This window comes from Grampus griseus, assembly GCF_964374135.1.
Source record: "Grampus griseus genome assembly, contig: HAP1_SCAFFOLD_208, whole genome shotgun sequence".
Classification (NCBI taxonomy): Eukaryota; Metazoa; Chordata; class Mammalia; order Artiodactyla; family Delphinidae; genus Grampus; species Grampus griseus.
In genome coordinates this window covers 301109-445287 of record NW_028133244.1, presented here as the reverse complement: position 1 = coordinate 445287, position 144179 = coordinate 301109, and the positions used below count along the sequence as shown (strand labels likewise).

The 144179-nt window shown below is 39.1% G+C and overlaps 1 long non-coding RNA gene and 1 pseudogene across 2 annotated transcripts; one reads left to right on the top strand and one right to left on the bottom strand.

Annotated features, from left to right (window-relative positions):
* Nucleotides 1-52772: 52772 nt before the first annotated feature.
* On the top strand, nucleotides 52773-81162 carry LOC309817786. Its single transcript, XR_014296252.1, has 4 exons — nucleotides 52773-52895; nucleotides 54456-54537; nucleotides 56498-56588; nucleotides 81051-81162. It is a non-coding gene; the product is annotated as an uncharacterized lncRNA (long non-coding RNA).
* A 14495-nt stretch (nucleotides 81163-95657) lies between these two features.
* Nucleotides 95658-125520, bottom strand: LOC309817785 (centrosomal protein of 78 kDa-like; annotated as a pseudogene). The gene is made up of 14 exons: nucleotides 125404-125520; nucleotides 125101-125360; nucleotides 121577-121749; nucleotides 121414-121485; nucleotides 120262-120365; nucleotides 118044-118218; nucleotides 111786-111921; nucleotides 110552-110597; nucleotides 108996-109126; nucleotides 99527-99604; nucleotides 98139-98297; nucleotides 97144-97315; nucleotides 96773-96821; nucleotides 95658-96218 (listed from the first exon to the last, which is right to left on the bottom strand). The product of its transcript is annotated as a centrosomal protein of 78 kDa-like (transcript).
* Between the last annotated feature and the right edge of the window lie 18659 nt (nucleotides 125521-144179).

Sequence of the window (144179 nt, the reverse complement as noted above, 5' to 3'; positions counted from 1 at the left end):
TCAGGTTTATGGCTGGTATAGATTTAGGGCTTTATAGTTGTTGAGATTATCTGGTCTGGGAAACTTGCATTGTATCTGTTTTTGTAATATAATTTTCTTCCCATTGTGTAACATAGGAAGACTTCAGGTACTCAATCTAAACGTTTTGTATTTGGGCTGAGCTGACATTCTGTTTTAGAAATACCACTTTAATATTTAGGTGTTATATAGTTATGAGCACTGTTTACTATTGTCTGCTCTCATTTGCCAGGTTCTAAGTTCTACCAGTTGTTACATATTTAGAAAATCACAAGATAAAAATACTAATTTTGATGCAAAATTTTGGCCAAGTGTAGACAACAGTATCCATTTGATATGACTTAAAAATCTTCTGCTTTTACTTTTATTTTCTTTTGCCTTTATTTTGACTGTGTAAATATTTCCAAAATTTTGATATTTTTACAAAGAAAAAATACATGTATAGTTCCATCCATTTTGTAAGTAGACTTTTAATTTTGTGTTTATTTCCAAGACTTCTTCTCTGAACACCACCATTTTGTCATTGAACTGTCCAAACTATGTGAATTAAAAAATTTTTTGATTATATATTTATTAGTAAACTTTATTTTTTAGAACAGTTTTAGATTTACAGAAAAATTGTGAAGCTGGTACAGAAAGTTCCCAAATAGTTCATATTCAGTAGCCTCTATCAAAGCATCGTACATTAATATGGTACACTTGTCACAATTAATGAACCCAAATTGTTAATTATTAAATAATTATTAACAAGTTCCAAACTTTATTCAGATTTGCTTAATTTTTACTTAATGCCTTTTCTCTCTTCCAGGAACTCACTGAGGATACCACATTACATTTAGTTGTAATGTCACCTTAGGCTCCTCTTAGCTGTGACAGATTATCATACTTTTATTGACTTTTGATGACCTTGAAAGTTTATTTTTTAATTTTTAAAAATTTTAGTGAAGTGTAGCTGATTTACAATGTCATGTTAGTTTCAGGTATACAGAACAGTGATTCAGTTTATATATATATACATAAACTGAAGTTTATATATATATAGATTTCAGATTCTTTGGCCATATAGGTTATTACAAAATATTGAGTATAGTTCCCTGTGCTATACACTAGGTCTTTGTTGGTTATCTATTTTATATATAAAATATATAACTATGTATATGTTAATCCCAACCTCCTAATTTATTCCTCTTCCTCACCTTTCCCCTTTGGTAACCATAAATTTGTTTTCTATGTCTATGGGTCTATTTCTCGTTTGTAATTAAGCTCAATTGTATCTTTGTTTTTCAGATTCCACATATAAGCAATATCATATGATAACTGTCTTTCTCTGTCTGGCTTACTTCACTAAGTATGATGATATTTAATCCATCCATGTTGCTGCAAATGGTGTTATTTCATTCTTTTTATGGCTAATATTCCATTGTATATATACCATATCTTCTTTATCCATTCATCTGTCAGTGGACATTAGATTACTCCCATGTCTTGATTACTGTAAACAGTTCTACAATGAACATCGGGGTGCTTGTTTCTTTTTGAATTATAGTTTTCTCTTGATATATGCCCAGGAGTGGGATTGCAGGCTCATATGGTAACTCTATTTTTAGTTTTTTAAGAAACTCCATACTCTTCTCCATAGTGGCTGTACCAATTTACATTCCAAACAAGAGTGTAGAATGGTTCCTTTTTCTCCATACCCTCTCCAGCATTTATTGTTTGTAGAATTTTTGATGATGGCCATCGTGACTGGTGTGACGTGATACCTCATTGTAGTTTTGATTTGCATTTCTCTGATAATTAGCAATGTTGAACATTTTTTCATGCACTTTTTGGCCATCTGTGTCTTCCTTGGAGAAATTTTTATTTAGGTCTTCTGCCCATTTTTTGATTGTTTTTTTTTTTTCTTTTTTGATATTGAGCTATGTGAGCTGTTTGTGTATTTTGGAGACCTTGACAGATTTGAAAACTGTTCAGGTATTTTGTAGAATGTTCTTAAATTGAGAGTTGACTGATGTTTTCTCATTAGACTGGAGTTTGGGATTTTGGGGAAGGAAAACTATAGAAGTAAAGTGACACTTTCATGTCATATCAAGGGTACATATTATGAACATGACTTAGCACTGTTGATGTTGACCTTGACCACCTGGCTGAGGTAGTGTTTATCCAGTTTTTCCACTATAAAGTTTTTACTACGGAAAAACTTTTATTTTAACTGCCTCCTTTCCTTGCTTATCTGTAAACTGCCACTCCAATTACATTCTTACTTTTCAAAAATAACACATATAAAACATGGAGAATACAAATGTATCAAGAAAACTGAAATTACTAAAAACCTCCCCACAAACAACACATCAAAATATTCTCAATTTTTTTTGAACATAAACAGCTAAGATTAAGTTATCAGTTTTCTAGGGTGATTACTGTCATAATAGTAGTCATGGGAAATTTCCCATATCTAAAGGAATGTTTTTGGTTTAAAAATAATTAATCCATGTTGTGAAATCTAAGAAATTTGCTCCAAATGGAAAAAAAAAGCTCATCTTTTTGCCCCCTTCAACACATCTGCATTTTAGCAATAGTAATAGCTACCATGAATTTCAATGAATCTTACATACCAGGTATCATGTTAAGTACAATGCACATACTATCTTCTATAATACTCAGAGCCATCCTTTAATTATTTCTCTCATTTCACAAAGGAAACACTAAGTCCAACTTATCTACTTTTTCTCTTGCTGCCTGAGCTTTCAGTGTCATATCCAATAAAACATGATCAAATTCAATGTCATGAAATTTTGCCATGTTTTCTTCTAAGAGTTTGATAGTTTTAGCTTTTACATTTAGGTCTTTGATCCATTTTCAGTTAACTTTTATATATGTTAACAGCATAACTTCCTTTCTTAATGCATGTAGATCATCTGCTTCTCCCAAAACCACTTGTTGAAAAGATGTTTCTTTCCCCATTGAATAGTCTTGGCATCCTTGTCAAAAACCAGTTGACTACTTGAGGTCCCTTTAAATTCCATGTTAACATTAGGATGGGTTTTTCTATTTCTGAAAAAAAAAAAAATTGTGATTTTAATCGGTATTGCATTGAATCTGTAGTTTACTCTGGGTAGTGTTGACATTTTAACAATATTGAATATCCCAATCAATGAATATGGGACATCTCGCCATTTATTTGTGTCTTTTTAAAATTTGTTTCTTTAATTTCAGTGTAAATATTTTTTCTACTTGGTTAAGTTTATTCCTAAGTATTTTATTCTTTTTGACGCTATTGTAAATTGAATGGTTTTCTTAATTTCCTTTTTGATTGTTCATCGTTAGCATACAGAAATGCAACTAATTTTCATTGCTGATTTTGTATCCTATAACTTTGCTGAGTTCATTTATTAGTTCCATTTTTTCTCTTTTTCAGGTTGTAATTGTTTTGGTTTTCTACATATAATGTCATGTCATCTGTGAACAGAGATAAGATTAATTTTTCCTTTCTGATTTGCAACGTTTAACTTTCTTTTTCTTGTCTAACTGCCCAGGTTGACTTCCAGGACTATGTTGAATATAAGTGTTGAAAAAGAACATTCTTGCTTTGTTCTTGATATTAAGAGAAACAGTTTTCAATCTTTTATCATTGAGTATGAAGTTAACTATGAGTTTTTCATATACGGCCTTTATTATGTTGAGGTGATTTCCTTCTATTCCTAATTTTTAGAGTGTTTTTATCATGAAATGTGTTAAATTTTGTCAAATGCTATTTCTTAATCCATTGAGATGATCATGTGTTTTGTTCTGGTTTGGTTTGGTTTTTTCTGCTAATGTGATGTATCAATATTACATTGATTGATTTTCATATGCTGAACCACCCTTGCATTCCAGGAATAAATCCCACTTGGTCATGGTGTAAGTAAACAGAATGTTTATGGGGAAATTTAACAAATATTTTTAAATTATAAAAATTTTCAAATATTTACAAAAGAAGAAAGGTCAATAAATCTTATGAATTCATCATCTAGCTTAAAAAAATGTTTTAAATCTATCCCCTAACATTTGTTATTTAAACCAAACAACTTTAAAGTTAATATGAATCTCAAAAATAGTAATAAAAATATTTCTTACATAAACACAATCACATTAGCACTTGTTACAAATTTAATTATTTATTAATGTTATGTAATAATATTCAATTCATAATCAATTTCCTTTACCTTCTAAAAAATGTATTTTCACAGTTTTTGATCACATCAGAATTTTAAAAAATCACGCAAAATCCTCCATTTTAATTTTTTGTTTTTCAATTCTATTAAAATTTTAAAGAAATGTAGGCAATTATTCTATAGTACACTCCAAATTTTGGATTTTATTGATTGCTTCCTTATGAGGTAGCTTAACTTTTTCCCTGTTCTCCATATTTTCTCAATATTTTGGTTAGATATAAAGGTTTGAATATATTAAACTTCAAAAATTTTGTCAAGAATACTGTGTAGGGCTTCCCTGGTGGCACAGTGGTTGAGAATCTGCCTGCCAACACACGGGGCACAGGTTCGAGCCCTCGTCTGGGAAGATCCCACATGCTGCGGAGCAACTAGGCCCATGAGCCACAACTACTGAGCCTGTGCGTCTGGAGCCTGTGCTCCACAACAAGAGAGACCACGATAGTGAGAGGTGCCCACACCGCGATGAAGAGTGGCCCCTGCTTGCCACAACTGGAGAAAGCCCTCGCACAGAAACGAAGACTCAACACAGCCAAAAATAAATAAATAAATAAATAAGTATTAAAAAAAAAAAAAAGAATACCGTGTAGATAATTTTGGGTGATTCAATTGCATAACATGGAGAAGCATAGTATGTTTGTTTGTCTCAGGACTAGTGATTCTAATCAGGAATAAGTCTAGATTAGTTAAGGCCTGAAGCTTTTACAATTTGAAGTCTCTTCTTTAACAAAAAGGCTACAGAATTACAAAAAAAGTGACAAATATAAATGTTTAGTTAGAATAGTAAAGAAATTACAGACACAAAAATTAAAATTCATAAAACCTAACTAATTTCTTCAAACATCATACACTGTTCTGGCCCCTCCCAGAGCTTGGAAGTGACATATGCAAATAAGGGAACCTGAAGCTGAAGCTTAATTACCTTCATGGTAACCTGCTTCTGATACTAAGATTGATTACTGCATTCCAGTCATGACATAACTCCTTCTTTATAATTCTTCCCGTTAACATTCCACCTTAGTACAATGGTAACAGCCATCATGACTGTTGCCTAAATCCATTATTTCAATATAGATTGCAAAAAGTTATTTAAATTTGATCATTTCTTCTCCATTTTTGAGACAGAATGCATTTTTAAGAACAGTGACCCTCAGAGCTATTTGACTATCTAAAATACAGTTCCTACCATAAAGATCGTAAAATGTGTATTTCCTTACCATTATCTTTTTTGAGAGTAATGAGTTGATGTTTAAGCAAACTCTAATGATTTTATCATTTTGGTATGTTACTTTTTTCTTCTTTTTATCACTATCTCTATGAACTCATTTTCTACATTTAGAGTTTTAATCAACTGTGAGGTCATTAAAAAATTTTTTTTAACTATCTTATCATTGGCTTAAAGATTCTATTCAAGCTGACTGACTCTTGGGTCCTCTTGACATGACCCCATTAGTTTCGAGTAGCCAATTTTTCTGGTGTTTTAATATGTGTTAGATTCACCTTATACATTTCCTGCCTCAAACACAGAACAAGTCATTTCCCCCAAGCAAATCCCAGGCCCCCTTAATTGGGTACATTATACTACAGACAACAATCTTGTCATTGGGTATTATATCACTGTAAAAAGTGGCATCTCCTGCTTCTTTACAAAAATTACATTTCAAATTATATCACACCAGACCAAGTAAAATGATTGCCTGCAGTCTACTCTGATATAATTGTATTAGTAAATATAATTTGGATGTATTTTTCTTTTGACTCTCAGAAAACTTGCATTTCTAACCAGATACCCAACTCACTATTTTTATTTTTAAGAGCCAAGGATTACTACATTGGTTTAAAAACTAGTACATCTTCTATAATAGGGTTACAAACAGAAAAATACCTTCTGAGTTTACTAAATATAGACAAATCATATGTGGTGATATATACAAATTATGTGTGTCTAATATTTTATACATAATTTACTTATGGCTGAATAAATAGATATTATGGCTTAGCTGCAAGTTACAGTTTTCTTATTTCTAATGACAAGTCCTATAACAAGAGAAAGTCAAGGATATTTCTGTACATAAAACGTGTAGCATTTTTCCAAAACTCTTCCCCTCTGTTGAATTAAGTAAAAATTGCAGTTTTACTTAATTCAACAGATCCTTGACTAACTGGCCGTCAGTTCCACTGTGAATGTGACATTCAATAAGCTACAATTATAAATCCTTAAGAGTCTTCTTATTATTGAAAGGAAGGTGAACACAAAAAAAATAACATTATATTTTTACATTTAACCAAGATTATTGGTTCTTTGCAGCAAGGTTTTCAGACAATAAAAACAACTGATGTCATTTATCTCCAAATATCTTTTACAGAGCAGGGGAACTAATGTTCTTTTGTTCTGCTGGCCAATTTCCTTGCTGTTGTGTAAACATTAGTTTACTTTTAAATAAAAAAGATTTATAAAAAGAAAGAAGGAAACAATTCATATTGACTATATGTTCCTTTCCAGGTAGACTGTATTTTCTTCTACTCCACAGCCAAACTTATTGAAGGAACTATCTGCATATAATTTTTTTTTCAAAGGATCACCTAAACACTACTCAACTAATCAACTACAGTTTGGCATTGCTCCTCTTGCTCTATTAAAAGTGGTCTTTGGAGGACCCCACCAAACCCCATGTTGCCAAATCTAAGGATAACTTCACCATCAATGTCTTACCAGAAATGTCAGTACTTGATTTTTCTCAAACTCCACTCTGATTTCCAGTTCAACACAAGCCCTGGGCTGCCTTCTTCTTCCAATCCTTCACGATTGTGGTAATAAATACTTTTACGTCCTAATATTGGTAATCACGATCACCGTCTCTCCCTTTTCTTAAATAGTCATGTTAGGAGTCTATCAATTTTATTAACTTTTTTCAGGAAAAACAACTTTTGTCTCTATTAATTGTATTTATGTTGAGTAGTTTCTTTTTATTTCACTGATTTCTTTTCTCACTCTTTATTTATTTTGTATTGCCTGGGACAGTTATACCATATACTGTAATTATTTTGGCTTAATACAGATAGTTGTTCTTCAACTAAATTAAGAGCAGGAAAAATGCTGGGTTTTTTTTAATAACAACAATTTCTGTTTTCATTTCGTCTATACATGAGTTCCAATGGGCGGTGTTTCCCTTCAGCCTGAAAAACATCATTTAGTATTTCCTTTAATACCATTCTACTGGCCAGAAATTCTCTCAGCTTTGGTTTTCCTGATTTTGTCTTTCTTTATCCTCATTATGATTGGATATTTTCTCTGTAGATTCTGAGTTTGGTTTGTTAGTTGTTTTAAGCTATATTACACATTAAAATCTAGAGGATTCTCACATAACCATTCTCTGAATAATTTTGGTGGCTAGTTAAGGTGCTCTGACCCACCGCCAACATCCCGGACTCAAAGACTGGAGGCCCCTTGTAATAAAATTACAGAGGGATCTATGATTGAAAGTAGATCTCGGAGGGGGTTATGTCCTTACCACAGTGGATCAGACTCCACTGAAGGGACTCCACTGCAGTTAAACTTCTTGGCTTCTAGAACCAACTTTGTCTGTCCCCTTCCACGTGGACTGTGTCCTGAAGCCTAGTTCCCATGAAGCATGTTTAGGAGTTGAGCTAGTTTTCAGAAAACTTCTCTTGATTCTTGGTGTATTGTCAGGCCCACTCTCCAGCCCCCACTACCTTTGCCAGCACTGGACAGTTTCCCCCTTCTCCTCATGCCTTGTTTGTACATAAGTTTCTCCTCACAATCAATAAATAGTTCCAAGTTTGTAAACAAACAAACAAGGAAATACTTTCACATTGGCATAAAGGTCACAGCATAACTCTAAACATTGATTTCAAATTGGAATCACATTGAATTTTAATATAATTTTGGAAAAATAGACGATTTCATAGACATGTTATGTTCCCATCAAACAATATGGTACATTCCTTCCCTTTGTTATGGTCTTGTTTTATGTCCTTCAATAAAACTATTACTTTCTTCATAAAAGTTGGGTACTTTCCCCTTAAGTTTATTCCAAAGTATCATAGCTTTTCTACTGTGTTGAATGGATTATTAAAAAATCCTATTACTACTTCTAATAGGAAAGACCTAGTTATAAATTGCATTTTACATCCCTTCAATTTTCTTAGATCCCTTAATAGATTTTTAAGAATTGACTTGTCTCTTAGTTTTGGTAGGTACAAAAATACATCATCAAAAAGATATATTTTATCTCTTCATTTTTAAAATTTATAAAGATTATTTCATGTTATCTTATTGGTTGTAACTGAAAATTTATAATAATATTGCACAATAATGTGGATGCTATCCCCCTCTGTCTTAATCCTGGTTCCTCTCTGTCTTAATCCTTAATCTCTCTGTCTTAATCCTGGTTTCTCCATGCTGAAGATTTAGAGACCTGTTATCTAAAGTGTTATCTAAAGTTATCTAAAGTGTTGCTTGCTATTAAAATTGGATAAAATTGGATAAAATTGGATAAAAACAAATTTCAAATGGTACCAAGAAATTTGCCTGGATATTAGAGAAAATATTAATGTTTTATTTTATGAGATGTATTGATAGTATTACTGTCACTGAGCTAAATTTTCAGTCTTGCAATATATTCCAGTTTATCATATTATGCTTTCAGTACACTGTTTATTATATTATTTATATTGTATATATAAACATATCAATTACATTTGATATAGAAATGGGCTTTAACATTAATCTTTTTATGTTGCTATATTTTTATTTTACAAAATGAATAAAAAGTTTTACATTTTATTTCATGACTGAAATGGGTTCAATATCATTAAAGTTACTTACCATTTAAAGTTTGTAGACAGGGCTTCCCTGGTGGGGCAGTGGTTGAGAGTCTGCCTGACGATACAGGGGACACGGGTTCGTGCCCTGGTCCGGGAAGATCCCACATGCCGCGGAGCGGCTGGGCCCATGAGCCGTGGCCGCTGAGCCTGTGCGTCCGGAGCCTGTGCTCCGCAAAGGGAGAGACCACAACAGTGAGAGGCCCACGTACAGCAAATAAAAAAAATAAATAAAGTTTGTAGACAAATTAACTGTCCAAATATCTTTACCTCATTTCCTTTTTCTGTTATTTTTTCCAGCTTTATTAAGGCATAATTGACAAATAAAAATTATTTATATTTAAAGTGTACAGCTTTGTTTTGATATATGTAAACATTGTGAAATAATCACTACACTTAAGCTAATTAACATATCTATCACCTTGCATAGTTATCATTTGCTTTTGTGTGTGTGCGTCTGGTATGAACCCTTAAGATTTACCCTCTCAGAAACTTTCAAGTATACAATACAATATTGTTAACTATAGTCACACTGCTGTTCATTAGAAATTATTCATCTTACATGACTAAAACTATGTACCCCTTGACCAACATCTCCCCCTTTCCTCCTCCCACCCTGCCTCCTGGAACTCACCATTATACTCTCTGTTTCCATGAGTTCCATGACTATTTTAGATTCCACATATTAAGTGAGATCACACAGTACTCGTCTTTCTGAATCTGGATTATTTTATTTAGCATAATGTCCTCCAGGTTCCTCAATGTTGTCACAAGTGTCAGGATTTCATTCTCTTTTTAAGGCTGAATAATCTATTATATATCTACATTTTCTTTACCCATTCATCCATTGATGAGCATTTAGGTTGTTTCCTTATTTGGCTGTTGTGAATAACACTGCAACGAACATAGGTGTGCAGATCTTCTTGAGATACTGATTTCATTTCTTTTGGATATGCTGTGTTTGTAGAAGTGGGATTGCTAGATCATAAAGTACTTCCATTTTTAGTCTTTTGAGGAAACTCCTTATTGTTTTCCATAATTGCTATATGAATTTAAATTCCTACATACAGTGGACAAATGTTCTTTTTCTCCATATCCTTCCAATACGTGTTATTCTTTGTCTTTTTTGATGACAGTCATTCTAACAGGTATGAGGTAATAACTCAATGAGGTTTAAGTTTGAATTTCCTTAATTAGTGACATTGAGCAGCACTTAATGTAACTTTTGGCCATTCTGATGTCTTCTTTTGACAAAGTTCTATTCAGGCCCTTGGTCCATTTTCTAAATTGGTCTGTGTTTTTGCTATTGATTTGTATGTGTTCCTTACCTATTTTGGATATTAGCTCCTTATCACATATAAGATTTGCAATATTTTCTCCCATTCTTAGGTTGCCAGTTCATTCTGGTGATTCTTTTGCTGTGCCAAAGCTTTTTAGTTTGATGTAGTCCTGTTTGTCTATTTTGCTTTAGTTGCCTGTGCTTTTGGTGTCATATCCCAAAACTCATTGCCAAGACCCATTTCAGTAAGCTTTTTCCTTATGTTTTATTATTGTAATTTTATAGATTCAAGTTTACATTTAATACTTTAATCTATTTTGAGTTGATTTTTGTATGTGGTATAAGTGTCCAATTTCATTCTCCAGCATGTTAATATTCAGTTTTATTAGCATTACTTATTAAAGAAAACTATCATTTCCTCATTGTGGGTTCTTGGCAGCTTTGTTGAAGATCAGTTGTCCTTAGAAACCTGGATTTATTTCTGGCCTCTCTACTCTGTTCCTTTGTTCTACATGTCTGTTTTTATGCTAGTCCCATACTGTTTTTATTACTGTAGCTTTGTAATGTATTTTGAAATCAGGAAGTGTGATTCTTCCAGCTTTACACTTCTTGCTCAAGACTGCTTTGGCTATTTGGGGTTTTTTGTAGTTCCATTTGAATTTTGGTATTGTTTTTTATATTTCTACAAAGAGCATCATTGGGATTTTGATAGGGATTGCATTGAATCTGTAGATCTCTGTACATTTCAACAGTATTAATTCTTCCAATCTACAAACACTGGATATCTTTCCATTTGACTGTGTCTCACCTCTTTGGTTAAGTTTATCCTCAAGTATTTTATCCTTTTGGTTGTTACTGTGAATGGGAAATTTTTCTTAATTTTCTGTTTGAACAGTTTATTGTTTATGTGTAGAAATATGACTGATTTTTTTTCAGTTATGACAGACATATAACACTATATTAGTTTCAGGTGTACAATGTAATAATTCAATATTTGTATATATTGCAGAAAGCTCATCACCATACAAAGTTAAAAAAATTATTTTCTTGTGATTAGAACTTTTAAGATCTACTCTCTTAGTAACTTTTAAATATACAATACAGTATTATTGACAATGGAAAATGTGACTGATTTCTGTATAGTGATTTTGTACCCTGCAATTTACTGAATTTGTTTATTATACTAACAGATTTTTTTATTGAATCCTTAGATTTTTCTACAGATATGACTGTATTATCTGAAAACAGAGTTTATTTTTTCTTTCTTATTTGGATGATTTTTATTCCTTTTTCTGATCTACTTTCTCTGGCTAGAAATTCCAGTACTATGTTAAATAGAATTGGCAAGGGTGGGCATCCTTGCCATGTGCTGGATCTTAGAATAAAAGCTTTCCATTTTCCACCATTAATTATTATATTAGCTGTGGGCTTCTCATATACATTTATTGTGTTGAGGTAAGTTCCTTCTACACTTTGTTGACAGGTTTTATTATGAATGAATGTTGAAAAAAGATGCAAAATCTTTTTCTGCATCTCTTTTCTAAGGTGATTGATCTATTCAAGTGTCCTAGTTAATTTAAAATCAAGATTGGTATTTTACACATAAATTATTATTATGTTTTCAAATTTATTGAAATATAGTTCCAGATAACACTTCGTAGTTAAATTTCAATCCATCTGTGGAGTTTTGTCTCATTCTTTTACCTATAGACTATGCCTACTTCAATTCTACAATGGTAGATTTCTAGAGTTGAGATAGAAACCATATGGCTTCAAAACCTAAAATATTTATTTTCTGGCCCTTTATGAAAAATGTTTGCTGAGCTATTATAAAGAAATACATAGAAAATCTAATCATTATTACTTTCTTGTATTTTAGTTTCTTCACTTGGAATTTTCCAGTAGACCATAACTGTATCAACACACAAGTCTCTTCTGTTTTTCTCTATATGAAATATTATACCACATTTCATTTTCTTTCTTCAGAATCAAATGCTTAATTTCTTTGTTACAACCATTCCTCTGCTTTTCCTATCCAGTTATACACATCAGAAACCTGGGCTCCTTTTGGGTACATTCTCCTCCTACACACTGCAGCCAATCTATTATTTATAAATTTCTTAGACAAATAATGTTGAGTTACACTATGTCTTGGTAACTAAGAATAATACTGTGTAAAATTCTAATTCCCTACACCAAATATTTTTAAGTATGTAAAACAGTTATTATATTAAGCAATCTGTAATTGGTACACCAGTATATTCCTCACATAATCTGAGATTTGCATATTCTAGTTCCTTCCAATTCTTCACCTTTATCTTGTGTACTTTCTTGCCTCTTCAAGCACAGTATATTTCTTCAAGCTTCTCTAGTGCAGAAAGCTCTTTCAGACACTTAGACATCATTGAAAAATGTTTCTTCTCCCTGAAAAGCCCACTCTCCTCAACAACGCACTCAAACTTCAGTAAAAACATTAGTCCCTCTCAAAGGGTTTTTTTTGTTAATTTTTATTTCATTTTATTTTATGTTTTTTACACTTTTATTGGAGTATAATTGCTTTACAATGTTGTGTTAGTTTCTGCTGTATAACAAAGTGAATCAGCTATATGTATACATATATCCCCATATCCCCTCCCTCTTGCACCTCCCTCCCAAACTCCCTATCCCAGCCCTCTAGGTGGTTACAAAGCACCGAGCTGATCTCCCTGTGCTATGCAGCTGCTTCCCACTAGCTATCTATTTTACATTTGGTAGTGTATATATGTCAAGGCCACACTTTCACTTAATCCCAGCTTAACGTCCCCCCACCATGTCCTCAAGTCCATTCTCTATGTCTGCATCTTTATTCCTGTCCTGATCCTAGGTTCATCAGAGCCATTTTTTTTTTCTGATTCCATATATATGTGTTAGCATATGGTACTTGTTTTTCTATTTCTGACTTACTTCACTCTGTATGACACACTCTAGTTGATCCATCTCACTACAAATAACTCAATTTCATTTCTTTTTATGGCTGAGTAATATTCCATTATATATACGTGCCACATCTTCTTTATCCATTCATCTGTCGATGGACATTTAGGTTGCTGCCATGTCCTGGCTATTGTAAATGGTGCTGCAATGAACACTGTGGTACATCTCTTTTTCTAAATTATGGGTTTTCAGGGTATATGCCTAGTAGTGGGATTGCTGGGTCATATGATAGTTTCATTTTTAGTTTTTTAAAGAACCTCCATACTGTTCTCCATAGTGGCTGTATCAGTTTACATTCCCACCAACAGTGCAAAAGGGTTCCCTTTTCTCTACAGCTTCTCTAGGATTTGTTTGTAGATTTTTTGCTGATGGCCATCGTGACGAGTGTGAGGTGATATCTCATTGTGGTTTTGATTTACATTTCTCTGATGAGTAGTGATGTTGAGCATCCTTTCATGTGTTTGTTGGCAATCTGTATATCTTCTTTGGAGAAATGTCTATTTAGGTCTTCTACCCATTTTTGGATTGGGTTGTTTATTTTTCTGACATAGAGCTGCATGGGCTGATTGTACATTTTGGAGATTAATCCTTTGTCGGTTGCTTCATTTGCAAATATTTTCTCCCATTCTGAGCATTGTCTTTCCATCTTGTTTATGGTATCCTTTGCTGTGCCAAAGCTCTTAAGTTTCATTTGGGTCCCATTTGTTTTTATTGCTATTTCTCTAGGAGGTGGGTCCAAAAGGATGTTGCTGTGATTTATGTCATAGTGTTCTGCCTATGCTTTCCTCTAAGAGTTTTATAGTGTCTGGAATTACATTTAGGTATTTAATCCATTTTGAGTTTATTTTTGTGTATGGTGTTAAGACGTGTTCTAATTTCATTCTTTTACATGTAGCTGTCCAGTTTTCCCAGCACCACTTATTGAAAAGGCTGTCTTTTCTCCATTGTCTATTCTTGCCTCCTTTATCAAAAATAAGGTGACCATATGTGAATGGGTTTATCTCTGGGCTTTCTATCCTGTTCCATTGATCTATATTTCTGTTTTTGTTCCAGTATCATAATGTCTTGATTACTGTAGCTTTGTAGTATAGTCTGAAGTCAGGGAGCCTGATTCCTCCAGCTCTGTTTTTCTTTCTCAAGATTGCTTTGGCTATTCAGGGTTTTTGTGTTTCCATATAAATTGTAAAATTTTTGTTTCTACTTCTGTAAAAAATGCCATTGGTAGTTTCATAGGGATTGCATTGAATCTGTAGATTATTTTGGGTAGTATAGTCATTTTCACAATGTTTCTTCTTCCAATCCAAGAACACGGTATATCTCTCCATGTGTTTGTATCATCTTTAATTTCTTTCATTAGTGTCTTACAGTTTTCTGCAAACAGGTCTTTTGTCTCCTTAGGTAGGCTTATTCCTAGGTATTTTATTCTTTTTGTTGCAATGGTAAATGGGGGTGTTTCCTTAATTTCTCTTTCAGATTTTTCATCATTAGTGTATAGGAATGCAAGAGATTTCTTTGCATTAATTTTGTATCTGCTACTTTACCAAATTTATTGATTAGCTCTAGTAGTTTTCTGGTAGCATCTTTAAGGTTCTCTATGTATACTATCATGTCATCTGCAAACAGTGACAGCTTTACTTCTTCTTTTCCAATTTGGATTCCTTTTATTTCTTTTTCTTTTCTGATGGCTGTGGCTAAAACTTCCAAAACTGTGTTGAATAACAGTGGTGAGAGTGGGCAACCTTGTCTTGTTCCTGATCTTAGAGGAAATGGTTTGTTTTTCACCGTTGAGGGTGATGTTGGCTGTGGGTTTGTCATATACGGTCTTTATTATGTTGAGGTAGGTTTCCTCTATGGCCACTGTCTGGAAAGTTTTTATCATAAATGGGTGTTGAATTTTGTCAAAAGCTTTTTCTGCATCTATTGAGATTATCATGTGGCTTTTATGCTTCAATTTGTTAATATGATGCATCACATTGAGTGATTTGCATATATTGAAGAATCCTTGCATTCCTGGGATAAACCCCATTTGATCATGCTGCATGACCCTTTTAATGTGCTGTTGGGTTCTGTTTGCTAGAAGTTTGTTGAGTATTTTTGCATCTATGTTCATCAGTGATATTGGCATGTAGTTTTGTTTTTTTGTGACATCTTTTCTCGTTTTGGTAGCAGGCTGATGGTGGCCTCGTAGAACGAGTTTGGGAGTGTTCCTCCCTCTGCTATATTTTGGAAACGTTTGAGAGGGATATGTGTTAGCTCTTCTCTAAATGTTTGATAGAATTCACCTGTGAAGCCATCTGGTCCTGGGCTTTTGTTTGTTGGAGGATTTTAAATCACAGTTTCAATTTCAGAGCTTGTGATTCATCTGTTTATATTTTCTATATCTTCCTGGTTCAGTCTTGGAAGGTTGTACTTTTCTAAGAATTTTGTCCATTTCTTCCAGGTTGTCCATTTTATTGGCATAGAGTTGCTTGTAGTAGTCTCTCATGATCCTTTGTGTTTCTGCAGTGTCAGTTGTTATTTTTCCTTTTTCCTTTCTAATTCTTAGATTTGAGTCTTCTCCCTTTTTTTCCTAATGAGTCTGGCTAATAATTTATCAATTTTGTTTATCTTCTCAAAGAACCATCTTCTAGTTTTATTGATCTTTGCTATTGTTTCCTTCATTTCTTTTTCATTTCTTTCTTATCTGATCTTTATGATTTATTTCCTTCTGCTATTTTGGGTGTTGTTTTTTTTTCCCTCTTTCTCTAATTGCTTTAGGTGTAAGATTAGGTTGTTTGGATTTTTCTTGTTTCTTAAGGTATGATTGTATTGTTATAAACTTCCCTCTTAGAATTGACTTTGTTGCATCCCATAGGTTTTTGGTCATCATGTTTTCATTGTCATTTGTCTCTAGGTATTCTTTTATTTCCTCTTTGATTTCTTCAGTGATTTCTTGGTTATTTAGTAGCATATAGTTTAGCTTCCATGCATTTGTATTTTTACAAATTTTTTTTCCTGTAATTGATATCTAGTCTCATAATGTTGTGAAAAGGAAAGATACTTGATACAATTTCAATTTTCTTAAATTTACCAAGGCTTGATTTGTGACCCAAGATATGATCTATCCTGGAGAATATTCCATGTGCACTTCAGAGGAAAGTGTATTCTTTTGTTTTTGGTTGGAATGTCTTATAAATATCAATTAAGTGTGTCTGGTCTAATTTGTTATTTAAAGCTTGTGTTTCCTTATTTATTTTCATTTTGGATGATCTGTCCATTGGTGAAAGTGGGGTGTTAAAGTCCCCTACTATTCCTGTGTTACTGTTGATTTCCCATTTTATGGCTGTTAACATTTGCCTTATGTATTGAGGTGCTCCTATTTTGGGTGCATAAATATTTACAGTTGTTATATCATCTTCTTGGATTGATCCCTTGATAGTCTTTATTTTAAAGTCTATTTTATCTGATTTGAGAATTGCTACTCCAGCTTTTTTTTTGATTTGTTTGCATGGTGTATCTTTTTCCATCCTCTCACTTTCAGTCTGTATGTGTCCCTAGGTCTGAAGTGGGTCTCTTATAGACAGCACATATATTGGTCTTGTTTTTGTATCCATTCAGACAGTCTGTGTCTTTTGGTTGGAGCATTTAATCCATTTACATTTAAGGTAATTATTGATATGTATGTTCCTATTACCATTTTCTTAATTGTTTTGGATTTGTTATTGTAGGTCTTTTCTTTTTCCTGTGTTTCCTGCCTAGAGAAGTTCCTTTAGCATTTGTTGTAAAGCTGGTTTGGTAATGCTGAATTTTCTTAACTTTTGCTTGTCTGTAAATCTTTTAATTTCTCTGTTGAATCTGAATGAGATCCTTGCTGGGTAGAGGAATCTTGATTGTAGGTTTTTCCCTTTCAGCACTTTAAATATGTCTGTCACTCCCTTCTGCCTCGCAGTGTTTCTGCTGGAAGATCAGCTGTTAACCTTATGGACATTCCCTTGTATGTCATTTCTTGCTTTTCCCTTGCTGATTTTTATATTTTTTCTTTGTATTTAATTTTTGATAGTTTGATTAATATGTGTCTTGACATGTTTCTCCTTGAATTTATCCTGTATGGGACTCTTTGTGCTTCCTGGACTTGATTATTTCCTTTCACATGTCAGGGAAGTTTCCAACTGTAATCTCGTCATATATTTTCTCAGACGCTTTCTTTTTCTCTCCTTCTTCTGGGACCACTGTAATTTGAATGTTGGTGTGTTTAATGTTGTCCCAGAGGTCTCTGAGACTGTCCTCAATTCTTTTCATTCTTTTCTCTTTATTCTGCTCTGTGGCAGTTATTTTCATCATTCTATGTTCCAGGTCACTTATCCATTCTTCTGCCTCAGTTATTCTGCTATTGATTCCTTGTAGAGAATTTTAAATTTCATTTCTTTTGTTGTTCATCATCATTTGTTTGCTCTTTAGTTCTTCTAGGTCCTTGTTAAATGTTTCTTGTATTTTCTCCATTCTATTTCAGAGATTTTGGATCTTTACTATCATTACTCTGAATACTTTTTTAGGTAGACTGCCTATTTCCCTTTCATTTGTTTGGTCTGGTGGGGTTTTACCTTGCTCCTTTATCTGCTACATATTTCTCTGTCTTCTCGTTTTGTTTCAGTTACTCTGTTTGGGATCTCCTTTGCACAGGCTGCAGGTTCATCATTCCTGCTATTTTTGTGTTTATCTCCAGTGGTTGAGTGTGGTTCAGTGGCTGTGTAGGCTTCCTGTTGGAGGGGACTGGAGCCTGTGTTCTGGTGGAAGGGGCTGGATCTTGTCCTTCTGGTGGGCAGGGTTCCATCTGGTGGTGTGTTTTGTGGTGTCAGTGAACTTAGTATGACTTTAGGCAGCCTCTCTGTTAATGAGTGGGGTTGTGTTCCTGTCTTGCTAGTTGTTTGGCATGGGGCATACAGCACTGGAGCTTGCTGGCTATTGGGTGGAGTTAGGTCTTAGTGTTGAGATGGAGATCTCTGGGAGAGCTCTTGCCAATTAATACTACATGGGGCTGGGAGGTCTCTAGTTGTCCAATGTCCTGGACTCAGCTGTCCCTCCTCAGAAGCCCAGGCACAACACCTGGCTGTATCACCAAGACCCTGCCATCCACATGCCTTGAAAGAAAAGGAAGAAAAAAAACAGATAGAACCCCAAAACAAATGGTCAAAGCAAAACTAAACAGATAAAATCAAACAAAGAAACATAGACACACACATTCATTAAAAGAAAAGACAAACAAGCAAACAAAAAAACCCCCAAAATAACAGAAAAATGAACAGACAGAACCCTAGGTTAAATGGTAAAAGTAAACCTAGACAGACAAAATCACACAAAGAAACATACACACACACACACACACACACACACACTCGTTAAAAGAAAAAAAAGGAAGAGAGCAACCAAACTCATAAACAAATCCACCAATGATAACAAGCACTAAAAATTAAACTAAGTTAAGCATAAAACCAAAAACAAATCAGATTCAGAAAGCAAACCCCAAATCTACAGTTGCTCCCAAAGTCCACCACCTCAATTTTGGGAACATTCATTGTCTATTCAGGTATTCCACAGATGCAGGGTTTACCAGGTCGACTGCAGGGATTTAATCCACTGCTCCTGAGGATGCACGGAGAAATTTCCCTTTCTAACCTCTGCTCGCACAGCTCCTGGGGTTCATCTTTGGTTTTGACCCTGCCTCTGTGTGTAGGCCACCCTCAGGTATCTGTTCCCCGCCCAGACAGGAAAGGATTAAAGCAGCGGCTTATTAGGGCTCTCTTGATCACTCAGGTCGGAGAGGAGGAAAGGTATGATAGTCATAATTGGAATGCGGGGTGAGCCTGCAGGGGGAGAAGCTGGCGTGACATTGCAATAGCCTGAGGCGTGCCTTGTGTTCTCCTGGAGAAGTTGTCCCTGGATCATGGGACACTGGCAGTGGCAGGCTACACAGGCTCCTGGGGGAGTGTGGTAGTGTCCTGTGCTTGCACACAGGATTTTTGGTGGCAGTGGCGACAGCATTAGTGGTCCGTGCCTGACTCTGGGGTTGCACACAGGATTTTTGGTGGCAGTAGTGGCAGCATTAGTGGTCCATGCCTGACTCTGGGGTCTGAGATGATAGCTGCAGCTCATGCCCATCTCTGGAGCTTGCTTAGGTTGTGCTCTGCTGTCTGTGGGCACACAGAGCAGGAAGCGCCTCTCCTCGCGCATCCCGAAACAATGGTTTCTGGCCTATTAGGCAGGTCCAGACATTTTCCTGGACTCCCTCCCGGCTAGCTGTGGTGCACTAACCCCTTCACACTGTCTTCACTCCGTCAACCCCAGTCCTCTCCCTGGGATCTGACCCCCGATCCTCAGCTCCCAGTCCCCAGTCCCCTGGCGGGTGAGCAAAGCGTCTCAGGCTGGTGAGTGCTGGTCAGCACCGAGCCTCTTTGCAGGAATCTCTCTGCGTTGCCCTCTGCACCCATTGCTGCACTCTCCTCCGTGGCTCTGAAACTTCCCACACACAAACCCCGCCCCCGTCTCTGCCAGTGAAGTGGCTTCCTAGTGTGTGGAAACTTTTCCTCCTTCACAGCTCCCTCCCAGAGGTGCAGGTTCCATTGCTATTCTTTTGTCTCTGGTTTTTCTTTCTTCTTTGCCCTCTCCAGGTACATGAGGATTTTCTTGCCTTTTGGGAAGTCTGAGGTCTTCTGCCAGCATTCAGTAGGTGTTCTGTAGGAGTTGTTCCACATGTGGAAGTACTTTTGATGTATTTGTAGGGAGGAAGGTGATCTCCACGTGTTACTCCTCTGCAATCTTGAAGGTCTCTCTCAGATTTTTTCTTAATGGAAAACACGTTTGTTCTTTCACTCTTAGTCTCATAAAATACTATATGTTTTCTGGATAGTATTCATCACAGAAAAATATGTTATTGTGAGATTTTATTTCGCATCTCTCTCCTCAGTACTTTGTAAGCTCCATGATAAGAAGATTCAAATTTACTAATGAATACCTAGTACTAAATTTGAAATACATAAGCATCTTGCTAAGATAGGAATTCAAAAATAATTCTATTGAATAATACTGATTTTGTATAAAAATATTTATAGAGGCATTAATTACAAAAGCAAAGGACAATAAAAAATGTAAGTATAAAAACTGGGGAAAGATGGAGTAAATTAAAGTTTATACCTAGGATTGAATTCCAGTCATTCATTACACATAGTGTTTGAGAGAAATATTTAACAGCATTAGTATTCTCAAGCATGAGAAAACATTATACTGTTTTGATTATCATTCTCCTCTGGGCACAGAACCCTCCCTATTGACAAAACTAAAATGAAATAGAATATTCTTATCATGAGCTGTCCAGACACTGAAATAAATACCCAGTGTAATTTTTTGCTCTTCAAGGAAACCTGAAGTCACATGGCTCAGTACCTGAATAGTCCAGAAATGGAGTACAGACATATATAGACCATCCAGTTTTACAGGGGGTTATCATAAAAGAGGACAGAATGGAGTAAAAAGCACTTAGTTTTCTGTAAAACTAGGCCACAGAGATGCTTGATGTATGGAATTACTGTGGATACCCCTGGAAAACTGTCCTATATAGAATCTCTTCACAAGCACCCTCTAGGTTTTCCAGAGGGAATAGATGGGGAATATGATTATATTATTTAGAATGCTTTTGGATTAATTAATAGGAATTCTATATAAACTTGCTAAAACAATGAGATCATCTATTGTCTCATAAAACTGGAAGTTGGAGCAGATTTCTAAGCTCACTGAATACATGACTTAATGAGGTCATCAGAGTGATTGGTTTTATCTGCCTTTTATCTCTTTTGTCCTCAGATTAGCTTTATGCTAAGACTGGTTGCCCTCAGGGTTACAAGGTGACTGCCAGTAGCAATCAGTTTTAGAGGCTTATTCCTGTTCTTAGATTCTTGACTGAAGAGCAAAGAACTTTCCCAGAAGCCCTTAGCTGACTTCCCAATTCTTTTAATTCTCAGTAAATTCCATGTCTATTTTCCAACCAATCACTGATAGATGTAAAGATAAATATTGTGATTGGTTTAGACTAAACAGTGCCCACTCAGTCTCTACTAAGTTATATAAAGCTTCATAGAATGAAATGGATATTTGGGGAAAATGAATTCAGTTTCTAGTAGGGAAATGAAGGGGGAATATGGAATATAAATGGATAAGCAACAATTAAAATCCAATATTACAAGCTCTTTGGCTATCCAAGAACTTATTCCACATACATATTTTCATTCCACACATTCTACAATACATTTAAAAAAAATTCGTGCCCACTTGAAATATGTCTTAAGTCCTTCCCAAAGGGAGAAAATCCAAAGTCAATTACTGCATTTATTCTGAAGTACAAGATCTCTGGGTAGTATTCAGTCCTCTGACATGGCTCCCAATGGTCCAGTGATAAGGTGATTTATCTTCCTTAACTGTACACAAAGTGGTAAAAAGCATGATAATTACAATAAAGAACTCCCTTTTGTAAAGGTGGACAATGGGAAAATATGCAGTTGTCTATAATATACTTTACATGTTGGACAGGGATACAAAAACTTCCTGTTCTGTCAGTGAAGTGATTTTCATAGCTTGTGAATCAGAGAGCTTTTATTCTCCTCTCTCAGAGTATAGCCATGTCTGTTGTCTCTGTGACCTTAGAGTGGACAGTGTAAAATTTCTTTTCTGGGTCTGCACGACTTTAGCAACGTACTTTCTGTAGGTGAAAATTCTTGGGACTAGTGTTTACTTTAGAAGGTTTAGCAATCATATACTCTAACCAGGCTTGGCGTCACTTTGGTATACATTTCTTTTAAAACTAGGTATACAGTCTACTTGTTTTCAATTAACTGCATGAATACTAATACACAATCAGCAATTATTTAGGCCTATGAATCTGGAAGTTTCTGGTTTATGATAACAAGCTCTGTGCTCTGTCTGTGCCATGAGACCTTAATGTAACACTTTCCTTTCCTCTTGGTCTCAGTTACCAGGTGATTTAACCAACTGCCTCTGGCACGAATATCGCTGCTTTAGACAGCTGTATCTTCACAATTATCAGACTGTGCCCTTCATCAGTCACACAATGCTTTACAGGAGGTGCTTGGAAGAGGTTTGGGGGGGACGAGTGTTTTGTTCTAATCTTATTTTCTCTCAAATTCCCAAACATTTAGAGTATCGTTCTTACAAGCCTTAGCTTTTCTAAATTATCCAGGCCCCTGATTACTAAACTTCCAAATGTTTTGATTATAATCCATAAGTGAAGATGACCTCTCTTAGCAGAGACATATTTTTCTCGCTCAGATTTCCTATGAGTCACTTGCAGACAAAAGTTTTCTCATATTTAAGGTGTTATGTAATGCCAAAGAAAAGATTCAACCTAGTTCAATCTCATAAATATTTCCTACTAGGATTCAGGATGACTCAGCCATCATCAAAAGTTGATACATCTCAATATACGATAGGCAATAGTTAAACAGAACTTTTCTGTAGAATAACTAGTATTTTCAGATTCCTGTGACAGAAAAATATTATCCTTATTGCCTTGTATCAATTTTACTCAATTCCATATTTTAGAATGTTATTTTCAGATTTCCATTTCTAACACAAATATTTTATTCATTTAGGATGCTGACTCAAGGAACTCTGATTCAAACAGCTTAAATATGATTGCTATGATTAGGCTGATACAGAAGAAGTCTAGGAGAAAGACAATCTTCAGAATTTATCAATTTAGGAGCTCATTAGTATTATAAAGGCTCAAGTTTTACTATCTCTCAGCTCTCCTGGCCACAGTATTGATGCCACCCTAAAATTGGTTCTGTACATACTTGTAGAATTACTGCCAAGAATGATCATGGTTACCTGCATTTTCCTTCACATCAGTGATAGAAGAAGAAATGTTTCTGGAAATCATTGCTAATTACAGAGAAATGATTTTTCCAAAAGCAAATTTCTTTATGATTCTCTGTGATCTGAATTTCACTACATTTCTATTCCTGAAAAAAACAAAGATCACTGACAAGTAGAATGACAGCTTAACCAGAATGTTTGAATGACATGTTATTGGTTTCCAATGTGTCATCCACAGCCTATGGATATCCAAGCTGCCTGTGGGAAGGTTGATATCTAATCAAAATCAGAGTTGTATGTAAAAGGAAGCAATGCTATGGCTTAAGCAAACAACCGTATCTACTGTAAGGACACTAGGAAATTACTGGATTTCTTGATAAAAAAATGTATTAAGGCTTAGGACATGAAGATTGATAGAACTGATGGAAATATAAGAGCAGTACTACCCCATAGGTAAGTACAGTAATCATAGGGACTCCATATATAGTTTTTCATGATTACAAGACATTCGGGAAATTCAACTAACTTTAGATGTATTTTCTTTGGAGAACTATGTTGTATTTCTTCCTACACTGTTTTACTATATTATTAACAGATATTGTTCCCAAGAACACACATTAATAGCTCTACTACATACAAATCTCATATTCTTAGAGTCTGTTTCCAAGGGAATTCTATCTGCTACAGAATCAGATTGGGCCAATTAGATATTATCGAATTATCCAATACATGGTGTTTCTAATAGGATGAGTTTCTGATGATGAATAAACTCCTGGTCTTCCTTATGCCTGTCTGTACATGGTGGATTTTACCAAGGTGCTAAAAAGAAAAAAAAAATGATATTAAGAATATAAACATACATTTTACAAAATATATAAATAAGTGTATTAGAGTAGGTCTTAAAAAGAATACCAGTCCACAGTATTACTAGAGAGAGGATAAAATAACATAAAAGTTAATAAATTGCTGAGATTGTAAGATGATAAGGCAGGCAATTAAGTTCTCCCACCAAAGAAATAAAACACAAAATAATAAAAATAACAAAAGATGGCTTGTAATCAGAGAAGTGATTTTAGTCAAAGAAATCTGAGACTGTCTTAGAGGCAAATTCAATGTCAGTTTAGGAAAAACTGACTAAATCATGGACTTTTGCTAAGTTGGGGATGAATCTTACACCTGTATATTAAGTGCAGAGTCTCACTGGGGGCTAAAACAGGAGGGTACAAAAATGTGCCTATCACTAATGGAAGGCTGTAAGAAATCATATTTTTATGCTGTGGCTGGGGGTTAATAATAATATGCCCTGCATGTTTGCAATTACAGATCTCACTTGGGTCTGAAGTTCAAATTAGAAGTAGATCTCTTATCATAAAAATCATATATTGATGAATTGAAGCTAAGCTCAAGATAGTTTCCCAGGTTAATAGTGTTCCTTGGAACCCAGAAGAAGCACATTTAAACCTATTTTAGAGGAAATTATTCTCTACTTAAGCCCTCAGACTTTCAACAAACTAAATTGAAAAAAAAATGACCTCAATATCAAATATGAACTATAGATGAAATGAAGTCAAACATAAATAAAAGTCAGCTAAAAAAAAGAACTGATATACATACCATGTCTTTCAATAAATCCAGTGATTTTTGAAAATTCAGTTCTAAATGTAAAGAAATTATATAAAATATTTTATAAAATAAAGACAAAATCAAGAAAAAGTCTATATCTATTTGCAAAATATCCAATGAAGTTCTTAAGAAAGAAAATGTTAAAATTAAAATCACAATAAATACATTAAACGTAAGATTTAATTTAGCTAAATAGACAATTATTATTATTTATTTATGACATACCCAATTTAACAGGACATAGAAAGTCTGAAGTATAAGTGACAGAAAGAATCTAAGGGGAGAATACTGATCAAAAAGAAATGGATTTAGTTATAATAATATCAGAAAAAGAAGTCAAAAATACTATCAGGGATTAAAAGATATTTACTATGATAAAATGTATGAATCATTAAGAAGACCTAGTAACTCCAGCTTCTCAAGCTTCTATAAATATAGCAACTCAGTCTTCACCAGGGAAAATTGAAAATCCACAAACTGGGAAATGTTCTCACACTTCTTTCACTTAATGCTATGTCAAAAAATATTTATAGATATAGATAGGTAGATGACAGATAGATGAATGAATGGATGTGTGTGTGTGTGTGTGTGTGTGTGTGCACGTGCACATGCATATGTGTATCTTATAAGAGTCTTGAATCAGCAACTGAATTATTGAATCTGACACTGACCTGGAGTAACATTCAGACACTTCAAAAACATCTAGATAAGTGGTCTGAGGTATCAATAACATCTATTAAACATAAGTGATACCCTCTCAAGTTGTTAGCATGAGAGATATGGAGGTCAGGTGATAAACTGAGTTCTGACCCAAGCCCAACTCACAGTGTGCTCACTGGTTCATAATGAAATTTGTGGATATTTATCCCGTTCCTGATATATAAGTGGGGAAAACACAGTTAGTGATAGAACATCCCTTGTCTTGCTTTTCAAATTTGTGTAGGAAAGCCAAACGAAACTAAACTGAACTTGTCTCCCATTCCAACAAGCTTGAAATCAACAGCAATACTGCATTTCTGGAATTATTGAAGAGATGTGTATTACTGTCAAAGATACGAAAAATGTAGTAGTTGTGATTCCTGGATATCCCCATTTAATTTTCTTACATGGCTTTAGCACAACAGTGATGGATCATGGCTCATATACATGGACTCCTGTATATTTAACAGGTGGTAGCCTGATTTTGAATTGAAACTGCTATGTCTACATGTGATACCCTGACTAGAAAAGCTTATCATAGACATTATCATTGGAGATTTAGGTGTGCATCTATTGGTTTGGAAAACAATAAATATGTAAATTTTCAATCTCCATTAAGTGTGTGTGTGTCTATGTGTGTGTGTTTATATGGTAAGGACCAAGAACGATAGTTCCACCTTCATGGTTTTATATAAGTATTACGTCAACTCTCTTGCTTTCTATATAATACTGTATATAGGGCATTTATGATCTCAATAATCCATAGAAGATACCAGTAATTTGCTATATTGATTACATCAGAGTGCTCATTTAACCCCTTTGGGTCCCCACGGGAGTGGAGGAAGACTGGACAGAGAGGGAGAAGGGGCCATTGAAGGTACAGTATTTACTATGGGATTTAACTCCTCAAAGGCCTCCCAGTAGCTTCAGATCTTCTCAAGAATCCTTCATGTCCTGCTGGTTTGCAGCGAGTGGCTCACAGCTTCAAGGCCTCCTCTGCCAGATGGAGAAGTATTTCAAACATCCTGCCTCTATTTTGTACTGTAGCGATGCAGACAGCAAACCTGACCCCGTTTTCATGTTCTAAAGAGAAATTCTAAGTACCTGAAAGACTGAGGAACATGGTGGCTTTTATTTAAGATGTGGAGATAGAGAGCACATACCTGGACTTGGACCTGCAGCAGCACCAAATTGCACCAAGAGTTCCCTTTATTTTCTCTCGCTTCTCTGTTTCTCCTTTTCTCTCTGCTGGATTAGCCACGGGGACTCCAAGTTCTTCATTGTGTGGTCCTGGTACCAAGATTCTCCTGGGAATTATAAAGCTATTCACCTTCTACATCGAGCACTTCTTATTTTTTCCCCAGCAACATAAGTCATCCTTAAGAGGGGTCAGGGTGCTAGCTCTTAAATATATTTGTCATCCCTTTGTACATTAAATTCTCTTTCTTGGAGACTGCTCCTGACATGGTGTTCACCGTGCTCCCAGCTGGCCTCCTGAAGTTCTGCCCTGCCTTCCCCACCAGGTACAGTTCAGGAGCTGCCTACCTCAGGGTGATAGGTTCTCTTCTAGTTGCTTTATTCCTTTCCGTTTTACATTTAGAGAGTATAATTGGAATACATAAACTTCTCTGTGACCAGAGCTTTATTTGCAACCCACAGGTTTTGTTATGGCATATTTTCATTATCATTCAATTAATAAAATTCTAATTCCCATTGCGACTTTATCTTTGACCTACATAATGATCAGAAGTATGTTTTTAATATCCAACTATTTGGTAAAATATTGGTTGTATAGTTTTAAATTTCTTGCTTATTCGGAGTCTTGTTTTATAACCAGAATGTAGTCAATTTTATAAATGTGCCATGCGCACCTAAAAATTTCTGCGTAATATATATATTCCATCATTGTTGGTTCAGTGTTTTATGTAAATTTAGGCCAAAGTTTTTAATGATGGTATTCAGATCTCCTATAATCTGCTGATTTGTTGCTGTGGTTCTATGTTACTGATCTAGGTAATTCAGATTTTTCTATTTCTACTTAGATTTTTGGAATTTCCCTTCATATATTGCATTGAAGTTTAGATTTATAATATATTCCTTGTAAAGCAACAGTGGGTTTTATTATCCTGCCTTAACGCCAGTGATACTTTTTGCTTTCAAATCTATGTTAACGTTAAAAAATCTTCTTCAATTTTGCTTACTGTTGTTATGACATAATTTTTGAATCCTTTCATTTTCAATCTGACTCTTGTCTCTTGTAGGTGGCATAGAATTAGGTTTTTTGTTTGTTTCAATAATCCTTGTCCTTTAATTTGAGTATTTACAGTTAATGTATTTTCTTATAGACCGTTTACTCCTTGTTTACTATTTGTCCCACCTTGTTATGTTCCTTTTGCTCTTCTTTCTTCCTTTGAGATTTCTTCAAATTCCATTTTCCCTTGTATTAGCTTGTTATTTTTGCAAGTAGCAGTTACACATGTACCATGACTTATTAGCTCTTTTACTGCTTCTCAAGCAATGCTGAGATCTTAAATTTCTTTTACTACTTTTTCCTCTTCCATTTGTTTTAATGCATTCTAATTTTTCATATATTTTATTATTACTCTTTTGTGCGGTTAGATTTTATTTAGGTTTATCCACTTATTTATCCTTTCTGTTATACATAATTCTTTATAAAGTCCTTATTTTCATCTGTGATAATCTTCCTTCTGCCTGCAGGTCTCCCTTTATAATTTAATTCAGTCAGTTCTGATGAGAAAATATTTTCTAAATTTTGTTTGTCTGCAAATTTCTTTATTTCATCTTTCCTTCCAAACAACATTTTCTCTGCCTCTAGAATTCCCAATGGGAAGTTCTTTTCTTTAGCACTTAAAAATGTTATTCCATTATTTTCTAGTATCCATTCAGTTTCACTGAGAAGTAAGCTGTAATCTTAATCCTATTGTTCCTTTGAAAGTAATCTCTCTCTTTTTCGTCTGGCTGCTTCTAAGATGTCATGTTTTTCTTTGCCATTCATGAATTGTACTGTGGTGATCTTAGGTGTGGTTTTCTTTGTATTTGTTCTTGTTGCGTTTTTTTAGTGCTTATTGAATTTATGGCTCCATATATTCTTTTTAGTTTTAGAGAACTCTCAGCTGTTAACATTTCTGAAATATTGTTTTCACCCCAATCTCGGTCTCCTTTTTTCTTTGGACTCCAGTTTACACATATGATAAAAATGTTTACTGTGGCCCATATGTCTCAAATGCACTTTTGTGTCCTTTTTATTCTTTTCGTTTCCCGTGCTTTAGTCTTAATATTGTTACTACTCTATCTTCCAGTTCACTTACCTCTCTTTACCTGTGTCCAATCCACTACCGATTTAAATTTCGTATAATTTTTAATTCTATCAGTTCAACTTCAATCAGTTTATAGTTTCTAGTTGTCAAGTTAAATTCTTCACCTTGTCATCTATTTTCTTGAACTTGATAATATTTACCAAAATATGTATGAAATTTAATGTTTAGGTCATCTATGATTCTGATTCTGTTTTGTTTTTTATTCTAATTCTCCTTTTCTTGGTAGTCTTGGTTGTTCGTCAGTGAATACCAGATTTGGGATATGACAAGTTGTAGAGAATCTGAATGACATTACAGTTGCCCTTTGAACAACCTGGGTTTGAACTGCACAGATCCACTTATACATGGATTTTTTTTTTCGATAAGTAATACAGTACTACATGATCTGTGGATGGTTGAATCCTCAGATTCAGAACCACAGATGAGAAGGGCCGACCATAAAGTTATATGTGGATTTTTGACTGCACAGGGAGTCAGCGTCTCTAACCCCTACATTGTTCCAGGGTCAACTGTATTTTCTTGAGGAGAGAATTTCCTATTCTTAGGTAGAGAGCAGAGGGGAAGATCACCTCAGTCACTGGACCAACTGCATACTCACTTTCCTAATTTTTAAGATGGACACATGAAAAAAAGTTCCACCTGTATATGCCAAGCTTTTGGTAAGGATCATATGAAGTAATATGTGAGTGTCCTCTAAAAATTATAGGACTTTAAAACATTACTTTGTAAATCTATCTTACTTTTTTTAATATGAAACCTTTTAGGAATACCACAGTATGGTTGAAACATATTGGAGTTTAGGTTCTGAAATTTAGGATTCACATTTTATTGGACTTACCATGAGCCTTTCTTATAATTGATGCCAATAATGAAATAAATAAGGGAAACTACTGTAATCATGCAAAGTAATTTTAAGTTGTTATTAGAAACAAAATTATTGTGTTATTCTATGTCAGAAATGCTGATTATAATATAAGCAATTAAACAGTGTTGTATTAATAGAGGATAATTGTATTCAGTAAATAGAACCCTTCTCATATTAAAAGGTAGAGTATGATTGTTTTGGGGGGCATTGAACCGTGAGAATTTCCATCAAATTTATTTTAAATGGAGCAAAAACTTGCCTGAAAAAGTCCTTATATATGAGTGCATAAAAATAATATAGTTTCAATTTCAAAACACAATTTTTTTTAATTTGGGTTATTTTATTTCTAAGAAACCCTTATTCAAGTTTCAGTCACTATATTTCTACATAAAAATCACAAGTGACATGTGTTGCTTCTGCCTAGATAATTTAACAGAGGGAGTGCCTTTAACTCTCTCTCTCTCTCTCTCTGCTCCCCCACCCCCTGCATCTGCCAGCTGGATGTCATTTCCTAAAAAACAAAAAAAATCAGCAGCTGTATGTTGAGGATGATCCGGTATCTACCATCCCCACTGACTTGCTTTGGACTCTTATGTGACCCAGGAGTAAATCTATTTTGGGGTTAAGCCACTGAGAGGTGGGGGTGACTTATTAAAGCTATTGGTATACCCTAATTCTTAAACACCTTATCTTCATTTAATCAACAAATATTTACTGAGCATCCACTAGGTGACAGGCACCCAGGGGAAAGGAGAGGACAAAACAGACAAGATTCTGCATTTACAGGGCATAGCTTGTGTGGAAGATACAAACATATATTTATGTAATCAAAATAATTTTAGATTATGACTCAACCCATGAAATAAGTAAACCAGGTTATAGAGTAGCTTGGTATCCTTTGCCTGAGCAAATGCATTGTTTAGCTACAAGGGGACTTTGAACATAGCATATAAGTGATAGGTCTAGTAAAATAAGTATTTATTGAATTGAAATTATTTAATCTCTTCTGGATGAGCCACCATTCCATTTGTAGCAAATCACAGCTGTCAGACGTTTTCTATCCTTCTCTTTTCACCCTGTATCTCCATTCTAGAAGTGATCAGTGAGCATCTTTCTGAAGTCTTGCAGAGATGTAGAACGGAGCAGCAGGTGAAATATTAATTTCAGGATATGGGATATGGGAACTGGCTAGAAAAATATCAAAGATTGGTCATTTTTTCCCATACTTCCCTAGTTCCACAAATATACCTGTTTACTGCCCCAGAGCTTAGCTAAAAGGGAGAAAAGGAAAGCAGGAATATATACTTTAATTTTGTAGTTACAGACAGAGGAAAACTAAACATGGCTCTAATTGTGATGTGGGAAAATTTGCCTTTTTTTTTAACCACAAATTTTTTGTTTATTTTTATTTATTTATCTTTTTACCACTTACACCCTGTTGTTTTGTGGACTTTCATATGAAATGTTTGAGACAAAAAATATTTTAATTGGAGATAGGAATAATTTTGTTTCCCTCGTTCTGGATGGATAGTGACATAAAAAGTTATCTTGTATTTGGACAATTACTTTTATAAAGCCAGTGACTCTTATCATATGACTGGCATTTAGGTAGAGATTTCATTTTACGTGCTCTCTTGTGGAAAGAAGAAACACATTATTGCACTGCAGGTTAGAGTTGGTGCTTCTTCATTTAGAAAGCTATTTTACTAGATTCTCCTTTGGACTAGTTAGCTGAGAACCAAGTCTTTGGCTTTGCTGACAGCAAATAATAGACTTTACAAGGATTGTTTTTAAATCATTTTTTATCTGACAGAAGTGTCATGTTAACATTGTCAACTGAAAAAAATGTGCAGCCTAAAAGTTGAGAATTATGTTTTATTTGGTGGACAAAATTGAGGACTTCAGCTGGGAACACAGCATCTCAGATAGCTCTGAGAGACCGCTCAGAAGAGGTAAGGGAGAAGCCAGGATATACAGGACTTTGCAACAAAGACCAGGCAGTTTGAATGTGAAAAGATTACTGTTAATTAAAGAAAACCAGGTATCTCAAGTTAAGGAATTTAGTGCTTTTCTGTGTATGGGAACATGCAAACGTCAGGGCTCATTGAGATTATTCCTTTGATATGCATCTCAGCTATCTGGGGCCAGTCCTGTGCTTTCTCATCCTGAGTGTCCTCAGGATGCACCTTCAGGGGGTGGCTGTAGCAGTTGACTGGTAGATGGCAGGCATCCTGTTTCTATCCCGAGTTCCCTCAGGGCTCACCCTCAGGCTGCTGTAATGTAATGGCTTGAGGTTGCAACATCCTTTGTTTACTGATATGGAAGGCAACATTTTTTTTTCATTGATAACATTAAGTTCAAAAAGTTGTTTTTGTTTAAATCAGTTTATATCCTTATAGTATTGAGATGAATATCACAGTCCCCCAAATAAAGGATATCAACTCTCTTGGCAAATGTATTCTGTTTTTCTGGTAGTATATGGTTATTTATTCATGAATATTTGATAGTTTAAATATATTTTGAATGCTCATTAAATATTCATATATTATGCATTCATTGTGTGATAAATTTAATACATGTTAAAATGAATACAACTTTCAATTGAAATAAACTACCTGCAGGTCTCATCCAGAATGTTTGGTTTTATAGATTGCCCATGTAAGAGGAAAAATCTGAGTGCTTGTGGATTCGTGAATGTCATAAATTTCACCGGGAAGAACTGTTCAAGTGCTTCTGCCTGTGGAGTTAATGGCTGGCCTACTCCTCAGCTCCTGCAGTGCCAACCCCTATAGCCCCGAGCCTACTGTGTTCACAGAGTGGGTCTTTACTGAATGTGTAAGTAGACCCTGAGCACTCGCTGTGGGCAGCCTTGTGATACAAAACCTCTTTCTCAGATTCAACAAAAGATGCTGCTGTGTGGAAAGGTGTTAAGAGGTAGGGGAACATGAAGTGTGATAGTATAGTAAAGTTCATTGAATGGTGGTCATGGGGATTTTCTTATTTTATTATTTGCCTATTCTTGTATAGTAACAGAACTCCTTATTTTCTTTTGGGAACCACTCTTCCATCTCTCAATCAGGTGGTTTCTGCATGCTTGACACCCACAGTCCCCACCCCCCATGGCTCACAGGTGGTCATGTGACTCAGACCTGGCCAATCAGAGTACCACACACTGTCCATAGTGCTTAATCCTCGGTGTTTAATACATGCAAAACCATTGAAAACCTAGAGAATTCGTTTTAATTTTTATTTCTTCTGGAATTATTAGGAAATATGTTGAATCTTTTTGCTGCAATCACTAGCTGTAAGAATCACTTGAATCTAAGAGTCATTGGGGAACACCTTTATTACCACAAGGATTTCGAGTATCTGAAAGGGTGAAGATAACAAAGAGGAAAATGGATTTAAGAAAGACAGAGATGGAGTTGTGTGACATAGTTGGAATCCATAGATTCAGAGTGCCTGACATTTCTCCTGTTCTCTATTATTTCCATTTAGTGTGTGAGCTCCTTTGAGTTTTCAGCATTACCTGCAACTGAAAGCCTCACTCATACAAGAATGTTTTGTTGCCTCATCTTGAAACAGGATTGGAAGTGGAGCAGTGTTTTCTGTTCAGTTTTAGATGAGTTTTTTTTTCACTATTTTTTTACTATTTCAAAGTAGTTTCAAATTTACAAAATTTGCAATAATAAAAATAGTGTGAAGAAAAACCATTGTTTACACAGACTACCCAGCTTTACCTGTCTTAACACTCTAGCCAATTTGCTTTGCCATCTATTCTTTATCTCCCTCTCTCTCTCCTCCTGTTTTTCTCCATCTTTCTCTCTCTAACATATATATTATAACATGTTATAACATATATATGTCTTTGTGTATATATATATATATATACACACATATATATGACATACACACACCACATACATACACACATATATGTATATATGTGTAGCTATATAAACACACAGAGTATATATGTAAGTAATTATATATATACATATATACATATGCACATATTTTGAGCTATTTTAGGGTAAGTTACACATGTATAATAGTTTGACCCTTTATCCCTAAATATGTCAGTGTGTGTTTCCTAAGAATAGGGTTATCCTCTTACATTTTCACATCATAGTACAGTTATCAACTTTATAAATTTACATGAATATAATCCTTTAATCTACAGTGCATCTTTCAATTTTGTCAGTTTCTTAATAATGTCTTTATAGAATAACCCCGACCAACTCCTCCAGGAGACAGTCAACTGGGTCTGTGACGAAGCTCCAGTTAAAACTCTAGAAACCAAAGCTTAGGTGAGCTTTCCTGAATGCAAATTCTTCATGTCTATTAGCACACGTCATTGATGAGAGGAATTAACACTGTCCATGACTTCACCAGGAAAGGACAGCTGGATGATCCATGTTTGGAGACCTTCTAAAGTCTACCAATTGCATATTTTCCTTTGTCTGATTTTAATTGGTATTCTTTCATTGTAATAGGCTATAGCCATGAGTATAATAGCTTTCAGTGATATTTGTTAGTTTTTCTAGAAAATTATCGAACTTGCGGGTGGTCTTGGGGATCTCTGAACTTGTAATTTGTGTCAAAAGTGAGGGTGATTAGGGAAATGCCCAGACTCTTTAGATGGTGTCAGAAGAAAGGGTGGTATTGTGGACAGTTCTCTAGCATCACAGTATTACATTGACCTGCCCCCGCCCCCTGCCCCAGCTATCAGAAGTGCCCTGTGGTACCTCAGACACCTGGAAAAGGTCACCAAACTTCAGTTTGCTTACACTGAAATTGCCTTTACTGGGTGGGTTCTGTAATTTAATCTCAAACAAAAGATTGCTCTCAAAACACAAGCCTATTTCTCTTGTTCTGAGGGTATTTTAATTGTTGTCTCCAAAAGATGTGAGGACATGTACCATATGACCTGCTCTACTAGATAGCCTAATGACAGTTTTGGGAGAAAGCTTTCTGGGTGCAGCTCTTATTACCTCATTGCTGACTTTATGAGTTAGTGGGAGGTAAGGAAGAGCAATTGGATAGGATAAGACATGCTGGGTTTAAACCAATTTCTACCCCCCAAAACACCTTTGGAGACTTTTCATACTATAATATAGCACGTGCTTGAGAAATAGTTAATATTTTTCCATAGTGAATCTTGCTAGTGAGGGAGGGAAATACTACTAAAAGAAATAGCAGTCTAAAAATTGATTCAAACAAATGTGCCGTTAGAAGCATGCAGTTAAAGTAGTGAGTAAAGATGTGATGCTTTATTTCTTACAATTCTTTCTATGAACATCCATACTTTAGGACCATAAAAAGGATCAATGGATGTTCTTTCTTTTTTATTAAATTTGTAAGTCATTGGAAAATATACAAGTCCACACTTCTTTGCTCATATCCCGTTCATCTGTGAGAGAGGGTGAAAATAATGGCTCAAAATGTTTCCCATCTTTGTCAGAGTCATATATCCTATTGATTGCTTGTTCCTAACAAATGGTGATGAGCCATAAACTCTAAAGCCCTCCATGCCCCATCTCCTTAACATTCTCCTCATAACAACCAGAATCAGGTCCATTCTATCTGCTTTTGTGATTTTAATCATTAGTTTGTAACTTTAATACCATCCATTTTGCTATCAACATGGTAGGTAAGGGTTTTTTTGGATGAAGAAAAATGAAACTTTTGCATTTTAAAATTGCATTTAATAATTTAGAACCACCATGGGTTTCTGTTCTTAGAAACTACAACCAGATCTCATATCGGCAGATTTGATTATTGAAAGCACAGAGTAAAAGTTGCATTATAATGTATAAAAATGTTGATGAAGAGCAATGGAGTGCTGTGTGGTACAGCTTTGATTTACAGATCAACTAGGGTGGCCAGTTATTGATCATTACCTGTGAATTATTGATACCCTGAGATCAGTGAAATGGTTTCTTTTCAGCTTGTCTCAGTTTACACTTCCTTCAAAGAATGCAGGTTTTGTTTGTAGGACTGTCTTTGTTTGACTTCCCTGAAACCTAATGGTTCACAGTACTTGTTAGAAGAGGATTCTATTTCATCTTGATATTTTAGGTAAATAAAAGTGTCTCCTTGGAAGGGAAGTCTTTCCGTTCAGTGTAGTAGTATTACCCCTTTGTATCAGATTCTTGTAGGGTCCTGGTTCTTTTAATATGAATTTGCCTTAATCATGTAACTACCTTTCCCACTTTTCTTGACCAAGTGACATTAGAGGTATTCTTTTCTTTTCTTCCTTCCTTCCTTCCTCCCTCCCTCCCTCCCTCCTTTCTTTCTTTTACTTTCTTTCTTTCTTTCTTTCTTTCTTTCTTTCTTTCTTTCTTTCTTTCTTTCTTTCTTTCTTTCTTTTTCTTTCTTTCTTTCTTTCTTTCTTTCTTTCTTTCTTTCTTTCTTTCTTTCTTTCTTTCTTTCTTTTCTTTCTTTCTTTCTTTCTCTTTCTTCCTCCCTCCCTTCCTTCCTCCTTCCCTCCCTCCCTTCCTCCCACCCTTCCTTCCTTTTCCTGTCTTTCTGTCTTTCTTTCTATCTTCTTTCTAATGTGAAAAAGTTGTCAAGTGACAATTAAAACCATCATTATTTCACCCCAAATCAGAACCTTGAAACCGCTTTTGAGTATACACTCCCCTTTACTCTTCTTGTGCAATTAGTTATCAAGCTATATTGATAGTTTTCCTTGATATCTCATCAGTCTTTTCCCCCTTATTCTAATTGTTGCTACCATAATTAAGCACTTGCAATAATCAGCTATTTTCACTATCTGGAGTCCTGGCTCTCTATAATACATGATGTTCTCCACTTATAAATTTCAAACGTTCAGCCCCTGAAGTTGAATGTAAAATACTACAATCAGATTTTGATCTGATTTTTAGAGGAAATCTATGATTAGAAAAAAGTTAAAGATTCCTTCTGTAAATCATCTTCTGGCACATTGCTTTAAATTTTTAACATTATTCTATACAAGTCTGTATGGATGTTCAGAGTGGACAGCTCATCTGTGCAATAGGATGTTTTATTCTAGATCAAAGAACAATTACCACTCTTAGTATGTGAGATATTTTAATGGTTATATTTAAACAGTTTCTTTTCTTTAAAGTTTTTGTTGTCTATTCAAAATCATCAGTGAACTCAAATGCCAATCAACAGGGGCTTGGTTGAATCAATAATGCTGTATCTGCAAAGTAGAATACTATGTAACTATTAAAAGAGATAAATCTACCTGGCTTAACATAGAAAAATCCCCAAGATGGATTGTCAAAGAAGAAAGCAAGCTATGAGGGATTTTAGAGTAGATACACAATTTAGTTGAGAAAATAAGTATGTGTTTACATATGTACATCTGTATGTGCAGACAAAGTTTGGAAGGCTATACCTTATTTTATTAAAACAGCTACCTCTTAGAAATAAATGTAAATAGATTTTTAAAAATTTATACATTTAATTACTGATTGCAATTTTCATTAGGAGCTTGTATCACTTTTATATGCAAAGTTGAAAGAAAAAAATGACATATACCATGAGCGTTTGTAACTATATAAGCAAGTCTAAAGTTAATATTCAAAGCGCCTCATAATTTAGCCTCTGCTGATATTTCCACCATTACTGTTCACTTTGTTAGGATCAGTTACAGTTTGCTTCTGGTTTACTAACTCTGTTTTGGCCAAAGCGATCTCCCTTTTCCCAAATATGCCTCATGTGAATGCATAGTAATGTCTCTGAACACCTCCATTCACAGGGATGAATCCTGGCCTCCTTTACATGTTAGCATGTGTTCTTGCATCATGTTTTCACATACCTAACACTCCTGCCTACCGATACCAAGAGCAGAATTGTCTGAATGACAGGGATTGTGTACCACTGCCATTGTTTTCTCCAGATCCCTGCGCAACCTATAATTTACATAATTTATTTAGATTGCCCCATATTTTCTTTTTTTTCACATGTTTATTGGAGTATAAATGCTTTACAATGTTGTGTTAGTTTCTGCTGTACAACAAAGTGAATCAGCTATATGTATACATATATCCCCATATCCCCTCCCTCTTGAGCCTCCCTCCCACCCTCCCTATCCCACCCCTCTAGGTCGTCACAAAGCACCAAGCTGACCTCCTTGTGCTATGCAGCAGCTTCCTACTAGCCATCCATTTTACGTTTGGTAGTGTATATATGTCAGTGCTACTCTTTCACTTCATCCCAGCATCGCCTGCCCCCTCCCCTGTGCCCTCAAATCCGTTTTCTATGTCTACATCTTTATTCCTGCCCTGCCACTAGGTTCATCAGTATGGCTTTTTAAAATTCCATATATATGTATTAGCATACGGTATTTGTTTTTCTCTTTCTGACTTGCTTCACTCTGCATGATGGATTCTAGGTCCATCCACCTCACTACAAATAACTCAATTTCGTTCCTTTTTATGGTGGAGTAATATGCCATGTATATATATATGCGCCACATCTTCTTTATCCATTCATCTGTTGATGGACACTTAGGCTGCTTCCATATCCTCACTATTGTAAATAGAGTTGCAATGAACATTTTGGTACATGACTCTTTTTGAATTATGGTTTTCTCAGGGTATATACCCAGTAGTGGGATTGCTGGGTCATATGGTAGTTCTATTTTTAGGTTTTTAAGGAACCTCCATACTGTTCTTTGTAGTGGCTGTATCAATTTACATTCCCACCAACAGTACAAGAGGATTCCCTTTTCTGCACACCCTCTCCAGCATTTATTGTTTGTAGATTTTTTGATGATGGCCATTCTGACCAGTGTGCTGTGATACCTCCTTGTGGTTTTGATTTGCATTTCTCTAATGATTAGTGATGTTGAGCATCCTTTCATGTGTTTGTTGGCAATCTGTATATCTTCTTTGGAGAAATGTCTATTTAGGTCTTCTGCCTATTTTTGGATTGGGTTGCTTGTTTTTTTGATATTGAGCTGCTTGAGTTGTTTGTATGTTTTGGAGATTAATCCTTTGTCAGTTGCTTCATTTGCAAATATTTTCTCCCATTCTGAGGGTTGTCTTTTCGTCTTGTTTATGTTTTCCTTTGCTGTGCAAAAGCTTTGAAGTTTCATTAGGTCCCATTGGTTTATTTTTGTTTTTATTTCCATTTCTCTAGGAGGTGGGTCAAAAGGGATCTTGCTGTGATTTATGTCATAGAGTGTTCTGCCTATGTTTTCCTCTAAGAGTTTGATGGTGTCTGGCCTTACATTTAGGTCTTTAATCCATTTTGAGTTTATTTTTGTATATGGTTTTAGGGAGTGTTCTAATTTCATTCATTTACATGTAGGTTGTTTATTTGAGATGTTTCTTCTTTCTTAAGGTAGGATTGTATTGATAGAAACTTCCCTCTTAGAACTGATTTTGCTGCATCCCATAGGTTTTTGTGTCATCATGTTTTCATTGTCATTTGTTTCTAGGTATTTTTTAATTTCCTCTTTGATTTCTTCAGTGATATCTTGGTTATTTAGTAGTGTACTGTTTAGCGTCCATGTGTCTGTATTTTTTGCACATTTTTTCCTGCAATTGATATTTAGTCTCATAGCGTTGTGGTTGGAAAAGATACTTGATACAATTTGAATGTTCTTAAATTTACCAAGGCTCGATTTGTGACCCAAGATGTGATCTATCCTGGAGAATGTTCCATGAGCACTTGAGAAGAATGTTTATTCTCTTGTTTTTGAATGGAATGTCCTATAAATATCAATTAAGTCCATCTTGTTTAATGTATCATTTAAAGCTTGTGTTTCTGTATTTATTTTCATTTTGGATGATCTGTCCATTGGTGAAAGTGGAGTGTTAAAGTCCCCTACTATGATTGTGTTACTGTCGATTTCCCCTTTTATGGCTGTTAGTATTTGCTTTATGTATTGAGGTGCTCCTTTGTTGGGTGCATAAATATTTACAATTGTTATATATTTTACTTGGGTTGATCCCTTGATTATTATGTAGTGTCCTTCTTTGTCTCTTGTCTTTGTTTTAAAGTCTCTTTTGTCTGATATGAGAATTGCTACTCCAGCTTTCTTTTGATTTCCATTTGCATGGAATATCTTTTTCCATTCCCTCGCTTTCAGTCTGTATGTGTCCCTAGGTCTGAAGTGGGTCTCTTGTAGACAGCATAAATATGGGTCTTGTTTTTGTATTCATTCAGCCAGTCTGTGTCTTTTGGTTGGAGCATTTAATCCATTTACCTTTATGGTAATTATTGATATGTGTGTTCCTATTCCCATTTTCTTAATTGTTTTGGGTTTATTATTGTAGGTCTTTTCCTTCTCTTGTGTTTCCTGCCTAGAGAAGTTCCTTTAACATTTGTTGTAAAGCTGGTTTGGTGGTGCTAAATTCTCTTAGCTTTTGCTTGTCTGTAAAGGTTTTAATTTCTCTGTTAAATCTGAATGAGATCCTTGCTGGGCAGAGTAATCTTGGTTGTAGGTTTTTCTCCTTCATCACTTTAAATATGTCCTGCCACTCCCTTCTGGCTTACAGAGTTTCTTCTGAAAGATCATCTGTTAATCTTATGGGGATTCCCTTCTGTGTTATTTGTTGTTTTTCCCTTGCAGCTTTTAATATTTTTTCCTTGTATTTAATTTTTGATAGTTTGATTAATATGTGTCTTGGCATGTTTCTCCTTGGATTTATCCTGTAAGGGGCTTTCTGTGCTTCCTGGACTTGATTAACTATTTCCTTTCCCATATTAGGGAAGTTTTCAACTATAATATCTTCAAATATTTTCTCTGTCCCTTTCTTTTTCTCTTCTTCTTCTGGGACTGCTATAATTCGAATGTTGGTGTTTTCATGTTGACCCAGAGGTCTCTGAGACTGTGCTCAGTTCTTTTCATTCGTTTTTTCTTTATTTTTCTCTCCAGTAGTTATTTCCACCATTTTATCTTCCAGGTCAATTATCTGTTCTTCTTCCTCAGTTATTCTGCTACTGATTCCTTCTAGAGTATTTTATTTTCATTTACTGTGTTGTTCATCATTGTTTGTTTGCTCTTTAGTTCTTCTAGGTCCTTGTTAAATGTTTCTTGTATTTTCTCCATTCTATTTCCAAGATTTTGGCTCATCTTTACTATCATTACTCTGAATTCTTTTTCAGGTAGACTGCCTGTTTCCTCTTCATTTGTTAGGTCTGGTGGGTTTTTACCTTGCTGCATCATCTGCTGTGTTTTTACCTTGCTCCATCATCTGCATGATACTATGTATAGTATCATGTCATCAGCAAACAGTGACAGTTTTACTTTCTTTCCAACTTGTATTACTTTTATTTCTTTCTCTTCTCTGATTGCTGTGCCTAGGACTTCCAATACTATGTTGAATAACAGTGGCAAGAGAGGACATCCTTGTCTTGTTCCTGATCTTAGAGGAAATGCTTTCAGTTTTTCACCACTGAGAAAGATGTTTGCTGTGGGTTTGTCATATATGGCTTTTGTTATGTTGAGGTAGGTTCCTTCTATGCTCACTTTCTGGAGAGCTTTTATCATGAATAGGTGTTGAATTTTGTCAGAAGATTTTTCTGCATCTTTTGAGATGATCATATAGTTTTTATTCTTTAATTTGTTGATATGGTGTATCATATTGATTCTTTTGCATATATTGAAGAATCCTTGCATCCCTGGGATAAGTCCCACTTGATCATGGTGTATGATCCTTTTAATGTGTTTTTGGATTCTGTTTGCTAGTATTTTGTTGAGGATTTTTGCATCTATTTTCATTGGTCATATTGATCTATAATTTTCTTTTTTGTGTGATATCTTTATCTGGTTTTGGTATCAGGGTAATGCTGGCCTTGTGGCATGAGTTTGGTATTATTCCTCCATCCACAATTTTTTGGAAGAGTTTTAAAGGATAGGTTTTAACTCTTCTCTAAATGTTTGTTAGAATTTGCCTGTGAAGGCATCTGGTCCTGGACTTTTGTTTGTTGGAAGGTTTTTAATTATAGTTTCAATTTCATTACCTATGATTGGTCTGTTTATATTTTCTAATTTTTCCTGGTTCAATCTTGGAAGGTTGTAATTTTTCAAGAATTTGTCCATTTCTTCCAGGTTGTCCATTTTATAGGCATATAGTTGCTTGTAGTAGTCTCTTTTGATCTTTTGTATTTCTGCGGTGTCGGTTGTTATCTCTCCTTTTTCATTTCTAGTTTTATTGATTTGAGTCCTCTCCCTTTTTTTCTTGATGAGTCTGGCTAAAGTATTATCAATTTTTTTTATCTCCTCAAAGAACCAACTTTTAATTTTATTGATCTTTGCTATTGTTTTTGTCATTTGTATTTCATTTATCTCTGCTCTCATCTTTATGATTTCTTTCCTTCTACTAACTTTGGGTTTTCTTTGTTCTTCTTTTTCTAATTGCTTTAGGTTTAAGGTTAGATTGTTTATTTGAGATTTTTCTTGTTTCTTGAGGTGAGCTTGAATTGCTATGAATATCCCTCTTAGAGCTGCTTTTTCTGTCCTATAGGTGTTGGACCATCGTGTTTTCATTGTCATTTGTTTTAAGGTATTTTTTAAAATTGCTCTTTGTTTTCTTTAGTGATCTGTTGGTTATTTAGCAGTGCACTGTTTAGCTTCCATATATTTGTGTTTTTTACTGTTGTTTTTTTTTCCTGTAATTGATTTCTAATCTCATAGCGTTGTGATTGGAAAATATGCTTGATGTGATTTCAGTTTTCCTGAATTTTCCAAGACTTGACTTGTGACCCGAGGTGTGATCTATTCTGGAGAACAGTCCATGTGCAATCAAGAAGAATATTCTTCTACTTTCGGGTGGAATGTTCTAAAAATATCAGTTAAGTCTCTCTGGTCTATTGTGTTATTTAAAAGCTTGTGTTTCCTTATTTATTTTCTGTCTGTATGATCTGTCTGTTTGTGTAAATGGGGTGTTAAAGTCCCCCACTATTATTGTGTTACTGTATTTTCCCTGTTTTTTGGCTGTCAGCATTTGCCTTATGTATTGAGGTGCTCCTATGTTGGGTACATAAGTATTTATAATTGTTATGTTTTCTTCTTGGATTGATCCCGTCATCATTATATAGTGCCCTTCCTTATGTCTTGTAACAGTCTTTATTTCAAAGTCTATTTTTTCTAATATGAGTATTGCTATTCCATCTTTCTTGTGATTTTCATTTGCATGGAATATCCTTTTCCATCCCCTCACTTTCAGTCTGTATGTGTCCCTACGTCCAATATGGGTTTCTTGTAGACAGCATATATAAGGATCTTGTTTTTGTATCCATTCAGCCAGTGTGTGTCTTTTGTTTGTGGCATTTAATCCATTTACATTCAAGGTGGTTATTGATATGTATGTTACTATTACGATTTTCTTAATTAATTTGGGTTTGTTTTTGTGGGTGTTTTTCTTCTCTTGTGTCTCCCACTTAGAGAAGTTCCTTCAGCATTTGTTATAAAGCTGGTTTGCTGGTGCTGAATTCTTGTAGCTTTTGCTTGTCTGTAAAGATTTTGATTTCTTCAGGCTTCCCTGGTGGCACAGCGGTTGAGAGTCCGCCTGCCGATGCAGGGGACACGGGTTCGTGCCCCGGTCCGGGAAGATGCCACATGCCGCAGAGCGTCTGGGCCTGTGAGCCATGGCTGCTGAGCCTGCGCATCCGGAGTCTGTGCTCCATGTCGGGAGAGGCCACAACAGTGAGAGGCCTGCGTACCGCCAAAAAAAAAAAAAAGCTATGAAAACAAAACCTATGGATGGAGACCTACATGAAAGATGGAAGAGTATAATAATGGTCAGAGTACATTATTCTGGCAGAAGCAACAGCCCTTAAGGAGGACAACTTTATAAATTACAAATTGGATTTAAATAGACAGGGAATTGAAAGTGGAGACATTATATTCTGCAGAAGATGATGGACAGGGGAGAACAAAGAAAATAAAACTGAGATTGTTAACAAAATACAATGCTAAGCATATAAGTTAGGACTGAGTCCTTAACTTTCATTTTTATTAATGACTGGGTGGGTATACATTACTGACTACACAGAACCAAGCCTGGGAACACATTTTATATTTATGATCTTTGTGCCTAAAACTAGATTCTCCTGCAATTTAATATGACACTAGGACAATGACTGGCCAAGTTTTAGATTAATCACTCTTACACAAAGATTTTTCATTCATATAATCTCAAACAAATACTGCGTCATCAATTAAGTTCCAGATCCTATGCACTCTGGCTGAAGATATAAATATCTTGCAAGCCCAGCGTCACTTTCCTCTTTCTCTGGTAACAAATCACACTTTCTATTATGACAATGGCCCCAGTTATCGGCCCAGGAATAAACACTTGACTCAGGAAGAGCCAATTAAAGCCCTCCTTTAGAGTTGATCAAGAGCTTTAAGGTTAGAGTATTTCAATCTTATGAAATTTTTGTAAAACAAAATTATTTCAAAATCTACTAATTATTCTTTAAGTTCTAGAAATTGCATTCTGTGACTAAGAGGACAATTTATTTGCTGTCGTTTCTGCTCTGCCCACTTTATGTTTCTGTCATTGTGAGATAAAGGCAGTGAGGAATGGCAAACCAATTCTGATTCATTCAACACATGAGTGCTTCTTAGGTACAAAACACCATTCTGAACATTGTCCGAGGTAAAAAGATAAATAATACCTAGCCCCTTATAATACCTAGTCCCTTACCCTCAAGGATCTTCCAGCTTAGCAAGGGAAATAAAACATGCACACAGATGACTGCAACAAAAAGAAGATAATGATTGCTGCCAGATGTTTGGGGAGAATGAGTAAAGCAAAGAGAGAACACAGAATAAGGCAACATTCAACAGTCAGCCAAGAACTATTTGTTGAGCAATTGCAAACTGTGACCTGGAAATGGAAGAGGAGAACATAGATCTTCACATGGGCAGGTGAAAACTCAAGTGTTATTACTTGTAACACAGCTCTTCAAATATATTTTTTGGCACCAAGTGCCTACTAAATAGCTTTAAATTAAAAACTAAATAAGGATACAGTCTCTATCAAATATAGCCTGAGGTACTGATGCCTAAATACTAGGATCACAGTATTTGTGTTCCCAAGGATGCCTTTCTATTGCTTTGCTTCTTTCCCCCTTTCCAAATTAGCTAATGCTGCCTTAACAGGATATCTATTTCACTTGTTCCAGCCTTTTGATCCAATGTATTGAATAGCAGAATAGGTGAGTTACAAGAGGATATTTTGACTTCAAACAACAAAAATAAAATACTTTATAATTGAAAAAAAAGAGGCAATCTTTCAGGCACATGTGGATCCAGGAGTTCACATGTTTTAACCAGGTCCCTTTCTCTCTTCCCCACCCCTTCTTCTCTCTGCCTTTTCTCCTCTCTGGTATCTCTCATTATGGGATTCAAATATTTCCCTGTTTATGTGGGAGCTTCTGGCACAGCTGCGGGCTTATGCGCTCGCAGCTCCAGGGCTGGCTGGAAGGGGCGGGCGCATCACAGCATAAGGTTGCACAAGGTGTGCACTTATATAGCAGGGCATCACATCTATGAGTGATTGATGATCACATTGTATACAGGGGTAGCTTCGCGTAGTTTTTACACCACTTTTCTTGAAGATGGCAGTAAAATGGTATGTGTTTACAAAATCAAATAGTGTAACATTGTCCAAAAGATATACATAAAGCATTTAGAGGAAGGAGGCTCCTTTTTCTTTTAACTCCGGCACGGATTGTCTATTGGACAGTGGTAACCCTATGTCATCAACCTCGTTACTCCAGCAGAAGTCCAGGGATTAGCCCTGCATAACTCTTGTTAGCCTCTATTCCCTTCCTAGAACACTGTAGCCAGAAGGTTTTTTTTCCTCCTCAAACCTTAAGTATTGAAACCTGGAGGAGGGGCATGTCTGAAAAGAAAATGATGGACTGGACTCTCCCTAGAAGGAAGATAAATGGGTGGTCAACAAGAAAAAGAAAATCCTCTGTACCAGGAAACGTCTGAAGTGTTGTTTGGGTATCAAAAAACGGGTGCCCTACACATAAAGCAACAAAGGATATTGGTCTAAAAAGAACACCATGGCCAAAGGTGCATGGCCTATTTCAACAGAGGATTTGAAAGTTAAAAGTTAACCTGTAAAACATTCAATTCAATTTCATCATTTTACAGATGGGCAAAGTAAAACTCAGGCGCAGGAACAGAAGTGCCAAGGTCAGACAGGTGGTTGGTGGAAGAGACAACCAACTTCCCAACTTCTGACTTTTTAAGGGTGTGTGTGTGTTGTTTTGTTTATGTGCAAGGACATTTTTCTTTAGTACACTAACATTACAACAGAAAGTATAGTCTTGTTTTGGTTTTCTCTGCGCCCTCAATTCTGTATAAGACTGTTTCGCTGCACTCCAACAGAAAGGCTCAGCAAGAGTAGAGACCACCATAAGCAGTACACGTGGGCACCAAGGGCAGATACATTGCCCTTCCTTGTGTAGGAACTAGGGCCACTTGTTGCTTTAATGGGCCAAGTTTGGGCTGGACCTGCAGGAGGGGACACCTTTGAAAAACAGCTTCCTAACTGCACTACAGTCTGCTCTGGCATCCTGATTCCACTCCCCAAACCCCCCAAATCTTCAGCCAGAAAAAAAAAAAAAAAGAATGGATCACTGGATCGATGGGGAGATTTCTGTCTGCTCCTCCTACTGTCACCTCTTTCTTGCTATTTCCTACCCGAGGAAACCTGACATCAGCCCAAAAGCATCTCTGGAAATGGGCAGGAGGGAGCCTGTCAGCGCCAGAGAAGAAAGTGCGCTCTGCAGAGTTCTCAGTTGTTCCATCTCTCGCGATGAAAGGAAGAAAAGGAGCGAATCCGCCACAGATTTACTGGAGACCAGGGTTACTCCATCCGGCTCCGGCCACAATAACCCCTGAAGACCAAAGATGCATTTCCATTCCCAGCATTTCTTGTTGGCGTCTTTCCCTACAGACTAGCCCAGTGCCTGGCCCCGGAGAAGTCTCTGCGTAAAGGTTCTTTAGGTCATAAATCAGGCTCCTGTGTGTATGTGTGTTTTTCTTAGGAAAAACTGGCACAGACGAATTAGCAGTAGAGACTGGGGTCTCCCTACTACCCTTCACGCTTGGCGGCATCACCTTCGACTACCTCGCATTCTCCGGGCGCTGACAGCCCCGGCTCCGGACCTCAGGGTTGGAAGCAGTCAGCCCCAGCTAGAACCGCCCTGTCCGGGGCTGATGCCACCCTGTGCCTAGAATGTGCGTGTGGGTGCAGGCGGGCGAGCGAGCGGCTTCTACAGTGAGACCGAAGCAGGAGCTCAGCCTTCGCCTGCGACCTGCAATCCCGATTCCCTGGGGACCTCGAAACTCCCAATCGGAGGTACTCCCCCCCCCCCCCCGCAGCCGCCCACCCATTCCCTCCCCCCTTACCTCAGCACGCAGCCCCTCCCTGCGTGATGAAACAAAACCGTGGGGAGGGTGGGCGCTGGGAAGGGTGGGGAGAGCCTGAGAGCGAGCGAGGGTGGGAGGGAGTGGGCGGAGGAGGAGAGGGAGCCGAACGCGCATTTAAAGCGATAGCCATCCTCGCTCTCTCCCCAGTGCTGGGCTGTTGGAGAGCTCGAGCTGCTAGCCACCGAGCGCGAGCTCGAGCTCGGCGCGCTGGCCGGGGAACTCGAGAGCGCACGGCGCCCCAAGCTGGCAGGCGCCGCGGGAGCCCCCACCCTCGCCGGCTGCCCTTCCCCGGGCGCCCCTAACCTCCTCGCCCGCAGGAGACCCTGGGCTTCCCCGGCGGAGCTCACCCCAAGGGGCCAGGACTCCGGCGAGCCCGCCACCGTCCCCTCGAGTGCCGCCGCCACCACCGCAGCCGCGGAAGCAGCATGGTCCAGCTGGGAAGCTGCTCCGCGCCCTGACTTTGATGAAGTTTCCCTGCTGCGTGCTGGAGGGGCTTCTGTGCGCGCTGGCGGTGGCGGCGCGCGGCCAGGAGATGTACACCCCGTACTCCATTCGGATCGAGGGGGACGTCACCCTCGGGGAGCTGTTCCCGGTGCACGCGAAGGGTCCCAGCGGAGTGCCCTGCGGCGACATCAAGAGGGAGAACGGGATCCACAGGTTGGAAGCGATACTCTACGCCCTGGACCAGATCAACAGCGATCCCAACCTGCTGCCCAACGTGACGCTGGGAGCGCGGATCCTGGACACTTGTTCCAGGGACACTTATGCGCTCGAACAGTCGCTCACTTTCGTCCAGGCGCTCATCCAGAAGGACACCTCCGAAGTGCGCTGCACCAACGGCGAGCCTCCGGTTTTCGTCAAGCCCGAGAAAGTAGTTGGAGTGATTGGGGCTTCGGGGAGTTCGGTCTCCATCATGGTAGCCAACATCCTGAGGCTTTTCCAGGTATGGAGCGCTCCCTCCGGAGCAGAGCGCGCCCCCTCCGGAGCAGAGCGCGCCGTAGCTCCCCGCGCTCTTTATCCTGAAGGCTGGCTTGGACTTCAGGGGTGCGGGGTCTGGTCAGCCTTCGCTCATTTCCACCCTGGAGATCCTGCCGAATCCCTCCCACCTCACCCGAGGAGGTACTTTCCCTGCTTGATTCATTTCCCTTCCATCTCTCCCCTGTCCGCGCTCCACTCCATCCGGCTTGACATTCTGGATTTATGGCCGCATTGACAAGAAACAGTCTCTGAAAAACAAGACGATGATTTAAATGGGTTTGCATTAGAGTGAAATATGGTTCCAAAACAGGCTTGTAAAAGTGCCGGGCTCCTGTGAGAGCCACTTAGGCGCAAGGAATATGAAAGATGAGAAGACGCCTAGAAAGTAGGCATTTCTCAACTCTCCAGCTTCCCTGCCCCAAGCCGCCCGACAAGCTGCAGCTCCCTTGGAAAATTTCGAGAAGAGCTTAGGGAGGCAGTTCTTAAACCGAAGGCTAGGTCTTCACCTACATTTGGACGTGAATTGCCCATTTCGCTTGGGTTGGATTTCCCGACCTGTAACCTGTCTCTGCGAGGGCATGGGGCGGAAGGCGTGGGGACTGTCCTCAAGCGGGGAGAAGCCACCCGCAGACGTGCCCCCAGGTGATTTGCTCTGAGCAGTTGTTTGCACCGTCTAAACTGCCTTTGCGATCCGGCCACTGGCAGGAGCCGGGCGATCCGCTTTCTACTCCTGCCAGCTCAGAGCCCGGAGGTGAGCTCATGCTAACTGCGAAACACAGTCGCTTCTTCTGCACCCACCCGGTGCCCATCCTTTCCCACGACCTCCCTAACGCAGCCCCCAGCCCCAGTCCTGGGTTTTGAGGACGATTCTCAGAGCCAGACAAGAAGGCGCCTGGAGGGAGGCAGTAGGGTGCGCTGAGCAAGGCCGGGCGGTCCTCTAGCTCCGGGCGCAGGCGGGCAACGGCGGAAGATGCGAGGACGGCGGATCGGGCCCGCTGAGCGGTGGGCGGTGCTGCAGTGCTCTCTCACCGCCTGCTCCCGCAGCCTCGGCCCCACGGCTCCTGTGCCGCCCTGGGTATAGATGGATGGCTTCTGGATGAAGAAATTGAGTTTCAGGGTCTGCGTGACTATGGGTTCTCTTGTTTCTCTGTCTTTCTTCCTGTGTGTCTCTCTCCTTGTGTCTCTTTCTCCCTTTTTTTTTTTTTGTCTCTCTGTTTTTATGTTCTCCCTTTCAATTTCTGCCTCTCTTTTCCTTCTCTACCCCTATCTCCAAGTTTTTTGTTCATCTCTGTCTTGAAGTGATCCTTTCCTAATGCACAGCTCTCTCCCTGCCTGGTAGGACCCAAGCTCAGTTAGTCCCTTCTCCAGATGTTCTGGCTGACCCTTATGCTCCCCGTAGCTAAAAAGTTGGCTCCCTCTCAAGTGCCTTTCCTGAAGCATGTTGGGTTTCTGGAGGGGACTCCTTGTGAGATTCAAGCTGTCACTACATCAGCACCCAGGGGTATGAAGTTTGTGTTTGTGCCAGAAGGAGGGGTGCCTGTCTAAGGCTGCAGCCTGGTATGGCCCCTCTGAGTCTCTGAGCATCCCTAGCACCTGTTGAGTATGCCACATCTAGATGTTTGCAAGGCCAAAAGTGCTTCTGGGCAGCCTTCACTTTGAGGTAATGCTTTCAGGAAGAGCCTGGGTTGTTGTAAGCAAAACCCAGAAGCACTTCCTTTACCTCTGAGCTTAAACTAGAGAACCTGAGGAGGCAGCGCTGCAGGGAGGATGAGGCCAGAGGTCACCTGAGAACCACAGGGGCAACTCACAGTATTTTTACTGGAGCTCTGGGGGTTGAAGGCACATTTGCTGTTTGACATTTTAAAAATTATTTTGGTGCCTTCACTTGGAGCTTGGGCAGTACTGCAGATGGGCCTGCCTGTCGAAAAAAGAGAGAAATCTTAAAGTCAAGAGAGAGCTTGCAGACTAGGCTGAAGGATTGTGTTTGCTGAAAAAGATTCCAGGGGGAGCTGATTCCTTCTCTGGTGTGTGGATCTGAGGCACCTGCAAGAAAAGAGAACGCTTGCCTTATGCTTAGTTCCCCCGTTCCCTGGGCTGGGAAGGAAAGGAACTGAATGCCAGCATTAGCAGTGTGCGTTGGGACCAAAACCATTCAGAGAAAACACTGTCATTTTCCTCTAATTTGCAAATTGCAGCTATTCATGTTGGATTGAACAGCTGAGGGAAAAGAGCCCCCAGTTTTCACCTGCATTTATTGAGAAGAGGCTGGTAGTAGGAGGGATGCACCAACTTGTAGCTTGTGCTGCAAGCTGGATATAAGCTTGGTGTGAGCATCCTGGTTAACCACTGCCCATGTTCAAATATACAGAGATAGATTCCAACAATCTCTTCCAGTATCCTTATTTTTGCATGTGATCTTAGAAGCTCCTGGCATGTAAGTCCAGTCCCCAGTTTCCCAGCCTCTGTAAACCTGCAAAATGAATAGAGAGAATAGTGGAACACAGACCCCTTGTTCAAAGACACAGTCACTTTAGGGAAAGAGGAAAAGAACGGGTAGGTGAATCTTCTCTGGGATTGCAGGGTTCAGCTCAATGAAGACTGTCCTGTATAAAAGAAACTCCTCTAAATGGTTGAATTCTTAGCTCTCCAGAGATTTGAGTTTTCTTTTCCCCAGTCCCTGTGGGTTGCTGTGGGGAATGTGCCAAACCTATCATTTGAGATAAAAATTTATGGTGAGGTAAGCTTCTAGGCTGGAGGAAGGAAGACTTAGTGACTGAAATGGGGGATGCTAAGCACTGGGGGGCAGGAAGGAACAAGGAGCTAGTAATGGATGTAACAAATGCTGCAGCTGCCAGCAAAGCCTGGATTGAAGTTCCTTCCTGAAAATGAGGACCCGGGCAAGAATGACCACTCAGATGTAAACAGTGTCTCTGACTGGGAATTCTCATCTGCCTGCCGGTGGGCCAGAGCTGAGCAAGTCCTTTCTCTCCTCTGTATGCACACTGAATTGGTTAGTAAGTGACATGTCAGAGGACATGAATCATATTCAGTGGATCTTTCAAATCCAGGAGTTTGAGGCTAATGAAATTAGTGTGTGGCCAGGGCTCTGCCAACTAGAATTAAGTCACTGCAGCCACCCTGCAATGCATTTTCAGCCTGAAGGGAGCATCAGGGAGGAATTTCGGGAGATTTGTTTCAGAGCCTGTACAAAATAATACTCTCCTAATGCTAAGAAAGATTAAATTAATATTGACTACGAGTAACATATTTAAAAAATAATCGCCGAGTGGGGGATGGCTTAAAGTGGAGAGATTATATAATATGGTGTCCAAAGAATAAATCTCCTCTGACCGCTGTTTCATGGGCTATAAGTAAGATATATTACAATGGAAAGTAATGGGAACGTTTTTATTCAAGGCTTCTCTGCTATTGACTTGAGAGCAAACACTCTGAGAGTATAAATTACTCTTGCTATGTGCTGACTCTGAATGAACAATATTTCATGTGCAGCGACATGGTCTAAGCTATAGACTTGGAATTGAATGGCATCTGTTTCAATTGTTTCGTTCTCTCAAGAGCAACTAGATAGAAAAAAGTGGTCAATTTGACCCTTGTGGGAGCGTGTTGCAAATCTAAACCTGTGTCCCTCATACCATAAATGAAATACATTTGTAAATTTGTAAGTGTTTTCCTTCTGTTCATTGATGCTTGAGTATAATCTCAAACTTTGGGAGCAACATTTTATACATAAGTACTTGGTTTTCTTCCTTTCTTCTTTCTCTTTCTCCTCTCTCTCTCTCTCTCTCTCTCTCTGTTTCTATCTCTCTCTCTCTCTTTCTCCATCTTATGTAATTGGATAGAACTGGGCACTTAGGATGATGTGGTGTTACTATAGTGGGATTTTTTTTTTTTTTTTAAAAAAACAACTCTAACTTACCCTTTTAAAAATTTCATAAATACAGGTGTCAGTGCCATTTGGAATAGTCTCTATAACAATTTCTGTCTCCACATTTACTGTGTTTCAGCAAATTTACCTAACAGATGGTGAGTGGGCAATTTTTAAAGGGGCATTTTTTAAAAGAGCGGAGAGGGAAGGAATAGAGACAGGCACATTCTATATTTGAAGTTACCTCCACGTGTATTTTATGTATGTATACCCATACAATTAAGAAGTCTTTGGATGTTTTATCTTCAAGAATAATCCAGATAATGGATTACTTGAATTATCATAAACATTTAGGGTTTAACAGATTTGTTACATATAGACGTTGTATCATGGATTTAAAAGACCATAGCCAGCGGGCAGCGGCGGGCGGAGAGACCGAGGGGCGGCGCGGGCTGGGCGGCGGGCGCGGGGGTCCGTGCTTCCTCGCGGTGGAGGGCTGGCGTTCGCCGGAGACGCCGGGTTGCTCCGCGTTGCCAGGTTACGAGCGCGTGCCCCGCGCCTGCTCTTCCGCCCGGGCCGCCCTCGGCGCCGCCTGAGCCGCGGTGCGGGCTGCGCGGGGCGCCGGTTCCGCGGAAGCCTGGGTCGGGCGCTGCGTGCGGGACTCTCGTCGCGCGTGGACAGGGAGCGAGCGTGCGGGGGACGTAGGGCGCCGACCTGAGGCTCCCCGGCGCTCCGGCTCCGCTCAGGGCGCCCGCTCAGGGGCCTCCGGCGCGAGGCCCCCTTTGTGGTCAAGATGGCGGCGCCCAGGCGGGCCGCGCCGAGGTGAGCTGGAGCCGGGCCCGGAGCGGGGCGAGTCTGCCACGCCCAGGACTTGGACCCCGGGCTGGTCTCCCGTCTCCCGGGGAGCGGCGGGTGAGTGGGCGCGGCCGCGCGTAGGTCCCTCTCGTGGGGTGGTCAGCTCCCCGTGCGTCCGCAGACTTCTGTCGTCTGATAGTCAGATCTGGGGTGGCCCAGGTTGGAGGCGAGGGTGCTTGATTGTGGAAACCTGAGGGGTTTAAGGACTCTCTTGGGATCGTTTCAGACCCCAGCAAGAAGCTGAGCAAGTTTCCTCCTGACTCTCTTCCCGGCTAAGTTTTCTCGCTTCTCTGAAGGCGCCAGCTTTTCTGAATCACCTTGTTCCCCGGGGGGATACAGTTGGTGGTTCTGACCGTGGAACGTAGGACCCGGCGCGGGGAAGCCTGAGCTGGTTCTAGTTACTTTGTTTGCAAAGCGCTTGTCTTGTCTTTGGAATCTTTGTGTATGTAACCAACGTTGGGAAGAGCCAGCGTTTTCTCCTCCAAAACACTGCGAGGGGTAACTTTATACGTAAGAAACAAGTGGGCGTTCACATCCATCTCTTTTCCAGCCACTGAGTTTTGGTTGTGTTTCCTTTCTTTAAGTTTGTCTCGTTCTGAAGTGATAACAAAAAAAAAAAAAAAAAGACCATAGCCAATTACACAAAGTATACTCTAGTCTCAGTCCTGCCATTAATTAGCTTAAGTCATTTAATTTTTCTAGGCCTCATTTTTCTCATGTGATGTTTTTTCTTTGAAAAAGTGTAGTTTCTAGAAGTCTCTAATCTCTGTGTCATAGTTCAGCTTGGAGAAAACCTGTTCTTATCCAAACTCCATGACATTGTATTTCCAGCTCCAACTTTGGACTTTGAGTGAGTTGGGGGCAACTTTTTAAGGATATTTTCACACAGCTTTTTTAGTTAATATCAGTCTAGCTGACTTGTCATACTCAGACTTTCTCCCATATTCTTTTACCAGTGTGTTCCTTAGTCATATATATAAAGACTGTTGTGGGAAAAATGACCTCCTGGGTCAGCTTACTGCTGATCCTATTCAGTGGAGTGAGAATTTCCATGGCACTGATTAAAACAAATCCTGAATTGCATGGACTTAAGATAGCAGAGAGGGGCTTCCCTGGTGGTGCAGTGGTTGAGAGTCCGCCTGCCGATGCAGGGGACACGGGTTCGTGACCCGATCCGGGAAGATCCCACATGCTGTGGAGCGGCTGGGCCTGTGAGCCATGGCTGCTGAGCCTGTGCGTCCGGAGCCTGTGCTCCGCAACGGGAGAGGCCGCAACAGTGAGAGGCCTGCGTACCGCAAAGAAAAAAAAAAAAAGATAGCAGAGAGGCTAAGAGGTTTGAAGTTAGACATCCCCAAGTGTGAATTCTACTGTGACCCTCTTCTAGCTCTAGAACCTTGAGGAAGTTGCTTAAACTTTCTGATCTTCACTACTAGTTTCCTCATCTGTATCTTTTTCAGGACTATTTATCAAGCATCTTCCTGTTCTCTATGCTTGGACGTATCAATGAATAAATCAGACAAGAGCCTTTGCCTGCGTGCTCCTTCTTGCATGCTTTCTCCCTCCTTACACTCTCGTGTGGATACGGATGTTATAAATAAATTCTATGCTTTGTCACAGGTTGATGGGCGCTACGGGATAAGGAAAAGGATGTGAAGCTGACTGAAGAGGCTTGGGTTGGGAGTGCTGGAGGAGTGTACAGGTAGGTTCTGATTTTAAATAGGGTAGTCAGGGTGGATTTTATAAGTTGACATTTGAGCAAAGACTTGAAGTGAGGGAGTTGTCAGAATGTATGAGGGGGAGACCACTCCCTGGGAGCAAGAATAACCAGTCCCAAAACTCTAAGGCAGAAATATGCCGGGCAGCTTGGAGGAATATCAAGGAGGCCACCCTGGCTGACTTAGTCAGTGGGGAGGAAGAGACAGCAGGAGGGCTGTAGGTCGGAGATGTGATGGGATGGATTGGGTAAGTCCTGGGAGGCCATCACATGCATTGTGTCTTTTACTCTAAATGTAGGCAGCCAGGGGCAGGATTTCAGCCGAGGTGTGGCATGAACTGTCTCTTGTTTGAAAAGCATAACTCTATCTGTGGTCTTGAGGATGTGGGGAGAGAGTGGAGTCAGGGAGAATCTCGGGAGGTGACTACAGGATCCTCGAGGTCTATGTTGGTGGCCTGCACCAGGCTGCTAGCGGCTGGTAATTCTCAGAAGTGGCACATTGGGAAGGTTGTGACAGCATTTCGTGGTAGATTGAATGCAAGAATGGAAAGGAAGAGGGGGTCAAGGGTGAATTCGAGATTTAGGGCCTGGGGAACTGGAAAGGTGTGGTTACTGTCACCTAAGATGGAAAAGTTTGGGGTAGAGCATGTTTGGGGGATTAAAGACCAGTTTTGGAGGTATAAGATTTGAGATGTTTTCGTGACGTCCAAGTAGAGATGCTGAGTACACAGTTGGATACACAAGTCTGCAGTTCTGAAGAAAGGTCTAAACTAGAGATACACTTTAATACAATGGAGATATTAAGAATAATTACATGGAAGCGCTATTTTAAAGATAAAATGAAGTAATGCAATTAGCACTCTGTCTTCTCAAAACATTTAATAACTGTTAGCTAAAATAATTACCTGAAATGAAAAAATACCTATAGTTTCTTTTGTTGTTCGCAGTAAAAGTGAATAAAACGTCACAATTATTTTAATAGTATTTGTGACACAGTAGTTTTAGTTAAGACACCATGACTATAAACATTTACACTAAACCTTTCAGTCTCCTGCTTTTCACTCTGATAGGGTACTTGGAACCATATTTTGTAAGGTTTAAGTTAGTTGTCATAGGGTACCTCTTTAATTAGAAGTAATTCTGAACTGCCTAGTTCCATGCAGTTTTATATACATATATGTATAATTATTATTTTATGATTTATCAAACTCAGTTGAAAATTTGCATCACTGATATACATTAGAATTTAAGCATTTACCCAGGTATTCAAGGAAAAAAATGTACTTGTCTTGTAATTTCCATAGGGGTACTTACTTTCCCATCTTCCCTTCACTGTGCAGTTGAAAACATGGCAGGGGAAATATTATCTTACTGGTCTTTGAGTTCCCCTTAGCTATCTGCAAGTCCTTAAACAGCCTTTGTGGCTTAACCAAAATTCTCTTCCATCTTCATTCCGCTAACAGATATTGGTCTAAGCATGTACTTATACTAAAAAATGCATGACCACGTTGTCTCTACACATCTATAATTTTATGTTAACACTATCATTATGTAAGCTGTACTTTAATTGTAATTATAACAGATTTTATGTCAACACACATCCATTTCTAGCGTTCATCTGGTGTTCAAGGGGAGAGCAGCATATCGTAAATGTTATCAAAATATAACATCTGAAGACTAGAACAGAGGGTAATTGTGTAATTCTGTGTTCACTCTAACTAAGTTCAGTGGAGTTGGCATAATAGAATTAAGATGGAAAAAAAAAGACATCGCGGTACCACGGCTCCCTCTCCTAACACACCCTGTTCGTATCCGCGAGCAGAGGCTCGGCACCTTTCTGTACAGAAGTGGAGACAGGAAGAGGCCAGAGGATGAGTGACAGGCACGAATGAGGTGGAACTTGAAGAGCAACATGGAAATGAAATACTGCTTTTGTATTTGGTAGGTGGGGAAAATGTACCAGCGTGTATGCCTACTGGGACCACGTTTTCCAGAAGAGTTAAGCCCAGTGTCAACTGTGCTGTCCCACCTTCCTCGTAAGTAGGAACATACTGTTACTTGAATCTTTGCTTCCTGTTTCTTGATACCTGGTTGAGAAGATTATCACAGGAACTGCATCTTGTTAGCAAATACACTGTTTTGAAATGATTGACACTCACTGAAGAGTGGCAACTCCAAGCTTGCTCTCTCTTGATCTTGGACTATTTAAGTCTGGTGCGCAGGAGTGGGTTATGGGGAAAGACCATTGGAATTCTTATGTCTTCAGCATAATGGTTATAGCATAATGGTTAGGAGTGTAGGTGCTGGTTCAAATCTCTGCTTTCCACTTGCTAACCATATGAGCTTGGGCAATTTACCTGATTACCTGAACCTCAATACTCCTGCCTATAAAATGATGTTAATAATATTTCATCCTCATAGACTTGTTTTCAATGTTGAAATGAAGTCACTTACACCAAGCACTTAATACAATGCCTAGAGCATAGTAAAGTCTATTATTATTACTATTACTACTACTACTACTACTATTATTATTATTACTATCACGATGCCAGCTGCTATTTTTCCTATTCCTTATTCCATTATCTTCTGCCCTGTCCCCCCATTTCTGTCTTGTTTCTGTACAAGGGTAGGTTTGTCACAGAGCATTTTCTTTCCCTAGTGTCTGACTCTTAGTCATCAAGGTGACTGGTCCACGACCCGGCATTCATTGCTGCTCGTTGAAGCAACCCATTTTGAGAAGGGGAGTTGGATATTGATGCCAAGTTGGGTCAAGGAGAGAGAATTTTCTCTCTTCTGCACTCCGAGCGCTAAGTGAAATATTCAGGCCTCAGAAGGAGAATCAGGCAAAGGGCAACATGCTTAATTTCATACCTTGGTGATTAAGAACAAGTCAGACAGGCTGGATTTGAACTCATTTCCGTCATGTACTGACAACGGGATCTTAGGTGCATTTGTAACCCCTCTGAGGCTCAGTCAACATCTGAAAGAGACGAATAACATTATCAGGACCTAGCGTATAGCCTCGTTGTAATAAGTGAGTAAATCCTTTTAAAGCGTTCAGCACGTTGTTTGGCATATAAACACTTAATAAAATTTAGCTTCTTTGACTACTCCCGCTGCTAATATTATTAAGTAGCTGAGCAAATCTGAGGCCCATTTTTTTCTTAGATTGCACATAATCGTTTGGACAACCAGCTCACATTGAGCAACCGTTGCTTATATATAAACCCCCATGAACGCAAAGGTGCTTTAACTCTCTCGCAGTCAGAGCCTGTTCTGGGGGCAGAAGCAACACCGGCACTACCCCCGTCATCTTTGCCTTTATTGTCACTACACTCGCCTGCCGTACTGAGCACTTTCTGTGTGCCAGGCACCAAATTTAGCCCCGCGTATGCACTGTATCATGTAGTTCTCCCACTCAGGTGGGAGACATTATCATCATCCCCAGTTTTCAGATAAAGACGCTGAGGTGTTGGAAAGGTAAGAAACTTGACCCACAGCAAGAGATGGAGCCGGAGTATTCAAACCCTTCTCTCTGACCTCAAGAACCCTTACATATTAGCCTACTACTACATCCTGGTGAGAAAATCTGCTTCCAGCCACTCTGGTGAGAGTAGAAATGATTCTCAATCCCCACATTCCTCTATTGCCCATGCCATCCTAGCCTCAGGACCGGGGGGAAAGGAAGTGATCTCTTCAAAGAGCAGCCAAAGGGAACCTACTCCCTTCTGCCTTTTCGTAATCAACTAACCAATATTTTACTTCCTTCTTAAGAGTCCCCACATGTTCCTTTTGGTACTTAGCTTGGCGTTTTAGAATTCTGACGTTCTGTACATGACTCATCCACTGTATTTCATGTTAATTTATTGAGGTCAAGTATAGGGTCTTACTCATCCTGAAGTCCAGTTATCCCCTGTCGCATCTAACTCTGTTCTTTTCTTCTTGTAGGACATCTGCAGATATTTATTTGAATTTTGTTGAATTGTTCTCATCAATAGTACATTAAAAGTTATACAGAAAGTGCTTTCTTATAAGGAAAACCATCTAAATAGATTTCTAGCTGTTTACTTTTTATAGCACTATTATAGAGATTATAGATCTCCAGGTAATATTTTTTAGATTGAGTTCTTCATATCATCTTATTTTTACATATAATGATAAATCTGAATTTTCTCTATCAAAGCTCCGAGACTTCACTGGCTGGTAACTTAGCTTGTCGATTATGTGTTGTTGACTTTTCCATTTACAATGATATTTGATCCTGGTAAGGATGGGGCTGGGTGGGAAGGCACATCTTAGGGCCATAAATTGGTTTTGTAGAGAACTAACATAAAGATCTAAAGTCTCATCATATTTCTGCAGAACTCATGAATCATTTTATTATAATTCCATTCATTCAGGGAGTATAAAACCATTTTCAAATTGTTATTCCTAATTTGTTCATCTTCTCTTCCTTAGTCTCAGTGAGAAGAGAGCAGGCTGAATGGAAGAAAGTCATTACGACCACTGGGGCCACTAGGGTAGGCATCAGTCCCAGAGTTTTGTTTTCATCTCTCCGCTATTAATATTGGCTAATGTCTTGAGTGCTTACTTGGTGCAAATTACTTAGCCGACCATGGCAAATGGATTGTGTCATTTCATCCCCTGATAGTCATACAATTAATGTATGTATTATTATGATATCCCATAATGCATACATGGAACAGAGCCTCAGAAGTAGTTATTTGCTCATGAAAATATGGTAGATGTGGAATTTGGTCTCAGGTCTGATAGACTCCTAAATCACTCCTAGTGATTTTTACCACTAAATTAAAGTTGTATACCTCTGGAGAGTAGATAGTTTCTAAAATGTCCTCAGCTCTAACGTTTTATAATTAAATTTTTGTCTGATTGCAAGCTTAACAATTAAGATGGGTAGGAAGGAATGCCAGCCTGTTGAATGGAATTTCCCTGAAATAAGCCTGTTTTGTGACACCAGTTCACTCATTCATTCACTCAGCATGTATTGAATGTTTGCTCTGTGCAAAGGCATTTTAGGCATCACAGTGGAGTGAGCGCCACTTCCATAGACTCTCCTGCAGCACTCAGAGAAGTCTTGGACTGGTTTGCCTGTTATGGAATGGGGCTTGGTGATAGAAGCCTGGTTTGTCCTCCGCTGATAAAACTAAGACATACTCATATGAGTTTATAGGCATCTTGAAGCCGTGGGATAGTAACACACATGAATCTTACCATTTTTGCCTGGGATTAATGATATAAAGGCTTTGGATTTGGGTATGGAAAATGGGTGCAATTATGGGCGGGTTGGTTCTACATATATATGGACATCACGTGTCATCAGCCTGCAGCTACCTGCCATTCCTCACTACTCCTTTTCACAAACCAAACAAGTACCTTCTTACCTCTCCTGTGGATAAGCTCTTGACAGTGGCACTAGGGCCTCCCTCAATAAGTACATCATTGGCTAAACCAGTGGTTTCTCAGATGTACTCATTGAACAACCCTTAAGGTGGATTGACATTCCACTGCCTAGAATAGAATATGGTGTTCTTTAGAAATCGGGGGGAAAAAATAGGCCACCAGATGTACTTTCTTTAATTTAAATTGTTTTTATATATATATATATATATATATATATGAACAATTGTTATATATGTGTATGTATACTTGTTCATATATATGAATGATTTAAAATTGAAGATATATATGTATATATGTACATATATTTGTGTATAAATATATATAAATATACACACATATATGTATATAAATATATATAAATATACACACACACATATATATGTATATTTAAATTTTGGCTTCTGTTAGCAAGTAGTAAATTAAATTATTAGCAGATCCATACTGCAGGGAAATAACCAATCAGATTTCATTCAATAGCTTGCTTTTTTGTAGATTTATGGTTGTGATTTTATATCTGCAGGTCTGTTTGCTGAAGAAAATATTTCTACCACTTTACACAAAATTAAATTCATTTAATACCAATGCAGCATGTCTCAAATGTCTTAATACAGTTTTAATCTTGAATCGCATCAGAAGTATGAAATTAGAAACATACCCCAAAATCATTTGAAGATACAATTACTTTCATTTCCCTTATACTTTTGAGACTTTTGAAAAATAAGTATTTAGTTGTACTTATCTGTTTCTGTCTCTCTAAGGATAGCAAACACTGAAACACAATTCTTTTTAAAAGTCAATATTAAAAATTTATTGTCCAAGGTGATCAAAACTAAGGAAGTGGCAAAGAAATTCAAAAATTTAAACTTTCAAAGGGTGCTTTTTCTGTGAATGTGTAGTACTTGTTCTTCTGAAGGAATTAATCTTTTTAAAAATTTAATTAACTTATTTTTCATTGACGTATACTTGGTTTACAGCGTTGTGTTAATTACTGCTGTACAGCACAGTGACTCTGTTATACATAGGTATATACATTCTTTTTCATATTCTTTTCCATTATGGTTTATCACAGGATATTGAATATAGTTCCGTGTGCTATATAGTAGGACCTTGTTGTTTAGCCAATCTATATATACCAGTTTGCATCTGCTAATCCCAAACTCCCAGTTCATCCCTCTCCCACCTGCTTCCCCCTTGGCAGCCACCAGTCTATTCTCTATGTCTCTGATTCTGTTTCTGGTTCATAGATAGGTTCATTTGTGTCATATTTTAGATTCCACATATAAGTGGTATCATGGTATTTGTCTTTCTCTTTCTGACTTACTTTGCTTAGTATGATAATCTCTAGTTGCATCCATGTTGCTGCTGCAAATGGCATTATTTCATTCTTTTTTTTATGGCTGAGTAGTATTTCATTGTATATATGTACCACATCATCTTTATCCATTCATCTGTTGATGGACATTCAGGTTGTTTCCATGTCTTGGCTATTGTGAATATTGCTGCTGTGAAGATCAGGGTGAATGTGTCTTTTCGAATTATAGTTTGGTCTGGATATACGCCCAGGAGTGGGATTGCTGGATCATATGGTAGGTCTGTTTTTAGTTTTCTGAGGAACCTCCATACTGTTTTCCACAGTGGCTGCACCAACTTACATTCCCACCAACAGTGTTGTAGGAGGGTTCCCTTTTCTCCACACCCTCTCCAGCATATGTTATTTGTAGACTTTTTACTGATGGCCATTCTGACTGGTGTGAGGTGGTACCTCATGGTAGTTTTGATTTGCATTTCTTTAATAATTGGCAGTGTTGAGCATCTTTTCATGTGCCTATTGGCCATCTGTATTTCTTCTTTGGAGAAATGTCTCTTTAAGTCTTCTGCCTATTTTTTTGATTGGGTTGTTTGCTTTTATTGTCATGAAGTTGTATGAGCTGTTTGTATATTTTGGAAATTAAGCCCTTGCTGGTCGCATCATTTGCAAATATTTTCTCCCATTCTGTAGGTTGTCTTTTCATTTTGTTTATGGTTTCCTTTGCTGTGCAAAAGCTTGTAAGTGTGATTCGGTCCCCTTTGTTTATTTTCATTTTTATTTCTATTGTCTTGGGAGACTGACCTAAGAAAACATTGGTATGATTTATGTCAGAGAATATTTTGCCTGTGTTCTCTTCTGGAAGTTTTATGGTGTCATGTCTTATGTTTAAGTCTTTAAGACATTTTGAGTTTATTTTCGTGTATGGTGAAAGGATGTGTTCTAACTTCACTGGTTTATATAAGGCTGTCCAACGTTACCAACACCACTTGCGGAAGAGACTGTCTCGTTCCCATCATATATTCTTGCCTCCTTTGTCAAAGATTAATTGTCAAAGATTAACTGAGGTGTGTGGGTTTATTTCTGGGCTCTGTATTCTGTTCCATTGATCCATATGTCTGTTTTTGTGCCAATACCACGCTGTTTTGATTACTGTGACTTTGGAGTACTGTCTGAGTCTGGGGTGGCCATGCCTCCAACGTTGTTCTTTTTCTTCAGGATTGCTTTGGCAGTTCTGGGTCTTTTATGGCTCTGTATGAATTTTAGGATTATTTGTTCTAATTGCGTGAAAAATGTCCTGGGTAATTTGATAGGGATCGCATTAAATCTGTAGATTGCTTTGGGTAGTATGAGCATTTTAACAATGTTAATTCCTCCAACCCAAGAACATGAGATGTCTTTCCATTTCTTTGAATCATCTTCACTTTCCTTTATTAATGTTTTACAGTTCTCAGCATATAAGTCTTTTGCCTTCTTGGTGAGGTTTATTCCTAAGTATTTTATTTTTGGGGTTGTGATTTTAAAAGGCATTGTTTTTTTACATTCCCTTTCCGATATTTCATTGTTGGTATAAAGAAATGCAGCCAATTTCTGTATGTTAATCTTGTATTCTGCTACCTTGCTGAATTCGTTTATCAGTTGTAGTAGTTTTCATGTAGAGTCTTTAGGGTTTTCTATATCTAGTATCATATCATCTGCATATAATGACAATTTTACCTCTTCCTGAAGGAATTAATCTTGAAGTTCTACTAAGACGTTTGGGATACCTGTTTTAATGAGCCACTACTTCCTGCCTGAGATTGCACTATGCACCAGAGAGTCTAGAATTAGCATAATAAAACTAATAATGCAAACAACAACAACAAATCTTCACAAACCTTCCTTGCAAGGAAGTAAAGTCCACTGGAAAAGCAGACAAGTGACACACACATTCAAAATGGCAGTGATTCTCAAACATTTATGTGCTGAAAAATCATGACAAGCATGATAACCAGGGCAATTACTAGACCCCTTCTCCAGCTGGTCAGGTGTAAGGTCCTGTAACTCTATTTTTGGTGAATGCCTCCAGGAGAGTCTGAGACAGATGTTCTCAGTTGTCATCGACCTTTAGTGTGCATCAGATTTGCCTGAGAATATCGTTAAAACACAGATTGCTGGGCTCCAGTGCCAGAGTTCTAACCAGTTCCCAGGTGTGGCTGATATTGCTGGCCCAGGGACCACATTTTGAGAACCACCTTTCAAAACTCTGCAGTATGCGATTGTGTGTGTTGTGAATGAGACGGGCCCAGAGAACCAAAGGAGGGCAAAGGGACTCTGCCCTAAATTAGTCAAAGGTAACAATAGCAGCTAGAATTGGTTGACCCAAGAAAAAATTATAAGAACTTGACCTGCATTTGCTCATTTAATCCTTTCAGTAAGGTACATAGGTGCTACTTAGTGTTCCTCTTTTACAGGGGTGTCCAGAGAAGGTAACTACTTTGCCCACGTCCTAAACTGGTAAGTAACAGATTAAGAATTCAAGTCTAGGAAGTCTGATTCCAGAGCCCACACCTCTACCCTTTCTGCATGTAGAGAGGAGTAAAGGGTTGTCAGTGAAGCCTTCCTGGGGGCCCTGGCCTCTGAGTGTAGATAGAAGGATGAGTGGACATAAAGATCATTATTTGTGTGTGGTGGGGGGTAGGGGGGAAGTATCAGGGCTTCCAGAAGAGCCCACCCTCCCCATACATCTGCTATAAGCAAGTCTGATGATCAGGAGTCTGGAACATGAGTATGACTATGGGATACTGAGAAGGGTTCTAGAACCCTGAGGTTAGAGTTCTGGATCAGTTAGTAGGTGACAGAAAGTGAATGAGTGATTTACCTTACTTTCCACGGGTAGCAGGAAGTTTGGAGTTAGTCCCTCTAGCGTTAGTCCAGCAGCTGAAGGGCATCACCAGGGGACTGCGTTGCTTAGCTCTTCCAGCTTCCACATCTCTAGCACGTCCACATAGCTTCAAAGTGACCCCAGAATCTCCAATAGTGTTCCAGCAATTTGGGCAGGAAGAAAGAAAAGGGAAAAAAAAAAGAAATTAAGTAAGAAAAAAAAGGCAGTGTGTAAATCAGAGAGCAAATTTTTTACCACAGATGGTCAGCAGACTTGCACTTATATCTCATCAGCTCGGATTTTAAACTGGCCACCTTAGCCTTAAGGATAATGGGGTCTCCTAAACCAGGGCTCTGATAGTAAGGAATAAGGAGAGAGTGGTACTGATTAGCAGTGCCTGCTGTCCCAAACAAATATTATCCCCAAACTATTTTTTTATCCTATATTTTACTTTAAAGAATGGAGGGGAAACATTATGTATCTGTAAATAGCCTTTTAGAAAGGGTACAATTATATAGTTATACAACCCCCTGGAGGGCTCCTTTCTTCTAAAATCTCTTTAAAAACTGTTCAAGGTTAAGGACATTTTTATCTTAATTTAGTAACTTGCAGTCGATTATCTTGGAATGACATCCTCTCTCTGCAGATGTTCTGTCAGGCTTTAGAAAATTCTAGAAGTGGACAGAGAAGTGTTATGGTACATGTATTTGCAATATGCACGTCTTTGAAATGAAATCCATTTAGGGACCAAAAGGCATTTTATGTCTTTGTTATACATTTTCACATATTTTCCTTTCCAGAATTCCTTTGAGCAAATCTGTTAGATGTAACCCATCCGTTTCTCCCATCTGAATTCTTTATTACTAAACATTCTTCAGTATGCTCTCACTCCCCTCTGTCAAAGGCGTTTCTCTGGGTCCTCACCCTTCTCATCTCATATGTGAATGCGTATCTTAAACTGAAGCAACAGTCTGCTATGACTTCTCCATCACTTGAAGAACCCGTCTTTGTGGGAAAAAAAGTAGACTTACTAACTTAAAATGCGTGCAATGTTTCTGAGAATTAAAAACTAAGATAAAAACATAAGCAATGGAAAAAACTTACAGTTGATCCTTTTCAAATACTTTATTTTACAGAGAAGGCAACTGAGGTTTAAAGAAAAAATGCGTTAGTTAAACACTAAATAATAAACTTTAAACCTCAGTGGAGCAACACATGGACGGTTCATTTCTCACTCACTCAGGAGTGTAGTATGGACTTTGGTGGTCTGAGGGTCAGTTTTCTGCTCAGTTATTCAGGGACCCACCACCTTCATCAAGTGGCTCTACGTTTGTCCTAAAAAGGAAAGGAGAGAGGAAGCTGCAAGCTACAATTATCAACTCGTCATCCTTCAGACATAAACTCTTCAGGTCACCTCTGGTCACATTCTTTGGAATAGAACCATACCCAGATGCAAGTGGAGAATGTTGTTCCTGTCTTGGTCCTAGTGAGGCCTCTGCAGGCTGGAGGAGCTAATTAAAGTGTAGTCAACAGCTCGTTGTTTCTGCCACAATGAGTGATTAGCCTAAGACTGTGGATTAATTATGTGTGTGTGTCACATATACATATAATACACACAAACATATATATATATGTGTGTATATATACATTTTTTAGCATGAGTTGACACATGGGGCTTCTGCCGTATCAAAAGAGTACAAACTGCCTCTTGGTGCTTTTTCTTAATTGAAGTTGACTACTACTATCTATTTCCCTTCATTTTGCTACCTCCCCCCCACCTTTCAGTACTATATGAAAATTCTGAAAGAAATAATTTCAAAGTTTCCAGTGCTTTTAAAGGTAATAGAATACTCAGACCTTAACAATTTTCCTGTGTGAAACTTTTGCTAGACTAAAATAATTAACTTATGAAAAGTAAATTTAGATTGATACAAAAGAGAAAATAAGCTGATTTTTTTTTTTTTTACACAAATACCCTGAGCCAGGGTGGAAAATAAATGGAAAATTGGAGGAATTTAGATCCTTTTGTTGTAAATTTAAATATTTTTAATTGTAAAAATAATACAGGCTCATTGCAGAAACTCCAAAATTGAAAGGATTTAAAGAAAAAAGGAAAAATAACTCAAAATCCCATTTCTGATAAATCATCTCTGTAACATTTTTGAGGGTATCTTTTGAAACTTTTTTGTGACGGGGTGCATATAAATACAATGCAAGTATAAAATACCTTTAATTATTATATCAAACTACAAAACAGTTCTATAAGATTTTTATTTAGTAATATAAGTATGATTACTCATCACCTAATAAAAATCTGCAGCATCATTTTTCATGGTTGAACAGCATTCTGTTATTTATTTAACCAGTCCCTACTGTTCAACATTTAGATTATTCCTGTTTTGCTTTGCTAAACAATGAGACAAGCATCCTTGTTCATATGTCTTTGAGCATTTGTTTATTTCCTTAGAGTGGACTTCTAGAACTTGAATGGCTGGTTGTCAGTTCTGGTACATACTGACATGTTGTCTTCCAGAAAGGTTACCGTGCTTTTTATTTCTACCAAGAATTTAACATCCAGTGTGGTTTCTTACACTCATCAGTACCAGTATTATCAATATCAATACCAGTAGTATCAAGTTTTTTAAAACTTTGTCATTCTAGTCAGTAAAATATGACACCTGAATTATTTTATTTGTATTTCTTTGATTAATAATAGCAAGGTTGAACATATTTTCACATCTTTATTGGCTGTTAATACTTTATGTTTGTGACTTTATGACATCCATTTTTCATCGATGTATAACAGCCTTTTATATATCAATGTGTTTATTTTGTTGTAAATGCAATTTTTTTCTCTTCATTTATTAATTTTTATTTTGTGTGTGTTGAACTTCTTTAATACTGTCAAGTCTATTCAAAAACCCTTTAAGGAACACAACAAATGTGGAAAATCAGTCATTCTCCTGCATTTTGTAATCAATGTATTTCCTTTTGGGCAGTATGGAAATGTAGGTTCTTATTTCATCTTATGGTTGGAAAGAATCTATTCCCTCGGAAAGGGATTATAGTCTCCATGATGCAGTAATGGGAGATTTTATAGGGTAGGCAGGGTCTACAGAAGAAAAAACCCTAAATCACACTCCATTGGTGGTTGCCTTATTTATAAAAACGGCATTTGAGGTTGTGTGACTGCCATCAGGTAAGCAAAATTAATTTTTAGCATGAAATACTCCTATCAGCAAGAACAGCCTAGGATAGGCTAGCAGTAAGAAGTGAGGGGTTATGGGATTGGGGCATAGCCTCTGTTTCCTCCAATGCAGCTGGAAATTTAAACTCTGGGGCTCCTGCTTGATCCAGTCAGCCCAGCTAGTATGTGTTGCCAGGTAGGGTGAATAGACTCAGAAGTACAAGAGCTCATCCTTGGTCCCCTCTGGAAATGAGCAGAGAATACTGTGTCAAGCAGAGGTGATCAGTCCATGGTCTGGAGACTTGGATCTCCTCACATAGTCCTTAAAGTCAGGGTGAGACAAAATGCCAATACAAATTATACTGATGACAGTATCAATGAGGTGACATTGAGTCCTTTGACCCAACGTGTGTCTGCAGTGTGCCATCCATTAGTAAATGGGCAAAGCCATTTGACAGATCTATCTGATACAATGAATGAATGTGACACTCATATTTTGAAAAACGGAAACTGTATCCATTTGTCAAGAACAGTGGCTACTTGTTCTGCTTTATTCCCCCTGGTAGAACTAGATAGCATTGCAGACAGTAAGACGTTCCGGCATTTCACCCTGGAGTAGCCCCAAAACTGAAGAAGCTGTCTTATCGGTAGTTAGCTCCTTGTCACCAAGAATATTAAAGTAGATTTGTATGATTAGCAAATTAAAGAGACTGTAGTGCCTACCACTACTGTAGTCACTAAGGCACCCAAGTTATTCTAAAGAAATCCTCATCATACATTAGGACCGTTTTGAATATTTTTATTTGATTAGCCGTAATCTTCTAGTTATAACATCCATCACCATCTTGACCACTGAAACTTGGCCTTCTTTTCTTACAGCCTAGCCCTGTGGTCTTGGGCTAATCACTGACCTGCTTAGATACAATTTTCTTCTCTATGAAATAGAAACAATATTATATGCTTTGAAGGACTGCAGGAAGATGAGCTGTAATGTTTATCAAGTGCCTAGTAAGTAGCCTGGCCCATAATAAATACTTGGCTAATTGTAGATGTTAGTTTCATTTTTAGTTTTATTTCCAAACATTGCTCTTTACTTTTGGAACTCTAAAATTTGTTTTGAGAGTGGAGGACTTGTTGTTTGGATTCCTCCAACACTCTCTGTATATTCTGTACTTCTATCCCTACATCATTTATATTAATGGAATAAATGATCTTTGGTCTGGTGATTCCAAGGTGACGAGGAGCTAAGTGGAGGTTCAGTATACACCTGGAAGTATGGATTTTCATGCCCAGTGCAAATGTGGGAAAGGCATTATTCCCACATTATAAAGGGGGTAAAGACCTCCAACTTGAGGAGACTCTGGGTTGAGAGATGAGAGATTTACAGGTACTGTGTTTATCCTACAGGGTACCACAGGGGCTTTTACGTTCTGTAGCAAGAATTTGCACCTTATACCCTTGTAGTTAGAAGTAAAGCGTACCACATAACTAATATCTAGTAAGCATTAGAGTTAGAATAAATACCATTTATTTAACGTTTCCTTTGTGTTAAGCATTTTACAGTTACAACATATGGATGGATACTATATTGTAATGGTTAAGAGTGTAGTTTTTTGAGCTAGATAATCCTGGATTTGAATCTCGTCTTTATTACCTCTTTTTTTTGTTTTATTGAGGTATAATTGACAAAATTGTAAGATAGTCAAAGAGTATATCATGATGATTTGATATACATATGCGTGGCAAAAGGATCCTTCCCATCACGTTAATTAATACATCTAACAGCTCATGACACCTTTTTCCTTTTTTTCTTTTTGTGGTGAGAACACTTAAGTTCTATTCTCTCAGAAAATGTTAGTTATACAATACAGGATTATTGACTGTAGTAACTATGTTATACAGTAGATCCTCAGACCTTATTCATCCTGCAGCTGAAAGTTTGTACCCTTTTACCAATCTTCCCCTCTTTTCCCCACCCACACCCCAGCCCCTGGCAACCAGTTTTCTACTCTCTCTTTCTATGAGTGTGGCTTTTTTTCTTTTTAGATTCCATATATAAATGATATCATTCGTATTTATCTTGTCTGGCTTATTTCATCAGTATAATGCACTCCTGTTTCATCTATATTGTCACAAATGAAAGGATCTCCTTCATTTTTTAAGGCTGAATAATATTCCATTACCTCTTAAATGAGTGACTTTTGGTACATTGTTTATACTTTCTAAGCCTCAGGGTTTCTTTTCTTCTGAAAAAAAAAATATGTATATATATAGATATATATATAGATATATATATATATATATATACACTAACAGGTTATTTTCTGATATGTGGAATGTTTGTTGAATCAACAAATAATTAGTTGAGATCATAAATGTGACACTTAGCACTGTATTAACATTTATTAATACTCTCCCTGTTAATTTCTACAATAAATTGTATAATAAGTAACAATAATAATAGTACTAGTAGTAGTTTTAGAAAATGCATAGGATGTGCCAGGCATCATATACTGTACTACCCTCCTTCATGTGTACCACAAGTTACATGTGGATATCATCTTCCACGTTGTTTCCTTTAAAGAAAATTGAAGCTCAGCAAGATTGAGTAGCTTGCTCCAGGTATGAACTCAGGTCTGAATCACTCCACATATAGGTTCTTAATTACTCCATGTCTTTAATTCCACATCTGCATTTGTTTGTTGTTGTTGTTTTTAACTTTTCAAGCATCTGAAATTCCTTTCTATTTGGGGAATTTTCCACTTTGTGGGTCTTGATGAGAAACAGAGCCTTCCTCTCGTTATACAAGCTGAACATGTCAGATACACTGTTTACTCACATGCTCAGTCTCCCTTACAGATGGAAAACAGTCGGGCGACCTCGGGTTGGCCAACTGCACTCCTCTCTTGGATTTTGAATTACAAATAAATGATGTAAAGAAGCAAGGCCAGCAGTGCTGGGTCAACCTCCTGTTTCCTGTTCCTGCTTGGTAGCAAGGCCAGCTAGGACTTATAACATCACTTTGGCCTGATCCTATAATTGCAATAGCATAGCCTTGGCTTTCGGTTGTTTAGTCTGCTTCTAGTTACTGAGACCTAACTATAAACTACCGAAAGTTTCCTTTTCTGCTCAAATTAGCCATATATGTTTCCTGATGATTACAAATAAGACCTTTCCTGATATACAATGGTGACCTACTTATCCAGGCAGATGTAACATCGTCCTGGCAGGGACAGAGGGCAGGCAAGTTCCTTGAACAGCTGAAGAAGGAAAAGACCTAAGAAGGAAGAATTGAAGCCAGTTCTGCTTGTGTTATAATTCTACCCGCGGCTGCCTCTGTTTCACAGACCACATGCTAAGGACCATGTCCCTTCCCCTGTAACAGACAAGCAAAGTAGACCCAGGCCTTCCAACCCAGAGACCAGCTGAGCTGTACCGTGGACAATCTAGGATGTGAAAGACTTCACTCAATGTCTTTGTCACTTGACACATTGTTCCTCTCTTTGGGAAGTAGTTTCTTTGTGTGACAAGAATATGCTAAACCAACACTTAAGTGGACAGAGGTGAAAGATGCCAAAATTAGCTACAGAAAAAAAGGCTAAAGACTTGTATTTTCTGTTATTTGAAGGTGTTAAGACCCCACATAGAATATGAGTCCTTTAAAGGAAAGTTGTGAATGGCCCAGGGAATGTTGGAATTTCCATGTGGCAATATGTTCTTGATCGGTCATGATGATGATGATGGTAGCATCAGTAGCATTTATCAGTGTTTCCTGGGTGAGAGGCACTTTATCCTAATGACCTTTTATCCCCATGACAACCCTGTGAAGTAGGAAATACTGTTTCAGCATCTTCAGGGTTTTTCTTCTTTTTTTTTTTTAATCAGGAATTTATCCTACATCACAGTTGGGTGGTAGAACGACCAGAACTGGACACTAGCCTTTCCCGAATTCCCAGCGTGTGATCTTAGCAGTTGTATTGCCTGATGCAGAGCCACGTAAATGTTGCCAAAGCAATGAAACGTGTACCTATTTCTAACAGATTCTAACTCAAGCTCTGGGATTAAGTGCAGAGCAGTTGAGTGTGATTGTCTTTACAGACAGTAGATAACTTAAGAGAAGTTGTTTAAAAGTATATTTGCATATTGCACTACACTGTCATATCTGTGATTGGTTAGCTATTGAGTTACTAACACAAATCCCAATCCCATCTCTAATCTCATTCATCTCTTGTATGATATTTGACCTAATAGAGGCAGTGTTTTTTTTTTTGTTCTTTCCCACAAACACACATCGAACATCCAAAACATGCTTACCATTTGTGAGCATATTCTCTTAGTTATTTAGGAGTTGAGTAAGAGTGAGAGGGAAGGGCTTCCCTGGTGGCGCAGTGGTTGAGTGTTCTGCCTGCCGATGCAGGGGACGCGGGTTCGTGCCCCGGTCCGGGAAGATCCCACATGCCGCGGAGCGGCTGGGCCCGTGAGCCATGGCCGCTGAGCCTGCGCATCCGGAGCCTGTGCTCCGCAACGGGAGAGGCCACAACAGTGAGAGGCCCGCGTACCGCAAAAAAAGAAAAAAAAAAAAAAAGAGTGAGAGAGAAAAAGACACATAGATATGAAATACAGTCATCATTTTTTTAATATCCTTTATGTTGTTAATCCCTCTTAGCATTTACTGCCATTCACTCATTTGTATTATTTGGGGTATAGCGGTTTATTCACACAGCATTTTTACATATGGCTTATCATTTGTATTCTATTTTAATAACTAATAATTATAGACTATCGACAAACTCATCAGACCCTACATATTCATTTCAAAATCATGAAAATAAGGTGGAAAATGAGGTGTAAAGTGGAAAATCTATGTGTATGTTTTCATTGGTGGAATGAGGAGCTACCTGAATATCACTCCTTTAGCTTTTCCTTCAAATGGTGCACTTTTTCCTCCATGCATAGGAGTCACTTCCATTAGGTAAACAGTAGTCTTGAGGGCAAACCTCAGAAGTAGAAACAGGAGAACTTTTCAGTTATGGTAAAATCAAACATATTTTTCTTCAGTAGTGAAAAAAAAAATTCTTCATGAGAAGTTCAACCACCGTGAGTTCCATGGTGAAAAACTTTCCCCTTATAGATGCAACTTCCCCCAGAATTCTGAGAAATGTTGGTAGTAGAGAGGGGTGTTGCATACACCTGTTTCATTTCCCTTTGACTTTTCCTTCTCCTTTCTCTATTGACATTAAAATCTATAGTGAAAGCACGTAGTAAGCAGTCTAGGACAATTGATATGACATTTGATCTAAATCTCCAAAGTCTATTTTAGATGGGATGCTATGAGAGTCACAGGAGGGGAAAAAATCTAGAATTATTCTTATGTGATCAAATGTACTAAAATAACAAAAGCAAATCTTATTTCTAGCTAATGAAATAGCATTCCTTATATGATGTCATATTATGGCAGAAAAGAAATATATGCGTCTATTTTCTTCTATATTAAAACTGCTAAGGAGTGGGGACCGATGAACTAAATCAATTGTTTTGGGTTCAAGTTGTAGTTTTTAGTAGCCATGCTTCTTAGCAAGTTTTCAGAAGCAAATGTAGTTCGTTTACTATCACCACTAAATGTGCAATTGTGTAGATTTGTGGAAAAAAGTATTATCAAATATATATACTTTAAAATGATTTGTGTAAATTTATCTATTCATATGATTATTCTCCCCAAGTAAATCAAAATCTACTATATACTATGTTTTTCTTCTATAGCTTAAAAGGGGAATGTATGTTGAAACTTATTCAAATATTTATTAGGTGTCTACTAAGTGCCAGGCACTCTACTAGGCAGTAGAGATGTTGTATTAGAGGTGGAAAATGTCCTTGACCTCCAGAACTGATACTCTTGTAAGAGAAATACTGGGTCAAACTAAGTCAACAGTTTCTTTGGCTACAGAGCTTTTTACGAGTCTTGTGAATTATGAGTCTCTGATAAGGAGATGTAGTGGACAACAGATCCCAAATTTACTTGAAATCTTCCGTCATGGACTGTCTCGTAGGATTTATGATCCACTGAACACACCTTGAGAGACACTAGTATTCTACAGTGGTTAGTTGTTTTCTATTAAACAACTATATACTGAATCCATGATATTATTATCTGGATGTTTTGGAGGATACAATGATGTACATGGCCACTGTGATGATAAGGGGGTCCAGTTTAGTTAAGAAGAGAAACCGCAGGAGTTATAACTTAATGTAACAAAGAAATACACACACATATAATATATTTATATGTAAATTACTATTTATATAGTATACAATGTCTTCTGAAGAAGATAGAGTTGTTTGTAACTTGGGATCTCACAGGAGGTTTCACAGAGAAGGTAGACCCTGAGCTGGGCAGAATTTCAGTAAGTTAATTTGGTTCTGACCGTACGATAAAATCAGGTATTTGCATTGGTCAATCTGACCTTGATGGAACAGCATTCCATTTGCAGGGAATAGTGTGATCAAACATGCAGTGGTGGAGATTGCCAGATGGTAATATTCCAGTACCTGGAAAGTGTTGAAACATCTGCTTTCACCACGGTCTAGAAAAGTGAATCTCAAGTGAAATGCAAGTATAATGGAGGCCAGTGCTCTTTGCTTTGTACACTGCTTTGATTCTACAACATGCAACAATGTAGTGATCTGTTTCAGATTGTCATTATTCGAGAGGGTTCTTAGTAACAGGAGTGGAAAAGGAAGACCTCTCTTCCTGTGTTTCTGCCCTATGCTCTTAAGCCAGAAAAGGTACCAACATCACTGACCTGACCTTGTCTCAGGTATCTATCAGAATCTACTAGAATCATTCTAGTGAAAGGTAACTAGACGTCCAAAGGACTTAAAAGGTACACTATAACCTTTGTATACTTTATCTACCTGGTGAAACAAAAATGTCACCTGTGTGGTCCCCTTCCCTAGAAATACCAGTATGTTTTTCCAGTGCATGGCAGAACTTTGCAGGTAAAACTGGGATAAAGGTGAAGAACAGTCTTAAAATTCTAGTCCTTGAACAGCACCTAACACACAACAGGTTTTCAGTAATCTTAGCAACAGTATTCACAAATAATGACCATCAGCGTAACTGCTCTTTTGTGCCAAAATACATTGCCATATTACTTTTTTTCCTTCCGCTTTACAACTTGGGTTCTATTATTGTTTCCATTTTACAGATTAGGAAAGTGAGGCTCAGAGATGCTAAGTCACTTGGGCAAGGTCACAGAGCTTGTAGGAGATAAACCTGCACCCTTACTGTTGGATCCTACAAACCAGACCATAATTTAAGTCCTTCAAAATATACCTCAGAACATTTGAGTAAATTAATGAATAAATCCTCCTAGTCAGACTGACCAGATCATTATATTAGGTTCAGCTGTAAGTGGAGGAAAGTCATAATCATAGTTGGACAGTTAATACAGTAATTTACTTGCTTTGAATTTTCTAAATGATGTTTAGCTAGTAGTTTCATGATGATAACCATCGAATAAAAACAGGCATATTTTTGGTGTTTGGAATAAGATCTCATATTGAGTAAAATACATATTGATTCCTAGACCTATATGATGTGAGTAACAGATGACATTGAGATGCCATCTAGAAGTACTCCTGTGCAGTTCATCATGTCAACCCAGCTAATAATTTTAGAATGTTCAGAGTGAATAATATATGCAGCCATAAAGCATATTTCTAATCAATGCAAATAAAATTTTTCCTATGCTAAACCCAGAGTTAAGTTATAACACGCATCATAAGATTAATGGGCCATTTTTTCTTCATCACTTTGCTAAATTACTTAGTCTGGAAACCATTCAGAAGGTTGCGAATTGGGGCTGAGCAGTAGTAGTGAGACTGTGCCTCTGATGATGAAACTATTTCCACCCCGACCCCTACCGCTCCCTTCTTGGGAAAGAAGGCAACATTTCTCCTAGAAAAAGTCACAGGTTCATAAGCTGGCTTGTATAATACGTTTGGAGGAATAGTGTGTCTTTTAAGCAGAGCCTATCTCGGCACATAAAATAATTTTTACCTACCATTTAATGAAATTAACACTCACTTTGAGGCTAGGTCTTTTGCCATTTGACTCCTGGATCACGTCTATGGATATATTTTTTTCTTGAGACGAAGTGTGAACCTAATATAGTAGCCATCATTCAGTCTATCTAGCTGATGTACATCCTCTGAAGCACAAGCTCCCTGAGGCCAGGCACTTTATCTGCTCTATCAGTGTAGCCCTGATGCCTAGTGTCTAGCTTTTGGAGATTCTTAATAAACATTTGTACTGAATAAGGTATGTATATGGTGAGCAAAAGTTGGCTTCCCATTTTACCGTCAAGAGTACCCCACTCATGTTCTGTGGACACTGGATAGCAGAATCTTACTATGTTATTTTTCTGTTCCCTTTGCAAGTTTCCTGAAAGGGCATTCCTGTCCTTAGAATGTCCATCTCCTCCCATCTTCCTGGAGAATAACTCTTCTTTCTTAAATACTTAGCCCCATTATTGACTCTTTAAGATTGAATGTATTACCTCCTTACAAACAGAAAAATGCAGTTTTTTGGACATTGAATGTATTACCTCCTTACAAACAGAAAAAAATGCAGTTTTTTGGACATTTAATGTATTACCTCCTTACAAACAGAAAAAAATGCAGTTTTTTGGACATTTAATGTATTACCTCCTTACAAACAGAAAAATGCAGTTTTTTGGACATTTATCACCAGAAAATTATTCTAACACCTGAAATTCTGGACCTAAAATGCCTGGACTAGTGGTTCTCAAAGTCTGGTACCCAGACCAGCACATCAGCTGCACGTAGGAATCTTTAGAAATGAAAGTCTTGGGCCCTGCTCCAGACCTACAGACTCGGACACTCTGTGGGTGGGGCCCACTACCTGTTTCAGCAAGCTCTCTTGGTGATGCTGATGCATACTCAAGTTGGAGACCCACTGCTTAGACCTAGAACTTAAGGTTTAGGCTTTGGACAGATCTGAGTCCTAAACACTACAGAAACACTGGAGTGACCACGAGCAAGTTACTTCTGGGAACCTCTTAGCATCTGTGTGCCTTGCTTAGCTAATAGTGATTTTAATTAATTAGAATAATGCACACGGTGTACTCGAGAGTAACCAAAGCATACTTTATGTTCCATAAGTTCTAGCTGTTTACCATTATCATCAATCAGAGCTTACTGACACGTCCTGAAGACATTCTTCTAATAAGTGTAATAATGTGGTTTGTAAAATTAACAGCTTAGAAGAGCATATTACGAAGTTCATCAGACAGGGTCTCAGCAGCAGATCAGGGGTACATCAGTAAGGATAAATTGAGCCCAATGTAGAGAATCAAGAGATAGTGTAGTGCCCTGGGTTCAGTAAAAGTGTGGCTACTTTATAGGAGATGAAAGAGAAAGGAAGCCTTGCTGGAGAGAGAGTCCTCCCCAAAGATGCTGTGACGCCCCACAGAGAAACACTATACGTTAGTTGGGGGATGCGGCCAACTCCCAGCAATTTGGCAAGAATTAATACCCTAACTTCACTCCCCTCCTTCATTCCCTACAATCTTCTATTGGTACTCTTCATTGGTGAGCCAAACAGAAGCCAGAGCAAGGACACTTACTAAGCTAGGCCATGCAAGCCATCCATATAGAGTTGGGTGGAGCAAGGATGTGGAAGGGCAAATAGGACATATTTCCCGCAGGTGGTGAGCGAGCTGTAAAATCACTCGCCCTTCTAACATCATTGCCATTGCAGGAGCACGGAGGAGCAAGTGGTTAGTTCTGACTTGGCAGATCCAGGAGACTGCAGGACAGAACTGGTATATGAGTTGGGCTTTAAAGGTAGATTTGAATTTTAATGGAGAGTATGGAGTAAGAAATGGTGAAGAACCAAGGGAAAGGGAGATTCATTGCAAATGGAGAAAAGAAAAGTGGCATAAAGACAAGGAAAGTCAAGACTCATGGAAGAGAGAGCAAATACTCTGCGTGTGACTGGAGCAGAGAATGGGTAGACGAAGGCTGGAAGTTAAGATGAAGTCATCCTTGAATAACATTAAAGTTTCCTCCTTTAACCTCAATTTCCACCTTCTACTCCCTTCACTAACATTGGAAAATTAAAAGTGAATTTGACTGGGTTGGTGGCAATGGCAGTATGAAGCAAAGAGAGGAGAATAAGAGTAAAAAATTCAGTAGTACCTTGGTGAAGCTGGGTAAATGATGGGTGGTGGTGTCACGTCAAAGCATGGGCAAGTGATTGTGACAAATATAGGCTTATTTCTTGACTATATGACTTCAGTTAAGGTACTTAAGCCCTCTAGGCTGCAGTCTCCCAACCTGTAAAATGGGGATAAAACCTCGCTTCCTCCAAGGTTTCTGTGAGGATCTAATGAGCAATGGAAGTAAGAGTTGAGTCCAGTAATCAGTTTTTAATACATATAAACTAATGTGAGGATAAGGGTAAGAATACTTGCTATCATTTATTGAATACTTATTATGTGTCCAATATTGTGCTAGTCTATTTACATATCTTTTCTCACTTAGCTTTCTTTTCTCTTATCTGCCTTTCTATAGGTAAGAGATAACTGATGGCTCAGTTATGAGGAAACGCAGTTGTGAGGAAAATGTCAGAGGGAAAATGTACCAGAAAGTTAATTCCTAATGGATCTGTCAGCCTTAAACAGAGCATGTCTGTGCTAAAATGTGTAAAATATCTGTGCTAAAACTACTTAATTGGACAAGTTTTGATAAAGTATTAACTTAATGAATAGGCATAAACAGCTTGGAGCTTTTTGGAGGGTATGTGGTAATATTAGTATTGGTGTGATGACTTTTGAAAGTTCTATGGCGTATAGAATTCAAAAAGAAGACCCGGAAAGGGGGAAAACTCTCTCTGAAAGTTATTGGGGAAGTCTGGCTAGTAAGACTCCAAAAGGGAGAATCAGTAAGAGGCCAGGTTATTCATAGGCCTTCTAAGAATGTGTCCATGAGAAATATTTACAATGATTGGATGCCGGAATAAAGGAGAACACTGGCTCCATAAATGGTAACTTATTTTATACAAACAGGCTAATGATAAAAATAATGAAAATCTGATGGATTTTTGAGAGTTTCACTGACCAAACTGAGACAAAAGTGCATAACAGCTAGATGCTCATAGTTTTAATCAGTTCACTTTGGAGTCAAGTAAAGATAGCACCTGAAATGGTAAGGGACGTTTATGCAAGGTCACAAAGATTTGTGGTGGTGCATTTGGAATATAAACCCATTTCCATAAGAATTCTTTCAGAAGTCAAATGTTTGCTTGTCAAAAATAGCATGAACTTACTTCCAGGAAAAGTTCCTAAGAAAAAATAATTTGAGTAATGAAGCACACTGATGTAACAGTTAATTTAAGAACCCAGAAATAGAGGTAAAGAGTACAGCAATTATGGGTTAAGAGTCTGCATAAATTCCCCTGGAAGGGGGATATGGTCAGAGATGGCAATTTGAAAACAGTGAGTCACCAAAAGTAAAAGTTTAAATTACAAGCTGTTTTGGGGGTCTTCAAGAGAGATTTTATAGATTGAACAACAACAGCAGCAAGGATAAGATATAACGCTCTCATGTAGACTGCAGCCTGAAAAGAAAGCATTGCAGAGAAGCCACATCATCCTGAATTTATATTTCCGTGCATTTGAACAGATTGGAGAGCAGTAAAGCTGTTTCAAGAGCGAGTGATTTAAGTCAGCCAGCTTGTGAATAATATGAGATATTTTTGCATTTACATTAACTTATGTCCATAAATAACGAACTTTAACAATGAACAAAATCCATAATCCTGATAATGCTAAGAAAACTGGAAAGATACCTTTACCTTGAAAAGACAGGATAAAGAAGACAGCATAGAAATTTAGGGAGATTGCAGTTTTGGAAAAATCATATTAACATTTATTAGCTGCTACAGCTTTGAAATGTGATGACTTAAAGAAAGAAGTAGACTGTTGATTTCTAAAAGGTAATGTGTTGGCTGAAAGAGAAGAGAATCTTGTTGAGACCTAAAGTGTTCTTTTAAGGATATATTTCAATGTCATTTCAAAAAATAAACACATTTCCCATAACCAAACAGTGAGGTTAATGGAGTAATGCAGGTGAAAGCTTTTTGGCCCAAAGGAGTTCCATCCTTTGGAACAAAGTTTTATTGTTAAACACACCATGACCCAGGCCTGTGAGTGCCAGCACAGTGGCTGTTTTTACAAGATCTGGTACAATATCCACAGTAGTTCTGGCCTTAGCACTAGGCAAGGATCATTCTTTTTGTATCTTCCTGATTGCTTCCTCTACAGAAATGGGATAATCCCTCCTCTTCTAAACTGGAAAGTAGTTTCTTCCCTCAATAAAACTAGTTTCTTCTCCAGGTTGAGCTTTTCCAACTCTTAGAGGTCTAAAATGAATGATATGAAACATAGTATATTTGCATCTATTTTTATTTAAGAGTTATCTAAGGAGATTTATCTAATTAAATAGGAATTTCCTAACAGATGCCAAAATAAACAATCAACAAGTTTTCTTTAAAGATCATATATATTATATAACAGATCCACCTAAGAGTTAAAATATAAGTAGGTATACAATTTAACTATTTGAAGATAATTTTTCTTCTTACCACTGAAGCAATAAGCAGGTAGTAGTACAATTTGGGGAAAACAATATTTCTGGCTTTTGTTTGTTTTATTTTAATTTGTGATATTCATGAGATCTTTTGTGAAGCCTTTGGGTATATAGTAAAATTAATGGGTTTTTAACTTTGTATTGACTCGTATTTTTGTAGGTTTTAAATTTTTCTTCTGGCTTCAATTTATACTATCTCCTTTTACTTCTTCATTTAGAAATAATGTATTTTTCTCAGGATTGCAATCTCAGTGCAGTCCTCTACTTTTCTGTTTGTTGGACGTTCTCTTAGACATCTACATTTTTGTCTAGTTAGTACATTTCTAGTTTTTTATACAATTGATAAGAACTCTTTAATCTTATGAATTCTTTATATTTTCTCTTTGGTGACAAGATTTATAGGGATTTCCTTGGGCTTAAACTAGAAAGAAAAAAGAATTTGCATATGAAATGTTGAAGGCTTTGTTACAAAGTGGGTTAACATTATATGTATGTTTGAAATAAACTACTTCAACCAGAGCACCTAGCTGTTAACCTCCAGATTAATATCTATCATAAAACATGTGCATGCTTCCAACACATGGCATTGCCTCCTATTACTGCATGTCCAGGAGAAATTGTTTTGTCTTGTAGCAAAAGGCATTAGCTCTTTGCACATTTTTTTTTTTTTTAATGACAGCTATCCAAAAATCAAGCTGAACCCTTTTATGTGAGGGCAGAAAAGGACAATTTTTAGACGGGTCTAATATCCACTTGTACCTTTCAGTCACTTAGAGAGAAGGCTTAGACCCCTGAAGCCCAAAGTCACAGGTTTTTTAGGATTATGGTGGTATATACCTCCAGTTTATAGGAAAAAAATGCGTTGTAGAAAATCCAAGTTAAATTAGGACTAAAATCCAAGTTAAATCTAGAACTAAAGTTTTACTGCCCCAGATACTTGTAAACTCTAGGTTACTGCTCTGTTGTCCATTTCATCAGTTGCAGAATATTCAAGTTAGTCTTTCAATGCTAACAAGAACATAAAAATGCATTATGTCTAAAAGCAGAACATGATTGCCAAGCCAGATCTGCGCATTACCTGAGAGTTTGGGGGGCCACCCAAGCGGCATCTACTTGTCTGCTACTGACCTTCAGTTAGACTTGCTCAAGAATTGTTACAAGGTAATAACATACACCGTTATGTACTCTTGAATTTATTGAAAACACACAGCAAATGTGCACACACACATACATACACACCAGCACACCAGCACGCAGCTACTCTAGAGCCTAGCATTTTAAGAGTCAAAACTTTTTATTTGCTTCTGGATTAAGATGGACCCTGTATTTCCTCAGCATGCTAATTAGAAACTCTATAAACAATTCAAAACCAGCTTCTTAAAATTCTGTTTTACAAAAATTGATGTTAAATATTGTCCTCAGAGAGTTCTACTCTGACTTTTCAAATTGTTTTTTTCTCCCTTCATGGGATAAACAGTTAGGGTTTCTTTTTCTTTGTTTTTTTATCTTTCATTGTAAAAACTTCTATCTTAAAAGCTGATTTATTATTTCTTCCTTTGCATGGATGACATGGGAACAAAGATGATATTTCATCAGTCTTGTTTTCATTTAAGTTGAAAGGTTATATATTTCTACTATCTACTGCAATAATGCTAAATATTTTTATAGTGCTTGTAAATCTTATGACATTATTTTTTTAGTTTGTATTTAAGGCATTTACTCAAAAGGGACCATATGCCTCAGTTCATGTCACTCTATCATCAGTGTGTATGGTCACTCTATTTTCTAATACTTTTAAGATTGGTTTTGGCCCCGATGTTCCTCTGCCAGATTTATTTCCTTTATTTTCCCCTATATAGCACCATTTGGGCCATTTAATATGTAATTTCCCAACTCACCTTTCATAGTTATTTTAAACATATGTATATATTTGAAATACCGAATTGTTTTGTATTTTCTAATTTTTGCAAAAGTAGTATCGACTAAAAATCACATCCTATTCTTTTATTTTTTCTACACAAAATTATTGTTTTAAAATTTGTCTATGTTGCTTCATAGAAATTATTGCTTCTGGCCACTGTCTAATATTCCACCATATGTTAATACCATGTTTTGCTTATCCATTACCCTGGTGATACATACTTAGGCTATTTTCAACACTTTATGTCCACCATAAAGCATTAATACAGTCTTTCCACATGTCCCCTTGAGTAACAGTGCAGAGTAACAGTGCAGCCGTGGAATGGCTGAGGTAGAAGTCATATATATGCCTTATTTCACAGATTCCTCCCCAGAATAGCTGTACCATTTTCCCCTCACCAGCAATACTTGGAATTTCTCTCTTGCCATATCCTTTGTCACCACATGCTGTTAATCTGCATTTTTAAAAATTAATCAATTTATGTATTTTTGGCTGCATTGGGTCTTCGTTGCTACACTCAGGCTCTCTCTAGTTGCAGCGAGTGGGGTCTACTCTTCGTTGCGGTGCGCAGGCTTCTCATTGCAGTGGCTTCTCTTGTTGCGGAGCACAGGCTCTAGGCGCGCGGGCTCAGTAGTTGTGGCTCCCAGGCTCTAGAGCGCAGGCTCAGTAGTTGTGGTGCGCAGGCGTAGTTGCTCCACAGCATAATTTGCATTTTAACTTCTGGAAATTTGGCATGTGTGGATTCATATGAAGTAAGGTGTTTTAATTCTGCATTGCTCTGATTCTAGAAAAGTTAGGTCTTCATATACTTTCTTGCTGTTCATGTTTTCCATTCTATGAATTGCCTATCATGACCTACGCTCATTTTTCTATTGAGTATTCAGTGTCTTTAGAGATGTAGAAGTTTTTGTATTCAGATTTTGAGTCCTTTATTGGGTTTTAGATAATGTATATGTCTTCTACCCATCAACTGTTTTTCAGTCTGACTTTGGTATCCTTTATTGTACATAAAATTCTAATTTTTTATTAAAGTATAATTGATTTACAATATTATGTTAATTTCAGGTGTACAACATGGTGATTCAATATTTTTATAGATTATGCTCCATTGAAAGTTACTATAAAATATTGGCTATATTCCCCATGCCCTACAATATATCCTTGTATCTCATTTATTTTATACATAGTTGTCTGCACTTCCTAATTCCCAGTCTGTATCTTGCCCCTCTCGCTTCCCTCTCCCCACTGGTAACCACTAGATTGTTTTCTATATCTGTGAATCTGTTTCTGTTTTGTTGTATTCATTCATTTGTCTTATTTTTTAGATTCTACTTATAAGTGATATCATTACAGTATCTGTCTTTGTCTGACTTATTTCATTAAGCATAATACCCTCCAGGTCCATCTATGTTGTTGCAAATGGCACAATTTAATCATTTTTTATGGCTGAGCAGTGTTCCATTGTGTATATATGGCATGCATTCTTTATTCATTCATCTGTTGATGGACACTTAGGTTGCTTCCATATCTTGGCTATTGTAAACAATGCTGTTATAAACACTGGATGTGGGTGCATGCATCTTTTCAAATCAGTGTTTCTGTTTTCTTCAGATATATACCCAGGAGTGAAATTACTGGATTATATGGTTGTTCTGTTTTGTTTCTGTTTTTATTAACATCTTTATTGGAGTATAGTTGCTTTACAATGGTGTGTTAGTTTCTGCTTTATAACAAAGTGAGTCAGCTATACATATACATATGTCCCCATATCTTCTTCCTCTTGTGTCTCCCTCCCACCCTCCCTATCCCACCCCTCTAGTGGCTACATCAGTTAACATTCCCACCAACAGTGTACCAGGGTTCCCTTTTCTCCACATCCTCGCCAAGGCTTGTTCGTTTTGTTCTTTTTTATGATAGCCATTCTGACATGTGTGAGGTGATCTCTCATTGTGGTTTTGATTTGCATTTCCCTGATGGCTAGTGATGTTGAGCATCTTTTCATGTGCCTGTTGGCCATCTGTATGTTTTCTTTGGAAAAATGTCTCTTCAGCTCTTCTGCCCATTTTTTTAAATCAGATTTTTTATATTAATAAACTTATAATTTTAATATAGTTAAATTCATCACTTTTGCTTCATACAATGTATGCTTCTTTATTTTTCAAAGATCTATTTCATCTCTTGCCCTGAAATCACAAATAAATTACCTTGCAATTTCTTTTATTCTCTCTAGATTTTATTTTTCACATTTAGATATTAAAACTATTGTATTTTAGTTTTGTACATTAGGTGGAATTATATAACATAATGGTTAATAGAATGATTTCTGTGGGGTTTAGGTTCCAGCTCCACCATGTACTTCTTAGGCTAGTCATTTTATCTCTCATACCTCAGTTTTTCCACCTGTAAAATGAGGATAATAGTTTATGCCTTGTGGATTTTTTTGTGAAGATTAGGTGAGCTATATAGGACTGGGTACAACATAAGTGATATCACTAGGTTAAGATCCAGTCTCATATCTCTTTTTAAAATGAGACTGTTGGGCTTCCCTGGTGGCGCAGCGGTTGAGAGTCCGCCTGACGATGCAGGGGGCGCGGGTTCGTGCCCCGGTCCGCGAGGATCCCACGTGCCGCGGAGCGGCTGGGCCCGTGAGCCATGGCCGCTGGGCCTGCGTGTCCGGAGCCTGTGCGCCGCAACGGGAGAGGCCGCAGCAGTGAGAGGCCCGCGTACCAAAAAAAAAAATAAATAAAAAAATAAAATAAAATGAGACTGTTTCCCCAAAAGCTGTAATTCAGCTTCCTCCATTGGACTATGATTCCATCTCTTTCATGTGCCAACTTCCTATCTGTATATAGCTCTATTTCTAGGCCACCTGTTTGATTTGTTTTGTTTGCCATTTCTTCCAAGGGCATCACACAGTTCTTATCTATCATGACTTCCCAATATATCTTAATGTGTAGGGCACATTCTCCATTTTGAGCTTATTTTTCAAAACTACCTTAGCTGTATGAAGAACTTTATTCTTCCAGATACATTTTATTTTATTTTAATTTTTTTATAGGAGATAGAACAATCTGCTCTTTTTTTTTCTTTTCTTTTTTTTTTTTTTTGGCTGCATTAGGTCTTCATTGCTGCGTGCGAGCTTTGTCTAGTTGCAGCGAGGGGTGGGGCAGGAGGCTACTCTTTGTTGTGGTGCACAGGCTTCTCATTGCAGTGGCTTCCCTTATTGCGGAGCACAGGCTCCAGGCTCGTGGGCTTCAGTAGTTGTGGTTCGTGGGCTCTAGAGTGCAGGCTCAGCAGTTGTGGTGCACCAGCTTAGTTGCTCCGTGGCATGTGGGATCTTCCTGGACCAGGGATTGAACCCATGTTCCCTCCATTGGCAGGCGGATTCTCAACCACTACGCCACCAGGGAAGTCCCCCAGATACCTTTTAGAATCACTTTTTTATGCTGTCCCTCAAAAAAAAAAAAAACAGCTTGGCCTTTTATTACAGTTGCATTTGATTTTATAGATTAATATAAGGACATTTATATTTTTATAGCAAGTCATCTCATCCGTACCTGTGATATATATTTCTTTTACTCATGTGTCCTCTAATAAAGTTTTCATTATGAAGATTTTCTGCATAATTTATTAGGTGAAACCCCATACTCTCTATAGGTTTTGTTACTATGGTAAATTCATCTTGTATTGTATCTAGATATTGATGCTATGGAGGAACACAATTGATTTTGGTGTATTAATTTTTTTCCAGCCCCTATGTTGAGCTCTTTTCTTAGATTTAATAGCTTATTGATTTTCCTGTGTTTCCAATGAAATACATAATCAAAACAATCTATAAATATGACATTTTTATCTATATTCTTCTAAACCTTCTCTCTCTTTCTATTTCTCTCAATACACAGCTCCAAAAAGGTCAGTTCCAATAGACCAGTAATGTTAGAAATCTTTATCTCAATTCTCTCCTTAAAGGAAATGCTAATTTTTTAAAAAAATTAGTAGTATAATAATTTTTGTTAGTGTATACATGTGCCATGTATTTTTGGTATATAGCCTTTATCAAGGAAAGATAGTTATTATTTGGATCTAGTTTTATAAAATTTACCCTACCCAATAGATTTTGAACCTCATGGGATGCTTTTTATCTCCTGTATCTAAAAAGAATGATGATATGATTTTCTCCTTTTTTTTAACTAATACAGTGAATCACATGAATTGATTGGCTGATACTGAACCAACCTTGCATTCTCAAGGATAAACCCACTTGACCGAATCGTATTAGAGTATAGATTAGCTTTTGCTGTATTACAAACCACCTCACAACTTAGTGGCTTAGGGAGATCAGCTTGGTGCTTTGTGACCACCTAGAGGGGTGGGATAGGGAGGGTGGGAGGGAGGGAGACACAAGAGGGAAGAGATATGGGAACATATGTATATGTATAACTGATTCACTTTGTTATAAAGCAGAAACTAACACACCATTGTAAAGAAATTATACTCCAATAAAGATATAAAAAACAAAACAACAAAAGACTTAGTGGCTTAAAATAGCAATTACTTGGCAATTTGGGACTGGATTCATCTGGGTAGTGTTTACTTTTGGTTTTATCTGGGCTCCTTCGTGCAGTTTTAGTCAACTGATGGATCAGCTGAGTGAGAGCTGGTCTGAGACAGCCTCACTCACAGGTTTGGTGGTTGGCATGGACAGTGGGAGCACCTGGTCCACTTGTCTTCAGAACCTAGTGGGCTAGTCCTCGGCAACTGAGCCATCAAGCTCTTTTGCTATTGTCTCATCATGTGGGTTGAGTATGCCAAAGCCCAGTCCTGCTGAAGTGGTGACTCAGGAATGAGGGTGTCAGAAGGGGATTGTACCATAATTTTTGAAACATCCTATCACAATGTTTTTAATATACCTTAAAACTCCGTGGAATAATAGTGTATTTAGGTTTTTGACTTATATTTTTAATAAGGAAAATTTGATTGTAATGTTTTTTTATATTGCCCCTGTTTGGTATAATATTCTTCTTGCACCTCTAGCCCCATTATTCTAGCTTGGGGTACTTAAAATGTATTGAAGGGGATAGAAATGAGTATTGCATCTTAAATAAAATAGTCGTGGACAAGTGGTTCCCATTTATCACTGAGGTTGTTCAAAAGGCTGCACTCTCACAGTGGACTATTGAACCCTTATGCACACCAAGCATTACATCTCACTTACACCTTACTAGCATTCTTGTGCTGGTTCCTTGATTTTAATTTCAAAAGTAATAAGTACTTGAAAAAATACAAAGTAAGAAGCAAAAACCCTCCATCACCCTAGTCTCTTTCCCTCACAGGGGAAGCAACTATAAAGTTAAGATGTCAATTTAAAAATATTTACAAGATGAAAATGATTCTTAAAAGTCCTTGGGGGCATTTAATCATTGAAGGGTATGCTGAAGAAGGTAAGTAACAGTTTGACCTCCAATCCAGAGACTATTGGCAATAAGTGTAAACAGTGCTCTAACAACATGGCCTAATAGAACTATAGAACTAAAGAAAAAGCTAGGATTAGGATTATTGGGTCCAAATTCACATTGTTCATAATGAAGAACCTTAAAATCATGAAATATTGACTGATCTCTAATTCTAAGTCATTCCAGAATGCTATTTTCTATGTCAAAGAGTGGAGCTTGAGAGAGAAATAAGAAGGAATAAAGTCCAATTTGGTTTTAAAGAATCATGGAGAAATGAAGATTATTTCTTTCATAATTTCCCTGTAGATAGAGCTCTTCTATGAGTGACTGTTTCACTAAAGCAGGGAAATACAGGGTGTTATCCAGAAAATCATATCAGTTTACTTCAAGTCAGTCCTCTTCTGGGCAAACACATCTTTAACTTCATTTGTATTATATAGTATTTTAAATTATGAATTGTTTTGTCTTCTCAGGTCAGTTTCTTCTAGCCACGTGGGTTTGTTCTCTATTTATTCCTTCCGTCTTCCCTCTCTTCCTTCTTCTCTCCTGTACTCCCTTTTTTATTAGTGAATTGGAAAGACGATTTCCTTATATATGCTAAACTATGCAATAGCAAAACCCCAAAATATAACTAACATTTTATGAAGAAGACAATAACAAAAAAAATTATAGTGGAAAAATCTTAGGAAACTGGAAGGAATTTGGGGGTCTTTCTGTCTCGAAGTAGATTTGGAATGTGCATTTCAGGTTCTCTTTTATAATGCAGGGTTGCTAGTTGAGCCTTTATTTTGTTTCCAGAAAAACAATCAGCTTACATATTTTTTTTAAACAAGGTTTTCTTCACCTTTGGAAATTAGTAATGATTAAAAAGAATATTATACAGTTAAGTGATGTCTAATTTTTTTCCTCATGAGTTCACCGTACTTCAGGTTATAGCCCTGATCTGTTTAATCCTCCAACAATCCTGAGAGGGAGCAAAGGGGCAGATGTTCTTTCCTCATTTCACAGATGAGAAAACTGAGGTTCAAAGATTCAAAGTGAGGTTAAGTGCTTCTGCCAAGGTCATTCTCTGAGGTGAAGCTGGAGCCAGGAATAGCACCTCATCCTGTTGTTTTCTCTCATGTGATTCTCCATCCGCTGACCCACTCTGACTATAAAAACGCACTGTACCAGGCCTCACACAGTCCCTGAAACGTCCTTTTAGTAGGACACTATGGTAGTGACAAGATTGAACAGATATAAAGAATGCTGTAAAAAAGGACCTGTCTTTTTTGTTGACTCCATCCCATAAAATTCCACAGCCACACTGCATGAGAAACATGAGACATCCATTAAGATCATGTTCCCATTAGTTCCCCAAATCTAGCTAGAACTAGATTTTGCAGAAATTGAAGACACATCTTGTGGCCTGACTGCTGAAAATGAGTGTCTCGGGAGTCAGAGAGGCATTGCTGCTCAACGAAGTCAAGAATGCCCTTTGCTAATTGTTTCTCCTCCATTTCTGAGGGAATTTAAATTCATGATCGGCACCATATATTATACTTCAATACTGTTCATCATCCATCTTGTACGTATTTGCAGGAAAGAATGTTGCCCAAGTCATTATATCCCGCCATGATTCACAGTCGTATGACCTTAGGTGGCAGCTCAGCAGGAGCTTACCGGTGCCTTAAATCATCCCTGTTGTGGACATACAAGAGCGTGACCTCTGACTTCCCAAGCTGTCTCTTCATGAAATGAAAATGGAACTGAGAGTTTAGGGGAACGTTTTGAAAGTGTCTGGCTCTTGTAGTCATCTAATGAGGTCCTCATTTCTAGCTGCTAAGCATGCCCTTTAATTGGTGGTCACTCGAAAATCAATGATAATATAACTGTCCAACTCTTTGGAGCTATTTTTCTCTCTGCTTTCTATCCTGCAAGTACACGATAAAAAGCAACCACCCATTCAGCCATTATCTTGTGTCACTTACTATTCAGAGATCAGTCTTCCTTTATGTGCTCCTTCAGGAAAGACCTGGGTTGTACTTTTCACTTGCCTTTCAGGCAGAGAGTAGAGTCCTTGGCACAGATTAAGTCCTCAAAAATGTTAGATGGGTGGATGGGTGGGCAGTGGATTGCAGCACATGAGCAACTACAGTAGCATTGTGATACATGACAAGGAAATGACCTCAGTTGGGGAAATAAATGCCTAGCACATATGCCACCACTTTCCCCTTCCATCTTCATTACAGTCCTTACTAATCTATTATGACATTTTTCCCCATTGGGTCTAGACATGACCTCAGGATCCTTGTAGAATATAAACAGTCCTGTGCAATGTAAACCTTGTATAATGTAAACAATGCTTTACTGTTTGATTTGAGTTGGGACACAAGAAGAATCCTATTTTCCGTCCATAACATAGACGTTGGGAATAATAACTAATGCTCATGTAAACATATAGATTCATAGGATAGAAAAAATAATTTTTAAGAAATGACCTAGTACAGACTCAGGGGGAAAATATATGTTAACTTGATTATAGAAATTTGGTTCAGCCACTCAGCTTCAACCTTCAAAAATCATGTCACTTTTTATTTTAAATCAACGTATGAATCCAAGGTATAGCAAAATAAACCATTAACCTTGCAGAACAGGGCACTTCTAGATACGATCTCGTTAGGACCTGATCCTCCATGGTTGTATCTACACAGAGGGGTAATGCCAGTCCCCTACTGGGAAGTTGAATTGGAGGAAGAGATAGACATAGAGGTACTATGGATAATTCTAGACTGACATGGTCATCAAGAAGTCCTATGAAAAATAATTTCTGGTGAGTATAGAGTAAATCAGCAATGAGAAATGGAGAGGATTGGAATTAAGTAGACTCATCACTAGTCCGTGGTTATTACCAGTGTACCAGTTTAGCAATGAATTACTCAAGGTAATTGATGCTAGGTGGTATAACAAACACTCCTGAAAGCCAAGTGTCTTAACTTAATAAATGTTTATTTCTCTTGTCAGAGACCCGTGTGAATTAGGTGGTTCATTCTTAGCAGATTGCTTTCAAGTAGTGAATCAGGAACCCATGCCCCCTCCACCTTGAGGTGTTGTCTTAAATGCATGACTACCTAAACTACAGCAGAAGGGAACATGGGCAATCATGCATAATATCTCCTGGCCAGGCCTGAAAGTGGTAGACCCATACCCTTTCAACAAGAATGCAAAAACTTGACCTCTGCCTGGCTCCAAGGGAGGTTAGAAAAGGTCATTGTTCTGTGTGTCCAGGAAGAGGAGAATGAAATGCATCTCACTGTCTCATCCATAGCTGAAGGCAGGTAATCTGTGACAGAGAGCAATGTTTGCAGATGGTGATACATGAAGATTGAGGAAGATTGATTTCTCAGTCGTTGAGGAGTACTGTTCCATCTAACTGAGTTCGGAATGGTAATAAAGTCATCCACTGAAAACTTACCAATCTAGTTTGTGTGCAAGGTATTATGAATTATAGTCTTACCGTTAATTTAGCAGACCCACAAATATTTACATCTACCAAGCACCGTGCTGGCAACTGCAGCTTACCAGTACTTCTTTCCTGGGCCCTGGATAATTTCCAGTAGTTGGTATCAGGATCTAAGCTATCCACTTGATGTGACACTAGTCCCCTTGTAAGCCCTCTCACAGGAGCCTTTAACCATTCGTGGCCAAAAACAAAGGAAATGGGCAAGAGTTACTGCTCTGCTTATCAGAAAGTGTCTCCTAAAGTCTTGTCTCCTAAATCATTTTTCTGGCCCCTTTATAGTAATTCTTTCTTTATTCACATTTCTTGGCCTACTGAACACTATAATCAAATCCGCCCTCAATTTTCTTTTTCCTGAAGTATATAAAACTACATTTTCTTCAGCCTTTTTTTAAAAAAATGATAATTATCTTGTTTATTTGTATTTGGAAAATCTAATGAGATCACATATTTAAAAATCACATACTATCAAAAGATAGATAGTAGTAGTAATTCCTTCTGGAATATTTTTCCCCCTCATCCAACCAATGTTAGGTCCCTTACCCCCTTTCTTAGCAACTTTTATTAATTTCTTATGTGTCTATCAGAAGTTTTTTGTGGCAAAGGTACATGTGTATGTTTCAGAGGTTACTGTTGTCATGAATTCACAGAAGCCAGAGCCTGGAAAGCATTAAGTGGTCCTGAGCACCCCATTTCCAATGAGAGAGCGTAGCAGTGCTCAAACGGCTGGGTGTCCTATAATTCAACTGAATTCTGGCACTATCTACCTGTAGATAGCATCAGATCTCACATGTTAAGGGCTCAGTCCAGCAGGAATGCACACACACACTTCAGGTGCCAGTCACCAAGTATATGTTGTCACCTGTGCTTCTGACCCTTGTACCACAGATCAGAGGTTCCAACGACCCCCTTCTTAGCTTTAATTAATTTGCCCAAGTGACTCATAGAACTCACAGAAATATTCTATTAACTAGATTAACCGGTGTATTATAAAATGATAAAACTCAGCAACAGCCAGATAGGAAACATGTATAGGACGAGGTATGGGGAGAAATCATGGAGCCCACTCTCCCCAAATCTCCATGTGCTCACCAACTGGGAAGCTCCCTGAACCCTGTCCTTGGGGGTTTATGGAGGCTTCAGTACACAGGCGTGACTGAATAACTCATTGGCCATGGGCAATTGAGCTCAGTCTTGAGTGGCTCTTCCCTGCCCTGAGGGCAAGGGGGTAGGACTGAAAGGTCCAACCTCTAATCACAAGGTTGGCTCCACAGGCTGCCGGCTCCCATCCTTAGGTGCTTTCTAAAGATCACCTTGTTAACATAACAAAAGACACCATTATCATCTCATCACTTAGGAAATACCAAGGATTTTAGAAACTCTGTGGCAGAAACTGGGACAGAGACCAAAAATATAATTCTTATTACTCCTAAAGCACAGTTATCTAGGTAAATGTTTGTATCACCCCAAACAGGCAGTAGTCACCAGGGAAAATACGTTAATTGCCAGTCTTTTCTATTAATTTTTAAAAATCAGATTTAAGAAGAGAATTTTTTTAATGGCCAGTGAAAATGTCTCTTACTTCAGCTCTTGCCCTTTTCTACTTATTATTTATTTTTTCAATTTTTAGTTTAGTTTTGAAAAGTGTCTTTAAGTTATTTTAAGGTTAGAACCGAACCTTCCAGGGTTAAAAAAATATTGCGTCTCTTGAAAGAGATTATTTTAGACTTAGTGAAATGGATTTGATGCTAGAAAACATGTGACATCATACATTTGACCTTTTTGAAATGATTTACATTATATCAGCTACACAAAGTCCAGCAACTGTAACCAAAAAAAAGAAAAAAAAACCCTACTAATTAAGGCAACTTTGCAGATTGATGGCGTTAGATTATCAATTAAGATCTCAGTTTTAAACCAGATTTTTCCTCTAAATAGTGATCCAAAGAACACTAGTTTTAGGGTCAGTCTAATTAGTCAGACAGCTTCCTAATTGTTTAGCGCCTTCACTTGAAGTTTGTTAAATATTTTGAATATCACCTATGCTCCCATGGGACATTAGTGAATGTGAAGTCAACAAAAGAAAAAAAAAGTAAGAAAAAGGATTTTGTAGTAAAATAAACTTGAGAAATCCTGGGTTCAGTAAATTTAAACATGTTTCCTGACTGCAGGACTTTTGAGATGTGGAATGAGCTATAATGTGCTCTGTGAATTTCACTGTTAAGTAGACTTTGGTCTGAAGTGTTTTTAAACTTTATTTGGCTCTACAACCCTTTGTCAGTGGAACATTTTAAAGGACTCTTTGTTTCCAGCAACTTTGGAAAATGCTGTTCTGGTCTCAGTTAAGCCCTTGAAATCTTAGCATTTGGAAGGAGATCCACACACAAGCTCATCCAATTTCTGGTACAGAAATCTACCATGTATCCATGCTATAGGCTCACTCAGCTGTGGATGAGTATTTTGATAACAAAATGCTCACTACCCATAAATCAGCTGATTCTATAGTCGGAATGCTGGTCTGTTAGGAAGTTTTAACCTTTTAAGTGCCTTTTACTATTAGAAAATTTTAAGTTTTAAAATTTTGTCTATTGGACCTAGATCTGATCTCTGGATTAAGATAAGTCCTACTCAAGTAAAAGAATCCTTATTTTTCAAGGATGATTTGTACATGAAAAAAAAAATCCATATACTTAAAATCATCTGTAGTGACTGAAGAGTAATTGAAAATACATTTGAAAATAATTTTCATTTGAAATTTATGTCAAAATGTTATTATATAAACGAATCCAGTATATTTTCTGTTATAGCCAGTAAAATTTAGGTTAAATTTTAATTAAGCACAAGTGCCACAATTAAAAAAAAAGAATTACATTTTGTTTTGAGTGATTATTTCAGCAAAACAGTAAACTGTCCTTCACTGCATGTTCAATGTTAGCAGCTCAAACAGGCTAATTCTGGTAAAAATTCAACAGTTTTCCGAGGCCTTCTCTTAATTATTTGATACTCAATTGTTTTTTCTTTTACTTCTATTGTATCTCTTTTTTAAATTGTTAACTACACATCCTCATTTATCAATGGCTTTGTATGTTTAACCCAGCAGATCTCTGGTATTATTTACAATGGCTTCATGATATTATATCTTTAAAATTCAGAATTCCACTTTAAAGTTGATTTGAATTTTATTTCTATTATATGGTATTATGTTTATGTTATGAATCCATCAGTGAGTAATTTGCTGAAACAGGATGATCAGTTTGCTGACTTAGAAGGGCTGGAATCTATAGACACCTTAAAATTAGGATGTAGATAACGAATAGTTGGATTATCCCTGTTATATGAAAACAGGGATAATGAGTGTTCCAAATCTTATCTTTTCTGTTCTTACTTTTCTCCAAAGGTTAGCTCTAGAGTCCTTAATTCTCCATTCAGCATTAAATTATTGACTATTTTGCCACAACTACTGAGCCTGCGCTGTAGAGCCTGCGAGTCACAGCTACTGAAGCCTGTGTGCCACAACTACTGAACTCCATGCACCTAGAGCCCGTGCTCTGCAACAAGAGAAGCCACCAAAATGAGAAGCCTGCACACCGCATAGAAGAGTAGCCCCCGCTCACCGCAACTACAGAAAGCCCGCGTGTAGCAATGGAGACCCAACACAGCCAAAAATAATTATTTTTTAAAAAGTGGATGTATTTAAAAAAACCCCAAAAGGTCCTACTGTATAGCACAGGGAACTATATTCAATATCCTGTGATAAACCATAATGGAAAAGAATATGAAAAAGAATGTATATAAATGTATAAATGAGTCACTTTTCTGTGCAGCAGTAATTAACACAACACTGTAATTCTATACGTCAATAAAAAATAAAATTTAAAAAAACTGCCATAAAAATCACCACAGAAGGGGGACTTCCCTAGTGGTCCGGTGGTTAAGACTTCGCCTTCCAATGGAGGGGGTGAGGGTTCGATCCCTGGTTGGGGAGCTAAGATCCCACGTGCCTTGCGACCAAAAAACCAAAACATAAAACAGAAGCAATACTGTAACAAATTCCATAAAGACTTTAAAAATAGTCGACATCAAAAATAATCTTTAAAAAAATCACATAAATCAGAAACAAATGAAACATAATAAAGTCCATACATTAAAAAAAAGAGCATGGGTTCTGGTCACATCCCAGCTTCTCACTTACTTACAGCTGTGTAATTCTGGGCAACTCACATAATGTCTCCTCAGACTCCTCATCTATAAATGGGGATGGTAATAGTTCCTTACCTCATACTGTTGCTGTAATCCATAAACACGGTTAAGTGCCTTGGTAAATTGTTTGATGCTCTCTGTGAATTAAAATATGTCAATGGCTTCTGGCCATACGATTTATAATAGTTTGACAGTTAACCAAATGGTAAAACTATGCCATTTATTATTCCCATCTCTTTTTACCCCTTACCCTGTTTTGTTGTTTATGTTTTCTCCCACCACAGAGTGTTAGTTCCAGGAGAGCAAAAGCTTTATTTTGTTCACTGCTGAAAGCAATAGCACCCAGAAAAGTACTGTACATATGAAGCCCTCAGTAAACACTAGCTGAATGAATGGTGCAAACTGTCACAAGGAAAAATACACCAAAACTTTCATTATAATAAAAAAGTATAGATAAATCTTTCTCTAATGGCTTCCAGTCAAGTATTTTAAAACACCATATGCTATAATAAAAACATAAGTAATTTATTAAAATTGGAAGGCAAAAACATAATTTTAAAAGATTTTAAAATATCTAAACCTATGTTAGGTGTGATGGAATATGGATGCTTTCTGGAAATTCACAATCAGATCCAAGAGTATCACTTTCAGAATGTTCTAGTAGACTGAGTTTACTTTTAGTTGTCTTTGAAGAAACAGTCACTATTGTACTCTCTTTCTTAACAGAAATGTGTTTTTTCGAAGACTCACTTGTAATTGGTTCATTAAGCAAAGAATTATTTTGCCCAATTCCTTTGCTTTTCTGCTTTACAGGTGAGTCAGAGCAGGAATGCAGGTCCTTCCCAGGTTGTTTCTTAGCAGAGTAGTTTTTGGTATATTATGCTCTGGTCATTTTCTCTGAAGAAGACCTGCTATATCTAGGTAATTCCTCTTCTTTTCTTTGACTTCCAGTTCCAGAAATGACGTCTGCTGAAGGAGAACATGTTCTAGCAATGAAATCTTCAAAAGACTCCTGCTGCTGCTCTGTGACTGCGACCCCCAGGTTGTCTTTGGAAGTTTCTAAGGCCTCCTGAGTAGAGACTGGGACATGGAAGGAGTCGACAGGCAAAGGAATCCCAGCATCACCTGTAATTTTCTGAAACTGGAGGGAAAGACAAAAGACAAGACAAAAATTCAGTGATGAACAAAGCCAACCATTAAAAAGTAGAGTTCAAAACTTCAGTGTTACTCTGTGATCTTATTATTAACACAGTCAATTGATTATTCAGAAGATTTCAGAGCCAGTTTTTCTCTAATTATATCCTGCCAAGTGATTCTCAGCTTAACCTAGCTATATCCAAGGCTATGTCCGCTACATTTTCAGACTTTGGTGACTGGGGTAGTTATTACCCATTTCCTTCCCCTCACGAAAAATAAAACCCTACTCTGTAAGAAAATTAATTTCTTTGCTATCCTCCAGGCACATGTGAACAGTATATAATATAGTTTGTGACCAGACTGTCAGTTCCCAAGACCAGTCAGTTCCCAAGACCAGTCTGAGATTGGCTGAGCTGGGCGAAGGGGGCTCCAAGTGAGGCTGGAGGAAAAGCTGACAGGTTTCCCCTCCCATTCCCATGACCAGGTGAGTCACTGTAATATCTTACGTATCAGCTATGTCAAGATTACTTATTTTAAGAATTGTATCAGTACGTGTACCTCCATTAGTGTTCCTTCATTGTTAAGCTGACTGCATACAAATAGAAACCTAGATAAAATATGAATAGAACAGACATTTATACAACTTAAAATTTGGGATATTTTCTGTAATGTTTTCTTGCTTCATTAAGGAGAGTTTGCTTTAACTCATACACTTTCGAAAGAACTTCCAGTTTTCTTATGTACAACAATACAGTATCATGAAACGGGCCCACATTTACTAATCTCAGATTTGGAGAGGACTCCAGAGTCTTCTAGCTCCCGAGCACGTGAACTATTAGAGACTGACCATTATTATTTTCTCTCTGACTTGGTCATTTCCTTTTTGCTAATCACTCTTAGAATCCTTAAGTGCTGTCCTCTCCACTTACTTGGAGATTTTGCGTTGGTCCTGGGGCACTCTGCTTTGACTCTGATTTTTCTTCTTCAAGTGCCTTCTTTTCTTCTTTAGGTGGACTACTAACAGTAGAATTCATCTGGGGACGACCTAGTAAATGAAAATCTGACTGATCTATACCAGCCATTGTGGCCAGCTGCCCAAGCCTGGACCAGAGGAGGAGAGGAGAAAAGATAAAGGTTATTATAATCACAGAAGAGCAGTTTAGATTTCCCCAGACCTACAATCATGAAATACTTCTAAAATCTTAAAAGCCAACATCCTACTCCATACTACAAGCCTCTCTCTCCCCCAAATTCTCAGCCCTTTCCAGATTCATCCTCTAGGAGACATCCCACTGTCTCACTAGCAGCTTCAACATGTACCGTGCACCCCGTCCACTGCCAGTCACACCTCCATTCCCACACTTCTTTACCACCTTTCCTCCAGTTTCCAAGAATGTGTTTGTTCCTTCCTTCCCAACACCAACTCATTCACTGACAAAACACCACTCCATCAACTATCAATCTCCACTTCCCTCTTTCAGCAAAATTGCTCACGGTTGAGAACCACTGACCTATATCTTCCCTGCAGATTAATAATAATTTTTATGTCTAAGACAAAAATAACTTTAATTCAAACTTATCAAACAAGCAAAGTAAATGAAAGATAGGAAAATTCTTATCCATTCCCGAATATTTTCAATGAAAACTGCTTTCAATTTAGTCTTTACAAAAAACTGTACCGACTAATTACTCTGTCTACAGGTTACTCTTTTATAATGGGCTCCCCACTCTACCAAAGCGGGCTCCCCTATTTGCATTTCTTAAAAAATTTAATTCCTCCTTTTAAAACGTCAACTATATTACCTATAATTACACTAAATTTGGCTAAATATGGCCACGTAAGTGATGAAAATTGCTCCAGTTCCTCAGCAAACTACCATTATAGTCGCAAAGAGAAGAACGCCATGAAGAGAAATGAACTAACCCAGCATCTTTAAGGAGATCCAAGAAAGCATGGAACTTCTGAAAAGAATTCTCAATGCTGCCCAAAACACCTTCATCATCCAGGATCATGCTTGTGGACATGAAGGGCTTCAGACAAAGAGAAAGTTACATTTCTTAACTGGGCATTTTCATGTTCTAACTATAAAAGAAGACGGAAAATGTCTGACATGATTTTTTTCTCATTGTCATCAAAAGTAGTCTTGCCTAGTTTCAAGGAACAAAACTAAAACACTCAAAATGTAATTAATCTGTAATTAACCTAACTCTCCACCAGTAAAGACAGAGACCATTATCACATAATAACCAAAACCCCCAGGCACCCAACAAAGTTTCCTATATAACGCTTAGGTGGTATATAAGTAAACCAAAGTTATCGTTTTATTAATGATCTTTCACGAAAGATCACATTTCTAACTGGTTCAATTCATAATGGAGCCTCATTCCACATCAGAAAATTACCTGCTTTAAGTTTCCCTTAAATTAGAAAGTGAATTATAGAATCTGATCTGAACAAAACATATTACAACTCTGCTGAATGTTAAGAATTAACTTTAGTGAACAAAATATCTAATGCTTACGTTTAAAAGTCCTAAATCATACCCAACCCAATTTATTAAATGTACGATCACCAATGTTTTCTTTGGCTCCTTCAAAATACTCACTCCCGTGCACTCTTCCCCTTCCGCTCATCACCTATGCACTTAAAACCCCCTATAAGCTCAACTCCAGTATTTCTCAGAAAGGCTGTTATGTTCATGATGCCCCTTTTGCCTTATATAAGCAGGTGCTCACCATTTATTGAATGAGTGTCTGCCAATCCAGTGGATATGCACTTTGAAAAATTCCTCCCTACGCTCAACCTCTGATAAAGTATATTTAGAACTTTTTAGATTATGCCCTGCTTTCATGCACATTACCTAATGTAATTCTTATAGTATATATTTTTATCTTTCATTGCATTCTTAGAAGTTTTCCAATATCTTAAATTTATTTAAATGATTCACTTTCCTAATTCATTGCCAGGAGAGTCTCATCATGTCTTTTATGCTACTGTATATATAGTATATGCACAAAAAGTGCTTTCTTGAATCAAAGAATCATGAACAGATCATAAGCTAATGTCATAAAGCGCATGTGCGCGCGCACACATACACACACACACACACAACGAGATTTTCATATTTTTAAAAACATGCTTTCTGGAATATAGATCATATGATCACTAAATACCAGTAAATGCAAAAGTCCATATGATACAACCAATTTGCAACATATTACAGTTTTAAAGTTTACAAACTATGTGTATATGGATTAAAATCAAATCGAAATAAAACCAAAACACTCCCAAAAGTATAAGAAATTGTTTACTTCATTGACTCATTTATCAGCCTTAAGTCTTATTACTCTTTCCTCCTTTAACTGCTTTAGGCACTCCTCCAGTTTTTCCTAAACAGAGTAAATGTTATAACTAATTCGTAGTATAATATCCAAAAGCCTTTCCAGCTATAGGACTCATCAGGATTTAGGGGCAGAGCCAGAAGTGAACTCAGCTTTTAGTCTGCTACTGGTAATATCATACCATGCTAGTGAAATGAGTTATCAAAATCTATCAAATTAGCATAGTAAAGATTTATTTAAATTCCACTTTTTCCAACATAAATTTGTGGCAGCCCACCATAAATGGCATATGCGTATAACATAGCAAGTCAGAAATAAATAGTTAAGAACAAGAAAGAAAAGTTCTATTTTTATTTGTGGGTCTCTTTATAGTAGGAACTCCTATTAATGAACATGCTTAACACACCTGAATTGCATAATTGCAGATTCAAAAGCATTTTTTTTTAAAGTAATCACTTTATTTTATTTTATTTTTTTTATTGCGGTACACGGGCCTCTCACTGTTGTGGCCTCTCCCGTTGCAGAGCACAGGCTCCGGACGCGCAGGCTCAGCGGCCATGGCTCACGGGCCCAGCCACTCCGCGGCAAGTGGGATCTTCCCCGGATCGGGCATGAACCCGTGTACCCTGCATCGGCAGGCAGGTGGACTCTCAACCACTGCACCACCAGGGAAGCTCCAAAAGTGATCACTTTTAAAGCAATTTACAGTCAAGCACTGTTCCTGGAGTTCCCTGGGCATTAAATCTAATCATCAAAACCCTAAGAGGGGGCTTCCCTGATAGCGCAGTGGTTAAGAATCTGCCTGCCAGTGCAGGGGACACGGGTTCGAGCCCTGGTCCGGAGAGATCCCACGTGCCTCGGAACAACTAAGCCCGTGCGCCACGACTACTGAACCTACGCTCTAGAGCCCCCGAGTAAAAACTACTGAGCCTGCGTGCCACAACTACTGAAGCCTGCGCGCCTAGAGCCCGTGCTCCGCAACAAGAGAAACCACCGCAATGAGAAGCCCGCACACCACTACGAAGAGTAGCCCCCGCTCGACGCAAGTAGAGAAAGTCCGAGAGCAGTATCAAACACGCAGCGCAGCCAAAAACAGATAAATAAAATAAATTTATTTAAAAAACAAACCGTACGAGGAAAGAACAATCACTAACTCCATGTAATTTTACAGATGAGGGAAACAGAGGCAGAGAAGTAGAGTAAGTAGAGCAGCACAGCCAAGGTCACACCACTAAGTAGCAGAGCCACACTGTGGACTCAGGAAGCTGGGTGCCGTTCCTGCTCACGGAGGTGGTAGTCTTCCCATTCACCAAGGTCACTGAAATAAAATGAACACTGATAAACTCCCTTAGGAGTTTCAGGAAATAAGACACTTCGGTCCGTGAAGTGGGGACACTGCTTGCAATAGGCAGAATTCTAACAGAGCCCCTAAGACTCCTACTTACTGAAGTACACAAACCTTCCACTTATCCAATCAAACTCTAAATCTAGGTGCTGCAGTGAAGGGATTTTGCAGACGGAATTAAGGTTCAAAATCAGTTGTTTTTTTAAGATGGGGAGATTATTGTAGGTGGATGTGACCTACTCAGGCACCCCATGAAAAGGACCTGAACTCTTCCTGAATTGAAGTACAAAAGGGACAAGAGGGAGACTCTCCATTGCTGGCTCTGAAGAAGTCCAATGGTGTGGCAGGGAAGGCAAGTGAGAGGCCTCTAGGAGCTGAGACTGTCCCCCGAATGACAGCCAGCAAGGAAATGGGGACCTCTGTCCTGCAACTGCAGAATCTGAATTATGCCAACAAGCCGAAGAATCTCGGAGCCATTCTTGCCCAGAGCCTCTGGATGCTAACACAGCCAGACTGACATCTTGATTTCAGCTCTGTGACCCACACAAACTATGGTGAACATCCAACGTTTGGGGCTCAATGTCTTACACTTAAATTTCACGTGCTTTAACACTCTCAGGAGGGAACTCACATGTTCCCGTGTGGATCTGAGCAGGAAACCCAGTCATGCTGTGCCCGGACTTCTGACCTGCAGAGCTGTGAGCTAGTCAAATAGGTATTGTTTTCAGTCAGTAAGAGTGTAGTAAAAGAATCAATATCCTACTCAACCTCCAGGTTCGTGAACAAAATAAATGACTGTCATTGTTTTAGGCCACTGTTTCGGGCTGGTTTCTTATGCAGCGATAAACAATCAGAATTCCTATACTTATGAAAACAGTACGGTATATTTATACCTTTTAACTGCTTTGAACAATCACTTAAAGAATGAGGAACTCTATTATATGCCATCATTGGGAGAGGAACTGGTATCACTTTCTGGAGAGTAACTCTTGGTACCTAACAATAATCCTACATCAGGGGTTTACCCTAAGGAAATCAAAGATGTGGGCAAAGATTTATCTATCAACATGATGTCATAAGATTGTTTATAACCAAACCCTAGAAGAAAGCTAAGAGCCTCCAAGTTGGGACTGGTTTAAAGAAAAACAGCTCACCGTCTGAAGGAATGCGCCATGAAGCCACTAAGAAAAGAATGACAAGAGGTCTCGACCAGAGTTAATGAATGGGCTTCAGGAGTTCTACATTCATAATATATCTGTGCGTTTTTCCTGGGAGATGATGCAAAAGCTTAATCAAATTGTCTGATGTAGAAGAGTATTTAGTGACATGGCAAAATAGTTTTGATACTTTTTTAAGACAAAAGAGCAGATTAGGTGTGTGTACATGCAGAGGTGGCTTCTATTTCCTTCAAGAAGCTGTTCATTGTTTACAAACATTTGCTCAATGAACATAATTTTTATATTCAGAACATGTTTAAAAAACTGAGAGTCTAAGAACTTCAAATTCTTTAATGTTCCATTACTAAAGCCAGTCAAGTTTTCAATGGGGAAAAAGGAAAAAAAAAGCAAAATTCCTCTAATTTTAATACGATGGTTTAATCAATCTTCTAATTGTGTTAGAAGTGTTAAGTTTTTGTGAGAAAGTGTATCCTCCTCCTACAAAGTATTCATAATTCATGTCCCTTACACGGAAATATGGACCCAAAAAAGTTAGAAAGTAAAATTGCTTGATATTCTATTACTTAAGTAAGACTAATGATAAGGCTTTGGAATAATTTTCCTTCCTGTCATCTGCTCTCCTTCCTCCCTTCTGTACACTGGCTAGGGTGATTTTTCTGGGACAAAGCTTCCATCATATTGGATATCAAATTTTATGTTCAACTTTTCTCCATTTAACATTGAAATCAATCATTTCTCATATAATCAGGGGATTCATAACCGTGATTTTTTTTTGTGGGCTACAAAATATTCCACTGAGTGGGTTTACTGGTTAACCATTTTACACATTTAAATTCTTTCCAACTTTTCAATATTATCAGACAATAACCGTTTTTATGCATGAAAGCTTTTTTCCATATTGAGAATAACGTTCTTACAATAAATCCATAAAAATGAGTTTGAGATCAAAGCAAATGAACATTTTTAAGGCTCTGAGGTACCTGTCTCCAAACTTCTTTCCAAAAGATTTCTGAGATTTTACACTGCCATCAGCGATGTATCACTTGGTATATAACCTCTACTATAACTGTTGGCTTACTTCCTCACTTAGAGTGCAAGTTATTTGAAGATAGGGGGTGTATTTTATTAAGTGTTTACCCCAGCACCTGTGCCTAGCACAGCGTAGACGGTCAATAAATAATTGCTTAATAAGGAAAATCCCTGCCAATACAAGATGTATGTGTGTGAAAGACAGACTGTGTGTTTTTCTCTAACTGGATAGATGAAAACGTGTCATCTTCTTTAATGTGCAATTTTTTTGCTTATAATTAGTAATTAAATTTCTCTTTTAGATTATATTGTAAAAATTCAGATTCTCTGAGGCAAATGGGCCTGGCACTACCCATTAGCTATATAACCTTGGACAAGTTCTATAACTCTAGGCCTCAACTTCCTCATCTATAAAATGGAGATAAGCTCCCATATCACAGAGCTCTTGTGAGGATTACATGAGTTAAAACACATATAAAATTAGAAGAGTGCTTGGTACACAGAATATGTTCAATTAATGCTGAATGAATGAACATGCGAATGCAAACAGTAGTGAAGGGCTTAAAATGAAATGGTCTCATCCCACTCCCACATCCAGCACTCAAGAAGCGACCGATTCTTTACGCAGGTTTTTAATTGTAAAATACGGTATGTGTACTGAGAAGTGCACAGAACAAAACTGTCAATGTGACAAATAAAAAGAGAATACTCACATAAACACTACTCGAATCTGAAAGTATTGATACTTGTCAGCATCTCAAACCGCCCCCCCCATATCCTTTTCTCATCACAAGCTCCTTCCCTCTTCCAGGTTAAACACCATCCTCACTTCTTGACAATCATTTCCTTTAACCTGCATGCATCCCTAACAAAAGAGTTTAGTTTTGTCAACACCTAACTTTATGTAGAGGATCATAGTATATGAAGTCTTTTCTATCTTATTTCTTTCTCTCAACGTTGGTTTAAAAAATTCACCCACATTGCTGCCTGTAGCTCTAGTTCATTCAATTTTATTGCTGGATAGTGTTCCCACTGTACGAATACACAAAATTTATTTAATTTTTGACTCTTAATGGACATTTGGTTTGTTTTCAGTTTGTGCTAATGCAAATCATGGACAGGAATCCTGCTGTACCGGTGATTCTGGTGCCTTTACACAGGGCGGGGGTGAGGGCTGCTGGCTCACAGGCTATTTATGTACCTTCAGTTGATGGAGAGTGCTAAATGCTTTCCAAAGTAGTTGTGTCGATTTATACTCCAGTATAAACAGGGTAGAAGATTCTCATAGTACTTCAGGTCTACAATACCTGATACTGCCAGACTTTCTTTATGTATTTGTCAATCTGATTGGCATGTAGTTTCCTTGGTTTTGACTCACTTTTCTCTTACTAATGAAGTCATACACTTTTCTGTGTTTACTGGCTGTTTGGATTTCCTTTTTCATGAGGTTTACATCAATATTGTTATTTTTTATTTATTTTTTTATTACTATTTATTTATTTTTGGCTGTGTTGGGTCTTCGTTGCTGCGTGCAGTCTTTCTCTAGTTGCGGCGAGTGGGGGCTACTCTTCATTGCGGTGGCTTCTCTTGTCATGGAGCACAGGATCTAGGCACGCGGGCTTCAGTAGTTGTGACACGTGGGCTCAGTAGTTGTGGTTCACAGGCTCTAGAGCGTAGGCTCCGTAGTTGTGGCGCACGGGCTTCGCTGCTCCGCAGCATGTGGGATCTTCCCGGACCAGGGCTCGAACCCGTGTCCCCTGCCTTGGCAGGCAGATTCTTAACCACTGCGCCACCAGGGAGGTCCAACTATTGTTATTTGAATTCTTCTCCATTTCCAAGTAATACTCTTACATGACTATTTTCTCACTAATTTGGAGGCATTATCTGTTCACTTTCTAACTTACTAATAAGTAAGGGTTTAGTTCCTTTACACTCTTTCCTATGTCCACACTGCTCTGTAATGTCATCATGAGTTATTCCACTGCTCATGATCTCTTTGACTTGTAGTGATATACTTAAAAACCTACATTGTTGATCAACTATAAACTCTCTCAACGTCATGCTTTGTAAAATGAGGACATTCATACCATCTTCCCTTTTTTCTACCTCCTGTCTACCTTCCAAACCTAGCTTTTACGTTGTCAAAGTTGAAATTTATATTCTGTTCTATGTGCAGTTAAGTCTTCTGTTATTCGAGAGTCAGTAAGGAGTAAGGTTTAAGAGAACAGGCAGAGAGCCTCAACTCAAAGCCTCAATCCAACCTTAAAATAGGTACAGCCTGGGCAAGTTCCTTCCCTGTCTTAGTTACCTGTTCTCAAAAGTGGGAATGGGGCATCCCTGGTGGCACAGTGGTTCGGAGTCCACCTGCCGATGCAGGGGACACGGGTTCGTGCCCCGGTCTGGGAGGATCCCACATGCCGCGGAGCAGCTGAGCCCGTGAGCCATGGCCGCTGGGCCTGCGCGTCCAGAGCCTGTGCTCTGCAACGGGAGAAGACATAACAGTGAGAGGCCCGTGTACCGCAAAAAAAAAAAAAAAAAGTGGGAATGATATTAGCACCAACCTCATAAGGCTATTCAGAGGATTAAATGAGTTAATATATGCAAAAACACTTAGAGCCTAATATATACTAAGTACATACTAGTACACAATACATTTCAGTACATACCAACTTAATACTAATACATACTAAGTACAGTTTACTTTAGTTATTAGTGATTACATGCAAGTTGACGATAAAAGCTGCAAACCAAGACAGTATTGCCATTATTACAATTACATTAATATTGCCCACTGCAGATGTACTGTGTCTCTGTGTACAGACTACACCTTGTTCCATACTGTGCCAGTGTCACTGCCCTTGTGCAGGGTGACCACATACCCCAAGCCGCCTTGGGCTGTTCCAGTTTATACCTGTTGTCCTGATGTTACAGCATTAGAGCGCCTCCTTACACTATTCAAGTGTAAGGAGTTTGGACAAGTTCTGGTTTGGACAACAAATTAGACAGGTGGTCATTACCCCTGTGTGTCACTGAAAAGGGGGACATCTATAGTGTCAAGTTTAAGTGGATTCTTCTCTTCCTCACCAATAGTACGTTAAAAATCAATGATAGTTTAGTTTGCTTCATGTTTATGTCCATATAGCCTTTCGTCCTCTGGAGTTCAAGTTCCTTCTCCTCTTCCTCTCCCTCCTCCCTTCCAACAGTGCCTAATACCAAGTAAGTACAATATGCCTCAAGGTGTTTCTCAGCTCTCAATCACACAATCAATAGAAGCCTCTCCACTCTAGACTAGCTGCAATCTGCACCGAATCCCCTACTACCTTCCTTCTTGGTTTATTGCCTCATTTTGCTGGATTATTTCTATAAATAGCTTAAGGTGTAGCACAGGAGGTCAATTTTTCAAATTTCTTTTGTGTACAAAATATCTTCTTCAGCCTCCACTTATGACTGATAGTTTGGCTGGATACAAACCCCCAGGGTGAAAACTATGTGCCTGAAAAACTTTGGAGGTATCTTTCTAATGCCTTCCAGGATCCATGGTGCTGATGACAAGTATGATAAGGTCAGATTTTAACTCTTTTTTTTAGGTGGCCAGTATTTTTCTCTCTGGAATGGATGTATCCTCTCAGTATCTTATTCTATTTTAATTTATTTTTTCAGTATTTTAAAGTTTCACAATGAAGGGTGCCTAGGTAAGAGTCTATTCTTGCTCATCTTGCGTAACTGTTTTCAATCTGAGGCCTGATGTCTACTTTCAGCTGTGGGGAATTTTGTTGCCCTTTGACAGCTTCCTTCCATTTTTGTTCTGGGTCTGGAGTTTCTAATAGTAACATGTTGGATCTCCCAGATGCAGCCTCTCTAACATATTTCTATCACTTTTTCCATTGTGTCTTTCTTTTTTATATACTGAGAAATTTTTTAAATTCCTACTGAATTTATTTCAGCAACCATATTTTCATTTCCAAGAGACCTCTCTTGCTTTCTGACCATTCTCTTTTTAATTAACACCCTAATCTTATTTTATAGCTTTTTTACAGCTCTTTTTAAACCTCTCTCAGGATACTAATTAGGGTTTTTTCTTAAATTATTTTGTTCCCTAAATTGTCCCTCGTCCTACTAGGATACGTTTTCACTCTTTTTCCCCCTCTCACGTTGGAAGCTTTACTCAACTATCACGCAAATGACAGTTATTTTCTATTTAAGAATGAGTGCAGAAAGCTCCCTGAAGTCAACGATTGATTGGTTTCTTATGCAGGAAAAAGCGGGGAGCAACTGTAATAGGATCTCCCCCAAACACAATTTTCTAGGGTGTAAAAACTCACACTAGCTGCCCTAGTTCTTGCCAGTTTCACTGGTTTCAAAATGAAATCATCTCATTTCAGGAGTGTGAGGGCGGGGCTGGGAGTCCACTCCTCCAAACACAACCCTTCAATGAGCTCCCCTATTCAGTCACACTTTTAACTAACTCCACCCTCTCTCCTACATGCGCATCTGAGCATGGGCCTACCTCTGCAGGTGGGGTCAGAATCCTCCGCAGTTGCAGGTGGTCGCTGTGCATATTCTAGGTGATGCTTTTCCTCTGTCCTACTGCTTCAGTTTCACACTCTTCCACTTGTCTTCCGTCTTTCAAAACTATGTTGAAATCTCTTGATTCTTGTGGGCTTGTATACTTAAACCCTTTGATACCATCATTGTAGTGTCTTGTGAAAACGGAGAAGAGCTAAAAGGGTTCTCAGTACCTTCTGAATCTGCTATTCTGTGGTCCAGTGTTTAAACTTCTTGGTCTTCCCCAGTGTCTATCATTGCTTTTAGAAATACAATCTCCTGGTCTATTCGTGAAGGAAATGAATACATCACATCTAAAATGACAAGGAAGGCGGGTTAGATGCTCTAGGGCCTTGTCGTACTCTGCCATTTACTAATAAACCACTACGTGCTACAAATTGTAGGTGCTCATTTATAAAACGAAAGGGGGTAACCCTACACGAACTATAGATTTCTCCTACTCTAACATTTCATAATTTTCTAAGTTCTTTTCTTAAAATTTCTCTATATTATCATTAATTTTAATTAAAAAAATAAAAATCTAACTTTCTCTTTTGAAAATCAAAGAGTAATTCCCATAGTCCTACAATAATGGGATAATTAGTTCTGAAACCTGTCAAGTTTCATGTTTCATATGAAAAGAAAATCACATTAAATAATTTTTAAAAATTAAACATGAACTCTGTAGCACAAAGACAAGGTCCCCCCAAATGGTGTTCCTTTATTTACTAGAAATGTTCAGCTCTGCATTAAAGCTGAAAAAAAAAGAAATATATTATTTTTGAGGTACAAAAATTTCTTATGAAAATCAATTTTTCTTTTCTGTCCATACAAACAAAAATATGGAATGACATTAGAGGTCAGGTTTAGTTGGTAATAGAATGTAGCTTCTTGATATTTTTTATTTTAGGAAAGGAGAATATCAACATCAAAACTTTTTTTTTACTTTTATTTAAAATGAGGCCATATTTTCCTCTTATAAAAACAGAGTTCAGCTAGAACTGTCAATTTCCTCATCTGTAAAACAAGAACACTGAATCAGCTGACTATATTCATTCAGAACTCAATTTCTTTATCGTATGATCACTAAGGTTCTCCCTAAATCTAATATACTAAGGTTCTAAGGAAAGGAAAATATATTACTAACGACATGTTTTGATTTTTATTTCTTAGAGTTCAAATGTCCACCATTCACCTTGGTCTAAGCTTAAGGAACCATTCAAGGGGATACAATGCAGATGGGAGGGGAAAACAGAACCCTCACACAAGCTGTGGCGTGTTGCAATCAGGCTTCCATTTGAAAAAGAATCTTCTCTATAGCTTTAAAGTGATAACTTTGTACCTGCAGTGCTTCTTGTTTCAAACGGATTTTCTCTGGCTCTTCCTGAACACTTTCTGAGGAATCATCGACCTCTTCGATTTCTGAGGAGGAAGGACTCTCTACTGTCACAGTCACAGGAAATTCTGATGGACCTGAGTGTCTGAAGAAGAAGATAGGAAATCACAGAGTTGTAACACTAAAGTGCAAAGAAAGAAGACAAGATTGTAAAAAAAGATAACACAAGCCAGATCCAAATATCCAAATATTAGAGAACATTTAACAAAAGTGATCTGAGGTATCATTATTTATAAATGTCTCTCATTGCTCCTTAGTCTAAAACAGGCAATGACTAAGTAAAATTACAGGAACTTATTTTTGCTATGTTACTGTCCAGACCTCTGTTGTACATGGTTAGGATTAGTAATGGGAATTGCCCATATTATTTTATTAAGTTTCTTTCACAGAAGCCAAGTGAAGAGCCAAGGTAAACATTTTTTCTCAGATCAACTTTATACTGCAAATGAAAAATTTATTCTTCACCATCAGACACAAACAGTCTGGAAGAAAATGTAGTTTTTCAGAGGAAAATACATCAGTAAAGGGACCGATGAATAATCAGAAAGTCAACATATCTAAGCTGGGAATAACAGACATTAGAATTTTAAAAAAGAAATCACATACACATACACAACTAAAACTAACCCATCAAAAATTTCATCTTCTCACCACACTTAAGCCAAAACAAGGGTAACAGTAATACAATTCTCCCATCAAGATTCACTGCCACTGCAATGTTGTTCAATAGGACAGTTCCAAACATTTAAAACCTGACCTGGCCACAACCCCATAAAAGTCTACAGATCATAAAGAAGCGTGCTGGGATTATATAACCACGCAGAAGACAAGTCACTAGGACATCATTTTGACAACAAGCAGCAAACCCTGCAGCACAGGAAAACCGTAACAGGAGAACGAGGTGCACACCTCTCTCTCTGGGCATGCAAGGGCAGGACTGACACCCAAGGTGCTCTTCTCTCAACCTCAGCAGTGGTGCCTTTCACAGAGCAACTATGCAGTCTCCCCGAACCACTGGGAAGGAGAATCTGATACTGACAGTATTAGCTTGCCATGAGGCCGTAAGCGAGGGAATGTGTGTGGCCTTGGTGAGAGAGCAGAGGTTTGGGAGATGTTGCTTTATATTGGCTTTCAGATCAGGAATTTGTACGTATAGCCCGCAAACAACGTTTCTTGAAAACATGTGAACATTCTTCAGTATGAGAGCTCCATGTGAGGGGTCAGAAATGGCACTCAAGTTCGTTTCACTGGGTAACAGCTGATTTGCGGACTGGAAAACAGGCTTCCTTGTTTACAGGCATAACCACAAGGCTGCCAGTTGTGTGCCAAATCCACAAAACTACACAGTTGCATTGGGAGAGCAACCAAACATGTTTTACATGGATTTATTTCAGAGAGGGAAATGCTTCTTGTAAGCCTCTGTCAGTTTAAAAAGCAAGGAGAATGACCATCCACCTTTCCCAATTCAAGTCCTATATATCATAAATATGATAGCTAAACACCAGCAACTGATTACATACATCACGAGCTTTGATGAATGGAAAGCCCCTAAAAAGATATCAACAAAACGAAGTTAGATCTTCATGTAAATACATCACCAGTTAAACCCAGTTAATACAACTATTTAGTATTATGTACAGTATCCACACAGAATTGTGTATAAAAATAAATAAGCTCAAAACAAGGACCTGGAGGGCTCTGCTATGGAGAAAACCGAACACAATTCAGCCGGCTGGCTCGGTAATAACTCTGAACTGCTGAGAGGCCCCTTCAGTTCCTACGTTCAGGATGCTTGGGATTTCAGTCTCACTTCTTTAAATGGTGATATTAATCATTCTCTAATTTACCACCCTGTGTGAGGAGGATGGACCTGAGATTAAGTGTCTCAGGAAGAAGATAGGAAACCACAAAGCTGCTAAACTCAAGTGCAAAGACTGGGGATTCAACACTATAGTTTATGCGAGAGCAATTCACATTACCATTTGCAAAACAGTAGTCGGTTGTCCAATGGGGATTACAAACATCCATTTAACATGAGCAACTGAACAGATACTTTACACAGTAACTACTTCAAGTACTATTTAAAATCAATTCTCTTTGTTTTCTTAAGCAATTGTTAATCCCCAATTTCGTGAATACTACCAAGTCAGTCACTTGAAAATCATCTAGAGCAATCTATTTCACTTAGCAAGCCTAAAGCTATAGTTCAACCATTTTATTTACTGTTCTATGACAAAAATTACTATGAACAGCTATCCCCTGGATAAGAAATCAGGTAAAGCTAGTTTGACTGACTAAATCTGATTTACTGAGTTAATAAGCCAGTTGTTTTAGAATAGGTCTAATGCATAATTTTCATCCATTCTGTATTAAACTATTTCCCCTGTCTAAAATGTCTTTTTGCCCATTCGTACATATCCAAATTCCTACTTCTGTGCTGTAGGGCTTCACGCAACTACACCTGCCTTTAATGAAACTTTCCTCACATGCACAATTGGTGATAATTTTAGTCTCCTCAAGACTCCCACGGGGTTAGCTCTGTTGTGACACTTGAGAAACAACTTGAAACTCCCAATTACTTTTTGTTTTTCTTCCTTAGAGGGCTCATTGGGCAGAAGCCATGTGTGAGTTATCTTTTTTCCTCTATAGAAAGCACCAGAGACCGCTCACATAACAGAAGTTCCAAAATAAAGGACTCTGAATGATTGAAAAAGACAGGGAATGCAAACACGTTACCTGTTGCTTTTTGCACGTTCTGCAGTATGCCACGGCTGGAAACCAGACACACCAGGTGGTAGAGGTTCAGGACCATAACATTCTTTACCAGCAGAGTGTTTCCTTCCATTACTTACAGGTTGCTTTGCGGCCAAGCCTATGTTTGACAAAGCATGAAAAGAAGGAATCAAGATGCACCAAAGGTCTACAGAGCAACTGTCACATGTGTACACTTTGAAAGGAATCAAACAGGCACTTGACAATGATGCCAAGGCCATTAAAAAGAGGATCGTTTTGTACAAAGGTTTTACATAAGCCAGCATTTTTAAAAAATATAAGTTCTCTACAGTAACAAGTTATTTTAACTAAAACAAAAGTATTGAGATGTGCAGAAATGCAAAAATAAATTTTTAAAATAATCCCGAAGTATGATACATTTTATGTATTATGCAGAAACACTCAAGTTTACTGAATCTTAGAACACCTTTGGCATTTCTGAATCTCAAGGACACAGAAACACAGATACACCCATGACTTCTGCCAAACAGAATCTTCAGAATTAGGCCAAAATTTCAATTTAAGATGAATTTTTCTATGTAAAAACAATAAAAGTTATAAGGCTGCAAGTTGCTGGGTGGTAGGTGAGTCAATGTTACTCTCCTATAAGCCTGTCAACCTTCACTGCTGCTTTGATTTCATACAGAAATCACACAAAAAAACAAATGAAACCCACTGGATAAAAGAGTGAAATGTGGATACTTATCCTATATTTCAGTAGTAAAGAGGCAAGTATCTTTATATGAAATATTTGGTTGCAAAAACTAGACCTACGTGTTAATATTTTATTTAGAACAAGCCACATATTAAAATTCACATTTAAATATTGAATTTGAATTTACTGAAAACAAACATCATAGGTTAAAATGGTTATATTTATCCTTCAAAGCTACTATATTTTGTGTTATTTTATTTATTTATTTTAATAGATCTTTATTGGAGTATAATTGCTTCACAATTCTGTGTTAGTTTCTGTTACACAACAAAGCAAATCAGCCATATGCATACACATGTCCCCATATCCCCTCCCTCTTGAGCCTCCCTCCCACCCTCCCTATCCCACCCCTCTAGGCCATCGCAAAGCACCGAGCTGATCTCCCTGTGCTATGCTGTTGCTTTCTACTATAGTTTAGCAACATTAGGATGCAGGGTAAAATGGAGTGTATGTGGTAATATAGGACAAATATTTCATAGAGTGTAGCTTATTGATAATCACCACACGATCCTGTGTGATTTACATGCCTCTTAAAAATATATAGGAGCTCAGTTCATTTTGTGCTATTTTATTGTGTTTTTTAACTTAATTACGGTCAAAAAAAATGTTTGTATGCATGTGGTTTGTATGTGTATACCCTTCCTTTACTTTCAGAAACGAATGCAAATACATTTGTATTAAAAGTTTTTTAAATTACACTTTTCTTGTTAGGAGATAAAAAAAATTTCTAATAAAAGTTCCCATCTGTTTTTAGGCATACATCATGACAATATAAATGTGACACAATTCACACCATTATTTCACCCTACACTCACCAGGATCTAGGTATATACCCAGATACTGATTGGCTTACCTCTATGTCTCCAAATAACTGAGGCAAATAGAAAAAAAAAGCCCAAGAAATAAAATTACTCTTAAAATAGCTCAATGAGTTTGTACATTGCAGTTATATTTCCACTTTGTTTCATCATGCTAAATTAAAAAAAAACGTTTAACTGTTTTCTTCTCATTCCATGATGCCCTATTATATACCACCAGGTACTAATTTTACAGAATTCCTAATATACATGCTTTATTAATATATATATTTCCATTTCTAATATCATAGCAAAAGTCAACTTAGCTATTTTAAGAATACTGTACACATGATATAAATTTTTAATAATAATATCTAATTAGTGTGATACCACAAATCTTAACTTCTTTGTATGTACTATTTGATTATTAAAATATCACTCTCTTGAAATAACAATTGGCAGACAATCATAAGCTTTCTTTTGACTTCATAAACACTCTTAACAACTTATTTAATACACTATTGTCCAAGCAAGTTGATTAACAGAGAATCAAAAACATACATCTTTAAGTAGGAAAAAAAAAGCTGTATTTATGAAGATGTTTACAATAGTTTATTTTAGGTTATTTCCAATTGTTCACCAATTTAAAAAATTGACCAACTCAATGAAACCTTGTGAATACAATGTTAAAAAGTATAACTATGAATCACAGAATTTAAATTTAGTATGAAAAGATAAGAATGGCAAATTATATTGAAGTTATGTGGAATTATGTTTATAGACAGCAGGAAGAGAAAATAAAAATGTAAATATTGCTAGATAGGATAATGCAATTAGAGGTGGTCTTTTAAATTTTTCATTTTTATGCTAATACAATACCTTTATAAAACCCAAAAATCTTCAAACAACACATTTTAAAAAAATTGTGGTAAACTACACAAAACAGAAAATTTATCATTTTAACCATTTTAAAGTGAACCGTTCAGTGATATTAAGTCAACAAATTTTTAAAACTTTCAGAGGGAACCTGAATAAAAGATGAGTTGTCCATTGGTGATTTTAATGTATCCGGTATATAACTAAAGTCACCACAAAACTCTTTCTGGGAAATTGGCAGATCATAAACATAAAATAATTTTTTTGCTTTATATCAAACCTTATTGTTTTGCTGTTTCAAAGTTCAAATTTACTCACAAGAAAGAGTCAGTTTCATATTAGATTTGGTTTCACAAATGCTGCTCCTGCTATTCATTCTTATCACCAAAAAAAAAAAAGACTATTTGTGACTAACGATAATATGTTCCAGAAAATAAAAAGTTAAAAGGTTTTCAATCTGCATTTCTGGGAACCTAAATTAAAGCATCACACAACATTTTCAAAAACAGAAAAGCCATTTGATTTGACTAAAAACTTAGTTTTAAGATGGCAGAAAGTACCTTGATAATTTTCTTTTAAGAAAGAAAGAAAAACAAGCCATTAAAGAGAAATTCTTCTGAGCGAACTGAAACATGTTATGTATGTCTGACTTGGCACTCCTTCCATCTGGAGAACTTTTTTGATAATTGCTTTCATCACAGAATGATCTAAAGTAAAATGAATTGAAGTTAGAGTAATTATTTCCCAATGAGTGGCTATTTCCATTTAAAACCAAAAGCCAACTAATTATTGCTTTTCCCATAAATTTAAATATGAAATCTACATTATGTAATTATACCCTTAATACCCCTTTGTGTATTCTAATTTCTTCCTCAGAAACCTAAGATGCCATCTTGCAGACTGCCCACAATGGCTACTATTTTGGCAGCAACAAAGGTCAACTTTAAACATTTTGCATCTAAAGTGGCTTTGGATACCTTTGGATAGAAAGTACAGTCTGAGCACTGTCCAGACACTTAGATACCTAAAGGGCATCTAAGATAACAAATCAAAGTCCTGATATTCCCTCAAAAGCTGCTCCTCCCATCAGCCCCCTTTTTCTAAGTGATACCACCCAGTTGCACACATAATCATCAACGACTTGTCTCCTTGTTACTATTCCCTTCATACCTCACAACTAATCTATCTGCAGGTCTTGTTAGCTACACCCTGAAAACACAACCTGAATTCAACCACTTTTCACTTGCTGCAAACTTCCAACCTAACCTAGGCCATAAACATCTCTTATTTGGACCCCTGTGATAGTCTCCTAACTGGTCTCCCTGTTTCTCTTCTTTATCCTCCCAAGTCCATTCTCTATACCAGGTCACCTTATTCAGATACTATTTGGATCATGCCTTTTTCCAGTTCGAAACCCTCTACTCATTTAGAAGAATCCACATCTTTACTCTGGCCTTCAAGACTTTACAAGAGCAGACCCCTGGCTAGCTCCCTGACCTCATGTCACACCACATTCTTCTTCACTCAGTACTCTGCCCAGATTGGCCTTCTTGCTTTTCCTTAAATACTCCACCCACCTACATGCCTGCATACTCATTGCCCCCTTGTCCTGGAATGTGCTTACCCCAGATCTTCCATGGCTTGCTCCTCTCTTCATTCAGGTCTCCATTCAAATGCCACTTCTCCAGTGAAGCTGGCCCCTAACTAACCTGTCCAATGGAGTCCTACCTGCCCCCCCTCCCTCTTCTTACATTTAGATATTTTTGCACTTCCTACGCTCTAAAATTATATTACTTATCTCTTTACTAATTTCTATCTGAACTCCTTCACTAGAATGTAAGCTCCATGAGGGCAAGACTTTTGTCTGTCTGGTTCACTGCTTTATCAGTAGTGCCTAAACCTGTATCTGGCACACAGAAGGTATTAAAAAAAATTACTTGTGAAACTGACAAATGAATAAAGTACTCCTTGCAAGAATTCAGAGGTTGCACAAGAAGCAAATAATGCTCTTGGTGGAAGCAGGCTTAGTATCTAGGTTCACCTCTATTCAGAGTAGAGATAAGAACAATTTACAAGTATAAATCACTTTAATCAGTGAATTATCTGCTCAAACCATAAGGGAAGTACAACATTAGAAAAGTACTGCTTTCCAGGATACAAACAATTAACAAATTCAAACAACGTGTGTATAGAGAATACACACTAAAAACCTATCATGAAAGTATGATGGTCAAGAACTCTCGCAGTAAAAGGTCAGACAAAAACCAGAACAAATGATCATGAATTCTAGTAGTTCTGGGGCTGAACAACCTACTCATTTAATCAAAAGGGATCATCGCAAAAGCACAGGTATTTAAAAATATTACATGAAAGGAAACTATCATGAGTCATTTAAGTGTTGAGTGGACCATTACATTAAAATAACTAGAGTCTTTCAACACCCCATGACATACAGAAATAGCAAGTCAGACATATGGATCTAACAGCATATGATACAACCCTTACAAACTGTCACTACAGAAGAAGGGACGTCCGGTGTAATTAACCAACTAGCCAAATGAATACAAACAGCCAGTAAAACTCACCAGTAAATCAAATGAATACAAAATAAAACAAAATGTGGTTATTCTCCTATCAGATTAAGCCAAGATTCTGTAAGAGAAGTCTTTAAAATGTCTATATCCTTTTGATCCAAAAGAAATAGTCAGAGATATAGGTAAGGATATATATCAGAGTACTTTTTGTAACTGAAAAACTGGACATACCTTTTATACAAGATCGGATAAGCTATGTGCACTGTGGCATATTCATATAATGGAACACTGAAGGGTCACAAAAAAAATGATGCAGTAAGACTTCCCTGGTGGCGCACTGGTTGAGAGTCCGTCTGTTGATGCAGGGGACACGGGTTCGTGCCCTGGTCCAGGAAGATCCCACATGCCGCGGAGCGGCTGGGCCCGTGAGCCATTCCCGCTGAGCCTGCGCGTCCGGAGCCTGTGCTCCGCAACGGGAGAGGCCACAACAGTGAGAGGCCCGCGTACCACAAAAAAAAAAAAAAGATGCAAATTTACTGACTTGCTAAGATGGTCATACTGAATTAACTGAAAAAAGTTATAAAATTTGGAGTAATCCCACTTGCATAAAAAAGGGAGAGGTACTCATTTTTGTAGTCTTACAGTTTTTTAAAAGTGCTACCAGCCAGTGTTTGTGAGAGGCAGGCTTCATTCACATCCACTCTTGGGGTGGACTACAAATTGGCATAGCCTTTCTGGGTGGTAATTTGGCAATGTGTATGAAAAGTCTTAAAAATATGTCACACTTAGTCATTCCACTTGTAGTACCTTATTCTACAGAAGTAAGCCCGATGGACACAGAGATGTATATACAACGTATTCACATTGTTTCTGACAGGGAAAAGCAAACTGCCTCAATCTAATTGCAAAGAACTGATTATAGGACATCAATATGATGGAACACTACATGATACCTCATTAAATGAAAAAAGCAGGAATATGAAATAGCAAGTATACTACAATTCTATTTTTGTAATCCCTAAGTGTACAAATATATTTATAGAAAACAATAAAAAGACTGAGAATATATACACCAAAATGAACAGTGATTATGTCTGGGTGTTAAATTTATAGGTAATTGTTCTCTTGTTACTCTGTATTTTCTGTAAAGAATATATGTAACTCTTAGAGAAAGTTTAAAAGCAACATAAAAGCTATCAGAAAAATGAGGCCTTAAAAAAAGTCCTATCACAACAGTATCATGCCAAAAGCTAACCATATATTACATTAAAAATTCAGTATTTTCAATTTAAGAATTTACCTCCAAGCCATAAATCCTCACTAAGAGATTCTGCAAAAGCACGAGCACCCAGGTCACCAATGAGCTTGTTGCAGTTCAGAGCGATGCGCCTCAAACCAGGCATACAGTCAAGATCAGGTCTCCTGGAACGAAGACTCTCAGCCCAGGTTTCTTCATGCCTTCTGATAGTCTGATACTTCAAAGATTTAATGGGACGAAATTAAGATGTTTCAATAAGGAAACAGGATGTGCCTACTGAGCATGGCTTATTATGTCAGAGATTTACACACACACATATCACGCATATGTGCCAGGAGAATCAAGCTGAGAAATTAAACAGTCAGTTCTGCTTTACGAGTCCAGTGACCCACATTCTAGTCGGTCAGTGATTAGATTCCAGCCACTGGATGACCTGTTTTTGAACAGTTATGTAAAGTTGGATAACTCAATTACAGTCTAAGAATTATTTTCCTTATCTTCTAAGTCAGGGAATTGATTCTAAATTCTATCATTGCTGAGGCTCTAAATTTCATCATTCTGTCCTCCAATGGTCTCCAAACACCTGACTGGGCAACCCATAAGAAAACTTTTTAATATGCATCTTATTTTTTAACAAATTATATACACAAAGTTCTATACATATAATTTAGGTACATTATAAACTACACAGATATTTTTAAATGATACAAAGCTAAATAGGTTCTAATATTTTCTTTTCCTAACTCCTAAGGCATTATTGAATTTTATTTATTTTTAAAAAGTATTTATTTATTTATTTGTTTCTTTGTTTGGTTGTGCCGGGTCTTTAGTTGCGGCCTGCCGGATCTTTTAATTATTGCATGTGGGATCTAGTTCCTTGAGCAGGGATCGAACACAGGCCCCCTGCATTGGGAGCACAGAGTGTTAACTGCTGGACCGCCAGGGAAGTCCCAGGCATTATTTTTAAAACTATATTTACAAAATGGATCTTACATGCTACCTAGGGTGTGGACACAAACTTCAGAGGCCTGGACTATGCACAGCCAGTTTGATGTGCCTTGGGAAGATAATGGTTTGACATTTAACCACAAGTCTTGTCTTAAAGACATTCAATTCTTTATATTCATAAAATCAATTTTCGTAACAGGGAACACTGACTTTAAATCAAAAAAGTCTTGTTACATTCTTGAAAACATAAAAGACTCAAAGTGCCTTTGACACTCTAAAAGCAAAATCATTAGTGTCATTTTCCTATTAACAATGGCTTATAAAAGCTCCAAGCAGAAATAACAGCAATCACTTACACAGTGCTTAGTATGTGCCAAGCACTATTTATACAAATGAGTTCATTTAAACCTCACAACGAGGCATAGACGTTAAGTGATTTGTCCATGGTCACTAGCTATGAAAAGGGAGAAAGGGAATTTGAACCTAGGCCATTTGGCTTCGGCACCCAAGTTCTTGACTGTTCTCTACCCGAGGGGTCAATGGACTTGCCCTGTATAGGCTCAAAGAATTTTTCAATTTCTAAAATCTAAATTTAAACATTTCCAGCTTTGTGGGCTATACAGTTTCTGTTGCAACTACTCAACCCCACTGGCGTAGGCTGAAAGTAGCCATAGCTACCATGTAAACAATGGGTTCCACTATGTTCCAAAAAACTTTACAAAATCTTTACAAAATCAGGCGACGGGCTGGATCTGGCCCACCAGCCATAGTTTACCTATCCCTGATCTGCACCACCAAACTATTAAAAAGACTTCATGTCAAATTATTAAATAACTTAGGCCTCAATACAGTAATTATAACCACTGTAAAGTTGTTAAGGCATTAGTTTAAAAACTGTATTTACAAGTTGCCGATGTAGTGATGTTTATTAGTTTATAAACTACAGCAGCTAATAGACACTTGATTCATTTAAATCTTGAAGACTATAATTTAGTCTTGAAGACTAAATTAAATCTTGAAGACTATTATAAACTATAATAGTTTCTTCATAGCATCACAATCAATGTTTTCAGTAACTAAAAATACATAGAAGTATTATTATGTATTATATATTAAATCTCCTATTTCTAAAATTAAGTGGACTATCTTTACTAAATGGTAGAATCCCAAACTGAAAACTGGTCTTATTCTTTCAACAAAATGAAAGATGCACTCACAGGTATCAAAAGACAAAAATTAACTGCCATCTGTGTCAATGTATTAATGTGCTTCAATCACATATGTTTTCATGAAAGTTTAAACATAAAATCACCTTTAAGATCCTGGCCACGTAATCTGCTCCCTGCCATGTCAGATTATACCCCGTGAAGTTTACTGTCTTAAGAGTGATAGAGTTCTTTACACCTTGCCAAATAACGAAAAGGAAAAAAAAAACCCACACACACAGTAAGATGAAGAGCCTATACGTTTGTCAATCTTGACTTATTTGCTTTTCTTGAGTCAATTGGAGGTTTACAGCCACATTCTTAAAATCATTAACTACAATCTTCCCAAACAGGTAATTGATGAACTGATGCATTCTAAAGCTTGTCAGTAACAAAGTTATTCCAGTTTACAGCAACAGTTTAATTCTATTTAGTACTAAAACTGAATACACTGGATACTGCAAACTTTCTTACCAACCACTCAGTAAAGTACTACATACTTTTGAGACAAAGGAAAAAAAAGAAAAACCTAAAGAGCATAAGACTCTTCCGATTTTCAGTTCCAATGATACATGCCAACCTTGATGATCAATCAGCGATTTAAATGTCAACTATAAACCCAGTATTTTATTAGCTGCTATGCAGTATACTAGAGCAATAGAAGAGGGAGGACCTCAAACCCTCTGTTTCCTCAAATTGAAAGGCAGGCTTCCTTACCCCTTCAGACCACTAATGGACACAGGGAACGTACACTAATGTTTCAGGACCCCAATCAAGAATCACCTGCTTTGTGATTAGGTCCATCATACACCCTCACCAACACCACTGAGTTTGCTGCTCCTACGGGACGTTACATATATTTCCTATTTGAACACATACCACAGTGCATTAAAATTATGATTGCAGATAGATGTTCTAACAATTTAAAGAGAATGATGACTTTTTTGCTCTTTACATCTTGCTATTTCCCGTCCCATAATATTTCTTGAAGAGAAACCATAAAAATATAAAGAAACACAAAAAACAGGAAATATACAAAACGTGTGGTTTGTGGCTTAACACGAACTTAAGTAAGATTAATTCTGACAGTATCCAGCATGACAAACTTCCATGGTACAAATGAGAATGGACCAAGGTTTGAGCAGGTACAGGAGACAATCCACGCATGCACAACACCAAGAAAAGGCAGACAGACATGGTGTGTAGGAAATCACGAGACCAGTCCGATGGGAAGAGACTTAAACAAGACTGAAACTCACTTTCGAAACCTCTGTCTCCAACTGGACAATTCGCAAGACACAGGTTCACCAAAGTGGCCAAATATTCAATCCCTTTAATGGGGAGGAACAGTTTAAAATTTTATTGCTTTAGTTTGCCCCAAAAGCAACTATCAAAGGTTGGCAGGACACAATGAAGGCTTACTTTTGTTAACATAGTTAAGTCTCTCTCTCTCAGAACTAGCCCACTTAGCTCCAGGTTCCTTAGCGCACCCGATGCACTTACACAGCCTTCATGAGCTTTACACAACTGGAAGGTCACATCTTTATTTCTTATCGCAGGAACACGACTTCTGTAAACTTCATTTCTGTCACAACCTAAAGCAAAAATATTGTAAAATGAGTGGTTTAAACCATACATTTTATCATCATTAAAAAGCACCTAAATAAAAAGAAAAAAAGCATCTGCTCTGTGCTAAGGATTAGAAACGACTCCTGCCCTTAAAGCCTTCATTAAGGAGGAAGATGTATAAACTCAAAATTTCAGTCACATGAGATAAATAAACATAACCTTTATGCACAGAGGTGCCTATGGAGGCAAAAAGTTATATCTAAGTGACAGCTTCATGAGAACCCTGAAGTAGAATCTAGAAAGATGAGGCTATGCAGAGTTGGAGTAGGAGGTGCATTAACTGCAGAGGGAACATCTGTGAAAAGACACTCAAGCCTGACTCCTGCTGGGCACTGTAAATACTTCAGGTGGGGACGACTAAAGGCCAGGGGTCCAAGTGTGAGAAGAGACACAAAGGAAAATAGAGATGCTGGCAGAAGCAAGCCTGGGAGGGAGCATGGCTTTTATCCCACAGGTGATGAGGCCTGGGACTACCACTAGCTGAGTAAGGGTGCCTCCGCTGATTAGAAAAAGGCGCCCCGCTGCTGAAGGACCAATTAGACAAAGGAAGTGATCCCAAAAAGTTCCCCTTCCTCAGGGCCAAAGAACGCCATGACGGGGCTTCCCTGGTGGCGCAGTGATTGAGAGTCCGCCTGCCGATGCAGGGGACACGGGTTCGTGCCCCGGTCCGGGAAGATCCCACATGCCACAGAGCGGCTAGGTCCGTGAGCCATGGCCGCGGAGCCTGTGCGTGCGGAGCCTATGCTCCGCAACTGGAGAGGTCACAACAGTGAGAGGCCCGCGTACCGCAAAAAAAAAAAAAAAAAAAAAAGAGCCCCATGAAGCTTGGCCCAGCACAGTTCAGACTACACGCCTCTAGGCAGGGCAAACGCTGCGTGGCTAGTATGCACTAACTCTGTGTGGGCAAGCCATTAGCAGCATTATTTTAAGCATAGCTTTTTATGTTACAAGATCACTCAACCCGAGTAGGCAGATGAACTTAGAGGAGCTGAGCCCAGGAGCTGCGAAACCACTCAGGAGTTTCTGCCATAGTCTGGGCAAAATGTAATATGGATGAAGAAGCAAATTTAAGAGGAGGCCAAAATCTACAAGCTAGCCCCACTGGATGCAAGACATAAAGGAAGTTCAGTGAAGGAACTCTGAAGAGAATGGGCTCAACAATAAATTTTTGTTACATTCAATGTAAAATATGTGGCAAAATTAAGTACAGTGGCCTTTAAGGTCCCTTCCAGCTCTAATTTCTTTTGATTTCTAACTTATTACTCTGCTTAAGTAAAGTCCCTTCAGAGGTACAGAACAGTTCTTACACCTGAATGGGATGCAAAGAATAATCTGACTTCTGTTCACCAGGGGATGAATTGAACTGTCTTTGCAGGAGAGAGAACAGATGGTGTGAACCCCAGATCCTAGTAAAGGGCCAGGCACACGATAAGTATTCAGCTTTTCGAAAACAAACGAACAATCATTTCCTTTCCTAGATCTTCACACCCTTCCTCTGCTAGCTACTTTCTCTCAGCTTATAAACATCCTCAAATATACCCACTTAAAAAACTCTCAGACCTATGACTCTTTGGATATTCTTGTGGATAACCTAAGTCTCTCCCATGCCTTCAAACACCTGTCCTTCCAGAAAGCCCAGATCTGTATCTTGGGCCCAGACCTGGCCCCTCTACCAGGCCCCTCTAAAGCACTGAAGATCAGGTAAGATCCTCTCCCCACCTCCAATCCCTCGCTACTGTGCTCTGTATCTCACAAAAAGATGCACCTGTAAACTGTCACCCACACTTGCTGCCCTCCCTTTTCTAACTGGTCACCAGGCCTCACCCATTCTCTCTCAGATCTGCAAAATCCAGTCCCACCTTTTATAACTTAAGTGGGACCCTTTGATTACAATTCACGCTGCACCCAATCAACTGCCTTCCACATGGAGGTCCCAGTGAGCCTCTAAACCAGAATTCCATTTCACTGTTCTTTGGTGTTTCCCACAGCCTTCAGGATAAACATCCAAACTTCTGACATGACAAACAAGGCCCCTTTCTGTGGGGCCCCACTAGGTTTCCAGTATCAACTCTCATTGCTTTCCCAAACCCTGAGTTCCAGTCCTGTACCTGAGTTTTGCCATATTTTTTTATATTTCTCAAACTTTGACACACACTGCTCCCTCCTGCCACCCCAGGAGCTTCTACATATCCTTAGAAAGGATGGCACCTCCTCCAAGAGCCTACCCTGAACTTTCCCTTCCAAGATTCTGTGCTCTGCAAAGGGGAAAGATGGCGGGGAGGGATACATTAGGAGTTTGGGAATAACATATACACACGACTATATATAAAATAGATAATCAACAAGGACCTACTGCATAGCACAGGGAACTCTACTCCGTATCCTGTAACAAACTGTACGGGAAAAGAATCTGAAAAGGAATGGATATATGTATAACTGAATCACTTTGCTGTACACCTGAAACTAACACAATATTGTAAATCAACTATACTCCAATATAAAATAAAAATTAAATTAAAGAAAAAAGAGATTCTATGCTTTGTAGCACCAGAACTCACTTCTTCCAGAACACTGACTACTGTGCTTGTGTTTACTTGCCACCCAGTAGAAGGGGAGCTTACCTAGGGCAGAAGCGTTGTCTCCAGCAGCCCTTGGTTCTGACAACTCATTCAAATACCAGGATACTTTACACACATAACCTGCTTAATTAATTCTAAGAACCCACAGAAAGAGTGGTTTTTAATGTCATTTTACAAGTGTGGGGATTGTAGCGCAAAAGAAACCTGCCCAGGCCACAGAGAGCATAAGCCCTGGAATTCAAACCCTAAGCTGCCTTCACACTGGTGCTCTTTCCACTATAGGATACTATTGAAAAAAATTTCTTTTTCCTGAGCCCTGTTTGAATGGAAAGGAAATGAAGCTGGGATATATCAATTTCCTAATCGCTTTGGTCTGTACCAGGCAAAGTCATTCAACACACCAGGTAACATCTGTGCAACCATTAACGACGCTCCAAACTGTGCTAAGTGTTCTACATTGTAGAGTCTACAAGCATTAACAGAGTGAGACCTTGTAACCTCCACAGAGAGTGGGTCCTGTTAAGCCCATGCAACAGATGAGAACACTGAGACCTAGAAGCCTTAAAGCACTCGGCCGGGGTCACCGAGCTGGCAGGGGTCCTAAGCCGCACGCCCCGTCTAGTGCACGCACACCCGGGCACTGGGCACCGGTTCTAGTGCCCACCCTCCACCTTGCACCATCTAAAACCCCGCTTCTCAGCGCCCACATAAGGGCCCCTGGAAGCGGGAACTACAAACCTGTCTCGCCAAGCCGTGGCTGGAAGAAACTCTGGATACAGATCACGGGCAGAGGGTGCTCAAGAGCGGCGTCCAGTCAACCCCACGGAGGCGGTCGGCGTTGAAGTCCAGCAGCCCTCCCGCAGGGAAGCGCGACCGGCGGGCAGAGGCAGCGAGTCCTGCAGCGCACACAGCTCCTCACAGCGCCAGAAGTCGGCCACGCTGTCGCGGCGCAGCTTCACCGAGTGATCATGGCCGGAGCGTGGCCTCGGGGACGCTGGCTGCGGACACGATGCCCACAGCCGCCTGGCGGTCCCTGCTCGCCTCCCGGTCCCTCGGGCGCCCACCGCCCGGCGGCTGCGGCGCCGCAGCGTGGGCAGGACCCACGTAGCAGGCGGAAGACGCAGGGCCACGGGCCCCAGCTACGCCGGCCCCCTCCATGCCACGACCCCGTGACCCCGCATCGCCGGCTGTTGGCGCCGGCCTCAACGCCCCGCGAGACGCGGCGCGGCGGTTTAAACTTCCGGGCGGGACCTTGGGGGCGGGGCTCGAGGACGTCAGCGCACGCCCTGTGCGCCAGCACGCAGCCCCGTCTCCCAAGGGGACCCGGCTTGAGGAGCAGTGGTGGAAGCTTCGAGACTAGGACGGCGCGAAAGGTAGGCGGTGTGGAGAATTTGGGGTTTCGAAAACGCGTTTGCTGACTGATCCAAACAAAAGTGAGACATGATTGTATCAGCGCATTTTAAAAGTAAACTCCCACTAAGTGTCTGTGCTCGCGCCGCCCAGGAGAGAGTGTGCACTTCGTGAGGGACACAGGAAAGGCTGAGTGAACGTTTGCCTGTGGTCCGTTACCTGGTGCGCGGGTGTGTGAATTTCTGCGGAGAGCCCTTAATTTCTGTAGTTTCTGCTGACTTGACACGGTGGTTGGCAAACGGTGACGTGTTCCGTGCATTCAGGACATGATCGTGGTTACTAATAATCACTTTGTTTATTTATTTGTACTGACAACTCCGAGAATTTACTACTGAATATCCACTTTACAGAGGAGAAACTGAGGCGTAGGAAGTGAAGTGACTGAGTGAGAGGAAGGACTCAGACGATTGGTGTCAGTAAATTAACCCTGCAAGGAGGCCGTTAGACCGCGGTGGCTCTGGTGATGCGGCTGCCTACGTAAACCAACCAAAATCTAAGCCTGTCAACGCCTCAGGGTGACGAAAACCGCTGAGGACAACCAGTCACAAACCACCAGCTAGGCGTTAAAGCCATAGCAAATCAGTCATTTCCTTGCTCTGCTTCTGCCCTTTTAAAATAAACATCTCTGCAGCTCCTGTGGCTGGAGTGCTCCTCACCTCTTCCGCTTTGTGGTGCCTGAATTGAATCTATTTTTGCTCACATAAAGTGTTAAAACTTTAAATATGCCTCAGTTTGTCTTCTAAGATTGGCCGTAGAAGTTGGATTTGTGTCCAGTTTCTAGAACAGTGGTCGTCCTCTGGTCAGGCCTTAGGCGTTACGTGTACAACGTTCCTCTTCTACCACCACCTTCTGGATGCCTCCACCCACTACCAGCTCCCACGCATCAGATCCCCTAGATGTGGTCAGCAGTGGCTTTTACATGCAGCGTGCTCACATTATAACATCGCAGACACTCCTGTGTCCTCCAGCCAGCGTGTGAAGTGAAACATTACCATTCCTGTTGAAGAGTCCCTGGTGTGACCACTTTCCCAAACACAGCCACTCCCCAGCTGACCCTGGACTGTATTTTCTTTGGGGTCTGTTTTTCTTCAGATGATTTTCTAGTAATTTATACAAATATGTCAATCTGGATAAACTAATATATTTTACTCTCAATTTCAGGTTGCATCCTTTGCTCTCCAGCAATCATTGGAGTGCTGTTTTCAATATGTCCACGCAGGGATTCAAAATAACAAAAATGCTTTTGAAAAATAATGTCGTAGGTTGACAGAGTGGTTTATAAATTATAGCATACGCTTATGCACTTAATTCTTCCTCACAACCCTGCTTATCATGGCTGGAATTGCTGCTACCCCTGTGGGGTCAGCTGTGGGCTGGCTGTAGCCGGGCCGGGGGACTGACGGGGCCACATGCCTCTTATGTCCCAGCTAGTAACTGGGGCTTGTGCTCATGGGGGTAGCAGGGCTCCGAGAGGGAGAGTAGAAGCATCGTGGGACCTAGATCTGAGCTGGCACACCATCGTTTCTGCTGCCTTCTATTGGCCATGGCAAGTCACCTAACTTTAAGGGTGGGGAAATCAACTCTGCCTCTTGATGGGAGAAGTTGGAATGTTACATTACAAAGAGTGAGGACACAAGGAGTCAACCTGGAGCCATTTTTGCAATTTGGGATGGCGCTTGTTGCCTTCCTCGAGGAGGACGTCCAAAACCATTTTTCAAACATCTCAGGTTCCTATAAATCTCCACCTCTGATTTGGTGACCCATAAAAATTCCCAGTCAGTTTTGGTGAGGGGACACTTGGTGACAGTGTTGTCTTTGTCGAAATGAGTAGTTCCGTTACCGACATTACATTGCTCCCCATACATTATTTATAAGGTTTCCCTGTTTGTATGTATTGTACAGGCCTCTTTTTTTTCTTTCACACCCTAGAGATGTCATAGAGGCAGTAAATGTGTCCAACTTTTTGAGAAATTGGATCAAGTCTTACCTGTATGGAATGCTGTTAATGATGTCAATTGCCACGACAGTACCTTTCATCTGACACACATAGGGTCTGTAAACAGATTAAAAGTAGTAAAAGACATGGAGCGAGAGAATTTTCATTCTCTTGTGCTCTGAAATCTTGGATTTTCATTGGTTTGAATGGGCCTGAAAATGTATTTTTTTTAGTAGGGACATAGAAGCCTCTAGCGGTATTCTTAATAAAGCAAGGTGAGTTATAAGCAATCATCTGATGGAGGGTAAATGAACCACAGTCCAGTTTAAGAAAAATACAATATAAAAGTCTTACCATGGAAGAAAATCTTTATATGATCTTTTGAAAAAAAAAAAGCTTCAAGAAACATAAAGACATGACACCATATTCAGTTTAAAGTCAGTGACTTGTAAGCAAGGCAAAGCAAAGACAGTCTGATTAAGGCCGTTGCATTGTTCTGGCATTTTTTAGGTCTCACCCATTTCTGTGGCCTTTTTAGAACCTAAGCTTCTAGGGCACAGAGAACTTCATCTTGACGTAGGGCTGAGCAAATGCACGGAGCATTTCTCAATAAGTAGGCATTAAATTCTTAGTCCAGAAGGACCCTTGAGATGCCCTCTCTTTACCGCTTGGTAGAACTGTTTTAACCATCCCCAGAAAACAGATTTTTTTCTTTAAATCTCAAAATTCAGAGATTCCACAATCAGAAGTTACTTCTCATATTGCCTTGTGGTCTGCTGTGGACATCTATCGAATGGTGTGAACTCTGCGTGGGGAGTCTGGCCTACCCTCCAGGCCCACGGTTTGGGCTGCGGTGGTGCCATGCTGTGCTCAGGGGCCTTCTTTTTTGGAAGTCTGGGCTCCAGTGAGCCTTGGTCATGTTCTCTTATGGAACCTTGGGTGCTAGACCACTCTGACCCTCAGTCTCATTTGCAGGTTCTGGGGAGGATTAAATGAGCTCATGGGATATCCAGGTGACTGAGGCAGAGTCGGCTCGGGATGAATCTTTGCTTCGTTTTCATTAGCTGCGGAGAAGACAATGACAGCTTGGTGCCTCTCCAACTTTAATATGGGTATGCCTCTCTTATGGATCTTGTTAAATGCAGGCTGGTATTCAGTAGTTCTGGGTGGGGCCTGGATTCTGTGCTTCTAACAAGCTCCTAGGTGACGGTGACGCTGAGGGCAAGGGTTTGGCACCTGTGTTTCTCCCTTTCTGGAAGAGCAGGATGTCTGCCCCACCCCCACCCCGAGAGGAGAAAACATCCGCAATGTGACTACTAGGAACCAGCTTCCCTCACATGCAAGGGTCCTGTACCACTGCTCCCAACCATTCTGTCTGAGGCGCAGCAAGCCAAAACACTGAAATGCTGAGGTTTGCAGCAAAGAGGAGGTTTATTCACAGGGCAGCCAAGCGAGGACGTGACGTGACAATAGGTCTCAAATCCGCCTCCCCAAAGGCAAGGGGCTTTGGGTATCTGTGGGATAAAGAATAAAGAAGCAGGGCAGTATGAGGCATGGGGAGCATGAGGAAAGGTGATTGGAAAAAGGTGTGCTCATCATTGTTCTGAGCTGGCATAACTAGGCTACAGGCCTCAGCACATTCTCAGGCTGGAGTTGGGGAAAACAGGAGCAGAATGGAAGATGACAGCGTGTGAAGGAGGTGTGGTGTCCATAGGTTCGGGGTCTGACGTGCTTCCTGCTGAAGCACCGATGCCCGCCAGGGCCGTAAATGGGGTGGTGGGGAAAACAGGAGCAGAATGGAAGATGACAGCGTGTGAAGGAGGTGTGGTGTCCATAGGCTCGGGGTCTGACATGCTTCCTGCTGAAGCACCGATGATCACCAGGGCTGTAAATGGGGTGGTGGGGAACACAGGAGCAGAATGGAAGATGACAGCGTGTGAAGGAGGTGTGGTGTCCATAGGTTCGGGGTCTGACGTGCTTCCTGCTGAAGCACCGATGCCCGCCAGGGCCGTAAATGGGGTGCTCGGGAAAACAGGAGCAGAATGGAAGATGACAGCGTGTGAAGGTGGTGTGGTGTCCATAGGTTCGGGGTCTGACGTGCTTCCTGCTGAAGCACCGATGCCCGCCAGGGCCGTAAATGGGGTGGTGGGGAAACAGGAGCAGAATGGAAGATGACAGCGTGTGAAGGAGGTGTGGTGTCCATAGGTTCGGGGTCTGACGTGCTTCCTGCTGAAGCACCGATGCCCGCCAGGGCCGTAAATGCGGTGCTGGGGAAAACAGGAGCAGAATGGAAGAGGACAGCGTGTGAAGGAGGTGTGGTGTCCATAGCTTCCATATTAGAGGTACTGCCTGCCTGATCTGAGAGCAGAGAGTGAAAGTGGGAGAGCCTCTTCCTAGATTCTAACTCCTCTGAATTTATAGCACTGGCTCTGCCTGGCTTCATGACATATCCATTGTAGGTGTCACAGAGAAAGAGCGGGCGGGGCAGGGGGTGAGGCAGGGGTCACATGCAAGCCCAGCTGCTGGCTTAACCCCGGCCCAAAGGCAAAGGGCGGGGCCCCTTCTGGACTTTCTAGTGGCTGGGACTTCTGGCTGTGGGTGGCAGGTGTTTGGCACCAGATGGGCCACCATGCCGAGACTGTTGGGGACTGTGGAAGCCTCCTCCAGAGCTCACCCTGCCTGGGGACTGGCTCTGCAGGCCCCTCAGCCCTGCGTATGTATCGGCCAGGCCTTCCCCACCACGGGGCCCAGAGGCCAGAGCCTGCTCAGACCTGAGGGCAGGAGGCAGCCAGAGCTTACCAGGGTGTGGGCCACCTCGTCCGGAGACCTCCCCAGCTCCTCTGCGAGTCCTGGAGACAGGATCGCCTTCTCCAGGGCTGCTCAGCTGCCAGCATCACCATGAGCCAGCTGGCCAAGGTTTCTGAGCAGGAGATGCAGAGCTCTGATCCGACTGGATGCTGCAGCCCACGATGTCCCTTCCTGGCAGATAGGTTCTTTCTTCACTTCTTTTTTGAAATTTGGTAAAAGAACATTTAAACCTTGGCCTGTCCTTCAGGGTATATAGATGGTAGTGGCTTAGCCGGGATTCGATCCAAGCCTGTGTGATTCCAGAGCTTGTGCTCTGGACTGTGGTGCCTCCTTATCGTATATGCTTCATGTGTTACTTGTTTTCCTGTTCTTCTTGTAGTCCTTATGGTACTTAGCCCTAAGTGCCATACCTGTAACGAACAGCTACACTGCCCTGTAGGAGGTCTTCTTTTGTTCAACGCATGAATTGGTCATCCACCACACTGTGTTCTAATCTCAGAAGATACAGGTCAGGGACCACCAGTTGTCAGCATGGCACCATTCCATATTTCTAACTGAGGCTTGAAGCCCATATTTTCCCTTTGTCTAGTTTGAAGGATCCAGATATGTAAAGATGATATTCTAGATAAATCATGGGTTATCCTGAAAGAAATTCACCAGTGACTTGTTCCGTATGGATTAGAAGCCAGCTTCTCTGGCCTTCCTGGAGTATATCCAGTAAGGCGTCTCATTCATATGTCTAGAAAGCAAATATATCATTTATTGCAACTTCAGCGTGGAGCGATGTATTGGTATAAAGTACGATCAACACAATTTGGTCATTGTGAGTATGACAGCTGGGTCCACTCTTTACTACACATATGTAACTCTAGGGATTCTTATGCCCAAGAGAGGAGACGTACTCTTGGCTGTCTAGGACAAGGGAAGCATGTGTTGTTATTCAGGAGCTGGAAGCTTCAGCATGACAGGTAGGAATTGAACAATCCTGGTCTACACATCAGTTGACCTTGCTTAAAACTTGTTTCTTTGGCTTGCTTCATTGGAGTGTTTTCTCCCTCCTGGGGCTGACATTGTCTGTTATGTATCACGCATGTGACATGTAGAAGTTTCAGAACCCAAAATCATATAGATCAGTAAAAATGTATATATATATATAAACCTATTGAAACTCACACTGGGCATAATTCATATATTCCAAAATCAGTTTGACCCTCTGCTCATGAGATTCTTTTTATGGTATGTCCCAGCAAATCTGGGCTTCCATCCCCAATAAATTTTGGGGTTGGAGGACACAAAAGCTTTTGCTCAGACCTAAATTCTGTCTGAAAACAAGGGAAATATTATAAGCCCTTTGTAACCTCTCCAAGAGCAGAAATGATTTACAGCTGTGGCATTGAACCATAATTCCTCGATCTCATTTGAGAAGAGTTCAGTTAGAAACAGTGTCTTGATTTTTGTTTCTTTTGTTTCTTCCCTGTTTTCTTGTCTTGCTTACCAACAATCCATTGTAATTCATGAGTTAGTATGGCAGCAGGCTGAGTGTTCCCTGGAGCTCATTAAATGAAGTGTTTTTCCTAAAATGACGTTTGTCTCCTTGTTTTCAGCCCCTCTTCTTTCCTCTGCCCTTGACTATAACCAGAGCTCAGCAAAAGCTGAGTGACTTTGTGCAGACCTTACTTAGGCTCAGCCTTTTTTTCTTCATTATTTTATTCATGGCTCCTCCATTTCATTGCTTGCCTTCTCGAAATGTGTTGAAATCTTTCTGTGGTTGATGACTTCCAGAATATCTTGGCTTTTATTGGTTGATTAATTTTGGTATTTCTACAGTTTTATTTAGATATGGTTTCAGGAGGAACAGAAAGTAAATATAGTTCCTAGTCTGCCATCTTGAGCTGAAAATCCCTGTGGATTTTAGCATCCAATGTTCCCATGGGAAAACACCCAACCATGGCCTTAATAGATGTAACACTCAAGATTTCAGCTTTTCTTGAGCAATCACTCAGGATTTCATATGTGGTCATTCCTAATGGGGAAATAATAACTATCTCATGACGTTGATTGGAGGATTAAATTAGATAATGAACATGAAAATGCTTTGTAAGATTTAAAAATCAGTAAAAATGTTTTTTGTTATTATTTGATTTGTTGCTATTTCAACTTCACTTGACAGTTGTTTATGACCTTGCCTATGTGAGAAAATGTCCTCTGGGTTATTTTTCTGAAAGCCAGAATGTATTTTTCCATAGCTCAATGGAACTGGCATCATTTGTGAAGGTTAAGGGTGAAGGGGTAAATGTTTCTTGACACCTATCACTTTACAGTGTTTTCAGGAACTAAGTGACTCATGTATTCCTCTTCCAAATTTGGTTGAGGACCTCCTACCAGCCACATGCTTTACGTCAGGTGTTGGAAAGCATTTTCTGGATTTTAAATATCTTAGGCTTTGTGGGCCATATACAGTTTCTGTAGCTTCTCCTCCTCTTTCCTCTTCAACAAGCTTTCTAAACGTGAGAACCATTATTAGCTCACAGTCCCACAGATCCAGGCTGAGAGCCTGATTTGATTCGTGGCCATTATTTGCCAATTCCTGCTCTGCGTCTTCACTGAGGAGGGGGACCATGTTTGAGTAATCATTTCTTTGAATCAACTGTTGGTCTTCTGGGGCTTGTCCTTGCTCTCCTACAGTCTCTAATCAGCGTGGCATCCAGAGAGATCTTGTTAAAACATAAGTCAGATCATGTCACTCAAATTTCTTCAGTGGCTTCTTCACAGAAAATGCAAAGTCCTCAGAGTGCCTCCACAGACCTAGAAATCTGGGCCTCTGTTTCCTCTCTGACTGTTTCGTTCTCCTCTCCAATTTGCTCGCTCTGTTTTCCACACGCTGACATCCTTTCTACTCCTTGGATACTCCAAACCTACTCTTGCCTCATTGACTTTCTGCCGCACGCCAGCCGCAGAAAGAGGATTTCACCGCCCAGGGTCAGTAGGGAAGGGGTGAGGACCTGAAGTAGCACTGACGAATGGGGTCAGAAGCCCATGGGGTCAGAAGGCTGCAATGAGAAGCCTACTCACCGCAACAAAGAATAGACCCCCGCTCGCCGAAACTACAGAAAGCTCGCATGCAGCAATGAAGACCCAATGCAGCCAAAAATAAATAAATAAAACATAAAGTATAGAATCTTAAAAAAGCAACAAAAAAATCGATAAAGAATATTACGAGAATAGAATCACAGGCCAGTTTCTCCTTTGAACATGCATGCAAAATGTGTAAAGAGAAGCACAAACTGTATCCATGGTATGTAAAACAATCATATATCAGAATCAAAGTAGCTTTATTCTGGCAATGCAAGGTTGCTTTAATGTCCAAACATGAAACTGATCCCAGGAATGAATTAGAGCGGGGAAAGAAGTCATTTACAACTGAAATCTTGGGACTTCCTTGGTGGTCCAGTATTTAGAACATGACGCTTTCACTGCTGGGGCCCTGGGGTCCAATCCCAGGTCAGGGAACTAAGATCCTGCAAGACATGAGGCAGGGCCCCGAAAAAAACAAAAAAAAAAAAAAGGAAAGAAAGAAGTCTTAACCAGGAGAAGCACAAGATCGAATAAACATAACAGATAACACCTTATGAAAAGTAGGTGAAGATTATGGAATATTCTAAAATTTAAAACAAAAAGAAAGTTTTAAAGATTCAAAAGGATGTGACAAATATTGTACATAGGCAAAAATGAAATGAAATAAAATATACAAATGATGGGAACCCAAAATTTCAGATGCCCAAGTCCTGTCTCTGAAGAGTCTCATTCAATGGGTTCAGGATTTCCTCTATATTTAAAAACCTACAGGTGATTCTGGTACGATTCACAGACACAATGTAAAGCTTCTCTTTTACAGGAAAGAATACCACATTATTTTGTTATCTTATAGTTATACTAACAGGTTGTACTATTGACGGATAAGTCCGCTGTCAAAATGCACCCCCACTAGGGGTAAAAAAGGAACTAGTAGTCTCTACTGCTACTTGGTGGCAGCATGCATGTATTGCAAGGGCAATTATTGTAGCAATCCAAATTAGTGGAACATTTTAGAATTGGAAGACTACATACAGATCATCTAGTCAAGCTTCCAACTATTAAAGTTGTGAAAACTAAGGCCCATATAAATGACATGATTTATCTCCAAAGAGCATTAGTGAAAGTATGAAATAAAAAATATCTCTGAACTTTTAATTTAGTGCTGTTTTTATTAATCTCAAGTATTAGCTTAAACTTCAGTGTGACAGATTTGGGATTGAATTCTTGCTCACGTTTACTGGTTGCGTGCCTTTTAGTAAGTTACTAAAACACTTTTCTTAAAAATAGACGTATTTATTTATTTATCTTTGGCTGCCTAGGCTCTTCGTTGCTGTGCGCGGGCTTTCTCTAGTTGCGGTGAGCGGGGGCCACTCTTTGTTGCAGTACGTGGGCTTCTCATTGTGGTGGCTTCTCGTTGTTGCTGAGCACGGGGTCTAGGTGCGTGGGCTTCAGTAGCTGTGGTTCACGGGCTCTAGCACGCAGGCTCAGTAGTTGTGGCACATGGTCTTAGTTGCTCCGTGGCATGTGGGATCTTCCCGCATCAGGGCTCAAACGTGTGTCCCGTGCACTGGCAGGTGGATCCTTAACCACCGCGCCAACAGGGAAGCCCTACTAATACACTTTTAACTTTGCTTTTCACGTATGTAAAATGGTGAGCCTTGACTGATATAGAATATGAGATAACCTAGCACTGTTCTTCACACATATATGTAGTTAAAATTTTTTGGCTCTCATCCCACTTAAACAGCCTCTATCCCCTTAATAATGAATGTGTCTTTCAGCTAGCAGAGCACCCCACAGCTGACCACATTCTGGCAAGAGATATAGGATTCTTTTTCTTACTGGGGGTTCTTTATACCTGATATTTGAAGTGCACTTAAACATGAACAACTCTTGTTTATACTGTATTAATGGATTTGATGGATGAATTTTAGAAAGTAATATGCAGGAATTGAGCTGCCTTACTCTCAAGAAATATAATTCGATAGTGGTGGCTAGAACGATAAACAGTGTTTGGACAGGGAGTCCATATTGGATGTGAACTTCCTGTACTCCCATTCGTCTATTAAGAATAAATAGAATCCTTTCAAAATGTGTTTTAAAGGGCAGTTATTTCTTTCTGCCTCATTTAAGTTACCTGCAAGAAAAAGACAATCTCCTGCATCCTTGTTTAATAGGCTTTTAACGTAAAGCAGATAATTTTTTGCAACATTTCCCAAACTTTTCGTTATCCAATTGGCTGAGGCTTCTCAATGATTATCATTTCACAACAATATCTCCATCTTCAGCTTCTTTCAATGAATTGGCCTAATAGATGTGCCGTTAAAACAGAGCTTCACTCTCAACGTATTTTTAATTTTGTATTCAAAGGGTATGAAGGATTCAGCCATAACAGTGAGTGGATTTCTGATACATGCTACATGATGGATGCAACTAAGTGAAAGGAGTCAGGCATGAAAGGCTACATATCGTATGGTTCCATTTATATGAAATGTCCAGCAGTGGCAAATCCATACACACAGAAAAGATTCTACATTAGTGGTTGCCAGGGGGTTGGAAGAGAGGGAAATAGGGAATGACTCCTTAAAATGGGTGTAGGTTTCCTCTTGGTTGATGAAAATGTTTTGCAGCTAGGCAGTGGTGATAGTTGCACAACACTGTGACAGTAGTAAATTCCACTGAATGGTACGGTGAATTGTAAAATGATCCAAATGGTGGATGTTGTGTTATGTTCCTTTTACTACAATAAAAAGGAGAAAGAATTCGGGAAAGACTTAGAGTTTGGGAAACTAAGGTGAACTGGTCAAGAAAAAGACAGCTCTATTGTTCAGTTTTCTCTCAGCTCTCCCAGTGCATTAATCCTCAGCCAAAAGTAGCCTGAACTTGTAGATGATAGTCATTCAACACAGTCCAGGGAAAAGTAAATAAAATAAAACCCAACTCTTCTTCTTTAGCACATGTAGGAAAGGTTAACTTGCTGCTCAGCCACGTGGACATTCATGAAGACGTTTCACTTTAGCTGTCCTCTACTTCAGTACTTTACTCACTTGAGCTCATTCACACGTGTAGGCAACAGCATTCCTTAATTCGATGGAATCTGCAGCACTGGTTGTGATCGGTCTCATGGAAAGAAAAGGAAAGGTGGCGCGGAAGCCAAGGGAAGAGATTTTCAAGACAGAGACGTTGTTTAAGATCTGACTCGGCTTGGCGGTCACAAAGATAAGGATTGAGAAGTAGTGCCCTGGACTTGTCAACGGAGAAATCATTGGGGGCTTCAAGGAGATCAGTTTCACGAGAGTAGGGGGGCAGAAACCAGACCGCAGTGTGGATGGGAGGGGAGAAATGGGGGGCAAGTCAAGAAATTGATGGCAAAGGGAAAGAAGGGAGGGGTGGATAGGAGGACAGGAGAATGGAATGGAGGAGAGCAGTTCCTTGTGGCTCTTTAATATGGCTGGGAGGGGCCAACAGAGAAGGAGAGTGTGAAGATGTAGGAAGAGGGGGTGGCATCCCGAGCCCAAGGAGGACTGGCCCCTGTCTTCAGCTCCCACCAGCTGGATGTTCCCTCCCTCTAGCTTTCCACGTAGGCTGTGGAAGTTGCCCCTTGCCTCCTTGGATCAGCCGCCCTTGATTCGTTCGTCCTTTTCTTATTTCTCAGCACACCTGGGTCATACGTTATGTGAAGACAAACAAATCACCACTGATGCTTAATTTTCTTGAAAAATCCCCAGGCAGGTACCATTTTGGAGAACTACATATTGTGCCTCAGCAAGCCAAAGTAGCCCATTTTTCCTCTCTCATTGGGAGAGATTGCTGTTTCTTGGAGAACCTGATGAAGAGGGTGACTCGCACTTAGGAATAACGTTGCTTGAAAAGTGCAAAAGGTGAGGTAGTTTGGCTCTGAGGGGCCTCTGAGGCCTGAGACTTCTGAGAGATGGCAGACTCACAGCTCCCATTTCCCTCTGCCCCTGAGCTATGAGCTCATCAAATGAGATGGTAAATAAAGTCACTGACATGGTTTAAAGGATAATTTAGTTCTCTCTTGTTCACTCAGAGCAAATTGAATGGGATTTGCATACAACATATGGATGAAATATCCATACGATGGGGCTTGACCATATCCTCATGGTTCCCCTTCCCTTTTCTACATCTGGCCCCTTTAGCTCTGCAGACTTAACCCCACACCATCAGTCCACCCAGTCGGTCCGCTGAACGTCGCTTCCTCCTTCGCATCTGGTCGTTGTCGTCACCTTGTTCTCCACTACCGCCTCCTGCAGTAGCTGTTAGGTCCAGAGAGGTTGGTTCACTGTGAGCAAGTAACTGTCAACTCCATGGACAGGTGGAAGTGACTTGGCAGCCGGGATGCGCCCATCCTGAGTTCATTATACCCATGAGGGTCAAGGAGAATGGGGATGCAGCTGGTCTGCAGAGCCCCGGCAGTTCTGAGACACATGCTCCTGGATCCACACGTTGCTCCATACCCAGCCTTGCCTTTCTTTGTTCTCTCTCTTGACTCCATCCAGGTTTCTGCTCCCCTTGTCCCTTTGGGGAGGGAGGCCAGTACCAGCCCAGGTGTAGTCCCCCAAAGCTTCCTACTTCCAAGCGTTACGTAGGCTTGTATATCCACTTGCTTGGGTTGCCCTGGCATTCGTGCCAACAAGTTGAGTGGTTTATGCCCTAGGCTCTCTTTTCTGGCAAGAATGTGCCTAAAAATCTCCATCTCTGGTTTGGTGGCCCCTAAAAATTCCCAGTCAGTTTTGGTGAGGGGACACTTGGTGACAGTGTTGTCTTTCGAAATGAGTAGTTCCGTTACCGACAATCCTTTGCTCCCCATACGTTATTTATAAGGTTTCCCTGTTTGTATGTGCAAACTATTTGTGTGTATATTTGGAGAAATACATTGTACAGGCCTCTTTTTTATTTCTTCCACACACCCTAGAGATGTCATAGAGGCAGTAAATATGTCCAACTTTTTGAGAACTTGGAACAATCAAGACTTACCTGGATGGAATGCTGTTAATGATGTCAATTCCCGCGACAGTACCTTTCATCTGACACACTTAGGGACTGTTAACAGATTAAAAGCAGTAAAAGATGCGGATAGAGAGAATTTTCATTATCTTGTGCTCTGAAATCTTGGATTTTCATTGGTTTCAATGGGCCTGAAAATGTATTTTCTTTAGTAGGGACATAGAAGCCTCTAGCGGTATTCTTAACAAAGCAAGGTGAGTTATAAGCAATCATCTGATGGAGGGTAAATGTGCCACAGTCCAGTTTAAGAAAAATACAATATAAAAGTCTTACCATGGAAGAAAATCTTTATATGATCTTTTGAAAAAAAAAAAAGCTTCAAGAAACATAAAGACATGACACCATATTCAGTTTAAAGTCAGTGACTTGTAAGCAAGGCAAAGGAAAGACAGTCTGATTAAGGCCGTTGCATTGTTCTGGCATTTTTTAGGTCTCACCCATTTCTGTGGCCTTTTTAGAACCTAAGCTTCTAGGGCACAGAGAACTTCATCTTGGCGTAGGGCTGAGCAAATGCACGGAGCATTTCTCAATAAGTAGGCATTAAATTCTTAGTCCAGAAGGACGCTTGAGATGCCCTCTCTTTACTCCTTGGTAGAACTGTTTTAACCATCCCCCGAAAACAGATTTTTTTCTTTCAATCTCAAAGTTCAGAGATTCCACAATCAGAAGTTACTTCTCATATTGCCTTGTGGTCTGCTGTGGGCATCTGTCGAATGGTGTGGACTCTGCGTGGGGAGCCTGGTCTACCCTCCAGGCCCACGGTTTGGGCTGCGGTGGTGCCATGCTGTGCTCCGGGGCCTTCTGTTTTGGAAGTCTGGGCTCCAGTGAGCCTTGGTCATGTTCTCTTATGGAACCTTCGGTGCTAGACCACTCTGACCCTCAGTCTCATTTGCAGGTTCTGGGGAGGATTAAATGAGCTCATGGGATATCCAGGTGACTGAGGCAGAGTCGGCTCGGGATGAATCTTTGCTTCGTTTTCATTAGCTGTGGAGAAGACGATGACAGCTTGATGCCTCTCCAACTTTAATATGGGTATGCCTCTCTTGGGGATCTTGTTAAATGCAGGCTGGTATTCAGTAGTTCTGGGTGGGGCCTGGATTCTGTGCTTCTAACAAGCTCCTAGGTGACGGTGACGCTGAGGGCAAGGGTTTGGCACCTGTGTTTCTCCCTTTCTGGAAGAGCAGGATGTCTGCCCCACCCCCACCCCGAGAGGAGAAAACATCCGCAATGTGACTACTAGGAACCAGCTTCCCTCACATGCAAGGGTCCTGTACCACTGCTCCCAACCATTCTGTCTGAGGCGCAGCAAGCCAAAACACTGAAATGCTGAGGTTTGCAGCAAAGAGGAGGTTTATTCACAGGGCAGCCAAGCGAGGACGTGACGTGACAATAGGTCTCAAATCCGCCTCCCCAAAGGCAAGGGGCTTTGGGTATCTGTGGGATAAAGAATAAAGAAGCAGGGCAGTATGAGGCATGGGGAGCATGAGGAAAGGTGATTGGAAAAACGTGTGCTCATCATTGTTCTGAGCTGGCATAACTAGGCTACAGACCTCTGCACATTCTCAGGCTGGAGTTTTGGCCCTCTGATGGCAGGAGGTCAAAAGGCACTTGCCCAGGTGGAAGATCGGTGGTCCTCTCCACTCTAAACCAGCTCAGCCTAACCAGGCCCAGCTGATTGCAAGTTCCTGGAGGATCACGGGGCAAACATCTTATTGCTTATGCTACATGCTACTTGGAGGACGTGCAGGTGTTCAAGCTACCTTGATGAGTGAAGACCGGGATTTGACTAATCATGACACCTTGTTTCACCTCCAGGCGAGCAGAAGAGAGCTGTAGGCTGAGTCTGGCTCCTGGCACCTGGAATTGGAGGCAGGTGGTTTAAAAACGGGCTCTCCCACCCTCTGTGTGATATTAGGTAGATAGACTATTGAACCTTCCTGTGCCTGTTTCTCCACAAGCAGCATGGGGACACTCAGAGTCCCTCTCTTGGGGGCTGTTACGGGGCTTCAGTGAGATATAGATGCATGCACAGGCACACGGGAGACACCCAGTGTGTGTTCCCTTCGTGCTTATTTTTATTAGGACACCAGTATTGTTAGAAGATTTCTGGTTTGGACAACAAATTAGATAGGTGGTCATTGCTATAGTTTATGCGAGAGCAATTCACATTGCCATTTGCAAAAAAGTAGTTGGTTGTCCAATGGGGATTATAAACATCCATTTAACATGAGCTACTGAAGAGATAGTTCACACAGTAAGTACTTTATTTAAAATCAATTCTCTTTGTTTTCTTAAGCAATTGTTAACCCCCAATTTCGTGAGTACTACCAAGTAAGTCACTTGAAAATCATCTAGAGCAATCTATTTCACTTAGCAAGCCTAAAGCTATAGTTCAACCATTTTATTTACTGTTCTATGACAAAAATTACTCTAAACAGCTATTCCCTGGATAAGTAATCAGCTAAAGCTAGTTTGACTGACTAAATCGATTTACTGAGTTAATAAGCCAGTTGTTTTAGAATAGGTCGAATGCATATTTCTCATCCATTCTGCATTAAAGTGTTTCCCATTCGTACGTACCCACATTCCTACTTCTGTGCTGTAGGGCTTGGCTGAACTACACCTGCCTTCAGTGAAACTTTTCTCTCCTGCACAATTGGAGATAATTTTAGTCTCCTCGTGACTCCCACGGGGTTACCTCTGTTGTGACACTTGACTATTTGGTGGCATATTTTATTTGAAAAAGCCTTCCGTTACTCCGGGCACATCAAACAGTAAATGCTTTCTCTTCGTAAACCTGCATAACAGTTTTCTGAACTCTTCTGCTCTGGGCAAGATTCATCAGTACACGAGGCAAACATAGTGAAAGAGGAGACAGTACTTGTGTTGTATTCAATTGGGTCTTGATACCTAAGTGTGACTCTTAACCAAGGATTATGCAGTAGTTAAGGACACAGATTCAAGTTGTTTAGGATGTGTCCTAAAGTGTCAGTGGCAGAATTTAAGTCTCTACTCTGGAAATTGTAGACCTGAGACAAACTACTTCCCTAAACGTCATTTCCTACATCTGAGAAAGATAATAGTATCTACCTTGTAGTAGACTGAATAATACCATTGCCCCCAAATGTCCACATTCTACTCTCCAGAACCTGTGGATGTCACCTTAAATGGCAGAAGGCACTTTGCCAGTGGGATGAAAGTAATGGTTCTCAGATGGGAAGATTCTCCTGGACTACCTGGATGGGCCCAAATATAACCACTGGTGTTCTCATAAGAGAGAGGCAGAGGGAATTTGTACTCCAAAGAGAATGTGATGACAAAGTTGGGGTTGCATTGATGTGGCCAGAAGTGAAGGAATGCTGGCGAGGAAACAAACAGATTCTCGCTTAGAGCCTCTAGAAGGAGGATGGATGGCCCTGTCGACTTCTGGTTTCAGCCCAGGGAAACTGGTTTTGGACCTCTGTCTTCCAGAACCATAAGAAAATAAGTGTGTTTTGTTAGAAGCAAGCACATTTGTAGTCATTTGTTACAGCAGCCATAGGGAACTAATGCCTACCTCATAGGAAGTAGCTGTCCAATTAAAATGTGTGACTGGAAACACACAGTGGCATGTGTGACACACACTAGTTATGCTACCGTAGGTCGTTCTTGGAAACTGAAGCCTTGGTTTTGAGAGATCATCAAAACCAGTACAATGGTTGCCATGTTTCTCCTCGTTCAGCCTGGTGACCAACCCGGTAGAGAGAGCTCCATCCTTTCCCACAGGACCCCACCTGTGGGTATGTAGAGGGAAGCGGTTATGTCTCCCTTAAGGCATCTTTTTCTTTTCCTTTCTACTTTTGTCTTCATTAATCTTCATCCAACTGACCTTTCTAAATTTTACAGAAAACAAAACCATTTCTCCATGGATTCAGATACTACCCCAAGTTAATATTCCAACCAAGTTCTTGTTCTTCCGGGTCTCATCACCAGAAATTTCTGAGCCTAACTCTACTCTAGTTTCTAGGATCACTCATTTTCTCATTTCTTCCTTCTCCTTTTAGTTCAGAGTCTTGTCAATTTAGTTCCTTCCCTAACCACAACTTATAGTACGGTGACACAGCAAAGTGATGAAAGTCTAGACGGTCTAGTTTTAATCCCGGGTTTTGCCACCTACTTACTGTGTGGCATTAGGCAAGCTCTTCAACGTCTCTGGGCCTCAGTTTCCCCCAGAAAAGTGAACATTATGAATATTCCTTACCTCTAGGGTTGCCATTATGAGGAATAAGTGAGTTAATATTTGGTAAGCCCTTAGAATAGTACTTGTTATAGTCTAAGCACTACAGTTGTGCTTGTTAATAATAATAAATGAAATTCCAAGCGTATAACTTACTCAACTTTCTGTCATAACTTTGAAGTGTTGGTCTATCTGTTGGCTCACGTCGCAGGTAAATGAGTCGAGGCATGGGCTGAGGCATTGCTATCACTGGGTGGTGTGTTCCCAGAACTTGGAACAGCGGTGTGAAATGGGTAGTGGTTCTATTGGAGACAGGGTAGACTGGAAAATGACAGCCTGGGAAGGAGGTGTGGTGTCCATAGCTTTGGTGTTAGAGGTGCTGCCTGGTGAAGCACCAGTGCCGGCCTAAGCCATAAATGGGGTGCTGGGGTAAAGAGGAGCAGGATGGAAGATGACAGCGTGGGAAGGAGGTGTGGTGTCCATAGGTTCGGGGTCTGACGTGCTTCCTGCTGAAGCACCGATGCCCGCCAGGGCCATAAATGGGGTGCTGGGGAAAACAGGAGCAGAATGGAAGATGACAGCGTGTGAAGGAGGTGTGGTGTCCATAGGTTCGGGGTCTGACGTGCTTCCTGCTGAAGCACCGATGCCCGCCAAAGCCGTAAATGGGGTGCTGGAGAAAACAGGAGCAGAATGGAAGATGACAGCGTGTGAAGGTGGTGTGGTGTCCATAGGTTCGGGGTCTGACGTGCTTCCTGCTGAAGCACCGATGCCCGCCAGGGCCGTAAATGCGGTGGTGGGGAAAACAGGAGCAGAATGGAAGATGACAGCGTGTGAAGGAGGTGTGGTGTCCATAGGTTGGGGGTCTGACGTGCTTCCTGCTGAAGCACCGATGCCCGCCAGGGCCGTAAATGGGGTGCTCGGGAAAACAGGAGCAGAATGGAAGAGGACAGCGTGTGAAGGAGGTGTGGTGTCCATAGCTTCCATATTAGAGGTACTGCCTGCCTGATCTGAGAGCAGAGAGTGAAAGTGGGAGAGCCTCTTCCTAGATTCTAACTCCTCTGAATTTATAGCACTGGCTCTGCCTGGCTTTATGACATATCCATTGTAGGTGTCACAGAGAAAGAGCGGGCGGGGCAGGGTGTGAGGCAGGGGTCACATGCAAGCCCAGCTGCTGGCTTAACCCCGGCGCAAAGGCAAAGGCCGGGGCCCCTTCTGGACTTTCTAGTGGCTGGGACTACTGGCTGTGGGTGGCAGATGTTTGGCACCAGATGGGCCACCATGCGGAGACTGTTGGGGACTGTGGAAGCCTCGTCCAGAGCTCACCCTGCCTGGGGACTGGCTCTG